The sequence below is a fragment of the Crinia signifera genome, chromosome 9 (assembly GCF_055691185.1).
Source record: "Crinia signifera chromosome 9, ASM5569118v1, whole genome shotgun sequence".
Classification (NCBI taxonomy): Eukaryota; Metazoa; Chordata; class Amphibia; order Anura; family Myobatrachidae; genus Crinia; species Crinia signifera.
Genome location: NC_139225.1, coordinates 163673422 through 163795317, shown reverse-complemented (window position 1 = coordinate 163795317; position 121896 = coordinate 163673422). Strand labels below are relative to the sequence as shown.

General features: G+C 49.0%; 6 protein-coding genes across 17 annotated transcripts in view; 4 read left to right on the top strand and 2 right to left on the bottom strand.

Annotated features, from left to right (window-relative positions):
* The first annotated feature begins 1922 nt into the window (after positions 1-1922).
* LOC146036388 (uncharacterized) lies at positions 1923-8619 on the top strand. Of its 4 annotated transcripts, none has more exons than XM_083160372.1 (2): positions 1923-6361; positions 6403-8619. In XM_083160372.1, exons 1-2 carry the CDS (start codon positions 4960-4962, stop codon positions 7134-7136), a joined length of 2136 nt encoding a protein of 711 aa, XP_083016498.1. In that variant the 5' UTR covers positions 1923-4959; the 3' UTR covers positions 7137-8619. The 4 variants fall into 4 exon arrangements, with proteins under 4 accessions (XP_083016498.1, XP_083016497.1, XP_083016499.1 ...); XM_083160371.1 differs by having other exon boundaries at positions 1923-6518; positions 6560-8619; XM_083160373.1 differs by having other exon boundaries at positions 1923-6639; positions 6757-8619.
* A 5877-nt stretch (positions 8620-14496) lies between these two features.
* Positions 14497-24780, top strand: APOOL (apolipoprotein O like). The gene is made up of 9 exons (XM_083160367.1): positions 14497-14644; positions 15619-15723; positions 16922-17041; positions 21096-21150; positions 21551-21649; positions 23090-23181; positions 23693-23815; positions 24086-24242; positions 24580-24780. The coding sequence occupies exons 1-9, from the start codon at positions 14633-14635 to the stop codon at positions 24675-24677; spliced, it is 861 nt and encodes a 286-aa protein (XP_083016493.1). The 5' UTR covers positions 14497-14632; the 3' UTR covers positions 24678-24780.
* Positions 24781-25828: 1048 nt separating this feature from the next.
* Positions 25829-33545, bottom strand: LOC146036384 (diamine acetyltransferase 1-like). Of its 2 annotated transcripts, none has more exons than XM_083160365.1 (6): positions 33258-33545; positions 32569-32620; positions 30065-30145; positions 27452-27553; positions 27303-27343; positions 25829-26129 (listed from the first exon to the last, which is right to left on the bottom strand). In XM_083160365.1, the coding sequence occupies exons 2-6, from the start codon at positions 32597-32599 to the stop codon at positions 25917-25919; spliced, it is 468 nt and encodes a 155-aa protein (XP_083016491.1). In that variant the 5' UTR covers positions 32600-32620; positions 33258-33545; the 3' UTR covers positions 25829-25916. The 2 variants fall into 2 exon arrangements, with proteins under 2 accessions (XP_083016491.1, XP_083016492.1); XM_083160366.1 differs by lacking the exon at positions 33258-33545 and adding an exon at positions 32802-33183.
* Positions 33546-41062: 7517 nt separating this feature from the next.
* LOC146036783 (uncharacterized) lies at positions 41063-57746 on the top strand. Its single transcript, XM_083160667.1, has 8 exons — positions 41063-41162; positions 45221-45415; positions 46105-46186; positions 48067-48122; positions 53027-53111; positions 55367-55425; positions 56439-56532; positions 57453-57746. Exons 1-8 carry the CDS (start codon positions 41092-41094, stop codon positions 57513-57515), a joined length of 705 nt encoding a protein of 234 aa, XP_083016793.1. The 5' UTR covers positions 41063-41091; the 3' UTR covers positions 57516-57746.
* Positions 57747-62676: 4930 nt separating this feature from the next.
* Positions 62677-97623, top strand: ZNF711 (ZFX family zinc finger ZNF711). Of its 6 annotated transcripts, none has more exons than XM_083160358.1 (9): positions 62677-62950; positions 66172-66275; positions 66835-67371; positions 81564-81719; positions 82100-82246; positions 82483-82620; positions 83863-83910; positions 88953-89093; positions 93705-97623. In XM_083160358.1, the coding sequence occupies exons 2-9, from the start codon at positions 66197-66199 to the stop codon at positions 94883-94885; spliced, it is 2427 nt and encodes an 808-aa protein (XP_083016484.1). In that variant the 5' UTR covers positions 62677-62950; positions 66172-66196; the 3' UTR covers positions 94886-97623. The 6 variants fall into 6 exon arrangements, with proteins under 6 accessions (XP_083016484.1, XP_083016482.1, XP_083016481.1 ...); XM_083160356.1 differs by having other exon boundaries at positions 62678-62923; positions 81561-81719; XM_083160355.1 differs by having other exon boundaries at positions 62679-62950; positions 81561-81719.
* Positions 97624-102793: 5170 nt separating this feature from the next.
* POF1B (POF1B actin binding protein) overlaps positions 102794-121896 on the bottom strand; it is a 65791-nt gene continuing 46688 nt past the window's right edge. For all 3 annotated transcript variants that reach the window (XM_083160353.1, XM_083160352.1, XM_083160354.1), the window contains 11 exons: positions 113472-113605; positions 113091-113115; positions 112852-112926; positions 112595-112687; positions 109820-109933; positions 109389-109541; positions 108119-108238; positions 106926-107054; positions 106073-106137; positions 105177-105294; positions 102794-104390 (listed from right to left, as the gene is read on the bottom strand). In XM_083160353.1, coding sequence (XP_083016479.1) covers positions 104385-104390; positions 105177-105294; positions 106073-106137; positions 106926-107054; positions 108119-108238; positions 109389-109541; positions 109820-109933; positions 112595-112687; positions 112852-112926; positions 113091-113115; positions 113472-113605 — 1032 coding nt within the window. In that variant the 3' untranslated portion in view covers positions 102794-104384. The remainder of the gene's footprint in view (positions 104391-105176; positions 105295-106072; positions 106138-106925; positions 107055-108118; positions 108239-109388; positions 109542-109819; positions 109934-112594; positions 112688-112851; positions 112927-113090; positions 113116-113471; positions 113606-121896) is intronic.

Below are 121896 nucleotides of genomic sequence, written 5' to 3'. Positions count from 1 at the left end.
ATGGTATAATCTCCATTATATGCGGCCAACTGAGGATATCACTATTATATAAAGCCAACACCTATATGTGTCTAATATTGGAATAAGAAGAGGAGCGACTCTGTGCGTGCATACGCGGCTTGTGTATTATAGCGCTGATAATAATATTTATCCCTTAGTATTAATCCATGGAGCTTGTAGGAATGTTGGAATTCCCAGGAGCTTAAATGATTTTCTTTTATAAAGGAGACAGAAATCTGAGAATTTAAACATCCGTATGAACTCCTACATGGAAAATGTTATTCACTGTAAGGCACGGGAATATAGCGGAGTGACGGCGATATTAGTGGTAGGCGATATATAGTGACAGCGCGGTATATTACATTGTATCTCAGTGTTCACTTCACAACACTAGTTCTCCCAAATGGATTTCTCAGGTTATTCCAGTGTCCCTGCACCTGACCCTAACCCTGCCGCCGATCTCCTCCTCCAGGTGGCGCCAGGACGCTGCTGACGGTGGGGTGTGCAGGCTCCACGTGTCCTCCCAATTCTGGAAACGCTCCACATTAGCGGAATATGCTCCTAGCGTGTTCCCTGGGACAGGTCACTGTGATTGCTACGCTGTTCCCGGGGGACGCAGAACGTTACACTTCTCATCGCCATCCAAATACTTGGTCCTTGTTGGGACGGGATACGGATCATACAGTAAGTCGACAGTGTCTAGGTCTACAGTAGGTTGACTCCAAAATGTCAACATGCACAAGGTCAACATTGACAAAAGGTGGACAGAAGCAAAACGTCGACATGGAAGTGATCGACTCATTGAAATGTCAGTGGGCATTTTTCACAAATGTTTCATTATTTATTTGGGGGGGGGGGGGGCTTTTTCATACGCCAACATCCCTGTGATGGGGAATGGCAATCGGGGCGCAGTGGTAGTGGGGTACCGGATAGACTAATTGGTAGGTGCACATGCTCAGGTGTCGACGTACATGTGCTCAGGTGACGACTCTGATTGGAACCGTAATCGGAGTGCAATGGCAGCGGGGTACACGCTACACTAATTGGGGGTTCACTTGCTCAGGTGTAGACAGTGACACTAAAAAAGTAAACTCATGTTGACCGTTTCATGTGTTGAGTTTCACTTGTCGACATTTTCTATGTCGACATTTTGCTTGTGTTGACCTTTTTGTCAATGTCAGCTTGGTGCACGTTGATATTTTGGCAGTGTCGCCCTATTGGCTGTTGAGCTAGATACTCTCTACCCATTGATCCGCACTCATTGGGACGAGTCACTGTGATTACGCGGAGGGTTACCACTGCTCGCTGTCGCTGCGATTTGGGAGAGTCCGCTGTGGGGCTGACCAAGGACTCACTCACACCTCATCCGCGCCCATCATTCCCATACACGTAGGGATAGAAGGTGCCTGCTTTACTCCCGGACTGGGAATTAATGTACCTTTGTGGCAAAGGCTTTGCCAAATCTGCACATACCGGAAGCGGCGAATATACTGGCAAGTCCGAGTCCTGTAAATATTCCACCTTCCTGTAAATATATATATATATAGGCACATATATATACCTGAATATTTTTTATAAATGATATAACGTATTACCACGGGGAGAATGTGACACCACGGGGGGAATACTGATGTACAGTATATTACTACTTATAGCCCTAATTTATTTGTTCGATATGTAGCAAGTTCAAAATGACAAAAAGAGAACATTTTGTTAACAAATAATAAAAAGAGTTTTGCTAAACCCCTGCGTAGAGCGAGGGCAGCCCTGAGCCGTGTGTTACTTTATTACAGCGTTTTATCATGGATTACTGTGGGGTGATTCAGACCGGCTGGAAGTGTGAAATGTGGCCGCTGTATCGGTATAATATGGTATATGCGCGAGACCGCCGACACACGCTGCACTATAGGAGGCGCCATTGATGGGAAGTGGTGTCATCACCAAATGTCGGTTGTCTCTCCCGCATGTAAAACGCCTGGGACCAGAAGTATTGCGGATTTTGGATTATTTGCAGAGATATCTGGGATGGGACCCTAACCTTACCACCAAATGCATTTATGTGTCATATACACCTTATACACGCAGCCTTAATCACACGCAAACCATTCTAGATTTGGATACAGGAGATTCCGAGATTATTACCGGTATATACTGTATAAGTGATTTGTTCCTGGCAGTACAAGAGGCCGCACATCGGACTTGCTTTACGCTGAGCTTCCCCCGGCATTTCCCCAGGAGGGCTCCATCCGATTTTGGTACTTGATATTACGCATGGAAAAGAACTCCCGCAGGAATTCAGGGGGAATCGGATGCAAATAAGCACCATCAATGAGCCGCTGGTGATCCGATTCCAAAATATCACACATGCTGCATGTATGATCTACAGCAGGGGCAGCCAACTCCAGTCCTCAAGAGCTACCAACGGTTCACGTTTTCCAGCCCACCCGGCAGGTGCACTCATTACTCACTGACACATTTTAAAAGATGCACAGATCTACAGGATCTGGTGCGCACGAGAACGCACATCGGATCGGACCTGTGCATGGGGGCCTTAAAATTTACATGGAAGTTATACAATTATGTAAAGCAGTCCTGTGTTATATACATATTGACTATGTCGACACATGAAAAGGTCAACATGACTTTATAACAATTTATTTTTCGATGTTTGAACTTTTTCATGCCTTGCAATCCAGGTGCATACAAAGCGTGACATTTTGGGACGTCCATGTCAACAAATGCCGATATTGACACAAAACAGTGAAAAATCCATGTCAACATTTTTATGTGGTTACCATTGGCATTTTGACCTTTACTTGTGTCGATCTTTTATCTGTGTCGACCTTATGCATGTTGACCTTTTTCCCATGTCAACCTAGTACTATTCACGCTTGTCCTATTCACTGTCGACTTTGATCTACACCCTTATTGAATTAGTGAATATAGTAGAGCAGAGTAGGTAAAGGCCCCATGCACCGGCCTGCCCCATCCCCATCCCCCAACGGACCCGAAACCGTCATAAATGATCCGCGCTCAGTTTGAGGGTCAAGGAAATTGTTCATCTTTAAAATCCCCAATTTGCCAATTGGATCGGGAAAGATTTGAAACTTGTTGATTATTTCTGATTCCTCTGACCCCAGAAATGGGGGACCGGGAAGCTGAAACAATCTGTCACAGATGTATGGGGGTCTTAACTATGCGCCTAGAAAACCCATGCTGCAATGCATGGGTGTAAATGCAATTATTTATTTTGCATGCAGGGTAAATACTGGTAGCTTTTGTATTTATCCAACAGCGGCTGGACAGCTGTATTCTTACACTGCAATTTACATGTCAGTTTGGACACTCCCCACCCAAATCTAACTCTCACTGCACATTACATCTGCCTCCCTGCAGCACAGCTTGTGTTACCTAGGTGCTCAGTTATATCTGCACCCTACAGCGCAGTATGGTGTTACCCAGGGGTACCGTTACATCTGCCCTCTACAGCGCAGCAAACTGTTACCCAGGGGTACAATTACATCTGCCCCCTGCAGCACAGTATGATGTTATCCAGGGGTACAATTACATCTGCCCCCTATAGTGCAGCATAGTGTTATCCAGGGGTACAATTACATCTGCCCCCTGCAGCACAGTATGATGTTATCCAGGGGTACAATTACATCTGCCCCCTATAGCGCAGCATGGTTTTTCCAGGGGTACAATTACATCTGCCCCCTGCAGCACAGTATGGTGTTACTTAGGCGCTTCGATACATCTGCCCCTCTACAGCACAGCATGGTGTTAACCAGGGGTACAATTACATCTGCCCCCTATAACGCAGCAAGGTGTTACCCAGGTGTTCAGTTACATCTGCCCCCTGCAGCACAACATGATGTTATCCATGTGCTCAGTTACATCTGCCCCCTATAGCGCAGCATGGTGTTACCCAGGGGTACAGTTACATCTTCCCCCTGCAGCACAACAAGGTGTTATCCATGTGCTCAGTTACATCTGCCCCCTTGCATCCAGAATATAGATTTACAGTGTCTAGGCAGTCAATAGGTCAACACCATTTGGTCGACAGCTAGAAACAGTTCACAGTACTTAAATTAGCAAAGTAAAAAAGGTTGACACGCTGAAAAGATCAGCATGACAATGGTCGACACAAATGGTTGACACTTGTTCCATGTTCTCCCAACTTTTGCTTGATTTACTGTCGACACCTTTTTTCCAGTCACACAAGATTTGACCCAAAAACCTGTGCTGACCATTTGTGTGTCGGCGATTGTCATGCCGACACAGTAAACCTTTTGTATCTGTTGACTATATTCTCTGTTGAACCTTTAGCTGTTGGCCTCATGTATGTGGATCTATATACTGTAGCTATATTATACCACACCCAGTACAGTGGGCGGAGATAAAGTACCAGCCAATCAGCCCCTGTCACATGGCAGGATGTGTTTGAACAAAATGACAGTTAGGAGCTGATTAGCTGGTACTTTATCTCTGGCAACTGTATGTCTTGCCGAAGCTTAGTACATCTGCCCCAAACTCACCAAATTAACAAAGACGGAAGGGCAGAAGTTATATTATAGAGCGCTCAGAATTTCTACGAGTTTGCCCTTAGTCCCCGCACCGGACAACAGGACAGGTCCAGCAGATGTCCCCACACTACCGGACAACAGGACAGGTCCCATAGACGTCCCCACAGAACCGGACAACAGGACAGGTCCCACAGATGTCCCCACACTACCGGACAACAGGACAGGTCCCACAGACGTCCCCACACTACCGGACAACAGGACAGGTCCGACAGGCGTCCCCACACGGACAGGACAACAGGACAGGTCCCACAGACGTCCCCATACCGGACCGGACAACAGGACAGGTCCCACAGACGTCCCCACACTACCGGACAACAGGACAGGTCCCACAGACGTCCCCACACCGGACCGGACAACAGGACAGGTCCCACACATGTCCCCACACTACCGGACAACAGGACAGGTCCCGCAGATGTCCCCACACTACCGGAAAACAGGACAGGTCCCACAGACGTCCCCACACCGGACCGGACAACAGGACAGGTCCCACAGACGTCCCCACACCGGACCGGACAACAGGACAGGTCCCACAGATGTCCCCACACTACCGGACAACAGGACAGGTCCCGCAGATGTCCCCACACTACCGGACAACAGGACAGGTCCGACAGGCGCCCCCCACACGGACCGGAAAACAGGACAGGTCCCACAGACGTCCCCGGACCGGACAACAGGACAGGTCCCACAGATGTCCCCACACTACCGGACAACAGGACAGGTCCCGCAGATGTCCCCACACTACCGGAAACAGAACAGGTCCGACAGGCGTCCCCACACGGACCGGAAAACAGGACAGGTCCCACAGACGTCCCCACACCGGACCGGACAACAGGACAGGTCCCACAGATGTCCCCACACTACCGGACAACAGGACAGGTCCCACAGACGTCCTCACACGGACCGGACAACAGGACAGGTCCCACAGATGTCCCCACACTACCGGACAACAGGACAGGTCCCACAGACGTCCCCGGACCGGACAACAGGACAGGTCCCACAGATGTCCCCACACTACTGGACAACAGGACAGGTCCCACAGATGTCCCCATACCGGACAGCAGGACAGGTTCCACAGATGTCCCCACACTACCGGACAACAGGACAGGTCTCACAGACGTCCCCACACCGGACCGGACAACAGGACAGGTCCCACAGATGTCCCCACACCGGACCGGACAACAGGACAGGTCCCACAGATGTCCCCACACTACCGGACAACAGGAAAGGCCCCACAGACGGCCCCACACCGGACCGGAAAACAGGACAGGTCCCACAGATGTCCCCACACTACCGGACAACAGGACAGGTCCCACAGACGTCCCCGATCTGGACAACAGGACAGGTCCCACAGACATCCCCACACTTGACGGACAACAGGACAGGTCCCACAGACGTCCCCACACAGACCGGACAACAGGACAGGTCCCACAGACGTCCCCACACTACCGGACAACAGGACAGGTCCCACAGACATCCCCACACCGGACCGGACAACAGGACAGGTCCCACAGACGTTCCCACACCGGACTGGACAACAGGACAGGTCCCACAGACGTCCCCACACCAGACCGGACAACAGGACAGGTCCCACAGACATCCCCACACTACCGGACAACAGGACAGGTCCCACAGACGTCCCTGGACCGGACAACAGGACAGGTCTCACAGACGTCACCGGACCGGACAACAGGACAGGTCCCACAGACGTCTCCACACTACCGGACAACAGGACAGGTCCCACAGACGTCCCCACACTGGACCGGACAACAGGACAAGTCCCACTGACGTCCCCACACCGGATCGGACAACAGGACAGGTCCCACAGACGTCCCCACACCAGACCGGACAACAGGACAGGTCCCACAGACATCCCCACACTACCGGACAACAGGACAGGTCCCACAGACGTCCCCGGACCGGACAACAGGACAGGTCTCACAGACGTCCCCACACCGGACCGGACAACAGGACAGGTCCCACAGACGTCTCTACACTACCGGACAACAGGACAGGTCCCACAGACGTCCCCACACTGGACCGGACAACAGGACAGGTCCCACTGACGGCCCCACACCGGATCGGACAACAGGACAGGTCCCACGGACATCCCCACACTGGACAACAGGACAGGTCCCACAGAAATCCCTACACGGACCAGACAACAGGACAGGTCCCACAGACATCACCGGACAACAGGACAGGTCCCACAGACGTCCCCACACCGGACCGGACAACAGGACAGGTCCCACAGACGTCCCCACACCGGACCAGACAACAGGACAGGTCCCACAGACATCCCCACACCGGACCGGACAACAGGACAGGTCCCACAGATGTCCCCACACCGGACCGGACAACAGGACAGGTCCCACAGACATCCCCACACTGGACCGGACAACAGGACAGGTCCCACAGACGTCCCCACAACGGATCGGACAACAGGACAGGTCCCACAGACATCCCCACACTGGACCGGACAACCGGACAGGTCCCACAGACATCCCCAAATGTGTTCAACAGTTTTTATTTGCAGACCACAAAAACATCTAACAAGAAAACGCAACAGAAAATCCACAGCGCAATAAACTCAATTAGGAACCGGTAACATTGTCCATAACCAGCTGCGGGGGCTAATATGCTGCAGGAGAAATGCTGGAAAGAATATTGGCCCCAAGGATACAGGAGCAGGGGCCATGGCTGAGACCCATGGAAGCCTCTCATCTGACCTTGCCCTTGTATAGTGTATGCAAGCGCCTCCTATATACAGCACTTGTGTGCTACATCCGCCTCACAGAATAAATGTGTCCTCATCTCTGATTGGTCATTATTCCTCAAACCAGCACAGAATATACTGAAAGTTTCTTTTACACCGTTGCCCCAATCTCATGTAAGCATCTGGTTGATAGGACTACAGTGTTTAGGTTGACAGTCAATGGGTCGACATGCAAAAGGATGACACAAGCAAAATGTGGACATGAACATCCACATGGACTCTGGGAATGGGAAAGTGTCAGAAGTGTGGTGAGGGTTTGTGGTACATTAATTGAAGGTCCATGTCGACATTCGCACAGAAAAACTGTTGACCTACTGACACTATATACCTTTCCATTCACACCCCTGCTTGATACAAAGGACTGCGTGCAGGATGTGTGTGATCACCCAGAGCCTGTGTTGTGTCATCATTTTCCATATAAAAGGTTAAATTGCACTAATACGCACACGCACGCACACATATAGGTGACACTGACGCACGTTTCGCTGCCAAAGGTGACCAATATGTTACTGCACATAGAGTATGTCTAACATGGAATGTTGTATTGATGCGTAACTTTGAGGGGGGTCAATGTCTCCCGATATCAGGCGTCTGTCCAGTGCATACAGTGTATTCTGGTTTCCAGCACGTGTCTGGCAGCGGATATACGCGTTCTTCCTGGAGCGGCTGAGCTTTCCCGCTGTATATAACATGTTCCTTATTCCTGCAGCAATAGATTATATGATACCAAACTGCACAGGACTGTTCCAGCCTAGAGGCCAGTGGTCCTCCGTCTAGTACACACTTCTGCCACTAGATGGGGCTATACCTGGTTCCTCTCTGTGGCTGTACAGAACGTGCTCTAAGGCAGAACTGTTATTTTATAGACATTTATATGGTTTATGGGGTGGGGGGTATTTATTGATCATGTTGTGAAGAGAAGAGGCGGTGTCTGTGTTCGGAGAGTGGCGTGGGGGTGCGCATGTGCGTCATGTTTTTTATAAAAAAAATTAAAAAAAAGAGAGACAAAACATTTCCCCAGTTTCCGAAATACGGATCCGGATACACTGAATTATTGTTTCCAATAGTTGTTTTCACATTTATAATCAATACTATTATAATTTTGATACGTTACCATACCGACTGTGTAATCAATAAACTAATTAAAGGGGAACAAATAGTGTGTTATTTTCTTGGTAATGGACCTTTCGGTGCGGTCATATGTACAGTATGTAAGTATATATATACATATATATGGAATGACAGAATAGAGGTGTGCTGTATCACCAATACTAATTCCTTAAAGGGTGACTCTTAAATTCAGTAAGTCAGTAATCTATAAAAACATTTATTCAAAATTTTCCAACAAATGTAATTTCATCAACAATTTTAGAGATGTCACATAGAAGAACAATCCGCACTCCAACGCGTTTCGTCCTTCATTAGGGGCATTGAATAAATTTCTAGAGGCAATGGTTCCTCTAGTAAGAGTGGAGATGGAATGTCCTTTATAGCAATTTTGGTATTGCAGTTATTAGTGCAATAATGAAAGAAATTACTGGACCACCTACAATCCTAGATTTCAGCGAGATAATGGTGGCTGTAAATCACTCCTGGTACAAATATCGATAAAATTCTCAATGGGAAATAAACAGTGTAGAACCGGTACTCAGAGAGCCAGTGTCTTGCCATAGCATGCCTTGCCATAGTTTTAGCATTTCCTAATAGTAGAACAGTGGACATGCCTGGCACAGAGGGGGCGGGATGTATTAATATACATTGCCGCCCTTCGCCTAACAGCCGCCGCATATGTACTAACATATGCGGCTAGCATCAGGTTGCGGTGACGGAGACCCCCGCGATACCTGTGATGTGGTCTGCGGGGGTCTCCGTCACCTCCCGGCGGCTGCCAGCGTCTCCTCCTCCCCCCTGAAGCCGGATGTCCTCCCGGCTGTGACACCTGGGGGAGGAGGAGATCAAAGGAGGACAGGAGGGGGGGCGCGCGGATGGCGGACGGCAAAAGAAGCCCATAGGCTTCTATAGGGCATCGCCACCCAGAGGGTGGCTATACCCTGCCTAGCGAAAACGGGGCGGATGGGTATTGATACATAGGAAAATGCGGTAAAACGGGTGTTTTACCGCATTTTCCCGTTAGTACATCCCGCCCAGGGTCTGTTAAAAGCAAAGTCTGATTCTCTAGGACACCATGATACAAAAATCTTGGGGCAGGACTGGAAGAGGGGAGACAAGCAGATGAGATGGTTACAATAGTCGAAGTGAGTGATGACGGAATACGGTCATATAGTCGACCTAAAGTTGGTTGACAGTCATTAGGTCGACACCACTGAAAGTTCGACATGGTTCTAGGTCGACGAGGGACAAGGTTAAACACAAGCATTAGGTCGACATGGTCTAGGTCGACAGTCAAAAGGTCAACAGGGTTTTTCATTATTTTTTGACCCGATGTGCCGACAGGCGGTATTTCATGCCCTACCATCAACTAGGGCATGGTGGAAGAACATAATATTGTGCCGAGCGCAGCCTGAAGCATGGCGAGCGCAGCGGTGCAATTTATATTGTGTCCATGTTGACTGTCAACATTCGGGGGAAAAACATCATGTTGACCTTTTGACTGTTGAACATGTTGACCTAATGCTTGTGTCGACATAATGACCTGTCGACCTTGTCCCATGTCGACATAGACCCTTTCAGTATGTCAACCTGATGACTGTCGACCAACTTTAGGTCAACCATACAATCCATACCCAAGAAGACTACAGAGTGGATCCGTGTTTGGTAGTGTTGCTATATGTCATAGATGGAAATGACAGGATGTGAAAGGGGCAGGAAATCAGGATAATGCAGCTGATATGAGGAACTGAGGCGATCGAGTCAACTGCGATGGAGTGGTGAAGACATCAGATGCAACTGTGCCAGTCTGGACTTTCCCTAGGATGGTCATAATGTACAACCAGCCCGGAGCACCTGCTGTGCGGATGGTGAGAGAGAATCATCCAGCAACTGCGACCAGGAGCTCCCAGACCCCCTGTCGTCCGTGTCCCCCCCCCCCCCCCCCAAGATGGTGCAGCTGCTGGACATAGTCAAGATCGTCATGATGTTCTGATCATCGTGGACTGACATATTGGCCATCAATGTTAAAATCGCTGTTTATAAAAATGTTTTAAGAATGTTTTTATTTTTATCTAAATAAAATCATGTTGCATATATTTTAAATAAATGTTATTAACCCAATTCAATCATTCAAAAAATAATAATAATTCTGAGCAATTTTTGAAAAGATGATTAGCCGGTTAAGCGGTTATTGAAGAACATTGTTGTTAAAGTAGTGGTGGCCATAGTAATGACCTCAGAGTAATGCTTCGCGGACATTGGGTCAAAGCAGAGGAAGGCTTCAGGGATGAAAGTAGACTGGGTAAGATGGTTTCAATGGAGCAGGTGAGAGGATAGACCGCAGTACCAGCTGCTGGTAAATAAGGGAGGATTGCAGGTCCAAGACTGGGTTGCTGGGTCAAGAAACTAACATATGGTTTTTATCATTGGGTGAGGATGGAAGCAATGAAAGGGTTTTGGTTGCAAAATACAAGACCAGTCAAATGGAGAGACGTACTTTATAACAAATGTCCACTTGGGGATTCTGTCAGAAATGATGCAAACACTACGAGCGCCATTGTAAGACCATTGCAGCAAAAATATCAGACAATTACGAAAACATCATATTTTAATCCGCTTCTTCCTCAGGTCCTCTATTTACTGCCGTTCGGGAGATAGTATGCAGTTATGGACAGCAGATTGTAGTGACATCATGGTGCAATGTTCACAATGACACAACACTGCACTATGGCCCTTATTCAGATCTGATCGCAGTACAATTTGGTTTGGAAAATGGGCAAAACCATGTGCACTGCAGGTGGGGCAGATGTAACATTTGCAGAGAGAGTTACATTTTGGTGAGTTATTTTGTTTCTGTGTAGGGTAAATACTGGCTGCATTATTTTTACACTGCAATTTAGATTTCAGTTTCAACACACACCACCCAAATTTAACTCTCTCTGCACATGTTACATCTTCCCCACCTGCAGTGCACTTGGTTTTGCCCATTTTCCAAACAAATGTGTTCTGCAATCAGATCTGAAAAAGGGCCTATATGCCTCCAGTGCTGCATGAATCTCCATCAGCATCATCATGCTGCTGTTGGGCGTCTTTGTGCCCTTATGCCTAACCACCTCCCCTGCCAGCCTAGAGAATTGCAGACATTCCTGGGATTCCAGAAGAGAACACATTGCAGCTTAACACAGAGGCCATCATGTGGGTCATGGGCAGCTGGTGGGAGAGAAAATACTGAATATGGCAATGTTCTTCTGTTGAGTGATTTGCCCAGTAGAAGTGGTAGGCACACTGCATACGTGTGCAAGGTGGGAAAGGTGTGGGGGTGACAGTGTGACATAAGGACAGAATGTTGCTGCTGGCAGGTGCAAGGAAACCTGGTGACAGTGGCCAGGCCCTGGTAATTGTGCAGGAGAAGATCTGCAGCTCTAGCACCACCAGAGAAAGTCTGGGCAGTCGTGGCATGTCTCTGGCAGGTAACCCACCCTGAGACCTGGCACGGGTGCCGGATGGCTAACAGACAGTCGGGATTCTGACAGTCATTACACCGTCGGAATCCCGACTGTTAAAACCCCAACACTTTGCCACCGGCTATTCTACCTCGTAGGGGTCCATGATTCCCATAGAGGGAGAATAGAATAGGTGGCAAGTGTAGCGAGCCACAGTGCCTGCAGCATGGTGAGCACAGTGAGCCTGCAAGGAGCTTTGTTGCGCTCCCCCTGCTGTCTGAGTCCGAGTCGTCGGGATCCCGACGTCGGGCTAATGACTGTCGGGATCCTATACTACACCACGTGACACATAAAGGTCTTAAGTAGCAGGGCAGGGAAGCACCATAGCCTCTTCGTCCACTGCTCAGGGCCACATCCATGGAGATTACAGTCCCTGGAGGCCACATCCATGAAGATTACAGTCGCTAGAGGACACATACTGTATCTGCAGGCCACATCCATGGAGATTACAGTCCCTAGAGGCCACATCTCAGGTCACGTCCCCGGAGGTCACATCTCAGGTCACGTCCCCGGAGGTCACATCTCACGTCACCTCCCCAAGGGCAACATCTCAGGTCACTTACCCGAAGGCCACATCTCAGGTCATGTCCCTGGAGGCCACATCTCAGGTCACGTCCCCGGAATCCACATCTCAGGTCACGTCCCCGGAAGCCACATCTCAGGTCACCTCCCCGGAGGCCACATCTCAGGTCACCTCCCCGGAGGCCACATCTCAGGTCACCTCCCCGGAGGCTACATCTCAGGTCACCTCCCCGGAGGCCACATCTCAGTTCACTTCCATTGAGGCCACATCTCAGGTCACGTCCCTGGAGGCCACATCTCGGGTCACGTCCCTGGAGGCCACATATCAGGTCACATCCCTGAAGGCCACATCTCAGGTCACATCCCTGGAGGCCACATCTCAGGTCACATCCCTGGAGACCACATCTCAGGTCATTTCCCTGGAGGCCACATCACGGATCCACGCTGCTGGGAATATGACATAGGCCCTTACTCTGGTTCTCTATCAAAGGCAAATTCCTTCTCAAATGGACAAAGCATGCACACTGCAGGTGGGGCAGATGTAAAGTGCAGAGAGAATTACCTCTGTGAGTTAATCAGATTCAGAATAAAGGCCCATACAAAACAACATACATGAAAACAGCATATAGCTCCCAACAGTCCCGATTACCGCGAGAATGTCCCGGTTTTCGGGGACATTCCTGTATCCCTCCCGCAGCCGGCAGTGTCCCGTGGCGAGGGGGGCTGTTGGGAGTCCCCCCTGTCGGCTGCTGAGCAGCGTGAAATAAACGCTGTGCCCATACGCACAGCGTCTATTCCCGCAGCCAGGGGGCTCGGGGCATGGCTAGAGGCAGGGCCGGTGCAAGGCACCGGAGCGCCCCAGGCGAGTCGGGTCGGGGGCGCCCTGGTGCTGGGGGGGGGGGGGGGGGGCGGTGGTGGTGGTACCTGTGTAAAAAACTTGCGGCGCCGGCGTCCCTGCAGTGCTGGAGCGTTCAGGGGTGTCCGTGCCGTGGGGGTACCTGCGGCGCTGTCATTGTGTATAAAGCTGGCAGCGGCCGGCGGGGTCCCTGGAGTGAATAGAAAATAACTAGCGCTATGCGCGCGGCTGCGCGGGAAGCGCTAGTTATTTTCTATTCACTGCAGGGATCCCGCCGGCCGCCGCCAGCTTTATACACAATGACAGCGCCGCAGGTACCCCCGCGGCACGGACACCCCTGAACGCTCCAGCACTGCAGGGACGCCGGCGCTGCAAGTTTTTTACACAGTTCGCTAACCCTCCATGCTGGGGGTGAGGGGCGAACTGCCGCCCTCCAGGTGGCGGCACCCTTGGCAAATGCCTAGAGCTGCCTAGTGGTGGCACTGGCCCTGGCTATAGGCTCACAGAGCATCTGGGTCATGCCCCCACAGCGGCAAATCGGGGGCGTGGCCTCGCGGGAGTGCCGCGAGTATAGGACACACCCCTTTAATTAGGCCGCGCCCCCCTAAATTTTCGCCGTGCCATCCATCTGTCCCTTCTCCGTCCCTTTGTAAGTTGGGAGGTATGATGTATGTTCTTATTTGTTCAGCTCACTGTTTTAAAAAAAAATGTCAATAAATGATTTTAAAACAAATTATGCTTCGTTATGATCAAATTACCCCGCTCAAAGTGAACCGATGTTTCGTGTAAAAGATCCGGGTCTTTTCTCGGGCTGATCTGCTGGATCCCACAGCTCCCGTTAGTGACCCGTTTTGCCCATGAAAGGAGTATTACTTACAGCTGTAATAACCACATGGACACAGCGGGAGCGCGCCCTGGCCGGCGTGCGCGTACACACACATAGCGGGTGGGTACAGGAGGCGGTGGAGGAGGCGTGTCCGGGGCTATGCTGTAAAGCGAGGAGACGTGACAGCAGGCGGGTCTGGCATGACAAGAGGCGGAGGAAGGTGACAGGGGGGCGTATCCCGGCATGGCAGGGGGCGGGGGGAGGCGGGGCAGGACAGCGGGGAGAGACAGCAGGAGGCGGGTCCCAGCGTGACACGGGGCATGGCTGGAGGCGGAGCCGGGCAGGGGGAGGAGCGAGGTGCTATGCTGGGCATTATTATTGGCTGAAAGAGCCGCCGCGGCTTCCGTACTGACCCCGCCGCCGCCGCAGCTGTGTGAGGGGGAGGCGGAGGGCGAGATGGTGGCCAAGGTGAGTGTGAGAGGAGAACTACAGCTCCCAGCATGCCGTCCCTGCGGGCACTGCCAGTGCTACCTGTGCCTGCATTGTGTGCCCCGTATATACATGGGGAGTGGGCAGTGCCACTGTGCCAGGCACCACTATGCCCAACCTGTGTACTGCAGCCAGGTATGCGGGAGAGGGGCAGGGAGAAGGAAAGTATACAGTACATGGTATGTGCTCATTAGGTCGACAACTATGAGACACGGTGCCCGAAACAGCGCAAGCACAGCGAGGCACGGTGCCCGGAGCATGACGAGAGCAGCGAGGCACAGTGCAGGGAGCATGGCATGCGCAGCGAGGCACGGGGCCCGGAGCAGGGTGAGAGCAGCGAGGCACAGTGCAGGGAGCATGGCATGCGCAGCGAGGCACGGGGCCCGGAGCAGGGTGAGAGCAGTGAGGCACAGTGCAGGGAGCATGACGAGAGCAGCGAGGCACGGTGCCCGGAGCCGGGCGAGCGCAGCGAGGCACGGTGCCCGGAGAACGGCTAGCGCAGCGAGGCACGGTGCCCGGAGCACAGCGAGAGCAGCGAGGCACGGTGCCCGGAGCCGGGTGAGCGCAGCGAGGCACGGTGCCCGGAGCCGGGTGAGCGCAGCGAGGCACGGTGCCCGGAGCCGGGCGAGCGCAGCGAGGCACGGGGCCCGGAGCAGGGCGAGCGAGGCGCGGAGCAGGTCGAGTGCAGCGAGGCATGGTGCCCGGAGCATGGCGAACGCAGCAAGGCACCGTGCCCGGAGCATGGTGAGTGCAGACAGGAGCTTGCACTTCCGTCCGTCACCCACAGTAACCAGGATGCCACCCTAGCAACACGTTACTCCCCTAGTGAAGTAACAAAAATTCCGATCCCATCTCTGCCATCTATACCCTGTGCTGCTTATATACCAGGTATGATTCCCCCACGTGTGGAACCAGATCACATGTTCTCTTACCGTGTTTCTTTCTTCCATCAGGTTTTTAAGCTGGCGGCGGTGCCAGCCGGTCTGGCCCTCACTTCCTATGGTCTATACGCCGTGTCCGACAGGGAGCATAAAGGGAGCAGCCTGAGTCCTCATCAGGTAATAATACCGTATTCTCGTCCTCCTGATAGTCACCAATGTCAGTAATAACGCTGCCACTCTGCAATGTATAAACTGTGTTTTATTAATAAGATTTCAATTGTACAAGCGCAGTCTGACCCCGCGTCCCGCAGTCCGCGCACCAGTCTTCTACTTGCCAATAAGAACAATTTATAGCTTAGCTTAGACGGTACTTATGTATTATCTGGGCTCCCATGTTAAATGCACCCCATTTTTTCATACCCCTACTATCCAACTACGCATGGAGTTGATTTTATATAGTGTGGCGAGCCACCGTGCCCGAAGCGTGGCGAGCGGACGCGGTCTCATAAGAAAAACGGGAGCCCAGATATTACATAAGTACCGGTTAGACCTATACATCTCGTGTTTGGGCTCTGGGTGCGTTTATGCGACAGCTTAAATAAAGGATTTTTATTTGACCAAAATAAAGAGGATGGACAATGGGGGAGTGTCTGGACCGTTTGCAGGGTGGGTTGCAGAGTCTGCGTGATGTCACCTGAAGCCGAACCCAGAACATGACGGCCCTACGCTTGCCTTTGAAGCTAGGCTGGGCATGCAGGGGGGGCTACCCTAATTATGTGACTGCTTCGCTACTTAGCAATGTGTACGCATGTTAGCAACGTGTCTTTAAAATATTGCAATAGCATCGTGGGAAGCGACCCATCGTTCGGAGAGGCCTTGTCCTTTGCGGAATGGTCCCCCACATCCTAATGACAGCAATTGGCAAAAACTCCTGCTGAATCAGGCCCCCTGTGAGCTGATAATCTAAGATCTGTGATGTCCATGAAAGTCTCTGATTTGGGCATCAATATGAATATAACCTTGTGATGGCGTATTGGGGAGATGGCTCATATCTGGGCATCGGTGCCCACCTCTGCTAGGTGTCATATTATTTCCCACCTGCTTCTCTATTTGGAACATCAGCCAGAAGGCGGAACTAGCACAGACATAGGGCTAACAGAGCTTCCCTGTGCCTGTCTTACCTCATAATGAACAAAGCAGACTCCTGTATATAGATATATAGGCGCATACTCATTGCCTGGTATATAGACAACATCATTCATACTACTGAAATAAGGACATTCTGCCCTCATAGCCCTGATATTAGCAGTAGGAGCTGCCTGTCCATCACTTGTGTATATTGTCACCCCGCTCACAGAGTCTACCTCTCTTGCAGTTGTCTGTGTACTCCGTTCCTCCCCGACAATCCACGTACATAGAAGAACACCCAAGCCGTCTTCAGTGTGCCTTTGCCGCAGTGCGCACATCAGTCTGGCCTGCAGTGACGTGGGGTAAGGTGAGTATGGAGCCAGCTCTTTACACTCACCTCCAACTAACCTAATGGGGTCCTTCAGCTAAGCTTCAGCTGACCAGGTTGCTATTCTGGAGCTTGTGGCAGCCCGGGGGCACCTCTGTACTGCTCTGGATCACAGGGGCCAGGACAGGTGAGTTCTGGCGCACAGAACAGCACTGCTCAGCTAGATATACAGTATGCTGCGCTGAAGATGCGTTCTGCACCGCAGAGCCTGCGTTTCATACCAGCTTCACGCCACGGACACTGGCAATCCTGCTGTAAGCTATGTCCTGTATGTTCATATTGAGCATCCTCTATACTGCTAGACCCTCTCTAATGCCAGAACCTACACAACAGCAAAGTCTGTGCCCCAGCAGCGATCAGTCACAAGTGTTCTGCCAACAGTCATGGCACTTATCTGTGTCTGCACCTACCCCTGACCACCCGCATACAGAGCAGCTTCTCTAATGAGTATAGCGGTCTCTATCCAGGCCTGTATTTGTGCCAACATCTACATTATGTAATGTTCACACCAGCACTGGGGATATCAGGAGTGATGGGTCAGTGAGGACAGGGCTGCATGTGACAGGGGCAGTGACATGATGTGAGGAGGGGAATGGAGGCAGCAGGAAGTCACAGACTGAGAGTTATATAGTGGGAAGAGCAGGGTCCCCAGCAGCACAGAGTATATCAGGAGATGAGTAATGTGTCAGTGAGGACAGGGCAGTGACATGATGTGAGGAGGGGAATGGGGGCAGCAGGAAGCCACAGGCTGAGAGTTATATAGTGGGAGGAGCAGGGTCCCCAGCAGCACAGAGTATATCAGGAGATGAGTGATGTGTCAGTGAGGACAGGGCAGTGACATGATGTGAGGAGGGGAATGGGGGCAGCAGGAAGCCACAGACTGAGAGTTATATAGTGGGAGGAGCAGGATCCCCAGCAGCACAGAGTATATCAGGAGATGAGTGATGTGTCAGTGAGGACAGGGCTGCATGTGACAGGGGCAGTGACATGATGTGAGGAGGAGAATGGGGGCAGCAGGAAGCCACAGACTGGGAGTTATATAGTGGGAAGTGCAGGGTCCCCAGCAGCACAGAGTCTATCAGGAGATGAGTGATGTGTCAGTGAGGACAGGGCTGCATATGACAGGGGCAGTGACATGATGTGAGGAGGAGAATGGGGGCAGCAGGAAGCCACAGACTGAGAGTTATATAGTGGGAGGAGCAGGGTCCCCAGCAGCACAGAGTATATCAGGAGATGAGTGATGCGTCAGTGAGGACAGGGCTGCATGTGACAGGGGCAGTGACATGATGTGAGGAGGGGAATGGGGGCAGCGAGAGACCACAGGCTGAGAGCTATATAGTGGGAGGAGCAGGGTTCCCAGCAGCACAGAGTATATCAGGAGATGAGTGATGTGTCAGTGAGGACAGGGCTGCATGTGACAGGGGCAGTGACATGATGTGAGGAGGGGAATGGAGGCAGCAGGAAGCCACAGACAGAGTTATATAGTGGGAGGAGCAGGGTCCCCAGCAGCACAGAGTATATCAGGAGATGAGTGATGTGTCAGTGAGGACAGGGCTGCATGTGACAGGGGCAGTGACATGATGTGAGGAGGAGAATGGGGGCAGCAGGAAGCCACAGACTGAGAGTTATATAGTGGGAGGAGCAGGGTCCCCAGCAGCACAGAGTATATCAGGAGATGAGTGATATGTCAGTGAGGACAGGGCTGCATGTGACAGGGGCAGTGACATGATGTGAGGAGGAGAATGGGGGCAGCAGGAAGCCACAGACTGAGAGTTATATAGTGGGAGGAGCAGGGTTCCCAGCAGCACAGAGTATATCAGGAGATGAGTGATGTGTCAGTGAGGACAGGGCTGCATGTGACAGGGGCAGTGACATGATGTGAAGAGGGGAATGGGGGCAGCAGGAAGCCACAGACTGAGAGTTATATAGTGGGAGGAGCAGGGTCCCCAGCAGCACAGAGTATATCAGGAGATGAGGGATGTGTCAGTGAGGACAGGGCTGCATGTGACAGGGGCAGTGACATGATGTGAGGAGGGGAATGGGGGCAGCAGGAAGCCACAGACTGAGAGTTATATAGTGGGAGTAGCAGACCCCAGCAGCACAGAGTATATCAGGAGATGAGGGATGTGTCAGTGAGGACAGGGCTGCATGTGACAGGGGCAGTGACATGATGTGAGGAGGGGAATGGAGGCAGCAGGAAGCCACAGACTGAGAGTTATATAGTGGGAGGAGCAGGGTCCCCAGCAGCACAGAGTGTATCAGGAGATGAGGAATGTGTCAGTGAGGACAGGGCTGCATGTGACAGGGGCAGTGACATGATGTGAGGAGGGGAATGGGGGCAGCAGGAAGCCACAGACTGAGAGTTATATAGTGGGAGGAGCAGGGTCCCCAGCAGCACAGAGTATATCAGGAGATGAGTGATGTGTCAGTGAGGACAGAGCTGCATGTGACAGGGGCAGTGACATGATGTGAGGAGGGGAATGGAGGCAGCAGGAAGCCACAGACTGAGAGTTATATAGTAAGAGGAGCAGGGTCCCCAGCAGCACAGAGTATATCAGGAGATGAGTGATGTGTCAGTGAGGACAGGGCTGCATGTGACAGGGGCAGTGACATGATGTGAGGAGGGGAATGGAGGCAGCAGGAAGCCACAGACTGAGAGTTATATAGTGGGAGGAGCAGGGTCCCCAGCAGAACAGAGTATATCAGGAGATGAGTGATGTGTCAGTGAGGACAGGGCTGCATGTGACAGGGGCAGTCACATGATGTCAGGAGGGGAATGGAGGCAGCAGGAAGCCACAGACTGAGAGTTATATAGTGGGAGGAGCAGGATCCCCAGCAGCACAGAGTACATCAGGAGATGAGGGAAGTGTCAGTGAGGACAGGGCTGCATGTGACAGGGGCAGTGACATGGTGTGAGGAGGGGAATGGGGGCAGCAGGAAGCCACAGACTGAGAGTTGTATAGTGGGAGGAGCAGGGTCCCCAGCAGCACAGAGTATATCAGGAGATAAGTGATGTGTCAGTGAGGACAGTGCTGCATGTGACAGGGGCAGTGACATGATGTGAGGAGGGGAATGGGGGCAGCAGGAAGCCACAGACTGAAAGTTATATAGTGGGAGGAGCAGGGTCCCCAGCAGCACAGAGTATATCAGGAGATGAGTTATGTGTCAGTGAGGACAGTGCTGCATGTGACAGGGGCAGTGACATGATGTGAGGAGGGGAATGGGGGCAGCAGGAAGCCACAGACTGAAAGTTATATAGTGGGAGGAGCAGGGTCCCCAGCAGCACAGAGTATATCAGGAGATAAGTGATGTGTCAGTGAGGACAGTGCTGCATGTGACAGGGGCAGTGACATGATGTGAGGAGGGGAATGGGGGCAGCAGGAAGCCACAGGCTGAGAGTTATATAGTGGGAGGTGCAGGGTCCCCAGCAGCACAGAGTATATCAGGAGATGAGTGATGTGTCAGTGAGGACAGTGCTGCATGTGACAGGGGCAGTGACATGATGTGAGGAGGGGAATGGGGGCAGCAGGAAGCCACAGGCTGAGAGTTATATAGTGGGAGGTGCAGGGTCCCCAGCAGCACAGAGTATATCAGGAGATGAGTGATGTGTCAGTGAGGACAGTGCTGTGACATGATGTGAGGAGGGGAATGGGGGCAGCAGGAAGCCACAGACTGAAAGTTATATAGTGGGAGGAGCAGGGTCCCCAGCAGCACAGAGTATATCAGGAGATGAGGGATGTGTCAGTGAGGACAGGGCTGCATGTGACAGGGGCAGTGACATGATGTGAGGAGAGGAATGGAGGCAGCAGGAAGCCTCAGACTGAGAGTTATATAGTGGGAGGAGCAGGGTCCCCAGCAGCACAGAGTATATCAGGAGCTGAGTGATGTGTCAGTGAGGACAGGGCTGCATGTTATATAGTGGAGGGTGCTGGGTTCACCAGGATTTTATTTACTAATGTTTGTGAAAGTCTGTTATATTTTATCCCAATTGTATTGCAGTTGTTGTTTAATTTTGTGATACCCTTTTATGTAGTATGCCTATGATTCTATCAGGAATGGAGTGGAGGACACATTCCAGTTTGGGAAAGGTGAGTGCTGTAATGTGTGCTGGCAATCTTGATTACTGATATGTTACAGAATTTGCGTATTTCCCCGCACCATGATCCAACCTGATAGTGGAATATCTCGTAGTGTGGGTTATTATACTATAATGTGATAAATGTCTGTAATTTCTGCATGCAGGTTCAATAAGGGATAGAACATGGTGGGTGAAATGTAATAGGGTGTAAGAATTGGGAAGTGAGAGATTTTGAGAGTTTTCCCATTTTTTGATTAACCATTTACACGGCAAAATCAGCCTGGTTTTCAGTGTATACAATTGTAGCTTTAAAAAAAAAAGGGAAAACTCTCTCCAAATCTCCCCCTTCCCTAGTGTGTACCCCACACACCGTTCTGTGTGTCAGAGCGCTCACATTACTTCTCGTTCAGACAGTTACGTTTACCTGAAGAACCCGCCCCCAGAGTTCCTGCCGCGAGTGGGCATCATATCGGTCAGTGGACTGGCGGGATTGGTGTTGGCCAGGAAAGGTAAGTCGCCCTTTTCAGGGGGATGATCTGCAGGAAAATAACTGTACATGATCTAGATAACGCTTTCCTCCTAGCCTGCGTACCTTCTGGCGAGGGGTCGGCGAATGAAGCGGTACACTACTTGGGGATCAGGTGTCGACATTGACACCAAAAATCGTAAAAAAAAACTCATGTCGACCTTTTCAGCGTCGACCTAGATGCTGTCTGTGAGCTATATCACACCCAAGCTACTGTGTGAAGCATGTACAGCAGGGATGGGGAACCTTCGGCCCTCCAGCTGAACTACGCATCCCAGCATGCCCTGCTACAGCTTTGCTATTTGACTATGTTAAAACTGTTGCAGGGCAACAACAGCCGGAGGGCCAAAGGTTCCCCATCCCTGCTGTACGGTATATCCTTACACTGTGTATATTATACTGCATATAGGGTCTAACTCAGACATGATTGCTGCTGTGCGAATTCATACAGCGGACGGTTCTCGATACACTGCGCATGCGTCGGCAATGTAGTCCTGCTTTTTTCCTTCGCTAGCCGTTCGCTAAGTGATTGACAGGAAGCCGGCGTCTGGGGAGGTAACAGGAAAAACCGCAGGCGGGATTGTATTAACGCAGGCATGCCTAGGGGAAATTCTCTGTGATACCTGAGTTCCAGAGGAAAATGTGAGACCACCTGTCTGTCCGCAAGTCCACAACTGCCTGGCAGAGACCTAAATGATCATTCTGTCCTGGATAAATACAGACGTCACCCCACGGCGGTGCTGTGATTGGACCTTCAGAGAGTTGCAGATGAATGAATTTCCGAGGACATTAATGGACTGAAGCGGGGATGTAGGGAGGCAGAAGGACAAAATTCTGCAAGTGAGGAGATCAATAATGACTCGGCCGAGGGATTTATAGAGTTACACAATCAGTTTGGTTGTTGTATAAACATTTCCGGTGATCTCTGTCCTATGAGGTTAGCTTTATCACGTCTTATAGATTATTGTTACTGAGGTCTGAAGATGAAAAATAGCCATATAGGCCCTTATTCTGGTTCACTCGCAAATTCATTCTCAAAGGGACAAAACCATGTACACTGCAGGTGGGGTAGATGTAACTTGTGCAGAGAGAGTTAGATTTGGGTGGGGTTTTATGTCAAAGTGAGATCTATATTGCAGTGTAAAAATAAAGCAGCCAGTATGTTCCCTGCACAGAAACAAAATAACTCGCCCAAATCTAATTCTCTCTGCACATGTTACATCTGCCCCCCTGCAGTGCACGTGGTTTTATCCATTTGAGAAGGAATTTGCCTTTGCGAGTGAACCAGTATAAGGGCCATAATACAGGGTCATTTTTTTTTTTTATGAATATTTTTGGGACATGTAGTGCGTGTGTCAGATACATGTATGACCTCTGCAGACTGAGTGATGGGCTCATTGTGTCTCTGCTGTTTGTTTACTAGGTTCTAGACTGAAGAAATTAATGTACCCCTTGGGTTTGACGGCAATAGGCGTGTCCGTTTGTTACCCGGCACAAGCGGTCATTTTTGCAAAGGTAAGAAGCTTCATCCAGTCACTCTCAGATTATTACATCCCACCAGAAACGGTTATTGCCGGGGAAATGCCAAGTAAACCATTATGGACTCGATTTTTAAAAAAAATTGGCAAATCTATATGTTGCAGCTAAATCGCAAGAACATCGCAACATGGTGGCTGTGATGTCTGGCCCTTTTACCGTTTATAATCTTATCTCATGTATGGCCAGATGCACTAAGCTTCAAAAAGTGGTAAAAAAACCCCAACCAATCAGCTCCTAACTGCCACATCACAGACTGTTTCAAAAATACCAGTTAGGAGCTGATTGGCTGTTTTTCACTCTCCACTGATCACTTTTGACGCTTAGTACATCTGACCCCTAATCTTCTGAATGGATACCTTATATTTAATGGCCTCGTTGGCCATACTGTGAGTGGATTTATTTTTAGTTAGTAAACTCTTATTCCAGTATTTAGCAGTTGATTTCTTTTTCCACCTTCTCCATTATTGTCTTGGTCCTAATTCCTCAGGTAACTGGCAGAAAGTTGTATAGTGCAAGTCACTGGACGTACGATGCAGTTAGGTCTCTATGGAAAGAGAAACCGCAGCCACAGAAGGAAGTTACAAGTCCGGCCCCAGCAGCTGCCCCCCAGGTACGTCTCTTACTGTATATTCTAATTTATGCAGAGTGCCAGAGAAACATTAGACCAATCCGTAGGACCCAAACGTAGGACCCACGTGCTACAGACAGACGCACAATCCCCTCAGCAAGTATCTGCTAATTCTCAGGCATTAACCTCTCTGTAATGGTCTGAACCTGGAATAAATATTTAGGGTTTCCATGGCAGCCTTAGATCAAGGAATTGATATAGAATGGGGAGAATGAGGGATTGTTCTTCTTAAGTGTTAAATGAAACCAACAGGAGGCTGTGAGACGAGAGGACCTCAGCAAGGCTTCAGCTGGGAAGACGGCGACAGAAGAGATTGTCACGGAGGACACAGAAGCACCCGTTTCTCCTGAGTCTCGTCATACACTAGATGTACACTCAGAGGGGCAGACTCCTGAAAGCCTCTTTGCGGGTAATTATAACACGAGACGTAGATCTGCCTCCGCTGACTGAGGCCCAGGCTGCAGTAACATCTGTGACCAGCAACATTTCCTTGTATCAGGGATTTGGTAGATTTTTCTGGTTTAGGATTTGTTCTGGGTGATTGTGTAGCTGAGTGATGGAAGAGGGGCTAGTTGGAGTAAGAGATGGCGTTATGGGGGGGGGGGGGGGGAGAGTGAAACAAATAACTAACTCTCTGCACATGTTACATCTGCCCCCTGCAGTGCAGCATGGTGTTACTCAGGTGCTCAGTTACTGGCTGCTTCTGCATGTAGCCCACACACCTAACCCTTTATGTGTCTTTACAGAACCCTGGCAGGAGGTAAAGTTTACGCCTCCTGAGGACCTAGCAGACCACGGACAGTCCAACCCTGAGGACCTGGACATGTATAGCACCAGAACATGAATAATATATATTATAATTATATATTTTTTTTTTGACAGAACATTTTTTTTATCCTCAGATTCTTTATCACATTTGATAAAATAAAACAGAAATGTTTCTTGCGTGTTCTGTTGTTCTGTATGTTTCCCGTGATCACGGTGGTGGGATATTCTATCTGGGTTGATGAACGTTGTTGGTATTACATTACGTGTATGACTCTCCTGCCCTGCTTTGTCCTCTGTGCATGTTGCGTATGAGGGATTACCTCCACCTGTAGGGTGAGGGGATTGTGTCTGTCCTTTGTGTATATTGATGTTGGGAGTGTTCTGTCCAAGCTCTGTGCCCTTACTGGTTCTATACTCAGCTGGTGGGGGGAAATGCCTTAATGATATCCTCTCATGATATAATTGTGGAAGTCCTGCAGATACTCCGCAAGAGAGTCCAGAAGCTGAAAAACAGATTCAAGTGATAGGACCCCCTTAAGAAGAACGAGGGAAACCGCAAAACAATGTAAAAAAAAATCGACCCTGGTTCAGTGTTTTCAGACATTTGCTTTGTCTGCTGGAGGTATGAGGAACCTTAATTCAGACAAACCTCTGCTCGTGCCGGTTAGCTCCGGCGAAGCAGGGTATATGTGTTTCTACAGAGATTAGAAAAACAATTGTTACAGGAGGAAGCCCCATTGGTGGATTCCAGAGAGGAATCACTCCACCACCATTTTTTCTGCACAGCTCATTAATGATCTATTGGAATATATATATATATATATATATAATGTATAAAAATGATCTTTGCACCACCTCTGCAATGCGAATCTAGACTCGCGCATCCACAGGAAATGCAAATAAACGCAATCTGCATCCTGCACCATTGTGCATTATCTGCGGGACAGCGGTGGTGCCTGGCGGAGGGAGTCCTAATTACCCAGGCTTAGCAGCAGCCCTTCTCCCCCCAGCACATGCTGCAGTGTGGCCAGGGAGGTGCTTAAAACTGGAATATTTCCCTGCTTGTATTTAGATCCTTTGCGTGTGGATCTATGTCCTGGGATCAGTGGATTGGACATTTTGGCATTGGATAAAGCTGTAAGTAGAACTGACGGGTCCCAGCATCCTCTGTGTGCGGCACAGCTGAGAACGGAGGCTAATTGGCGAAGGTTTAGATTAAGATAGGAATCATTTTTATACAGGTTTCTTTATTATTTCCCGGATTCATATTATGGATAATGGATGGGGCAGTAAGCGGACAAGAACAGCGGCTTTTTTAGAGCTCCTCTGAGATGAACTGTGTGATGGGACTCCTGTGCCAGGTGCCTGCTGCTATACGCATAATGTCCTCCTCTGAGAATCTGAACAGGTGCCAGCCTTCAGTGTCCGACAGATCCTGGGCACCTTTCCTCTTATAGTATTTAATGGCTGGTGCGTTCCAGTACAAGGCGATGAAGTACAAGGCTCTGCAGTGCAGTGCAATGGCTTCCTGGTAAGAGAGAATTTGCAATGAGGAAGGTTTATATAAATACACTTATTACTATTATCGTTTATTTATATGGTGCCACAAGGGTTCTGCAGCGCCTGACAATGTATAGATGAGCAAAGAACAAGATTGTGATTTACAGTATAAATGCAAATTAGGACAAGTACATGGTAAATAAAGACAGTTGCAGCAGTGGACACAGATGTAATTATACCAGTGGCAGAGATCTATTCTAAGAAAACCACATGAGGAGAGAGGGCCCTGCTCGTTAGAGCTTACATCCTGGGTGGTTCCTACTCCCCCAGGGACCCTGTCCAAGGCTGACCAGTTACTGTGAATGCGATGGCTGGGGGGGTGTACATAAAAAGTCTCTCCCAGCTGTGGCATTAAAATGCTGGCTGTTGGAGCCCATTCTTTTTATCCCCTCATGTTTTTAGAACCAGGACTGGTCCAAGAGCCAGGTGCTGGTTTCTTTCAATGAGAAAACATCTGGATACAATGCAAATCTTGTGGTTTTACCGCAAATCGGATATTATTACATGTTCGATTTTTAACCCTAAAAATTGCACCCTATTACATTTCACCCTATATATTAATTACAATATAAATGTGTTTAAGGAGAGCTGAAGAAGGTGGTAGTCGTAGGTAAGGAAGACTTACCTAGTAGAAGATAATCTGAAACTAGTCAAGCCTATGTACGAATCCACACTCACCAATAAATAGTGAGATCTCTGCTGCGAACCACAGACCAGCTCAATGCTCTACAAACCATCAACCAGCCGGATGTAGAGTCTGCGAGGCCTCTTTACAGATAAGGGAGTGCCAACACTCCCTACCTCCCCTCAACTCAAGCGAAAGGTTGCGGGGCTCACTGCGCTCGCCGCACTTTATAAAATCAACTCCACGCCAATACTGGAGGTATGACGTGAATAGTGGGGGTATGATGTGGATAGTGGGGGTATTAACCATTGTTTAGTTTCAGGGCTCCAGAAGCAGTTACGTAGGCAGCATAGTGCTGTATTGGTATTCTCAATACAGCACTACGTAAACTACATAACTGCCGCCGTGTAACTAAACAAGTACCAAAATAGCACATGATATCCGCAAAGTAAATCTGGTGCATCATATTAATGGTAAGCATATACATCAGGCTGTTGGGAAATTACGTAAGCTCACCTGGCTAATCTTCTTCAGTATTTCTGATCCTATTCCCAGACCTGTTAAATAAAGAAATAATGTCAATTTTGTACAAAATTAATGTAAGAAGAAAAAAAGCCGTAAATTTGACAAAAAATATTACAAAATCTGATAAATCCAATTCTAACCTCGGTATGGCTCCATGACAAAGAAGTCTTCAAGGTGAAGGGTCTTTCCTACCCAAGGGTCGTACGTCAGATAATACATAGCGAACCCCACCTTAGCACTACCTGGAATAAGATAGAGATGGGTCAGAGTCATATTGCTGTAATCAGATCCTGGTGAGACCTCCAACACATAGAGCTGTAATCAGATCCTGGTGGGACCTCCAACACATACAGCTGTAATCAGATCCTGGTGGGACCTCCAACACTTACAGCTGTAATCAGGACCTGGTGGGATCTCCAACACATACATCTGTAATCAGATCTTGGTGAGACCTCCAATGTGGTCACATACAGCTGTAATCAGATCCTGGTGAGACCTCCATCACATACAGCTGTAATCAGATCCTGGTGGGACCTCCAACACATACAGCTGTAATCAGGACCTGGTGGGACCTCCAACACATACAGCTGTAATCAGATCCTGGTGGGACCTCCAACACATACAGCTGTAATCAGGACCTGGTGGGATCTCCAACACATACAGCTGTAATCAGATCCTGGTGAGACCTCTCATGCCAGGGCTGGGCAATTGCGGCCCTCCAGATGTTGAGGAACTACACATCCCAGCATGCCTTGCATCAGTTTCAGCATGGCCACATAGCAAAACTAATGCAAAGCATCCTGGGATGTGTAGTTCCTCAACATCTGGAGGGCTGCAATTCCCCAGCCCTGTCTAATACGGTCACATACAGCTGTAATCAGATCCTGGTGGGACCTCCAACACATACAGCTGTAATCAGATCCTGGTGCGACCTCCAACACATACAGCTGTATTCAGATCCTGGTGATACCTCCAACACATAGAGCTGTAATCAGGACCTGGTGGGACCTCCAACACTTACAGCTATAATCAGGACCTGGTGGGACCTCCAACACATACAGCTGTAATCAGGACCTGGTGGAACCTCCAACACATACAGCTGTAATCAGATCCTGGTGATACCTCCAACACGTACAGCTGTAATCAGGACCTGGTGGGACCTCCAACACATACAGCTGTAATCAGGACCTGGTGGGACCTCCAACACATACAGCTGTAATCAGATCCTGGTGAGACCTCCAATGCGGTCACATACAGCTGTAATCAGATCCTGGTGATACCTCCAACACTTACAGCTGTAATCAGGACCTGGTGGGACCTCCAACACTTACAGCTGTAATCAGGACCTGGTGGGACCTCCAACACATAGAGCTGTAATCCGGACCTGGTGGGACCTCCAACACTTACAGCTATAATCAGGACCTGGTGGGACCTCCAACACTTACAGCTGTAATCAGGACCTGGTGGGACCTCCAACACTTACAGCTGTAATCAGGACCTGGTGGGACCTCCAACACATACAGCTGTAATCAGGACCTGGTGGTGCCTCCAAAACTTACAGCTGTAATCAGGACCTGGTGGGACCTCCAACACTTACAGCTGTAATCAGGACCTGGTGGGACCTCCAACACTTACAGCTATAATCAGGACCTGGTGGGACCTCCAACACTTACAGCTGTAATCAGGACCTGGTGAGACCTCCAACACATACAGCTGTAATCAGATCCTGGTGAGACCTCCAATGCGGTCACATACAGCTGTAATCAGATCCTGGTGATACCTCCAACACTTACAGCTGTAATCAGGACCTGGTGGGACCTCCAACACTTACAGCTGTAATCAGGACCTGGTGGGACCTCCAACACATAGAGCTGTAATCCGGACCTGGTGGGACCTCCAACACTTACAGCTATAATCAGGACCTGGTGGGACCTCCAACACTTACAGCTGTAATCAGGACCTGGTGGGACCTCCAACACTTACAGCTGTAATCAGGACCTGGTGGGACCTCCAACACGTACAGCTGTAATCAGGACCTGGTGGGACCTCCAACACTTACAGCTGTAATCAGGACCTGGTGGGGCCTCCGAAACTTACAGCTGTATTTAGGACCTGGTGGGACCTCCAACACTTACAGCTGTAATCAGGACCTGGTGGGACCTCCAACACTTACAGCTATAATCAGGACCTGGTGGGACCTCCAACACTTACAGCTGTAATCAGGACCTGGTGAGACCTCCAACACATACAGCTGTAATCAGATCCTGGTGATACCTCCAACACTTACAGCTGTAATCAGATCCTGGTGATACCTCCAACACTTACAGCTGTAATCAGGACCTGGTGGGACCTCCAACACTTACAGCTGTAATCAGGACCTGGTGGGACCTCCAACACATAGAGCTGTAATCCGGACCTGGTGGGACCTCCAACACTTACAGCTATAATCAGGACCTGGTGGGACCTCCAACACTTACAGCTGTAATCAGGACCTGGTGGGGCCTCCAAAACTTACAGCTGTAATCAGGACCTGGTGGGACCTCCAACACTTACAGCTGTAATCAGGACCTGGTGGGACCTCCAATACGTACAGCTGTAATTAGATCCTGGTGAGACCTCCAACATGTACAGCTGTAATCAGGTCCTGGTGGGATCCCTGTACATAGAGGTGTAATCAGGTCCTGGTGGGATCCCTGTACATAGAGGTGTAATCAGGTCCTGGTGGGATCCCTGTACATAGAGGACCAACTTACATTCATTGTTGCTTGGTTTTGGCAGTTCTGCTATCAGACACCGGTAACAGGGGTGTTCTCCGAAGCCATCTTCCAGTAAATCTGTGTAAGTAATTAGAAAGGTATCACTAGTCCCAATATTTTACGTTTTTATGTGTGTGTGTGGGGGGGGAGGTGCCTCTATAACACAACCAGTGCCATAAGTTCATCCCAGTTGCCCGGATATATATTTGTGCCCCCCATATATAGAGAGAGAACACATATATTTCAGAACTTAACAATATTAATGTTTTTTTCTTAACTGATTTGGTACTTATGTAATATCTGGGCGCCCGATTTTTTCATCGCATCGCAGCAATATAGTGGCATACAATTCATGCGATTTTTCATTGTAAAGACCCGATTTTTAATTGTGTAGTCACCCATGGGTGATTTCATACCCCCACTATCCAACTACGCATGGAGTTGATTTTATATAGTGCCCGACACGTGGCGAGTGGACGCAGAATACATGTAAAGTACTCCGCGTCCCCTTGCGGGGCTCACTGCGCTCGCCACACTTCCGGCTCGGTGGCTCGATGCGCTCGCTACACTATATAAAATCAACTCCATGCGTAGTTGGATAGTGGGGGTATGAAATCACCCATGGGTGACTATACAATTAAAAATCGGGTCTTTACAATGAAAAATCGCATCGCATGCCTTAAGTAGTGGCATGCAATGAAAAAATCGGGCGCCCAGATAATACATAAGTACCACTGATTTAAACTTGCAGGGGAGGAGAGGTGCCCCCTTGGGAGCAGGAGCCCGGCGGCAGATGACTCCATTGCCTCCCAGAGTTCTGCCTCTGACCACAACATTTTAAAGTACTGTAATATATATTGTTTTGTTTGATCTGTACAGTTTATGGATTAATGTTTTATAGTGCCGTTACCAGGCTGCAGACAGGGGTGCAGCAATGTGCAGCTTATCACTGCCTCACTGACAGCAGCACATCCCCAGCTCACTGACAGCAGCACATCCCCGCCTTACTGACAGCAGCACATCCCCGCCTCACTGACTGCAGCACATCCCCGCCTTACTGACAGCAGCACATCCCCGCCTCACTGACTGCAGCACATCCCCGCCTCACTGACTGCAGCACATCCCACCTCACTGACGGCGGCACATCCCCGCCTCACTGACGGCGGCACATCCCCACCACACTGACTGCAGCACATCCCACCTCACTGACGGCAGCACATCCCCGCCTCACTGACGGCGGCACATGCCAGCCTCACTGACGGCGGCACATCCCAGCCTCACTGACGGCGGCACATCCCAGCCTCACTGACGGCGGCACATCCCAGCCTCACTGACGGCGGCACATCCCCACCTCACTGACGGCAGCACATCCCCACCACACTGACTGCAGCACATCCCACCTCACTGACGGCAGCACATCCCCGCCTCACTGACGGCGGCACATGACAGCCTCACTGACGGCGGCACATCCCAGCCTCACTGACGGCGGCACATCCCCGCCTCACTGACAGCGGCACATCCCCGTCCCACTGACGGCAGCACATTCCCCCCCTCACTGACGGCAGCACATCCCCACCTCACTGACGGCGGCACATCCCCGCCTCACTGACGGCAGCACATCCCCACCACACTGACTGCAGCACATCCCACCTCACTGACGGCAGCACATCCCCGCCTTACTGACAGCAGCACAGCCCACCTCACTGACGGCGGCACATCCCTGCCTCACTGACAGCAGCACATCCCGCCTTACTGACAGCAGCACAGCCCACCTCACTGACGGCGGCACATCCCAGCCTCACTGACAGCAGCACATCCCCCCTCACTGACAGCAGCACATCCCCACCACACTGACGGCAGCACATCCCACCTCACTGACGGCGGCACATCCCCGCCTCACTGACGGCGGCACATCCCAGCCTCACTGACGGCGGCACATCCCAGCCTCACTGACGGCGGCACATCCCAGCCTCACTGACGGCGGCACATCCCAGCCTCACTGACGGCGGCACATCCCAGCCTCACTGACGGCGGCACATCCCCGCCTCACTGACGGCAGCACATCCCCGCCTCACTGACGGCAGCACATCCCGCCTCATTGACGGCAGCACATCCCCGCCTTACTGACGGCAGCACAGCCCACCTCACTGACGGCGGCACATCCCAGCCTCACTGACGGCGGCACATCCCCCCTCACTGACAGCAGCACATCCCCATCACACTGACTGCAGCACATACCACCTCACTGACGGCAGCACATCCCCGCCTTACTGACGGCAGCACAGCCCACCTCACTGACGGCGGCACATGACAGCCTCACTGACGGCGGCACATCCCCCCTCACTGACAGCAGCACATCCCCATCACACTGACTGCAGCACATACCACCTCACTGACGGCAGCACATCCCCGCCTCACTGACGGCAGCACATTGGCCGGATGAACTCAGGCCTCATTACATCCCTCTCCTTGTACGATATCAGTCCTTATTGTCACCTCACCTTTCTCTGTTATTTGCACAGCATGCGACATGTTCTCATAATTAGCAAGTTCCTAATCAACAAGAAAAGAGGTGTCATTAATTCCATGTACAAAACACATTTAGTTGTATCAATTTTGGTGGATGTAGGTTATGACCCCAACAAGTCCAGACTCCCTTGTACCCAAATCCACCCACCCTTCTGTCTGCTGGTCTGTACATTTAAGGCCCCCATACATTACTGAGAGGACTCACCTCTCACCGTGTGCACCTCGCATGTGATACCCCGCTTACTACCCGCCGGGGAGCTGCCACAGATCACACAACTCCGCGTGGCAGCCATGGCGTTCCCTGGATCCGATCCGATGGCACAGGACCGTGCATCGGATCTGATCTGGACGTAAAACACACACAAATTGCTGTGGGAGTGTGAGCTCATTGTCTGGGACCAGTGGTGGCTCCGGCAGAGTGGCTGCAGCATTATCCAATAGTCACATAAAGGAGTAGCACCAACTGCCAGTGTCATGTGGCAGCGGTTATGGTGGCAGTTGGTGGGACTCTCCTATGTGAGTATTGACTGCGATGCAGCACCACCACCTATACAGCCGCCTCCGCTATGTACACAACACTCTGACACTTGCTTTGTATGTCTTATGTGCCCCAACAGCAAGGGAGACCACGTCCTTATCTCATGTGGGTATCTCATCGTACTTTAATGAGCCGCAGGAGATCAGAGCAGTCATCCGGCCTGGCCTCCCTGATGAGGAATCCCGCTGTATAGTGGTGGCTGTGGCTGGTCCCTGCGGCATCCTGGCCCCTCCCCTGAGGGTGGGGTGGCTCCTCGCTAGGACTCTGACTTGGGCTGCATTGTGCTAGGGACCTGTTCTCGGTGTCCACGGTGATTTCGGGCCCTCTCTCTCAGATGGTGACTTCTTGCCCGTTGGTGTCCTCCAGCCGTTTGCAGTCACCTTTGACCTTGGAGCCAGCAGCCCATTGTGACATAAGCACCTCCTCCATCAGGGGTCTGTATGAGGGCACAATGTCCTGGCGTAGTATGTGGGCAGTAAGTTACGGAACAGCAGACTGTTACTTAGGCCCTTATTCTAGTTCACTCTTAGAGGCAAACTCCTTCTTAGCTGGACAAAACCATGTGCACTGCAGGTGGGGTAGATGTTACTTGTGCAGAGAGAGTTAGATTTGGGTGGGGAGTGAGATTTATATTGCAGTGTAAAAATAAAGCAGTCAGTATTTACCCTGCACAGAAACAAAATAACTCACCCAAAGCTAAATCTCTCTGCACGTTACATCTGCCCCACCAGCAGTGCACATGGTTTTGTCCAGCTAAGAAGGAATTTGCCTCTAAAAGTGAACTAGAATAAGGCCTTTAGTAACTACAGAAAGAGAAACAATTATAAGCGGACTCTGCCACTGACCGGTCACTAATGATGTTCGTCACAGGAGACATTGATGCCGATGTATTAAGTCTGGAGACGTGGATGCTGATAGGGCACCAGCCAATCAGCTCCTAACTGTCAAGTTACAGGTTGGGGTTGAAGAATGGGAGTTTAATACATCTCCCCTATTATATATATATATATATATATATATATATATATATATATATATATTATAAACAGTCACTGACCCCAGAAGCGGCTGAGAACATGTGACAGAGGTGTGTAGTCCCTGGGTCGACAATGTCTATGTCGATCACTGTTGACCATGTCCATTTTGTCCTAAAGCTTACGTCGACATTCTGTCAATGTGGACCTAGGTTATGTCGACCAATCTTAGGTATTGACGTAGTCACTGTCGACCTAGACATTGTCTATCCTCTATACCGTAACCGTGGGAGATTGCACAGGGCCCTCAATGCTTATATGGAAATCAAACAAGGAAATTATAAACCACAAGCACAATTAAAGCAGCTGTATATGGGAGTGTGTAAGGCTCCCTATATAATGTGTACAAAGAAAAGGAGTCATACAGCGCTAGGTTTGACTGAATAAAAGGCTAACACAATTAACCAATAAAGTACATTTATTATACAACAGTAAAAAGACAATTACATTATTGACTATAGAGAATTCTCTTAATCCGCAAAAAAAGTAGGGGATGTATAAAAACAGTCTGGACGGGTATTGCTCCAGTGAGTTGGTTAAAGCAACAGTTCAAATGCACCAATAATGATTGGATAGTTACCAGATATGGTAGACGGTCTATCTCCTATGTTTTTTGGAGAAGAATTGGTAGAATCCCGGAGAATTGTTCAGCAATTTTTTGGATCCGGATTAACTCAGTAAGACGGCAAGGTTATTTGGGTTAGATCTGGGGTAGCCAACCCTGGTCCTCGAGAGCTACCAACAGTGCATCTTTTGCAGCTCTCCTCACAGAATCACAAGTGAGCTAATTAGCTCCATCTGTGTATCTTTTAAAATGTGATTAATGAGTGCAGCTGTGCAGCAGCTAGGTTTTCTGGAAAATGTGAACTGTTGGTAGCTCCCGAGGGCTAGGGTTGGCTACCACTGGGTTAGATGGTATCAGTGTACAGTGTACCCAAGTTTGTCTTGTATCAAGAAGATCTGAGACTGTGGAATCCTGTTTGTCATTTAAGCCGCTCCGGGTAGTCTAGCAAAAGGTGCAGGTGAAGAGGGAACAGGTAATGGCTCAACAATTTTAATTGTCTTTTTACTGTTGTATAATAAATGTACTTTATTGGTTAATTGTGTTAGCCTATTTTTCAGTCAAACCTAGCGCTGTGTACCTCCTTTCCTCAATGCTTATATATCATGGGGTACGCTTTGTCCTGTTATTTTTGTATTGCGCTTGTAATGCACTTTGGGCCTGATTTCAATTTGTACACTAATAGTTACACAGCGGTGATGCTAAGTGTCGCAAGTGTAGCCACAACCCACAAATGAATAGGGATGCTTATCTGAGCACCATCTTTCCCCTAACACCATGTTTTCTGCCTAACGCTCAGTTGTGCACCGGGGCCTCCCACTTCTCTCTCTACTCTGGTTAGAGCCTATTTGTGCCATTCTCTGAAGGGAGTAGTACACACCGTTGTAGGAAATGTTCAGTTTCTTGGCTATTTCTTGCATGGAATAGCCTTTATTTCAAAGAACAAGAATAGACGGTTTCACATGAAAGTTCTCTTTTTTTTCTGGCCACAAATGAGCAAACCCATTTTCAGCTGTGCTAACATAATTGCACAAGGGTTTTCAAGGGTTTTGTAAACATCCATTAGTCTTCTAACGCGATTAGCAAACACAATGTACCATTAGAACACTGGAGCGATGGTTTCTGGAAAATACACCTATGTAGATATTCCTTTAAAAAACAGACATTTGCAGCCAGTACAGTCATGTACCACATTAACAATGTGTAGAGTGTATCTCTGATTCATTTAATGTTATATTTATTGAAAAAAAAACACAGTGCTTTTCTATCAGAAATAAAGAAAATTCGGTACTTATGTAGTATCTGGGCTGCCGATTTTTTGATTGTATGCCTTAAGTTAAGGCATACAATCAGATGCGATGCGATGCGATATCGCATCGCATCGCATCGCATGCGACCATCGGATGCGATGACCCGATTTTTCCATAGGAATCAATGTTAAAATGGACTGAGTCCATTTTAACATGGAATTCAATGGGAAAAAGGGGTCCTTTTCATACCCCTACTATCCAAGTGGGCATGGAGTTGGATATAAACCTGTGGCGAGCGTAGCGAGCCACCGAGCCCGAAGCGTGGCGAGCGGCCGGTATTCTGTGTCCCCTCGCGGGGCTCGCTACGCTCGCCACGCTTCGGGCTCGGTGGCTCGCTACGCTCGCCACAGGTTTATATCCAACTCCATGCCCACTTGGATAGTAGGGGTATGAAAAGGACCCCTTTTTCCCATTGAATTCCATGTTAAAATGGACTCAGTCCATTTTAACATTGATTCCTATGGAAAAATCGGGTCATCGCATCGCATCGCATCGATGGTCGCATGCGATGCGATGCGATGTGCCCGATTCGACCCGATTTAGAAATCGGCAGCCCAGATACTACATAAGTACCGAAAATTCTAAGTGACTCCAAACTTTTAATCGGTAGTGTGCAATGTCAACGTTCTGACCATGTCGTCATTCTCATGCCAACATTATGACTGACGACATATCATACCATGCCTCAGTGCACTGTGATCCCTGCCATGAATTATGATGCAGGAAATAATCCAAATAACATCACATATAAATCTGTGTGCAATTAAAAGCTATAATCATCACGGTGCAAAGATTGATAGCAGCCACATTATCAGCGCAGTTAATCAGTAACTTGGGCTAAATTAATGATGAGGAGGAGGAAGAAGCCGCTTAGTGCTGTGTGTGGTTCGGCTTGGACACGATGCCTTCCCGGAGATACCGTCTCTTCTCTGCGCTGATATGCACCTTGGTGGCGATGGCAGCTGGACAGCGTAAGATCACCCTTATTGGTTTATTGTGATGGGGTAACTTGGCGGTATATCAAAGTGATAGCTTGCTGCCCTTATTTCCCTTCTTAAAATGCTAAGCAGCTCAGAGATTCATTCATATGTTGGTTATCACATGCTGCCATATTTCTCTGAGTGTTCCCATTCACCATTCCACTCCTATATGAGTATTGGACCACCTCTATTACAAGCTAAGCACATGGCAATGTGCAGAGGGATCACTGGGCCAGACTACATAGCAGAAATATCACCCATAAAACTGAGGCGCGTTAATCCGGCACTTATGCTGGCCCGCATCTGTAGAGATGGGACTTGGGAACTAAAGGGCATTTGAATGCAGGCCAAGGGTAATAATGGTATGTTTGTGCATTTGCAAACGCCCGCAGATCAGTAGGCAGACACATATACAACAGGTTCTGGGGCTTAAATACAAAACATCTATGTATTTTAGCAGCGTGAAGGTATACTTAGTAACTACAGGAGTCTAGCTGTGAGTGAGGCCCATTACAGATGTTACTGTAAGTGCTCACAAGCAGGGGCACACCCAGAACATGTCCTAGTAGTGCCCTAGGTAATATGCCACACAGTAGTGCCCTAGGTAATATGCACATAGTAGTGCCCTAGGTAATATGCCACACAGTTCTGCCCTAGGTAACATGCCACATAGTAGTGCCCTAGGTAACATGCCACATAGTAGTGCCCTAGGTAACATGCCACACAGTAGTGCTCTAGGGCATAGTAGTGCCCTAGGTAATATGCCACACAGTAGTGCCCTAGGTAACATGCCACATAGTAGTGCTCTAGGTAATATGCCATATATTAGTGCTCTAGGTAACATGCCACACAGTAGTGCTCTAGGTAATATGCCACATAGTAGTGCTCTAGGTAACATGCCACACAGTAGTGCCCTAGGTAACATGCCACACAGTAGTGCCCTAGGTAACATGCCACATAGTAGTGCCCTAGGTAACATGCCACATAGTAGTGCCCTAGGTAATATGCCACACAGTTGTGCCCTAGGTAACATGCCACATAGTAATGCCCTAGGTAACATGCCACACAGTAGTGCCCTAGGTAATATGCCACACAGTTGTGCCCTAGGTAATATGCCACATAGTAGTGCCCTAGGTAATATGCCACACAGTTGTGCCCTAGGTAATATGCCACATAGTAGTGCCCTAGGTAATATGCCACACAGTTGTGCCCTAGGTAACATGCCACACAGTAGTGCTCTAGGTAACATGCCACACAGTACTGCTCTAGGTAACATGCCACACAGTAGTGCTCTAGGTAACATGCCACACAGTAGTGCCCTAGGTAACATGCCACACAGTAGTGCCCTAGGTAACATGCCACACAGTAGTGCCCTAGGTAACATGCCACAAAGTAGTGCCCTAGGTAACATGCCACACAGTAGTTCCCTAGGTAACATGCCACACAGTAGTGCTCTAGGTAACATGCCACACAGTAGTGCCCTAGGTAACATGCCACACAGTAGTTCCCTAGGTAACATGCCACACAGTAGTGCCCTAGGTAACATGCCACACAGTAGTGCTCTAGGTAACATGCCACATAGTAGTGCTCTAGGTAACATGCCACACAGTAGTGCCCTAGGTAACATGTCACACAGTAGTGCCCTAGGTAACATGTCACACAGTAGTGCTCTAGGTAACATGCCACACAGTAGTGCCCTAGGTAACATGCCACACAGTAGTTCCCTAGGTAACATGCCACACAGTAGTGCCCTAGGTAACATGCCACACAGTAGTGCTCTAGGTAACATGCCACATAGTAGTGCTCTAGGTAACATGCCACACAGTAGTGCCCTAGGTAACATGTCACACAGTAGTGCCCTAGGTAACATGTCACACAGTAGTGCTCTAGGTAACATGCCACACAGTAGTGCCCTAGGTAACATGCCACACAGTAGTTCCCTAGGTAACATGCCACACAGTAGTGCCCTAGGTAACATGCCACACAGTAGTGCTCTAGGTAACATGCCACATAGTAGTGCTCTAGGTAACATGCCACACAGTAGTGCCCTAGGTAACATGTCACATAGTAGTGCCCTAGGTAATATGCCGCATAGCTCCAGTTTATTTTAAAAACCACCATAATTCCCTACATGATGTCACATTGTAGAGCTGCCAGTACACATTACGCCACACAGTGTCCTCAACTGACATTATGACAATGTTTTCAGTTCACTATAGTGTATATATTTTTTTTGCATTGTACCACATTAAAGTGCCACCGTTCTTATTATGCAACATTTTAGATCTACAATGTCTATATCTACAGTCATATGGTCAACAGTCCAAAGGTCAATAGGGTCCAAAGGTTGAGAGTGAAAAGGTCGACAGGGTAAAAAAGAAGACAGTAAAAAGTTTAACATGGAAAAGATCAACATGTGTTTTTCATGTTTTTGGGGTGTCTATGTCAACATTGGCCGACCTGGACACCGTCTAAGTGTACCACATCCTCTTGCCACGCTGCGGGCTCGGCACACTGTTATATTTTCCCTCCGCGCCGTAGTGGATGGTAGGGTATAAAATACCACCTGTCGGCACATGTCAGCTCAAAATTTTGTATAAAACTGCATGTCAACCTTTTTCACATCAAAATTTTGACCGTGTCGACCTTTTGGTTGTCGACCTTTTGACCCTGTCGACCTTTTGAGTCTATCGACCTTTTTACTGTTAACTAATAGTGGTGGTCTTTATGATTGTCGTCCTAGAGTCAATCTATCATGAGTCCAGATACCGTTACAATGAGCAGATTATGATACATTACAGTGCCCTCCATATTGTGCCACATTAGCGGGCACTCTCAGGTGGCATAGCAGAGGCGGGGCTAAAATATTGTGATTCAGCACAAATCTCATCATCGGGTCCCTTTGGGCTGCTCACCTGTGCTCTGTTGGGGGGGGGGGGGGTTGTGATCAACTGACGGAGGGGGTCCCACACTTGGGTCCACACCAGCGAACCCACGAGCCGGTTACAAATTGTTGTGGTTTCCTGTTGACATCACAGCGCCCCCCCCATCATTATAACACCCACTACACACTCCTCTCGCTGACAGTGTGATGTCACACAGTACAGGCTGGCAATAGATCCCACCCAAATCTGGGAAATTAGCATGGACCTTTATAACTGTGTCTAGGCCCCTAAACCTCCGAGCTACGTAGCTACGGCACCCATCCACTATAGTGAATTACAGCCGCTGTGCCCGTTTGTCTCAGAACACCGGGCTGTGCCGGGCTGCTGGCTAATGTAATGTTAATGGTCTACTGGTGCGACACAGACGCACACCGGCGCACACACGCATCATGACATACATGTTCCACCCGCGCGGCATAGGGGCGACGTTCCAAAATCAGAGTAGCTCTGAGGCTTCCACTAATCTGCGACTGATGCGGGCTGGAAGTGGTCAGTGCTGCCATCCCACCCATCCCAATGCCTGAAAACGCCACAAAACGGTAGGTTTTCGCCCCCAAACGCCGGCTTCCTGTCAGTCAAACTGGGACTCCACATGGGGACAGGAGAGAGCTCCAATTGGCAAAAGGCGCTGTAGGGAGCCGGTTCCGTTTGACGTTCCGCACACCGGATAGTTCCGGCCGTACAGCTGCTATTTTGTATGGCCGAGTGCCGCAGCTGTGGGTCCGGAGGGGACTGTACATCTCCCTGCACTGGGGATATGCACAGAATTCCCCGGCAGCCCAGGTCACTGCAGGTAACCGCTCCAGTGTTCTGGAGTCCGGACCGTACTTTCATCCAATCCCCAAATGAAACATGACTGGGATAGAAATAAATGACGCAGACTCACCTCTCAGGTAAGTGGGCTGGATGTATGTATGATGTATGTATGACCGCAGCTAGGACAGTGTCACTCCCATACTTACCATCATTGACCTGCGCTCATGTACAGAGAGAAATGCCTGATTGTGAATGAGCCCCATTTCCCAGGAACGTATGATAATGGTGATGATGCGCCATTCTGTGCATGACCTTGTGCTTCTCTGTAACTGCAGCCAGCTGCGAGGGCGTGCCAGACTACGGGCACTGCATGGGTGATACGGGCGACTTCTGCTATGGCGGTATTGACTGCAGCTGTAAGGACGAGCGGGCGTTCTGCAGGTGAGATCTCTATGGTGGGTTCTACAGAAAACTTATAATGTCACTATTGTAAAATAGCCCCAAGATCAGTTCCATCCTAAAATAAAGTTGAAAGGGGCTCAGTGTGCGCGGCTGGTGGTCGGGATGATGGCGTCAGGAGACCAACAGCGGCATCCTGCTAAACACAATCCCAATATAGGACAATTACCAATGGGACGAAATTCGTGATCTGGTTCTATAGCAGCAGCTGCTGGGGGAAGCGGATAGTCAAACCCTTCTATAGGGGAAATACGACAATACGTGCAGACACAAATTAGTAGGTGGGATTGTCTGAAATGCTTTTAAATATAAATTCAAATATTTATTAACATAAGAACAATGTAAATCGATCAATGCTAAAAACAATCTTTAGATTAGTATGGCTGTTGTGAAATCTATGGAGAGCAACCATTTAAATGTGGCCAGATTGGAGGAATGCTGGGTTCCTATAATCCACGGTGGTTTATAATGTCCTGGTAAGTGAAAGACCGCTGGAGAAGATCTGTGGACTAGATGCTGTGGCCCCATTGTCCTCTCTATGATGTGGGTGGCATCGGCTGGCTGGTTGGTCTCCTGCACCAACGCATTTCGCTGTCTTTATCACAGCATTTTCAAGGCGTGTAGTGGACACAGCCAGGGTGATATTTATACCCCTCTTAATAAAACTCTAGTTCACATGATAAACATTTCTAAAGATCATAACAAATAGTAAATGTTTTACTTTTGTAGAGAGCAGAAGACAAACCTGCACCTAATGGTACAGTATATGGCTATGCCAAAAACTAGGCTAGGAAATGGTGATTTTTTATTTTGAAAGTTAAAAATATCAGAGTCCAGGCATTTCCTACGGACTTCCCGTATTTGGAGCGTAAAACAGGACGCATTTCCAGTGTTTGGAACGCAAAATGACGTGTTTCAGACAGGGCCGTGCAAGGTTTTGTTGCACCCTAGGCAAAACTGTTGCCAGCTGCGCCCCCCCGAACACCCCCACCCCCCCCACCCCCCCCCCCCCCCCCCCTTCACAGGCCTGATGGATTTTATAAAAATGACAACTATACACTCACTGGCCAAGTCTGCCTGCCCGAACATGGACCACCCTGTTTCCGGGCCTCTGTTACTTCAATCAGCTGGCAGCCGGATTGACGCTGCTGCTGCTGAAAGACGGGAAGGCGGCACTGACGACGGCTGCGCCGCTGCTGCTAGGGTGCACTGACGGTTTAAAGGAGGACGCTGCTGCTGCTGCGGAACGGGCAGGTGTGACTGATGACAGCGGCGCTGCCTCTGCTAAGGGGCGCGCAGATCGTATAAAGGACTCTGCGCTGCTGCTATGAGATTGATGGGCGATATTGACGACGGAGGACTGGAGCTGCTACTGATAAGGGGTGGACGGGAGGGTGGCTGAAGGACCGCAGATTGCTGCAGTACAGTATACCTTTCCTCTCTCTCCTATCCCGGCTGCCCGCTGCCTTCTCCTCTCCCTCTCTCTGCCCACATCGCTGAATATCTGTTTCTGGGTGCTGGGTGAAACGTGGATGCCACAAAAATCATCATAATAAAATGTTGGGGAATTAAGTGGCGCCCTCTATTGGCCTGCGCCCTAGGCAGCTGCCTAAAGTTGCCTAGTGGTAGCTCTGGCCCTGGTTTCAGATCACATTGGGCTTCCAGTTGCTGGAACTCAGCCGAACAGGTTTCCATGTTCTCGTTGTTAGTCCACATTGCATTAGTGCGTCCTCTATGGGCCAAAGGATATAGTCAGACAAACAGAGGTATAGAAGAGGATCCTCTGTTGTCCGGCGGAAATGCCCTGACTGATATTTTTAAATTTCAAAATAAAGAAAAACCACCATTTCCTAACTAACCTCATTTTTGGGATAGCCACATACTGTACCATATACCGTACCACATACCGTACCACATACCGTACCACATACCGTACCATATACTGTACCATATACCGTACCACATACTGTACCACATACTGTACCATATACCGTATCATACTGCACCATATACCGCACCATATACTGTACCACATAATGTACCACATACCGTACCACATACTGTACCATATACTGTACCATATACTGTACCATATACCGTACCATATACTGTACCATATACTGTACCATATACCATACCACATACTGTACCACATACTGTACCACATACTGTACCATATACTGTACCATATACCGTACCATATACCGTACCATATACCGTACCATATACTGTACCATATACTGTACCATATACCGTACCATATACTGTACCATATACCGTACCATATACTGTACCATATACTGTACCATATACTGTACCACATACTGTACCACATACTGTACCACATACCGTACCATATACTGTACCATATACTGTACCACATACTGTACCATATACTGTACCATATACTGTACCATATACCGTACCATATACCGTACCACATACCGTACCACATACCGTACCATATTCCATACCATATACCGTACCATATACCGTACCATATACTGTACCATATACTGTACCATATACTGTACCATATACCGTACCATATACCGTACCATATACCGTACCACATACCGTACCATATACCGTACCATATACCGTACCATATACTGTACCATATACCGTACCATATACCGTACCATATACTGTACCATATACTGTACCATATACCGTACCATATACCGCACCATATACCGCACCATATACCGTACCATATACCGTACCATATACCGTACCATATACTGTACCATTAGATTCAGGTTTGTCTTCTGCTCTCTACAAAAGTAAAGCATTTACTATTTGTTATGGTCTTTTGAAATGTGGGATTGCCTGTTCATCATGTGAACTAGATTTTTTAATTAAGAGGGGTATAAATATCAGCCTAGTGCCTAAACCTAATACCCCTCCCAGTCTAACAATACAGCCCCCGGAGTTGGAATTGGCATGCCGGCTGTTGGGATGCTGGCTGTTGGGATGCTGGCTGTTGGGATGCCGGCTGTTGGGATGCCGGCTGTTGGGATGCCGGCTGTTGGCATGCCCGCTGTTGGGATGCCCGCTGTTGGCATGCCGGCTGTTGGGATGCCGGCTGTTGGGATGCCCGCTGTTGGCGTGCCCGCTGTTGGGGTGCCGGCTGTTGGGGTGCCGGCTGTTGGCATGCCGGCTGTTGGCATGCCGGCTGTTGGGATGCCGGCTGTTGGGATGCCGGCTGTTGGGATGCCGGCTGTTGGGATGCCCGCTGTTGGGATGCCCGCTGTTGGGATGCCGGCTGTTGGTATGCCGGCTGTTGGGGTGCCGGCTGTTGGGATGCCGGCTGTTGGGATGCCCGCTGTTGGGATGCTGACTGTTGTGAGGCCCGCTGTTGGGGTGCTGGCTGTTGGGGTGCCGGCTGTTAGGATGCTGGCTGTTGGGATTCCTGCATCGGCAACTCCACTGATTTTGAGATTCTGGCACCAGTGTTGTGGCCACTAGTTGGGGTTTTAGCGCCAGTATTTCCACCACCTCCGTCCCGATCGTCTGTGTATTCTACTTCACATGCGATGTTGCTGTGGGCAACCAATAAGAATCTACTTATTATTTATTTAGCACCATCTAGATTGAAGATAGTAGACAAGATCTGATTGGTTGCCCATAGCAACACCACATGTGAAGTAGAATATTCATTTTAGTAAATTCCCCCCCTCGAGTCAAAACTGTTCAGCAGCCTAGAATAAGTAGGATAAGTTTCTGTCGCACAATGGGGGTTATTCTGATTCACTCTGAAAGGCCTTTCTGAGTGAACTAGAATAACCCCCTATGTGCCTGGCATAAAATGTGTAGAGACACAGCAGGCGTCTGAGGATGCGCCTGTGCGCCCAAACAGCATGATAGCACACTGGATAGCAGGGACCCCAGCCAGCCATAACACCCAGTCCCTGGGAACCATCTGATTGCTCCATAACATTAATGCCAGCCCATTGTATTGTTTGACGCCCGATCACTCTCAGATCGCCTGTGACGGACACATTGACATGATAACTATTTGCTTTGTCCCTCTCCAGTTGTCCATACTATAAAGGCCCAAATACAGATTACTGGTACATGGGCCCCAAGTGTGATTATCTGTGGAGTACGCAGGACCTGGTCATAATCGCTGTGTTACCGGCCGTGGCGCTGGCCTTTATTGTGGCTGTCACCGCGCAGATCATCCACTGCTACAAGACAACATCAAAGAGCAAGACTACGAAAGAGCCGCCGTAAGTCAGTAACGAGGCATTTTATGGAACAAGCTGTGATAGTATAGTAACCCGTTTTCTCTGTAATATGTAATATCTGGATTAGGGATGGCTATCGGTGGGTCACCATCGATGGTACCATTAATGGATGCTCTCAAAGGTGTGAAACCATCTGCAAGGTAACCAGCGATAGTTGCACCCTCCGATGGTCACCCCTGCTTTAGTGTGCAATGAGCTACGGCCAATCACAACCCGGGTACTGGGCATTGTAGGTATTGAGGGGTCTCCACACCATGAAGGAAGAAAAAAATGAAATCGGTAGCTCCATATCATCGATGGTGGCAAACCATCTAGTACTCCCCCATCGATTCAAAAAGTAGTCGGTACTCCACCATCTATAGTGGATAGACATCCCTCACCTTGGGAGACTTATTCGGGTTCACCATCAGGGGGAGCTGCCGAGACTCCCATACCGAACCCTTACAGAAAGGGGCCTGGACAGAAAGGGGGCCCAGGAGTGGAGTCTATCAGTAATTTGTCATAAGTTCACAGAGGACTAGAGGGGGGATGCTGCCTATTTTGTCAGTCCCGGACCCCACAAATACTGATGGCAGCCCCGCGCAGCAGTATGTTGTAGGCCGCAGTACAGGTATAACGGGCGTGGGACCCGCGTATAGTCGTCTCTTATCTCTCGTGCTTTTGTGTTTCAGGTCAAAGTCAGAGCGACAGGCAACTAACTCCCACTACAATCGCGCCTTTGTGTCCGAGGCACCGGCACATTCGCCATTTGAGGTAACGAGATGTTTAATTATACTTTACCTTATGAAAACACCTTGGTAAGCTAAATTAGCAAACGGGTCCATTGTTCTGTGTCTATGGACTCATTAGTGAGATTGCTCTGACACAAAAGCAGAACCTGGTGTTTAGTTACACAGGACATCTTGTTGTTAATTGGTGCAATTAGCTTAATGGCAAAACAGCACACAGCCCCCCCACCCCCAGCACTTTCTCCCCAGCTCCTGAGCGCTGCACAATTCATCTGGGTTACCTGCGATTCCTCGTATTACTCCTACAGACAATGGGCAGAGGATTGTTACTGTTGTTTCCCTCCGGTAATCTCTACATCTGAGAGGTCCACACGGCACCTGGATGGGGGTCTATGTACTGAGCCCCGCAGAGAGAAATGTAAATACCAACCAGCTTATGCCACAGCCTGTAACATGATCGGTAGGAGCTGATTGATACTTTACCTCTCTCCAAGGCTACTTACAAACATTTTCTATTCTGAATTGGCGACCTGCTGCGCCAAAGGCGTGGTCATTCAGCGCCACAACTCCCATTTTTATCATTTTCGGGGGTTGCCCAGCACTCCCCTAGCAACTGGGCAGCCGCAGGACCCATCCTTTTACTCCCTCCCTCCCTCCCTACTTGCACTGCGCAAGCCAACATATCTTCCAGGGGGATGCAGTCAAAATCCCGATGGTCAAAATCTCGAATGGGTCATAATACCGACAAGGTCAAAATCCCGACATTTAAAATCCCGACAAGGTCAAAATACCGACATATAGAATGTACAGTCGAAACTGTCAACATGACTTGTCACATGGTCGACATGGGTATTTTCACAGTTTTTTGACCCGACGTGCCGACAGGTGGTATTTCATGCCCTACCATCCACTAGGGCAGGGCTGGGCAAAACCGGCCCTCCAGATGTTGATGAACTACACATCCCAGCATGCCTTGCATCAGTTTCAGCATGGCCACATAGCAAAACTAATGCAAAGCATCCTGGGCAGGGCCGGCGCCACCATTAGGCAGCTCTAGGCATTTGCCTAGGACGCCGGCACCTGGAGGGCGGCAGTTCGCCCTCAACCCCAGCATTTAGCGAACGGTACCTGTGAAAAAACGTGCGTCCCCGGCGTCCCTGCTGAGTGCTGGTGCGTGCAGGGGTGTCCGTGCCGCCGGGGGAACCTGCGGCGCTGTTATTGTGTGTAAGCTGGCCGCGGCCGGCGGGGTCCCTACAGTGAATAGAAAATAACTAGCACGCACCAGCACTCAGCAGGGACGCCGGGGACGCACGTTTTTCGTTTTTTCACAGGTACCACCCCCACCCCCCCCCCCCGGCACCGGGGCGCCCCCACCCCGACTCGCCTGGGGCGCTCCGGTGCCTTGCCCAGCCCTGCACTAGGGCGTCGTGGGAGAATAAAATAGTGTGCCGAGCTCAGCGAGGCACCGTGCCCGAAGCATTGCGAGAGAAGCGAGCGATGCGAGCGGCTGCGGTTCACCTCCAACTGTGTCCATGTCGACTGTGTCGACATTTGGGTAAAAAACCTGCAAAAACCCATGTCGACCTCGCGACCTGTCGACCCAAAGTCATGTTGACAGTTTCACCTGTACATTCTATATGTCGGTATTTTGTCCTTGTCGGGATTTTCACCGTCGGGATTTCATACCGAATCCCTTCCAGGCCCCATGGTAATAGGAGGGGGGGGGGCATTGGGACATGGGATCCTCCTGGGCCCTATGAATAGCTCAGGCCAAGATAAAGAAGTGTACCCCACCACCGCCACCTTTCAGCGCCCTCCGGCATCCCCGGAAGCCAGGGAGATGTGCACCCGCCGCTCACTATTGCTGTTTGTGTAATATAATGGTGTTTCCTCCTCATCATCCAGGCTGATCACCGTGCACAAGTGCTGAGGAATCCGCAGGGGGACCCAGGTAGAGTAAGGTGAGCATCGTATGAGGCCCTGCACGTGAGGACTATCACATTATGGGACTGGCTGCAGCTGTGTTCCTCTGTGCGCTGTAACAGCGGCTGACGCCACAGCTGATGTACACCATCTCTCACACACAGGGAGAGACAGACAGGGGGTGATGCTGGAGAGACAGACAGGGGGTGATGCTGGAGAGACACATGGGAGAGACAGACAGGGGGTGATGCTGGAGAGACACATGGGAGAGACAGACAGGGGGTGATGCTGGAGAGACAGACAGGGGGTGACGCTGGAGAGACACATGGGAGAGACAGACAGGGGGTGATGCTGGAGAGACACATGGGAGAGACAGACAGGGGGTGATGCTGGAGAGACACATGGGAGAGACAGACAGGGGGTGATGCTGGAGAGACACATGGGAGAGACAGACAGGGGGTGATGCTGGAGAGACAGACAGGGGGTGATGCTGGAGAGACACATGGGAGAGACAGACAGGGGGTGATGCTGGAGAGACACATGGGAGAGACAGACAGGGGGTGATGCTGGAGAGACACATGGGAGAGACAGACAGGGGGTGATGCTGGAGAGACTCATGGGAGAGACAGACAGGGGGTGATGCTGGAGAGACACATGGGAGAGACAGACAGGGGGTGATGCTGGAGAGACACATGGGAGAGACAGACAGGGGGTGATGCTGGAGAGACACATGGGAGAGACAGACAGGGGGTGATGCTGGAGAGACAGACAGGGGGTGATGCTGGAGAGACTCATGGGAGAGACAGACAGGGGGTGATGCTGGAGAGGCACATGGGAGAGACAGACAGGGGGTGATGCTGGAGAGGCACATGGGAGAGACAGACAGGGGGTGATGCTGTAGAGACACATGGGAGACACAGACAGGGGGTGATGCTGGAGAGACACATGGGAGAGACAGACAGGGGGTGATGCTGGAGAGACACATGGGAGAGACAGACAGGGGGTTATGCTGGAGAGACACATGGGAGAGACAGACAGGGGGTGATGCTGGAGAGACAGACAGGGGGTGATGCTGGAGAGACAGACAGGGGGTGATGCTGGAGAGACACATGGGAGAGACAGACAGGGGGTGATGCTGGAGAGACACATGGGAGAGACAGACAGGGGGAAATTCTGGAGAGACACATGGGAGAGACAGACAGGGGGTGATGCTGGAGAGACACATGGGAGAGACAGACAGGGGGTGATGCTGGAGAGACAGACAGGGGGTGATGCAGGAGAGACACATGGGAGAGACAGACAGGGGGTGATGCTGGAGAGACACATGGGAGAGACAGACAGGGGGTGATGCTGGAGAGACACATGGGAGAGACAGACAGGGGGAGATGCTGGAGAGACTTATGGGAGAGACAGACAGGGGGTGATGCTGGAGAGACACATGGGAGAGACAGACAGGGGGAGATGCTGGAGAGACTTATGGGAGAGACAGACAGGGGGTGATGCTGGAGAGACACATGGGAGAGACAGACAGGGGGTGATGCTGGAGAGACTCATGTGAGAGACAGACAGGGGGTGATGCTGGAGAGACACATGGGAGAGACAGACGGGGTGATGCTGGAGAGACACATGGGAGAGACAGACAGGGGGTGATGCTGGAGAGACACATGGGAGAGACAGACAGGGGGTGATTCTGGAGAGACACATGGGAGAGACAGACAGGGGGTGATGCTGGAGAGACACATGGGAGAGACAGACAGGGGGTGATGCTGGAGAGACACATGGGAGAGACAGACAGGGGGTGATGCTGGAGAGACAGACAGGGGGTGATGCTGGAGAGACACATGGGAGAGACAGACAGGGGGTGATGCTGGAGAGACACGTGGGAGAGACAGACAGGGGGTGATGCTGGAGAGACACATGGGAGAGACAGACAGGGGGTGATGCTGGAGAGACAGACAGGGGGTGATGCTGGAGAGACACATGGGAGAGACAGACAGGGGGTGATGCTGGAGAGACACATGGGAGAGACATACAGGGGGAGATGCTGGAGAGACACATGGGAGAGACAGACAGGGGGTGATGCTGGAGAGACAGACAGGGGGTGATGCTGGAGAGACACATGGGAGAGACAGACAGGGGGTGATGCTGGAGAGACACGTGGGAGAGACAGACAGGGGGTGATGCTGGAGAGACACATGGGAGAGACAGACAGGGGGTGATGCTGGAGAGACAGACAGGGGGTGATGCTGGAGAGACACATGGGAGAGACAGACAGGGGGTGATGCTGGAGAGACACATGGGAGAGACAGACAGGGGGTGATTCTGGAGAGACTCATGGGAGAGACAGACAGGGGTGATGCTGGAGAGACACATGGGAGAGACAGACAGGGGGTGATGCTGGAGAGACAGACAGGGGGTGATGCTGGAGAGACACATGGGAGAGACAGACAGGGGGTGACGCTGGAGAGACACATGGGAGAGACAGACAGGGGGTGATGCTGGAGAGACTCATGGGAGAGACAGACAGGGGTGATGCTGGAGAGACTCATGGGAGAGACAGACAGGGGTGATGCTGGAGAGACACATGGGAGAGACAGACAGGGGGTGATTCTGGAGAGACTCATGGGAGAGACAGACAGGGGTGATGCTGGAGAGACACATGGGAGAGACAGACAGGGGGTGATGCTGGAGAGACACATGGGAGAGACAGACAGGGGGTGATGCTGGAGAGACAGACGGGGTGATGCTGGAGAGACACATGGGAGAGACAGACAGGGGGTGATGCTGGAGAGACACATGGGAGAGACAGACAGGGGGTGATGCTGGAGAGACTCATGGGAGAGACAGACAGGGGTGATGCTGGAGAGACACATGGGAGAGACAGACAGGGGGTGATGCTGGAGAGACTCATGGGAGAGACAGACAGGGGGTGATGCTGGAGAGACACATGGGAGAGACAGACAGGGGGAGATGCTGGAGAGACTTATGGGAGAGACAGACAGGGGGAGATGCTGGAGAGACACATGGGAGAGACAGACAGGGGGTGATGCTGGAGAGACACATGGGAGAGATGGTATTCGGAAGGCAGTCATACATGTGTGTGATCGTGGTGTCAGTGTACAGTGGAGAGACACACGTGTATGTATGTGATGGTATTGGGAAGGCAGTCATACATGTGTGTGATCGTGGTGTCAGTGTACAGTGGAGAGACACACGTGTATGTATGTGATGGTATTGGGAAGGCAGTCATACATGTGTGTGATCGTGGTGTCAGTGTACAATGGAGAGACACACGTGTATGTATGTGATGGTATTGGGAAGGCAGTCATACATGTGTGTGATCGTGGTGTCAGTGTACAGTGGAGACACACGTGTATGTATGTGATGGTATTGGGAAGGCAGTCATACATGTGCGTGATCGTGGTGTCAGTGTACAGTGGGGAGACACACGTGTATGTATGTGATGGTATTGGGAAGGCAGTCATACATGTGTGTGATCGTGGTGTCAGTGTACAATGGAGAGACACACGTGTATGTATGTGATGGTATTGGGAAGGCAGTCATACATGTGTGTGATTGTGGTGTCAGTGTACAGTGGAGACACACGTGTATGTATGTGATGGTATTGGGAAGGCAGTCATACATGTGTGTGATCGTGGTGTCAGTGTACAGTGGGGAGACACACGTGTATGTATGTGATGGTATTGGGAAGGCAGTCATACATGTGTGTGATCGTGGTGTCAGTGTACAGTGGGGAGACACACGTGTATGTATGTGATGGTATTATGAAGGCAGTCATACATGTGTGTGATCGCGGTGTCAGTGTACAGTGGAGACACACGTGTATGTATGTGATGGTATTGGGAAGGCAGTCATACATGTGTGTGATCGTGGTGTCAGTGTACAGTGGGGAGACACACGTGTATGTATGTGATGGTATTATGAAGGCAGTCATACATGTGTGTGATCGCGGTGTCAGTGTACAGTGGGGAGACACACGTGTATGTATGTGATGGTATTATGAAGGCAGTCATACATGTGTGTGATCGCGGTGTCAGTGTACAGTGGAGACACACGTGTATGTATGTGATGGTATTGGGAAGGCAGTCATACATGTGTGTGATCGTGGTGTCAGTGTACAGTGGAGAGACACACGTGTATGTATGTGATGGTATTGGGAAGGCAGTCATACATGTGTGTGATCGTGGTGTCAGTGTACAGTGGAGACACACGTGTATGTATGTGATGGTATTGGGAAGGCAGTCATACATGTGTGTGATCGTGGTGTCAGTGTACAGTGGAGAGACACACGTGTATGTATGTGATGGTATTCGGAAGGCAGTCATACATGTGTGTGATCGTGGTGTCAGTGTACAATGAAGAGACACACGTGTATGTATGTGATGGTATTGGGAAGGCAGTTTACATGTGTGTGACCGTGGTGTCAGTGTACAGTGGGGAGACACACGTGTATGTATGTGATGGTATTGGGAAGGCAGTCATACATGTGTGTGATCGTGGTGTCAGTGTACAGTGGGGAGACACACTTGTATGTATGTGATGGTATTGGGAAGGCAGTTTACATGTGTGTGATCGTGGTGCCAGTGTACAGTGGGGAGACACACGTGTATGTATGTGATGGTATTGGGAAGGCAGTCATACATGTGTGTGATCGTGGTGTCAGTGTACAGTGGGGAGACACACGTGTATGTATGTGATGGTATTGGGAAGGCAGTCATACATATGTGTGTGATCGTGGTGTCAGTGTACAGTGGGGAGACACACGTGTATGTATGTGATGGTATTGGGAAGGCAGTCATACATGTGTGTGATCGTGGTGTCAGTGTACAGTGGGGAGACACACGTGTATGTAGAACAAGTTAACGACACTGATGAGGAAATGTTGTAGGAGATTTACCAGGATTGTGTCTTCTCTTTTTAGCCATTATGGAGACATACCTCCATCAGCGTACGTTGAACCCAGATCGCTGCCTCAGCGGGACTATGGCACCAGTGACCAACACTCTGTAAGTGGCAGCCAGCGCACTATTATGTACTGATATACAGCCGCTGGTGGCCTCTCCAGGCTGTACCGCATAGACATCTAACGCTGTAACTAGGTGAGGATAAAGATACATGGGTGATACTACACAGGAACAAACAGTTCCAGACCTTACATAGCTGCGCACCAACCTACTGCACCATGGCCTTACATAGCTGCGCACCAACCTACTGCACCATGGCCTTACATAGCTGCGCACCAACCTACTGCACCATGGCCTTACATAGCTGCGCACCAACCTACTGCACCATGGCCTTACATAGCTGCGCACCAACCTACTGCACCATGGCCTTACATAGCTGCGCACCAACCTACTGCACCATGTCCTTACATAGCTGCGCACCAACCTACTGCACCATGGCCTTACATAGCTGCGCACCAACCTACTGCTCCATGGCCTTATCTGGCTGCGCACTGACCTACTGCACCATGGCCTTACCTGGCTGCACACTGACCAACTGCACCATGGCCTTACCTGGCTGCACACTGACCAACTGCACCATGGCCTTACCTGGCTACACACTGACCTACTGCACCATGGCCTTACCTGGCTACACACTGACCTACTGCACCATGGCCTTATCTGGCCGTGCACTGACCTACTGCACCATGGCCTTACCTGGCTGCACACTGACCTACTGCACCATGGCCTCACCTGGCTGCACACTGACCTACTGCACCATGGCCTTATCTGGCTGCACACTGACCTACTGCACCATGGCCTTATCTGGCCGTGCACTGACCTACTGCACCATGGCCTTACCTGGCTGCACACTGACCTACTGCACCATGGCCTTATCTGGCTGCACACTGACCTACTGCACCATGGCCTTACCTGGCTGCACACTGACCTACTGAACCATGGCCTTATCTGGCTACACACTGACCTACTGCACCATGGCCTTATCTGGCCACACACTGACCTACTGCACCATGGCCTTATCTGGCTGCACACTGACCTACTGCACCATGGCGTTACCTGGCTGCACACTGACCTACTGCACCATGGCCTCACCTGGCTGCACACTGACCTACTGCACCATGGCCTCATCTGGCTACACACTGACCTACTGCACCATGGCCTTATCTGGCTACGTACTGACCTACTGCACCATGGCCTTATCTGGCTACACACTGACCTACTGCACCATGGCCTTACCTGGCTGCACACTGACCTACTGCACCATGGCCTTATCTGGCTGCACACTGACCTACTGCACCATGGCCTTACCTGGCTGCACACTGACCTACTGCACCATGGCCTTACCTGGCTGTGCACTGACCTACTGCACCATGGCCTTATCTGGCTACGTACTGACCTACTGCACCATGGCCTTATCTGGCTGCACACTGACCTACTGCACCATGGCCTTATCTGGCCGTGCACTGACCTACTGCACCATGGCCTTATCTGGCCGTGCACTGACCTACTGCACCATGGTCTTATCTGGCCGTGCACTGACCTACTGCATCATGGCCTTACCTGTTCACAGACAGACCTACTGCATCATGGCCTTACGTGGCTGCACACCAACCTACTGCATCATGGCCTTACGTGGCTGCACACCAACTTACTGCACCATGGCCTTATCTGGCTGCACACTGACCTACTGCACCATGGCCTTATCTCGCTGCACACTGACCTACTGCACCATGGCCTTATCTCGCTGCACACTGACCTACTGCACCATGGCCTTATCTCGCTGCACACTGACCTACTGCACCATGGCCTTATCTGGCTACACACTGACCTACTGCACCATGGCCTTATCTCGCTGTACACTGACCTACTGCACCATGGCCTTATCTGGCTGTACACTGACCTACTGCACCATGGCCTTATCTCGCTGCACACTGACCTACTGCACCATGGCCTTATCTGGCTGTACACTGACCTACTGCACCATGGCCTTATCTGGCTGCATACTGACCTACTGCACCATGGCCTCAGCAAAAGAAAAAAATAGGTGCAGGGTGTGCGGTGTGGACCCCGGCTGCCCATGTCCAACACACGCGATGCCAGTGCTTATGACCTTGTTTGCAATTACCTTGCAGATAGAGGGTGATGGTTTGCTGCATTCAGTGTCACCCAGTGACCTCAAAGCAAGGAGAGCGTGCGCCATGCACCTAATTTTGCTGTTTTTTGTAACCTAACATTTTGTAATGTATTCTGTATCGCAAACCTATTTATCAAGTGTTCTTATCTCTTATCTGATTAAGGCTAACATCTATGCACAGGTAGTGAAAAAACCCACGCCAGCTTACCCGAGCAGATTAAGGTGGGTATCAGTCTTACCTGGCGGTAAGTCGCTATCAGAACTACATAATGGGGGTTATTATAGCTGCAATTTCCATTAAGGGAAATCTGAAATAAGCAACACAAGGATGAACATCCGTGACTCAATCATGACCATCTCCTTGTCAGGATTACAGTACATATGTGAGGCCAGATGAATCCTGGGGCATGTATAGGAAGAGGTGCTGTCCGCTCTGTGCATGGGGGTACTTTATTTCATCTAGTCCCCACACCTCATGGAATATGTCACCCGAATCTCTTCAATCTGGGATCACATTAGCACTGCCCATGTAACTTTTAACTTAAAAAAGCTGTGGTTAACTTCCCCTGTGTAATAACTAACTAGTATATGGCATTTGCACCTTAATCTCCATTATTTAAGATATTTTTTGTGTATGACTGCAATATGATATAGAATTGGTGAGATACCTCCTTTCTGAAATCATACGTTCAAATAGCCCCTAAATTGTATTTAATCTAACAAATATATTGTCATCAATTTGGAAGCTCTCAGCTATCATAGAAATAGTTGTTTTATGTCAAAACAGATAAAATAAGGGGAGGTTCTGATCTGTGTCCTGTGAGTAGTTACATCAGCGTGAGTAGACTGAAGAGCTGTGTAACCTCACACCCTGCGTATTAGGGTTACTTCAGTACATGCCAGAAAGGGTTTGTTTGCCCACATCCTGTAAAGTCATTTTTATTACCTGATCCCAATATATAAGGGATCTTAAATTGAACGCAGGATCACTTCAATTGTCAGTCGGGTAGCATACAGTGACCACCATTCAAAACACTTGAATTCTCCCCCATAGAGGTGAGGATTTTGTTATATAGGTAATATAATAACTATAATTATCAGCCTCACTATTGCTGTCTAATCCTTTTATAATATGTTAACTAATGGAGAAATGTTGGGAACATGAACAAGCCAGGATAACAATACTCTACAGACCCTTCTATCGTGTGTCTAGAACAATTGTCTTCTGTTTGTAGCCATCCTGGAGACAATCGGTCCTCAGCGTATGGTGACCCCAGACCCCTGCCAGATTATGGCACAACAGAAGAAGACGGACCTCAGAAAATCTTTGTAAGTAACTGGAAATACTCCCCTATATTCTCTGACGCTGATATCAGCCTGCATCTGGGAGGGGCATTACTACATAGGCCAAGCACAGTAAGGGTGTGCGCTGGAAGACTGTGTGCACTGGGACATGGATGCATAGAGGTTTACAAACACTGCTGTCACCAATTGGTGCTGTCTGGTGTATCAGAGCCTCCAATAAAAGCTTTTCGGATGTGTTTTAAATTCCGTTCGCCACTTAAAGATCATGATTTGTACCCATTTCTTCATTGCAGTGTGCGCTGTTATGAATATCCCATTGTCTACTGACGCTACTAGAATTTATTTTGATTTATTGATTGTTGCACATTATAGAAGCATCCAGTATACCTGCTTATAGGTGGAAGATGTTCCCCACGGTAACACCAGGCTGCCCAGCGCCGCTTTCTCCAGCGTTATATAAATGGCATCTCACCACACTGATGCCTACTTCACTTATGTCACACTTACGTCGACACCAAATTGTCAGCACAGCCAAAAGGTCAATAAAAGCAAAGGGTCAACATGAAAAGGGTCCACAGAAAAAAAAGGTCGACATACTTCTTTTTTGGTGTCCAATTGTAGATTTCATCACATGGACCCCAGATTAGTGTACAGCATCTTCCTGCATGACTCACCTTGCTCGCCGTGCTTGAGGTTAGGTGCCTCGCTTCGCTACCTTGAATGGAAAAATATGCAAAAAATTCCCAAAAATTTAAAGAAAAATCATGTCAACCTTTCCAAGTGTCACTTACTGTCATTTTTGCTTGTCACATTTGGTCTGTGCCGACCTTGTCGATATCGATCATATGGAGTCGTCCTAGAGTCGACACTGCCGTCCTATCGATACCTTATGGTCCTTTGTACATATTACCAGCAGTACTAACTCCTGCACTCTGTTTCCGCAGAGGATTCCTCGGGTTGACTACAGACGGGATCCTGTCAGCGCAAGTGGCGGATGGGCAAACTGATTCTTAACTCTGGACGTCCTTAACGTGTCCTGTTTTCCCAAACCCTTCATGGAATTCAAAGGGTTAACGATTGGGAGCAGAGCGGAGACATCTGCAGGGAGTGCACCTGTCACTCACATGTCAGCAGTTGTCAGAAATCAGACATCGACCTTCACGGAATTATATCCCCCCCCCCCCCTAATTGCAGATCCACAAATATAGTCACATAGTAGTTAAGGATGAATAAAGACTTGCGTCCATCGAGATCAACCTAGGTTTTAATAGCTTGTCCCTTGTTGTATAGTGTATTCTGATATTTGTAAAGACAGGTTGTGATTCTTATTTGAACCCCTGGATGTTTTTAATAAATAAATGTTTGTCCAACTTTATTTTAAATGTATTTATGATAATAATATTTACCTTGCTTGTAGATGCTGGGATTTGACACATTTGTCTTTACGGAGGCACATATTATAAATATATATATATATATCTCTTTAGAAAGAATGAGGACACTCACCGGTCTTCTGCATTAACGAGCGTTCCTTTTAATCCATCAAATCATACTAAAGTGCAAAGTGCATGACAGTGGGCCATGGGCCAACGTTTCGGGCTGCCATCCGACCTTATCCAAGGCCCCCACTATCTCCTCCTATGCACTTTAGTATGATTTGATGGATTAAAAGGAACCGGTGAGTGTCCTCATTCTTTCAAAAGATATATTGGTTTACTGGATTTTCTGGGACACCTGAGCTGACACCTCGGCAACTGATATTGGATGAAGGCAAGTGTGATCCTTATTTTGGAATATATATATATATATATCTACTGATATTTCGGTTCTCTAACTGCCAGTAGATGCCAGGATGCCCCACCAATGACATGCTGAGACTTGCAGTCCTCTACGACTGCTGGGAGAGGTCACTTCATGCATTGTAAAGAATGATTCCGCCTAGAGCGGTTCAGGGGATGGAGGATCAATCATTACTGCAGTGGTTCCCAAACTGTGTGCTGTGGCACCCCGGGGTGCCTCCATACACTTGCAGGGGTGCGTCGGGTTGGTGGTTCAGGACCAATGCAAATTTTGAATGGTCATTGTAATAGGCAAAACCAGTGCTGGTGGCGGCCAATCATAAACTGTATAAATAAACAGAAGCGAATCCTGTCCCTCCCACACAATTAAAGATAAGGACGATATATAAACACTACTTAATTCATTATAATTTTTTTAAAATTTCTCAATAATAATCTCTTATTCGGGGGGGGGGGGGGGGGGGGGTAAGAGGTTATTACTATAGCTAGACCCCCCCCCCCCAAACAGCACTGAAGAGGACAGAAGCCTCTCTGATGATCACGTTTATTGTCTTCCTCCATAATAGAACAATGATCTCCAGTTCTTAGTAATCAATGTTATTTGTCTACAGAACTTCTAAAGCAATACAGCGTGGATGCAGCTGGTATGAGAGGCACTGCTGGGATGAGAGGCACTGCTGGTATGAGAGGCACCGCTGGTATTAGAGGCACCGCTGGTATGAGAGGCACTGCTGGTATGAGAGGCACCGCTGGTATGAGAGGCACCGCTGGTATGAGAGGCACCGCTGGCACATTGGTGTAAGGTGAATTCATATAAATCAGCTAAAAAGGGGATTTTGTAAGATCTTACCATTCGAACCCCTTTCTTTGAGTCCATCCTGGTGACACGGCTAACATTGGGATGTAGAAGGGTCCGCAGGAGCCAAGGCACCTATGCTGAAGTCTTTGGACGCAGGCTCCTCCCTTCTGCATCCCATCATGCAATGCCCGACATCGTATATGCACAAACATATATCCATAACATGACACACATGCACGGCATGACTTACTGAGCGTAGGGGAGGGATCGCTGTGTCCCCGGACTGGACTCAGAGAAAGGGGTTCAAACGGTAAGTTCTTACAAAAATCCCCTTTTCTCTTTCGTCCATCCTGGTGACACAGCTCCACCTTGGGACGTTCACGAGCCGGTCCTTTGGGAGGGTACGCTCAGACCGTCAGTTCTCATCACTGCCCGTCCAAATGAAGCGTCCTCCGATGCGAACTCATGGAATCTGTAAAATTTGCTACAGGCATGAACAGAGGACCAGGTGGCAGCCCTACACAACTGCTCCGCTGTAGCCCAATGATGCACAGCCTTAGTGTAGGCAATTACTGATCTCAACCATCTGGCAATGGTCTGCTTAGAAGCAGGCCACCCTCTCTTATGTACATCGTGACCTCAGTGTCAGCGGGGATAGCGCTTTTCAGGAGAAACTGCACCCTCTGTACATGGAAAAGATAGCCAGGTTTCAGCTCCGCGAGAAATGGCGCCAGCACACGGAGCAGGAAGAGACCAAGTCTCTGCTTCAGCGGGGTAGTGTAGCCAGTTTGGCACCTTTCCCCCTTTAGCCACTCCCACAAGTGTTTCTCCTCACCTCCAGTGCCTCCCCTTCTCTCCGGGATCACTTGGAGTAGTCCAGCTGCGCTGGACACCTGTAATAGGCTTGCCGGGCTGCAGACTGGGAGACAGGTAGAGATTGCTGCACTCTGATTGGTGGCTAGCTCCAGCCCTCCACCAATCAGCGCGCTGAAGACTATTCACTGTCTGGTTGCAGGCTGGAAGGCAGATAGAGAATGCTGCACTCTGATTGGTGGACGGCTGAAGCTTGTCTGGAGAAGGAAAGGTGAGCGCTAGCATCAGTAAAGCATCCATTCATGTTGGGGCTGCTTCTCCGCCAAGGGAGTGGGCTCACAATGAACACATCCATGAATAAGGAATGGTACCAAGAGCACTTATCCCAACCATCCGAGAACAGTTTGGTGATGAACAAAGCCTTTCCAACATGATGGAGGGCACTGCCATAAGACAATAGTGGTTCGGGAAACAACACTTTGGGTCAATGGCCAGGAAGCTCCCCAGACCGGAATACCATTAAGAACTTGTGGTCAACACACAAGAGGCTGTGGACAAACAAATAACCACAAATTCTGACAAACGCCAAGCATTGATGAGGTAAGAATGGGCGGCCGTCAGTCCGTATGTGGCAACGAGGATGACTGACAGCTGCCAGGGTGAGTTGCAGAGGTCTTGAAAAAGAAGGGTCAGCACTGCAAATACTGACTCTGCATAAACGTAACTTAATCAGCAATAAAAGCCTCTGACACTTATAATAAGCATATGCAATCTGTCATTAGATGGCTCATACAACCAGAGTCCTGTGACACTCGCTCCCTGACTAGCAGAGAGGTGCAGCTTTCGGGCAGCCCGTGGCAATGAAGATGCTGGGAGTCGCAGAAGTACAGTATTACAGAGTATTGCTGAATTAGGGCTATGTAATAATGGCACAGCGCAGCAGATGTGAGCAGATTGGTAGTTGTGGCAATCTGTAAATTAAAAAAAATAAACTGAATTTTCGATACACCCAACCCTTTTGATCCTAGTAGGTCAGCTCCCTATTTAAATGAAGCTTCAATCATGCAGCAGATGGATTGTACGACGGATTGTGAGTACATTGTGTGCCCAAAAACCAAGGACTGCCGGGGAGTTGAAGGGAAATTGGACACAATCATGATTGTAATTTCTGATGTATGGCCACCTTAACACTGAGGCAGCAAACTTGTTGACAACCAATAGTTGTGTCATTATCAAAACTTTTGGCCATGGCTGGCTGTATGTATATATAGTTATATATATACTTCCTCATCTTTGCGGCCACCACTTACGCTGCAGAACTTACGTAGTGCTCCACTCGCCACAACTTTACTAATGGTAATAGATGGTGGCATGGACACAAGAGGGTGGCCAAAAATCCTTACGTAACGGTTAAGTAGCGGGTAATGTAACTGGCATAGCAGTGGCTGCAAATATGAGGAAGTACTATATATCTATATATATATATATATAGATATATACCAGTGTGTGGGCAGCACTCAAATAGACTCCATTCCAGTGGTTGGATTAAAATGCCTTTATTCTCCAACGGCGTTTCGGGGCAACATACCCCCGTTTTCAAGGACAGATACAGACACACATATTTATATATATATATATATATATATATATATATATATATATATATATATATATATATATATAGCTAGTGACCAGGTCCGACACTCCCGCTAATCACTGCAGCTCCCGTGGTGCCCTTCAATAGTAAATACAGTCCAGGATGGTATCCTAAGATACCCTAGGGCGGCACTCAATGGATTGATTCTGTTCAAAATGATGCAGACCACAACCAGCAAATTTGTTCTAACGTTTCAGTATTTGATAAAGGTAGTAAAATACCGAAATGTTAGAACAAATTTGCTGGTTGTGGTCTGCATCATTTTGAACAGAATCAATCCGTTGAGTGCCGCCCTAGGGTATCTTAGGATACCATCCTGGACTATATATATATATATATATATATATATATATATATATAGACAGTCTGGTAATTAAGACCAGCGTCCGGGGTTAACTGCCTGTTCCCGGACATCGTATAGTCCAGGAATGCCACCCCTCCAGACCCCGTCTTAATAGCGTGACTGTCTAATGTAATTGTGATGTATGTATGTATAACATGAATGTATCACTGCATGTCAGCCATGTAATGTACAGTAAGACATGGCAAGGTATCAGGGTCCTTGTAGATCCCCAAAGAGGGCCTTGGCAATGTGTGTGTGTATGTATGTATGTATGTAATGTATGTATGGGCGTATTTGTATGTAATGTATGTTTATATGTATGTATTTGTATGTATATAATGTATGTATGTAATGTATGTATGTATCCCTGCATGTCGGCCATATAATGGATCTGTACTGCAGGACATGATAGGGTATCAGGGTCCCAGCTGCTGGCTGGTCCTTGTAGTTCCCCAGAGCGGGGGCTTAGCAATGTATGTATGTATGTATGTATGTATGTAATGTATGTATGTAATGTATGTATGTATCCCTGCATGTCGGCCATGTAATGGATCAGTACTGCAGGACATGACAGGGTATCAGGGTCCCAGCTGCTGGCTGGTCCTTGTAGTTCCCCAGAGCGGGGGCTTAGCTATGTATGTATGTTTATATGTATGTGTGTATTTGTATGTATGTATGTATGTTGTATATGTATCCCTGCATGTCGGCCATGTAATGGATCTGTACTGCAGGACATGACAGGGTATCAGGGTCCCAGCTGCTGGCTGGTCCTTGTAGTTCCCCAGGAGCGGGGGCCCGTTGGGCGGGAGGCAGCAGCACCGGGCACAGGCCTCGGCCCCGGCCGCTCGGTCTCCCCCTCCCCGGGCAGTGACGTGAGGCGGCGGGAGGAGGAGGCCGCGCCAGGCCGGGGGGGAGGAGGAGGAGGAGGCCGCGCCCGCCGCTCCCCGCGCTGATTGGCCGAGTCCCCCGCAGCCCCCTGCTCCGGATCCCGCGGACACGGCACGGTGAGGGACGCCCGGGACCCCGGCCAGGTACTGGGGGCAGGCGGGGAGGACGGAGCGGGGCTAGGCCCGGGGGGGAGGAGGAGGAGGAGGAGAGGCCTCTGCAGGCCGCGGCGGCCGGGGAACCGGAGACCCCCGAGCCCGGTGTGTACGGGAGCTGTCACCTGCCCGTCATCGCTCACCCGCCTGGTCCCCTCTCACCCGTCATTACCCGGCCGGGTGTCTGCTCAGCCATCCGGCCTGATCACTAGTGATCCATCATCTCCTACCAGATCATTACTGATCCATTATATCCTACCTGATCATTACTGATCCATTATATCCTACCAGATCATTACTGATCCATCATATCCTACCAGATCACTACTGATCCATCATATCCTACCAGATCACTAGTGAGCCATCATATCCTACCAGATCATTAGTGATCCATCATATCCTACCAGATCACTGCTGATCCATCATATCCTACCTGATCACTAGTGATCCATCATATCCTACCAGATCACTGCTGATCCATCATATCCTACCTGATCACTACTGATCCATCATATCCTACCTGATCATTACTGATCCATCATATCCTACCTGATCACTAGTGATCCATGATATCCTACCTTATCATTACTGATCCATGATATCCTACCTGATCATTACTGATCCATCATATCCTACTAGATCATTACTGATCCATCATATCCTACCAGATCACTAGTAATCCATCATAGCCTACCAGATCACTGCTGATCCATGATATCCTACCTGATCACTAGTGATCCATCATATCCTACCTGATCATTACTGATCCATCATATCCTACCAGATCATTACTGATCCATCATATCCTACCAGATCACTAGTGAGCCATCATATCCTACCAGATCACTGCTGATCCATCATATCCTACCAGATCATTACTGATCCATCATATCCTTCCAGATCATTACTGTTCCATCATATCCTACCAGATCATTACTGATCCGTCATATCCTACCTGATCATTAGTGATCCATTATAAGCTACCTGATCACTAGTGATCCATCATATCCTACCAGATCGTTAGTGATCCATCATATCCTACCAGATCATTACTGATCCATCATATCCTACCTGATCACTACTGATCCATCATATCCTACCTGATCACTACTGATCCATCATATCCTACCTGATCATTACTAATCCATCATATCCTGCCAGATCACTACTGATCCATCATATCATACCAGATCATTACTGATCCATCATATCCTACCTGACCACTAGTGATCCATCATATCCTACCTGATCATTAGTGATCCATCATATCCTACCTGATCACTACTGATCCATCATATCCTACCTGATCATTACTGATCCATCATATCCTGCCAGATCACCAGTGATCCATCATATCCTACCCGATCATTACTGATCCATCATATCCTACCTGATCATTACTGATCCATCATATCCTACCTGATCATTAGTGATCCATCATATCCTACCTGATCACTAGTGATCCCTCATATCCTACCTGATCATTGCTGATCCGTCATATCCTACCTGATCACTAGTGATCCATCGTATCCTACCTGATCACTAGTGATCCATCATATCATACCAGATCATTACTGATCCATCATATCCTACCAGATCATTACTGATCCATCATATCCTACCTGATCATTAGTGATCCATCATATCCTACCAGATCACTACTGATCCATCATATCCTACCAGATCATTAGTGATTTATCAAATCCTACCAGATCATTACTGATCCATCATATCCTACCTGATCATTAGTGATCCCTCATATCCTACCTGATCACTACTGATCCATTATATCCTACCAGATCACTACTGATCCATCATATCCTACCTGATCATTACTGATGCATCATATCCTACCTGGTCATTACGGATCCATCATATCCTACCAGATCATTAGTGATCCATCATATCCTACCAGATCATTAGTGATCAATCATATCCTACCAGATCATTAGTGATCCATCATATCCTACCTGATCATTAGTGATCCATCATATCCTACCAGATCATTAGTGATCCATCATATCCCACCAGATCATTACTGATCCATCATATCCTACCTGATCATTAGTGATCCATCATATCCTACCAGATAATTAGTGATCCATCATATCCTACCAGATCATTAGTGATCCATCATATCCTACCTGATCATTAGTGATCCATCATATCCTACCTGATCATTAGTGATCCATCATATCCTACCAGATCATTAGTGATCCATCATATCCTACCAGATCATTACTGATCCATCATATCCTACCTGATCACTAGTGATCCATCATATCCTACCTGATCATTACTGATCCGTCATATCCTACCTGATCATTAGTGATCCATCATATCCTACCAGATCATTAGTGATCCATCATATCCTACTAGATCATTAGTGATCCATCATATACTACCTGATCGTTAGTGATCCATCATATCCTACCTGATCATTAGTGATCCATCATATCCTACCAGATCATTAATGATCCATCATATCCTACCAGATCATTACTGATCCATCACATCCTACCAGATCATTAGTGATCCATCATATCCTACCAGATCATTAGTGATCCATCATATCCTACCAGATCATTAGTGATCCGTCATATCCTACCTGATCATTAGTGATCCATCATATCCTACTAGATCATTAGTGATCCATCATATCCTACCAGATCATTAGTGATCCATCATATCCTACCTGATCGTTAGTGATCCATTGTATCCCTACTGATCATTACTGATCCATCATATCTCTACTTATTTGTAATCAGTTATCATTATCACTAATGATCAATCCTATTCTACCAATTGCTGTTGATCAATGATAACGGCGTCTCTGTTGTTCGGTAAGCTCAGATCCTCGCATCTTACCGAGCCAACCAGAATCACCCCGTGTCTCAAATATTGGGTCAGACCCAGGAAAAAGGGGTGTTATATCCTTTGTGTTTGCTCCCCTGTGACAATACAATGTAGTTGTTTGATGATTGTATAGTATGTTCCTATACAACAGGGATGGGGAAACCTTCGGCCCTCCAGCTGTTGTTGAACTATGCATCCCAGCATGCCTTGTTACAGTTTTATCATGGCCAAATAGCAAAACTGTAGCAGGACAGTATGGGATGTGTAGTTCAACATCAGCTGGAGGGCCGAAGGTTCCCCATCCCTGCCATACAACCTCCAGGGAGCTGGCTGACATGTACTTTTTTTGTTCGTAGGTTTTGTGAATGACTCAAAATAATTATGGATCCTGTAGGTGGAGGGCTGGACCTGCAGGCACAAGAGTCCAGCATGCGTCACACCATGATCATGCAGGACTTTGGTAATGCACCTGGCTGTCACATTGTTGTATGTGTTCTGTGTGAATGTTCCAGGTCTAGACCATGGCGGAAGGATACATAGAATATGATTGCACTTGGCCCACCTAGTCTGCCCATGTGTAGTACACACATTTGCTTACGCACCAGGGTTACTGTTTGCCGGGGCTAATTTTTTGCCGCAGTGCATTTGTCTAAATCACAGCGCATTTGTGTCCCCATCAGTCAGAGGGCTGCAACACTGCGCATGGGAACCTATGCCAGTCTGCCTGTACCATGGCAGCTAGGAGCTGGTTGGTTGGTACTTTGGGGGAGATGTATTATCTTAATGAAGTGATGCGTTATAGGGGAGAAGCGGTATTAGCACACGTTACCCAACATTACTCGTCCTGCCCAAAGCCAGAAGCATCCAGTTAAACACGCATTGGACCCGGTGTTAGATGCATTGATTTCCTCTACAGTTTAGAACAGTACCCCCCCCCCCCACACCCCCCATGCATGGCGATTGTTAATGTTGTTGAAGTCTTAGCTGTTACTTTATACCATCTGCTGTTGTTTACACAGCGGCCGGGATAACTGGCACAGCCCACGTCGACGGCGACCACATAGTTGTGTCGGTTCCAGAAGCCGTCTTAGTTTCCGACATCATCACAGATGAGGAACTGACGCTGGAGCACGGTGAGCTGTCAGACGAAGTCATCCAGGGCCCAGATATTATCACAGAGGCCGACGTGGTGGAAGAAAATGTCATCATTCCCGAGGCTGTCCTGGAAACGGACGTTGCTATGGAAGAGGAGTTAGACGGCAGCCATCATGTCCTGGAGTCCGACATCATCACAGAAACCGTTAGTGTCCCCGACCAAGTCTTCGTGGCTGATCTGGTCACTGGGGTGGATGGACAGCTGGCGCAGGTGGTGGAGGATGCTGTGTCTGGACCTCATTCTCCCAGCTTGGTCTCGGAGGAGGTGTTAGTAGCCAGCTGTGATTCGGACGCGATTATACATTCTCCTGCCATCCAAGCCACCGGGTCCTCTGTTACTGTTAAAAGTGAGGATGATGACGATGTAAAAGGCACTACTGAAGATTATCTGATGATTTCATGTAAGTCATGTCTGTTCTATTAGAGCGCGTTCATAGATCTAACAGTTCTTCCTCCATTCTTATTCCATCTGGTAACTGTGCCCTTCCTCCGTTCTTATTCCCTCCGGTAGCTGTGCCCTTCCTCCGTTATTATTCCCTCCAGTAGCTGTGTCCTACCTCCGTTATTATTCCCTCCAGTAGCTGTGCCCTTCCTCCGTTCTTATTCCCTCCGGTAGCTGTGCCCTTCCTCCGTTATTATTCCATCCGGTAGCTGTGTCCTTCCTCCGTTATTATTCCCTCCGGTAGCTGTGCCCTTCCTCCGTTATTATTCCATCCGGTAGCTGTGTCCTTCCTCCGTTATTATTCCCTCCAGTAGCTGTGCCCTTCCTCCGTTCTTATTCCCTCCGGTAGCTGTGCCCTTCCTCCATTATTATTCCATCCCATAGCTATGTCCTTCCTCCGTTATTATTCCCTCCAGTAGCTGTGCCCTTCCTCCATTCTTATTCCCTCCGGTAGCTGTTCCCTTACTCCATTCTTATTCCATCTGGTAACTGTGCCCTTCCTCCGTTATTATTCCATCCGGTAGCTGTGTCCTTCCTCCGTTATTATTCCCTCCACTAGCTGTGCCCTTCCTCAGTTCTTATTCCCTCCGGTAGCTGTGCCCTTTCTCCGTTATTATTCCATCCGGTAGTTGTGTACTTCCTCCGTTATTGTTCCCTCTGGTAGCGGTGCCCTTCCTCTGATTTTATTTTATCCGGTAGCTGTGTCCTTCCTCCGTTATTACTTCCTCTGTTATTATTCCTCCGGTAGCGGTGTCATTCCTCCATTATTGTTCCCTCTGGTAGTGGTGCCCTTCCTCTGTTATTATTCCCTCCGGTAGCTGTGTCCTTCCTCCGTTATTATTTCCTCCGGTAGCTGTGCCCTTCCTCCGTTATTATTTCCTCCGGTAGCTGTGCCCTTCCTCTGTTATTATTTCATCCTGTAGCTGTGCCCTTCCTCCGTTATTATTCCCTCCAGTAGCTGTGTCCTTCCTCCGGTAGCTGTGCCCTTCCTCCTTTATTATTCCCTCCGGTAGCTGTGTCCTTCCTCCGTTATTATTCCCTACGGTAGCTGTGCCCTTCCTCTGTTATTATTGGTAGCTGTGTCCATCCTCCATTATTATTCCATCCGGTAGCTGTGTCCTTCCTTCGTTATTATTCCGTCCGGTAGCTGTGTCCTTCCTCCAGTAGCTGTGTCCATCCTCCGTTATTATTCCCTCCGGAAGCAATGTCCTTCCTCCGTTATTATTCCCTCCGGTAGCTGTGCCCTTCCTCTGTTATTGGTCCCTCTGGTAGCTGTGCCCTTCCTCTGTTATTATTCCATCCGGTAGCTGTGTCCTTCCTCCATTATTATTCCCTCCGGTAGCCTTTCCCTTACTCCGTTATTATGTTCCCACCGGTAGCTATGTCCTTCCTTCATTATTATTCCCTCCGGTAGCTGTGTCCATCCTCCGTTATTATGTTCCCACCGGTAGCTGTGTCCTTCCTCCATTATTATTCCCTCCGGTAGCTGTGTCCTACCTCCTTTATTATTCCCTCCGGTAGCTGTGTCCTTCCTCCGTTATTATTCCATCCGGTAGCTGTGTCCTTCCTCTATTATTATTCCCTCCGGTAGCCTTTCCCTTACTCCGTTATTATGTTCCCACCGGTAGCTATGTCCTTCCTTCATTATTATTCCCTCCGGTAGCTGTGTCCATCCTCCGTTATTATTCCATCCGGTAGCTGTGCCCTTCCTTCGTTATTATTCCCTCCAGTAGCTGTGTCCATCCTCCGTTATTATTCCCTCCGGTAGCCTTTTCCTTCCTCCGTTATTCTGTTCCCTCCGGTAGCTGTGTCCTTCCTCCATTATTATTCCCTCCGGTTGCTGTGTCCTACCTCCTTTATTATTCCCTCCGGTTGCTGTGTCCTGCCTCCATTATTATTCCCTCCGGTAGCTGTGTCCTTCCTCCGTTATTATTCCCTCCGTTAGCCTTTTCCTTCCTCCGTTATTCTGTTCCCTCCGGTAGCTGTGTCCTTCCTCCATTATTATTCCCTCCGGTAGCTGTGTCCTACCTCCTTTATTATTCCCTCCTGGTAGCTGTGTCCTTCCTCCGTTATTATTCCCTCCGGTAGCTGTGTCCTTCCTCCGTTATTATTCCCTCTGGTAGCTGTGCCCTTCCTCCTTTATTATTCCCTCCGGTAGCTGTGTCCTTCCTCCGTTATTATTCCCTACGGTAGCTGTGCCCTTCCTCTGTTATTATTGGTAGCTGTGTCCATCCTCCATTATTATTCCATCCGGTAGCTGTGTCCTTCCTTCGTTATTATTCCGTCCGGTAGCTGTGTCCTTCCTCCAGTAGCTGTGTCCATCCTCCGTTATTATTCCCTCCGGAAGCAATGTCCTTCCTCCGTTATTATTCCCTCCGGTAGCTGTGCCCTTCCTCTGTTATTGGTCCCTCTGGTAGCTGTGCCCTTCCTCTGTTATTATTCCATCCGGTAGCTGTGTCCTTCCTCCATTATTATTCCCTCCGGTAGCCTTTCCCTTACTCCGTTATTATGTTCCCACCGGTAGCTATGTCCTTCCTTCATTATTATTCCCTCCGGTAGCTGTGTCCATCCTCCGTTATTATGTTCCCACCGGTAGCTGTGTCCTTCCTCCATTATTATTCCCTCCGGTAGCTGTGTCCTACCTCCTTTATTATTCCCTCCGGTAGCTGTGTCCTTCCTCCGTTATTATTCCATCCGGTAGCTGTGTCCTTCCTCTATTATTATTCCCTCCGGTAGCCTTTCCCTTACTCCGTTATTATGTTCCCACCGGTAGCTATGTCCTTCCTTCATTATTATTCCCTCCGGTAGCTGTGTCCATCCTCCGTTATTATTCCATCCGGTAGCTGTGCCCTTCCTTCGTTATTATTCCCTCCAGTAGCTGTGTCCATCCTCCGTTATTATTCCCTCCGGTAGCCTTTTCCTTCCTCCGTTATTCTGTTCCCTCCGGTAGCTGTGTCCTTCCTCCATTATTATTCCCTCCGGTTGCTGTGTCCTACCTCCTTTATTATTCCCTCCGGTTGCTGTGTCCTGCCTCCATTATTATTCCCTCCGGTAGCTGTGTCCTTCCTCCGTTATTATTCCCTCCGTTAGCCTTTTCCTTCCTCCGTTATTCTGTTCCCTCCGGTAGCTGTGTCCTTCCTCCATTATTATTCCCTCCGGTAGCTGTGTCCTACCTCCTTTATTATTCCCTCCTGGTAGCTGTGTCCTTCCTCCGTTATTATTCCCTCCGGTAGCTGTGTCCTTCCTCCGTTATTATTCCCTCTGGTAGCTGTGTCCTTCCTCCATTATTATTCCCTCCGGTAGCTGTGTCCTTCCTCCATTATTATTCCCTCCAGTAGCTGTGTCCTTCCTCCGTTATTATTCCCTCCGGTAGCCTTTACCTTCCTCCGTTATTATGTTCCCACCGGTAGCTGTGTCCTTCCTCCATGGAGGTTGGGGTTTGGAGTATGGAACCGGCGGTGGACCATTACCATCAGCTGCCTCTCAGCGTTAATGCGGGGGAACCAGACCTGGTTCCTATTATGTACTGTCCTTATATAGCTGGTAATTGTGAATATGTATGGAGCATATAGAGGGGTGACACTATACGATTATACACTAAACCCTGCCATCTTTGTTTTCTCATTACAGTGTGTATGAATGAGGTTTCAAACTCAGAGAGCCCAGATTTCATGCCGGGCTCCTGCAGCTTGTAGTCCTCAGAGAGGGGATAGTGATCCCTATGTGAGTGGCTGAGCCATAATTGTCAGTTTCCCATCACATTGTACATTGTGTGTAAGTACCGGGCATGTCATGTGACCTGCCCATGTTATACTGTCTATGTACCTTCATGTTTCCTATTCTACCACCCTGCACCTTTCAATACCTGTGCAGTTCCTGTTTCCTGCCTGGGGTGTCACTCTCTGCTTTGGTGCTTCTAGCACAGACTGGTCTGTATTTCAGAAGAGAGATGCAGACCAATCTGTGCTATAGGGTGCTAGAATGATCCCTAGACGTTAATGTTAAAGCTGAATCACTCTCAAAATATATCCACGGGCAACACCAGAATAGATCGGCAGGGTCAGAAAGGTCAACGTGTGAATGGTCGATATGGACTAAGGTCAACAGGTTCAAAGGGCCACAATGTACAGAGAGGATTAACACATGGCTTTTCGGCAATTGTTCATGGTTTTAGGGGATCGACACGAGGCAAATGGCGAGGGCTTAAGCCTATGCACTTAGGGGAGGGGTAGGGTTAGGCACTTGGAGGAGGATTTTGAGAGGGGTAGGCACCAAAGGGAGGGTTAGGCACCATGGGGAGGAGTAGGGTTAGGTACTTGGTGGAGGGTTAGATACGTGGCTGAGGGGCAGGGTTAGGTATATGGTGGATGGTTAGGCACCAGGGGGAGGGTTAGGTACTTGGTGGAGGGGCAGGGTTAGATACGTGGTGGAGGGTTAGGCACCAGGGAGAGGGGTGGGGTTAGTTACTTGGTGGAGGGTTAGGTACTTGGGGAAAGTTAGGGTTAGGTAGGCTTATGCATCTGGGAGAGGGGGAGGGTTAGGTACTTGGTGAAAGGTTAGGTATCAGGGGGAGGGTTAGGTACTTGGTGGAGGGTTAGATACATGGTGGAGGGGCAGGGTTAGGTATGTGGTGGAGGGTTAGACACCAGGGGGAGGGACAGGGTTAGGTACTCTGAGGAGAGGCAGGGTTGGGGACATGGTGGATGGTTAGGCATCGGGGTGGGGGAGGGTTAGATACTCTGTGGAGGGGTAGGGTTAGGGACGTGGTGGAGGGTTAGGCATCAGGGGAGGAGCAGGGTTTGGTACATGGAGGGTTAGGCATCAGGGGGAAGGGGAGTTTTAGGTACTTGTGGGAGAGTTAGGGTTAGGTATGTGCTGTAGGGTTAGGCATCAGGGGAAGGGGGGGTTAGGTACTTGGTGGAGGGTTAGGCATCAGGGGAGGGGCAGGGTTAGGTACTCTGTGGAGAGGCAGGGTTGGGGACGTGGTGGATGGTTAGGCATCGGGGTGGGGGAGGGTTAGATACTCTGGAGGGGTAGGGTTAGGGACGTGGTGGAGGGTTAGGCATCAGGAAGAGGAGCAGGGTTAGGTACTTGGTGAAGGGTTAGGGTTAGGTACTTGGTCGAGGGTTAGGTATCAGGGGGAGGGGCAGGGTTAGGTACTTGGTGGAGGGTTAGGTACGTGGCGGAGGATTAGGCATCAGGTGGAGGGCAGGGTTAGGTACTTGGTGGAGGAGTAATGTTAGGTACGTGGTGATGGGTTAGGCACCAGAGGGAGGGTTAGGCACGGGGAGGGGGGGGAGTTAGGGTTAGGCACCATGGTCAGGGGTAGGGTTAGGTATGTGGTGGAGGGTTAAATACGTGGTGGAGGGGCAAGGTTAGGTATGTAGTGGATGGTTAGGCACCAGGGGATGGGGGAGCGTTAGGCATCAGGGGGAGGGGTAGGGTTAGGAACATGATGGAGGGTTAGGCACCAGGGGGAGGGGCAGGGTTAGGTACTCTGTGGAGGGGCAGGGTTACGTACGTGGTGGACGGTTAGGCATCAGGTGGTGAGGGAGGGTTAGATACTCTGTGGAGAGGTAGGGTTAGGTATGTGGTGGAGGGTTAGGCACCAGGGGGAGGGGTAGAGTTAGGTACTCTGTGGAGGGTGAAGGTTAAGTATGTGGTGGAGAGTTAGGTACTCTGTGGAGTGGCAGGGTTAGGTACGTGCTGTAGGGTTAGGGTTAGGTACGTGGTGAAGAGTTAGGTACGTGGTGGAGGGTTAGGTACGTGGTGGAGGGTTAGGTACGTGGTGGAGGGTTAGGTATGTGATGGAGGGTTAGGGTTAGGTACGTGGTGGAGAGTTAGGTACGTGGTGGAGGGTTAGGTATGTGATGGAGGGTTAGGGTTAGGTACGTGGTGGAGAGTTAGGTACGTGGTGGAGGGTTAGGTACGTGGTGGAGGGTTAGGTATGTGATGGAGGGTTAGGGTTAGGTATGTGATGGAGGGTTAGGGTTAGGTACGTGGTGGAGAGTTAGGTACGTGGTGGAGGGTTAGGTATGTGATGGAGGGTTAGGGTTAGGTACGTGGTGGAGAGTTAGGTACGTGGTGGATGGTTAGGTATGTGATGGAGGGTTAGGGTTAGGTACGTGGTGGAGAGTTAGGTACTCTGTGGAAGGGCAGGGTTAGGTACGTGGTGGAGGGTTAGGTACGTGGTGGATGGTTAGGGTTAGGTACGTGGTGGATGGTTAGGGTTAGGTACGTGGTGGATGGTTAGGTATGTGGTGGAGGGTTAGGGTTAGGTACGTGGTGGAGGGTTAGGTACTTGGTGGAGGGTTAGGTATGTGGTGGAGGGTTAGGGTTCAGGTTGAGGGGCAGGGTTAGGTACGTGGTGGGGGGTTAGGTACGTGGTGGAGGGTTAGGTACGTGGTGGAGGGTTAGGGTTCAGGTTGAGGGGCAGGGTTAGGGGTAGGTACGTGATGGAGGGTTAGGGTTCAGGTTGAGGGGCAGGGTTAGGTACATGGTGGAGGGTTAGGGTTAGGTACGTGGTGGAGGGTTAGGTACGTGGTGGAGAGTTAGGTACATGATGGAGGGTTAGGTACATGGTGGAGGGTTAGGTACATGGTGGAGGGTTAGGGGGTAGGTACGTGGTGGAGGGTTAGGTACATGGTGGAGGGTTAGGGGTAACTGCGGAGGGGGGTTGAGGTACTAGGGGGAGAGTTAGGGTTAGGTACTTGCTGGAGGGTTAGGTACGTGGTGTAGGGTTAGGCATGTGGTGGAGGGTTAGGTACATGGTGGAGGGTTAGGTACGTGGTGGAGGGTTAGGTACGTGGTGTAGGGTTAGGTATGTGGTGTAGGGTTAGGTACGTGGTGGAGGGTTAGGTACGTGGTGGAGGGTTAGGTATGTGGTGGAGGGTTAGGTACGTGGTGAAGGGTTAGGTACGTGGTGGAGGGTAAGGTACATGGTGGAGGGTTAGGGGTAACTGCGGAGGGGGGTTGAGGTACTAGGGGGAGAGTTAGGGTTAGGTACGTGCTGGAGGGTTAGGTACGTGGTGGAGGGTTAGGCATGTGGTGGAGGGTTAGGTACATGGTGGAGGGTTAGGTACGTGGTGGAGGGTTTGGCATGTGGTGAAGAGTTAGGTACATGGTGGAGGTTTAGGTACGTGGTGGAAGGTTAGGTACGTGGTGGAGGGTTAGGTACGTGGTGAAGGGTTAGGTACGTGGTGGAGGGTTAGGTACGTGGTGGAGGGTTAGGTATGTGGTGGAGGGTTAGGTACGTGGTGGAGGGTTAGGTACGTGGTGGAGGGTTAGCTATGTGGTGTAGGGTTAGGTATGTGGTGGAGGGTTAGGTACGTGGTGAAGGGTTAGGTACGTGGTGGAGGGTTAGGTACATGGTGGAGGGTTAGGGGTAACTGCTGAGGGGGGTTGAGGTACTAGGGGGAGAGTTATTGTTAGGTACGTGGTGGAGGGTTAGGTACGTGGTGGAGGGTTAGGCATGTGGTGGAGGGTTAGGTACATGGTGGAGGGTTAGGTACGTGGTGGAAGGTTAGGTACGTGGTGGAGGGTTAGGTACGTGGTGGAGGGTTAGGTACGTGGTGAAGGGTTAGGTACGTGGTGGAGGGTTAGGTACGTGGTGGAGGGTTAGGTACGTGGTGGAGGGTTAGGTACGTGGTGGAGGTTTAGGTACGTGGTGGAGGGTTAGGTACGTGGTGGAGGGTTAGGTACGTGGTGGAGGGTGAGGTACGTGGTGGAGGGTTAGGTACGTGGTGGAGGGTTAGGTACGTGGTGGAGGGTTAGGTACGTGGTGGAGGGTAAGGTACGTGGTGGAGGGTAAGGTACGTGGTGGAGGGTAAGGTACATGGTGGAGGGTTAGGTACGTGGTGGAGGGTTAGGTACGTGGTGGAGGGTTAGTTACGTGGTGGAGGAGGGTTAGGCATGTGGTGGAGGGTTAGGTACATGGTGGAGGGTTAGGTACGTGGTGGAAGGTTAGGTACGTGGTGGAAGGTTAGGTACGTGGTGGAGGGTTAGGTACGTGGTGGAGGGTTAGGTACGTGGTGGAGGGTTAGGTACGTGGTGGAGGGTTAGGTACGTGGTGGAGGGTTAGGTACGTGGTGGAGGTTTAGGTACGTGGTGGAGGGTTAGGTACGTGGTGGAGGGTTAGGTACGTGGTGGAGGGTTAGGGTTAGGTACGTGGTGGAGGGTTAGGTACGTGGTGGAGGGTTAGGTACGTGGTGAAGGGTTAGGTACGTGGTGGAGGGTTAGGTACGTGGTGGAGGGTTAGGTACGTGGTGGAGGGTTAGGGTTAGGTACGTGGTGGAGGGTTAGGTACGTGGTGGAGGGTTAGGGTTAGGTACGTGGTGGAGGGTTAGGGTTAGGTACGTGGTGGAGGGTTAGGTACGTGGTGGAGGGTTAGGGTTAGGTACGTGGTGGAGGGTTAGGTACGTGGTGGAGGGTTAGGGTTAGGTACGTGGTGGAGGGTTAGGTACGTGGTGGAGGGTTAGGGTTCGGTACGTGGTGGAGGGTTAGGTACGTGGTGGAGGGTTAGGTACGTGGTGGAGGGTTAGGGTTAGGTACGTGGTGGAGGGTTAGGTACGTGGTGGAGGGTTAGGTACGTGGTGAAGGGTTAGGTACGTGGTGGAGGGTTAGGTACGTGGTGGAGGGTTAGGTACGTGGTGGAGGGTTAGGTACGTGGTGGAGGGTTAGGTACGTGGTGGAGGGTTAGGGTTAGGTACGTGGTGGAGGGTTAGGTACGTGGTGGAGGGTTAGGGTTAGGTACGTGGTGGAGGGTTAGGTACGTGGTGGAGGGTTAGGGTTAGGTACGTGGTGGAGGGTTAGGTACGTGGTGGAGGGTTAGGGTTAGGTACGTGGTGGAGGGTTAGGTACGTGGTGGAGGGTTAGGGTTAGGTACATGGTGGAGGGTTAGGTACGTGGTGGAGGGTTAGGTACGTGGTGGAGGGTTAGGGTTAGGTACGTGGTGGAGGGTTAGGTACGTGGTGGAGGGTTAGGGTTAGGTACGTGGTGGAGGGTTAGGTACGTGGTGGAGGGTTAGGTACGTGGTGGAGGGTTAGGTACGTAGTGGAGGGTTAGGTACGTGGTGGAGGGTTAGGTACGTGGTGGAGGGTTAGGGTTAGGTACGTGGTGGAGGGTTAGGTACGTGGTGGAGGGTTAGGTACATGGTGGAGGGTGAGGTACGTGGTGAAGGGTTAGGTACGTGGTGGAGGGTTAGGTACGTGGTGGAGGGTTAGGTACGTGGTGGAGGGTTAGGGTTAGGTACGTGGTGGAGGGTTAGGTACGTGGTGGAGGGTTAGGGTTAGGTACGTGGTGGAGGGTTAGGTACGTGGTGGAGGGTTAGGGTTAGGTACGTGGTGGAGGGTTAGGTACGTGGTGGAGGGTTAGGGTTAGGTACGTGGTGGAGGGTTAGGTACGTGGTGGAGGGTTAGGGTTAGGTACGTGGTGGAGGGTTAGGTACGTGGTGGAGGGTTAGGGTTAGGTACATGGTGGAGGGTTAGGTACGTGGTGGAGGGTTAGGTACGTGGTGGAGGGTTAGGGTTAGGTACGTGGTGGAGGGTTAGGTACGTGGTGGAGGGTTAGGGTTAGGTACGTGGTGGAGGGTTAGGTACGTGGTGGAGGGTTAGGTACGTGGTGGAGGGTTAGGTACGTGGTGGAGGGTTAGGTACGTAGTGGAGGGTTAGGTACGTGGTGGAGGGTTAGGTACGTGGTGGAGGGTTAGGGTTAGGTACGTGGTGGAGGGTTAGGTACGTGGTGGAGGGTTAGGTACATGGTGGAGGGTGAGGTACGTGGTGGAGGGTTAGGTACGTAGTGGAGGGTTAGGTACGTGGTGGAGGGTTAGGGTTAGGTACGTGGTGGAGGGTTAGGTACGTGGTGGAGGGTTAGGGTTAGGTACGTGGTGGAGGGTTAGGGTTAGGTACGTGGTGTAGGGTTAGGTACGTGGTGGAGGGTTAGGTACGTGGTGGAGGGTTAGGTACGTGGTGGAGGGTTAGGTACGTAGTGGAGGGTTAGGTACGTGGTGGAGGGTTAGGTACGTGGTGGAGGGTTAGGGTTAGGTACGTGGTGGAGGGTTAGGTACGTGGTGGAGGGTTAGGTACGTGGTGGAGGGTTAGGTACATGGTGGAGGGTGAGGTACGTGGTGGAGAGTGAGGTACGTGGTGGAGGGTGAGGTACGTAGTGGAGGGTTAGGTACCTGGTGGAGGGTTAGGTACCTGGTGGACGGTTAGGTACGTGGTGGAGGGTTAGGTAGGTGGTGGAAGGTTAGGTACGTGGTGGAGGGTTAGGTAGGTGGTGGAGGGTTAGGTACGTGGTGGAGGGTGAGGTACGTGGTGGAGGGTTAGGGTTAGGTACGTGGTGGAGGGGCAGGGTTAGGTACGTGGTGGAGGGTTAGGTACGTGGTGGAGGGTGAGGTACGTAGTGGAGGGTTAGGTACGTGGTGGAGGGTTAGGTACGTGGTGGAGGGTTAGGGTTAGGTACGTGGTGGAGGGTTAGGTACGTGGTGGAGGGTTAGGTACATGGTGGAGGGTGAGGTACGTGGTGGAGGGTTAGGTACGTAGTGGAGGGTTAGGTACGTGGTGGAGGGTTAGGGTTAGGTACGTGGTGGAGGGTTAGGTACGTGGTGGAGGGTTAGGGTTAGGTACGTGGTGGAGGGTTAGGGTTAGGTACGTGGTGTAGGGTTAGGTACGTGGTGGAGGGTTAGGTACGTGGTGGAGGGTTAGGTACGTGGTGGAGGGTTAGGTACGTAGTGGAGGGTTAGGTACGTGGTGGAGGGTTAGGTACGTGGTGGAGGGTTAGGGTTAGGTACGTGGTGGAGGGTTAGGTACGTGGTGGAGGGTTAGGTACGTGGTGGAGGGTTAGGTACATGGTGGAGGGTTAGGTACGTAGTGGAGGGTTAGGTACGTGGTGGAGGGTTAGGTACGTGGTGGAGGGTTAGGGTTAGGTACGTGGTGGAGGGTTAGGTACGTGGTGGAGGGTTAGGTACATGGTGGAGGGTGAGGTACGTGGTGGAGGGTTAGGTACGTAGTGGAGGGTTAGGTACGTGGTGGAGGGTTAGGGTTAGGTACGTGGTGGAGGGTTAGGTACGTGGTGGAGGGTTAGGGTTAGGTACGTGGTGGAGGGTTAGGGTTAGGTACGTGGTGTAGGGTTAGGTACGTGGTGGAGGGTTAGGTACGTGGTGGAGGGTTAGGTACGTGGTGGAGGGTTAGGTACGTAGTGGAGGGTTAGGTACGTGGTGGAGGGTTAGGTACGTGGTGGAGGGTTAGGGTTAGGTACGTGGTGGAGGGTTAGGTACGTGGTGGAGGGTTAGGTACGTGGTGGAGGGTTAGGTACATGGTGGAGGGTGAGGTACGTGGTGGAGAGTGAGGTACGTGGTGGAGGGTGAGGTACGTAGTGGAGGGTTAGGTACCTGGTGGAGGGTTAGGTACCTGGTGGACGGTTAGGTACGTGGTGGAGGGTTAGGTAGGTGGTGGAAGGTTAGGTACGTGGTGGAGGGTTAGGTAGGTGGTGGAGGGTTAGGTACGTGGTGGAGGGTGAGGTACGTGGTGGAGGGTTAGGGTTAGGTACGTGGTGGAGGGGCAGGGTTAGGTACGTGGTGGAGGGTTAGGTACGTGGTGGAGGGTGAGGTACGTAGTGGAGGGTTAGGTACGTGGTGGAGGGTTAGGTACGTGGTGGAGGGTTAGGGTTAGGTACGTGGTGGAGGGTTAGGTACGTGGTGGAGGGTTAGGTACATGGTGGAGGGTGAGGTACGTGGTGGAGGGTTAGGTACGTAGTGGAGGGTTAGGTACGTGGTGGAGGGTTAGGGTTAGGTACGTGGTGGAGGGTTAGGTACGTGGTGGAGGGTTAGGGTTAGGTACGTGGTGGAGGGTTAGGGTTAGGTACGTGGTGTAGGGTTAGGTACGTGGTGGAGGGTTAGGTACGTGGTGGAGGGTTAGGTACGTGGTGGAGGGTTAGGTACGTAGTGGAGGGTTAGGTACGTGGTGGAGGGTTAGGTACGTGGTGGAGGGTTAGGGTTAGGTACGTGGTGGAGGGTTAGGTACGTGGTGGAGGGTTAGGTACGTGGTGGAGGGTTAGGTACATGGTGGAGGGTGAGGTACGTGGTGGAGAGTGAGGTACGTGGTGGAGGGTTAGGTACGTAGTGGAGGGTTAGGTACCTGGTGGAGGGTTAGGTACCTGGTGGACGGTTAGGTACGTGGTGGAGGGTTAGGTAGGTGGTGGAAGGTTAGGTACGTGGTGGAGGGTTAGGTAGGTGGTGGAGGGTTAGGTACGTGGTGGAGGGTGAGGTACGTGGTGGAGGGTTAGGGTTAGGTACGTGGTGGAGGGGCAGGGTTAGGTACGTGGTGGAGGGTTAGGTACGTGGTGGAGGGTGAGGTACGTGGTGGAGGGTTAGGGTTAGGTACGTGGTGGAGGGGCAGGTACGTGGTGGAGGGTTAGGTACGTGGTGGAGGGTTAGGTACGTGGTGGAGGGTTAGGTACGTGGTGGAGGGTGAGGTACGTGGTGGAGGGTTAGGGTTAGGTACGTGGTGGAGGGGCAGGGTTAGGTACGTGGTGGAGGGGCAGGGTTAGGTACGTGGTGGAGGGTTAGGTACGTGGTGGAGGGTTAGGTACCTGGTGGACGGTTAGGTACGTGGTGGAGGGTTAGGTAGGTGGTGGAAGGTTAGGTACGTGGTGGAGGGTTAGGTAGGTGGTGGAGGGTTAGGTACGTGGTGGAGGGTGAGGTACGTGGTGGAGGGTTAGGGTTAGGTACGTGGTGGAGGGGCAGGGTTAGGTACGTGGTGGAGGGTTAGGTACGTGGTGGAGGGTGAGGTACGTGGTGGAGGGTTAGGGTTAGGTACGTGGTGGAGGGGCAGGTACGTGGTGGAGGGTTAGGTACGTGGTGGAGGGTTAGGTACGTGGTGGAGGGTTAGGTACGTGGTGGAGGGTGAGGTACGTGGTGGAGGGTTAGGGTTAGGTACGTGGTGGAGGGGCAGGGTTAGGTACGTGGTGGAGGGGCAGGGTTAGGTACGTGGTGGAGGGTTAGGTACGTGGTGGAGGGTTAGGTACGTGGTGGAGGGTTAGGTACGTGGTGGAGGGTTAGGGTTAGGTACGTGGTGGAGGGGCAGGGTTAGGTACGTGGTGGAGGGTTAGGTACGTGGTGGAGGGTTAGGTACGTGGTGGTGGAGGGTTAGGTACGTGGTGGAGGGTTAGGTACGTGGTGGAGGGTTAGGTACGTGGTGGAGGGTTAGGTACGTGGTGGAGGGTTAGGCACGTGGTGGAGGGTTAGGTACGTGGTGGAGGGTTAGGTACGTGGTGGAGGAGGGTTAGGTACGTGGTGGAGGGTTAGGTACGTGGTGGAGGGTTAGGTACGTGGTGGAGGGTTAGGTACGTGGTGGAGGGTTAGGTACGTGGTGGAGGGTTAGGTACGTGGTGGAGGGTTAGGGTTAGGTACGTGGTGGAGGGTTAGGTACGTGGTGGAGGGTTAGGTACGTGGTGGAGGGTTAGGTACGTGGTGGAGGGTTAGGTACGTGGTGGAGGGTTAGGTACGTGGTGGAGGGTTAGGGTTAGGTACGTGGTGGAGGGTTAGGTACGTGGTGGAGGGTTAGGTACGTGGTGGAGGGTTAGGTACGTGGTTAGATTATACGCGGTTGATCTTTTGCTCCTCACTGACATTGTCATTTGCACCGTTATATGGTATCCGGACTGATCATAGAATGACTCTAGGTCGACAGTCATAAGGTCAGCAGGCAATAGATTGACATGGTTAAAAGGTAGACATGCATTTTTTTAACAAAATCTTCAGCCGACATGTGCCGTCAGGTGGTATTTCATGCCCTACCATCCACTAGGGCGCGGAGGGAGACACCCTAAAAACTTATGTTGACCTTTTTGATGTCGACCTTTTGACTATATGAACCTTTTTATGTCGACCTTTGGACCCTGTCGAGCTTTTCAATATCAACCTTTTGACCCTGTCGACCTTGTGACTGTCAACCATATACATGTAGACCCAGACACTGTAGATTTTGTATACCATAACTGTTATAAGTAGCCAGAGTTCTGCTTGTTCCTCGCCGTATCCCTGATGCTCGGTGCCCCTCCCCCTCAGGCGGCCAATGAGGGAAGGCCGATAGCCGGTCACTGCTTTCCTCTGCTCCTGTCTAACTGCTGAACCGCTCCTGCTTTATCCAGTAGATGACGTCGGAGACAAGCTGGAACACATCGGCAGCACGCCTCTGAAAATCAGCACCGAGATTTCCCACGGGGACGCGTCTAAGGAAGATGGGTTTGGTTCAGAGGTGATTAAAGTTTACATATTCAAAGCGGAGGCAGATGATGATGTGGAAATAGGTCAGTACCAGACACAAGTGTCTCCTTCTGTGCGTTAATCCCGTATTGTCTGTTTATACTGAATGCAGACTGTTGTCTCCGCTAATCTTCCCTCCGCACCGGCTGCGCCCACTCCTGAACTGCATTGCAAACTCCCATTCACCGGGTCCATACCAACATGTGCTCCTAATGTTTCGATGTTTCTGTGTATGACGTGACATTATTTTTGGCTAAGGATTGCTATGTGGGACGGAACTTCAAAAAAGTTCAAATGTTGCTTATTGCACGCTGCCATATGTTTGTGAAAGTCAGTCCATTGTCATTGGTGCACAATACACACACACAAAGGATTGAATGGCATACGCAACACCTCAAATATTTGTCCTTGTGTTATCCGCCAGGGGGAACAGAAATAGTTACAGAGAGCGACTTCCACAACGGACACTCCGTCGCTGGCGTCTTGGAACAAAGCGGCCTGGGGCGAATTCAGAGAGAGAAGATGGTTTACATGACCGTGAAAGACTCCTCTCAAGAAGATGAAGATATTGGTAATGGAATATCTGTATAGTGGAGTGGAAGACCACGGGCCGGCTGTATTGGTGCACAGGTCCAGCAGCTGTGCGGATACTGGCCGAGCAACGACGTTTTTTAAAGGGGCAATCGTAAAAGATTGCAGTGTAAAAGATTGCCCTTTTATAAAACCTCTGAGTTCCGGCGATTTCATGCGTGACCTCTGACCTCGCTGTTACATCGCGCCCAATGACTCTCCTTCCATTTTTTCCAGGGTGTGCCGAAATAGCAGATGAGGTTTACATGGAGGTCATTGTAGGGGAGGAAGAAGCCGCGTCTCTTCCTGACGCCCAGGCAGAAGATTCCGGCTTAAGCAAAACATTTGTCCCCGTCGCCTGGGCCGCTGCGTACGGTGAGTCAGTGTGTAGCGTGTGCGCTCTTCATCGTGTGTTCTGGTATTAGTGAACTTGGAATGACTGTTGCTCCATTTGATTCGGATTCAGAAATGTTAGCTCGGCTGCAATTTTTTCGGATGGACAAAGCCATGCAGCGCTGCAGGTGGGGCAGATGCAACATGTGCAGAGAGAGTTACATTTGGGTGGGGTGTGTTCAAACTGAAATCTAAATTGCAGTGTAAGAATAAAGCAGGCAGTATTTACCCATGCAGAGAAACAAATAACTCACCCAAATCCAACTCTCTCTGCACCTGTTACATCTGCCCCACCTGCAGCACAGCAGTGCGATTTCTCAGTCGAGGTGACCGAGAACGGGACAGGGTCACGGCTGTTGAGCCAGTTCGACAGCCGTGACCCCACATTGAATACCCCCCTAAACTGGAAAATGATGTAGTCAATTCAGCTAGCAGCCGGGGTGGCGGGTCGCCATTGCCACATCAACATTGAACTCAAATATCGGAAATGGGTATTAACTAAAATCAGTGCAGGAGAGAAGAGACTGTAAGGTCCAAGTTTTGTAGTCAAACTACAATAACTGGTAACAGATATTTACATCAGGGATGGCGGCCAGAGGGGCAGGGGACACAGAAGATCTAGTGACCGGCTCTGTTGGTGGCAGATCAAAATTGTACCCTAAATTTTATTTTTAATATTGACCTATCTAAAAATTCTACCTCAGCGCACAGGTACCCATATTTATCCTGCACCATAACATTCAGACTATCGTCCAAAGAGCTGACACTCAGTGCCCTTGTTTCCACTGACATCTCTACTCACAGTTCAGGCAGTGTTACAATGCATGCGAGAGACTCAGGGACAAGATAAAATCAGTGTAAAATGAAGTTATCCAGTTAGAGGTCCGTCTAGAGTTAAATACATTTCATTGGGTTCCTAATCTCATTTTCAATAAATGTGATTTAGTGGACTTGTCGGCTTGTCATCGCCTCGGCGAATGGAACAGGGCGCAGGAAGTCTCTCCCTAAGAAACCATTTGCCTTCTGTTTCCCAGTTTCTTTATTTCCTGATCCCGCCGTCATCATTAGCCCCACCCATTTGTCACATGACTGTTATTATTATAATGTATTATTAAGGTGATACATAGTGTCAGCAAAACTGTGCAGGGGGGAAATGTGACATATAAGTACGGTAAATGTTCACACAAGGCTATATACGTGTAATCATTTGTTGTTGTGCCCTAGGTGACGAGCGAGAGATCCCAAGGAAATACGGAGACTGGCAGGAAACTGGTACGCTCCAATTATCTTATCCCCACATTCTCTGTCCCTGTTATCCTGGCCCGATGCTGTAGTATCGGGTTATCGGAACATGAGAGCCGCAAGAGACACCAATCATTGTAGAATGCTCCTTGAACATGACCGTATCATTACTGACGGCAGCGAGTCCCGTCTTTGTACACCGCGGCTGATTATCTTACTTATAGCGATTGTCAGACTGCGCATGTGCTGCAATCACAGTGCGCATGCTTACAGGTGCCGCTGCGATCCCGCTTGCAGAGCGATTGACAGGAAGCGGCCGTCTCAGGGTGTTTAATGGGGAGTGGTCGGAAAAGTACAGGCATGTCATAGCAGACATACAGAGAAACATGGCACCTGTGCCACTTGTGCTGTGACCAGTCTGTGTACCCATAGGGCACCCCCTTATTTTCTAGCTGTGAATGAGTGTGCGGTGGCTTCGGTGAGCGTCTCTTCTCACTGCTGGGCGCAGCGTCACTTGCTGACATTCGCAGATACGTAGCCTGGAGAACCACACTTGCAGATTTGAATACTGATGTTGACTCTACTAGGGGACACTGGAGCCTGGGGTATAGTCTCCTTTAGGACATTGGCTTTTCATGTGTTTTATACTCCTGCCTCTTATACATCCCCATTCTGCAGGGAGCGCTCTTATTCCACTACGTCCCACAGGAGAGAAATTACCTAAAGAGAAACTTCATGCCTGAAAACACATTGTACGTCTGTAAGCAGGAGAACTAGAGCGTAATGTGTGGGGGCACAGGGCTCCCCGATGGAGGAGGAGAAAAGCATGTAAAGCAAGTATAAGAATCCTGTTTTCTCTGTCATCCTGTGGTGGAATCTGGTGCTGTCCTAAATATGCCCTTCCGGGTACCATACCTCCCAGCATGCCCCTCTCCAGGAGGGACACAGTGCTCTGTTCCTGGACTTCCCTATACATTTATCATTACCCTCACCTGTGCTGAAACACCTTTCTTATCAGTTAACCCAGTGGTTCCCAAACTGTGCGCCTAGGCTCCCTGGGGTGCCTCGTAGCACTTGCAGGGGTGCCTCAGGTTGGTGGTCCAGAACAAATTCAAATTATTTATGGCCAATGAAACAGGCAAAATCAGTGCTTGGGGCTTCCAATTATAAAATATGTGGGGAAATAGAATACCTAAGGATAACATTTAAGCACAACTTATTTCATTTAAAAAAAAAAAAATTGTTCTTGGTAACAAAATTTGGCCTAGGGGTGCCCTGAAAAATATTCTGATACTCTAGGGTGCCGTGATTCAAAAAAGTTTGGGAACCCCTGAGTTAACCTTTTAACACAGGTGATGGCAATCATACATTCAGAGGAAAGTCCAGAAGCAGAGCTTGGTGTCCCTCCTGGAGAGGGTCATGTTGGGAGGTATGGGGTAGGTACGCTCACAAAGTTGTATTTCCTTTCACCCCAAACTGGCGAACATGTGCAGATTTGTTAAAGGGCGCTCAGAGGAACATGTGGCTGCTCAGAGGAAGCAGACTGTGACCATCCAGAATCCAGACTGTGACCATCCAGTGGATGCAGATAACGCAGCCAAACACCCTACAGCGGATGTAGTGGTTCATAATGCCGACACCACAGTGTCAACATGTCCTAGGGCAAGCAAGTGAAATGGAAAACAGTATTTGGACCCTCTGACACAAGTCTTCCAGATCTTGGGACAAGAACCCCTTTTCTTAAGGATCATGGCATCAATGGACTCTATTAATTAAAGGATTTGTCTGTGGAAGATACTTGATGGAAGAAGTACAGCCTGCCCTCCTTATAATGCATAGACTTCCTCTGGCCAGAAGTAAGCTGCAGGTGTAGTAGGGATCTGGGGGTGCTGGTTGGCGCAGTAGTATCACCTTGCTGTCGGGCTGGAAGGCCACTAATATATTTCTCTTCATCACTTCATGGATGGTGGATTTGGCTGCTTCAGTCCTCAATATCAAGAGGCATGTGCCCCTGTGGTCTCTCCCCACCTCCTGAACCTGATACCCCTTGGATGAGGGGTGATGACTGACACAAGGATAGCTCCGATAAACGAGCAGTGACATCCAGGCTTTGTTATGGAGCGTAACCGTGTCCCGTGTCCCTGCAGGATGGGGTGTATAGCGGCTCAATGTGGGTGCGTATAGGAAGCTCCATGCATCAGGGGCCTGTCCCCCCATGTGATGATAGAAGAACAGTATTGGTCTATTAACTCCTCCCAGAGACGGATCATTCTGCTGATAGGCTGATGCACAGATCATGTGTCCGCTACCATGGGTGCCCACAGGACACACACATGTACCGTGGTTTGTGCACACGGGTGATTTACTGACATCATGTGATGTTCATGGATGTTCTGACTATGAGTAAATGTATTTGCTGTTATATATACGGCTATTTGTTTCTTACATTTACCGCTCATTACGGTGCATATGGCAAGTCTAATAATAATAATCTAATGTTATTTATGTAGCGCTCTTTCTCCAAAAGGACTCAAGGCGCTTAACAGATAGAATGAATATAATACAGTACAGGAACAATGAAGTACAGAAAAGCTTTTCATAAACAATGCTTAACGGAGTGAAGGAAACGCTTGAGTAAACAGGAAAGTCTTAAGTCTGCTTTTGAAGTATTCTAGAGTGGGGTCTCTCGAACTGTGCGGGGAAGTGAGTTCCATAAAGTCGGAGCTGAATGGCTAAAGGCTCAATTCCCAGATGAATTATGGGAGATCCTAGGTACTGCTAAAAGTCCTTTGTCTTCAGACCGCAGTAATCGGGTGGGACAGTATGGAATCAGAAGCTGCTGCAGGTACCTTGGGCCTTGGTCATGTAGAGCTTTGAAGCTCAGTAAGTTAATCATGAAGATGATTCACCATCTGGCAGCCAGTGAAGGGAGTAGAGAATGGGAGTTATGTGGCAGGAGCGGGGCTGGTTGGTTAATAGTCTGGCAGCTGTGTTTTGTACCAGCTGTAATCGGTGCAGTTCTTTTGCTGGTAGACCCAGGTAGAGAGCATTGCAGTAATCCAACAAAGATGACTTTTGGCAGATCTTTAGGGGATTAAGTGTTTGATTCTGGCTATGTTCCTCAGTATTTGATTGTGGCTGATGCTTAAGTGTCAAGCCACCATCCAGTACCACGCCAAGATTCCGCACATGATCAAAGTTTTGTAATTCTGTACCCCCAAGTGTCAGTCCAGTTGGGTGGCTTTGCCGCAGTCTTGTCCTTTGATGTTGAGGTCCAATCATAAGGACCTCTGTTTTATCAGGATTCAGTCTCAGCCAACTGGCATCATCCATTCCTGGAGCTCAGCTAGACAGCCATTTAGGGTTGTTATTGGGACAAGTACAATTGTGTATCATCTGCATAGCAGATAAGGCCATGGTGCCGAATTATGTCACCCAGTGGTAGCATGTACACTGCAAAAGGCATGGGGATAGTATAGAACCTTGTGGGGCACCGCATGGCAGTGGCACGGATGAAGATGAGTACCAGAGACCCATGGTCCACAGTATCAAATGCTGCAGGGAGATCCAGAAGGATGAAGATTGAGCAGCCTCCTCTGTCTCTTGCCATCAGAAGATCATTGAGCACATATACCAGAGCTGTATCAGTGCTATGTCCTCTCCTGAATCCTGACTGGAATAGATCATACATATCATGAGATATCAGGCGGGTTTCCAGTTGGTTTGCAACCACTTTTTCAATGACTTTTCCTAGAAAAGGAAGGTTTGATACCGGTCTGTAGTGGGTCATGCAGTCTGGATCTAAATTACTGTTTTTAAGTAGAGGTCTAACAATTGCTTCCTTTAGGGGTTGAGGAAAAATTCCTGTCTGCAAAGAGCATTGAAAAAGCTTTGCAAAGACAGGGCCAATTATATCCATGCACCCTATTAGGAGCTTGGTTGGGGCAGGGTCCAGATCACAGGAAGTGGGACGCAAAATCCAGACAATTTCAGCAATGTCCTTTACATCGTCCATGGTCAAACCATGAGGATAGGTGGCTTACATTGTCAGGCTTGGTAGTTTGGCGGCATCTGGGGAGATTCAACCCTGATGGCAGATATGTTATCTGAAAATAATTTTGCAAACTCGTTACATCCTCCCTGGGAGAGTGGCTCATCAGTGGCTCATCAGTGGCTCATCAGTGGCTCATCAGTGGCTCATCAGGCTTTGGGCCTGCTGGCTTGCAAAGCATTTCCACTGTGCGGATACGTTGAGCCGGCCTATCGGCTGCTGCCATGATCTCAGTTGACAGGAACTCTGACTTCTTACGGTTATTGTTGATTGATATTCCTCAATATGCTTAGTTAGTTCTATCTTGTCCTCCATAAGGTTAGTCTTCCTCCATTGTCTTTCAATTCTACGCCCCCTTTTCTTGAGCGCATTAAGACTGCTGTCAAACCAGGAAGCTTGGCGATATGGTCTGAGACGTTGTATATGCCCTGGGGCTATACTATCAAGTGCAGACCACACGACCATTAGGCCTGATTCAGGTCTGTCGCCCCCCTCGAGAACCCCCGCCATGTACACGTCCATTCGCATCAGGCCGGCTAGAGGAAAATTTTGATTTTTACTTATAATCAAATTAATTTTCCTCTTGTCCCTGGTGTTTGCAGCCACCGCGTAGCCCAGGACTTATTTGGCGGCTTCCGGTCAGTTGATGATGTCATCCACCCTCCCCCAGCAGGCATCACACGCTTGCGTTTTCCCAGACACACCCATGATACGGCCGGGATCCACCCCCACACGCCCACTCCCTGTCAGTCATGCTGTGGTCGGCTTGCAAATAGAAATATTTACAGCAGGCCTTGCGTATGCGCATTGCGGCCATTGAGCAAGCGCAGTAGCCCAAACATTAGCCAGCATCCTAATTCTGAGCTGGCAGATCACGTATGAATTTGGCCCATAGAGTGAGTAGATGGCAGTCGGGGTGGAAACCTGCGGAGGGGCTGCATGATGCATAGGACCCCACTGTTTGCAGCACTGATCGTTGTGTCTGGAATCCAGGTTATTATGTGATCTCTTCGTCCCTCAGGAAACCTGGAATCCCGGCTGGAGAATAAGAATGGAACGGCCACGCAGTACCTGCAGATCTGCGACAGCATCGCCACCAGCAGGGCGCTCAAGCAGAAAGCCAAGAAGAGGAGACGAGGCGACGCCAGGCAATGGCAGACGGGTAATGTGCCATATGTAATCTGTGCTTCGCAGTTAGATAGGTATCCCACCCCTACAGCACAGTCACACAGATATCCAGTCTGTGCATCGCAGCCAGGAAGGTATCCCACCCCTACAGCACAGTCACGCAGATATCCAGTCTGTGCATCGCAGCCAGGCAGGTATCCCACCCCTACAGCGCAGTCACGCAGATATCCAGTCTGTGCATCGCAGCCAGGAAGGTATCCCACCCCTACAGCACAGTCACGCAGATATCCAGTCTGTGCATCGCAGCCAGGCAGGTACCCCACCCCTACAGCACAGTCACGCAGATATCCAGTCTGTGCATCGCAGCCAGGAAGGTATACCACCCCTACAGCGCAGTCACGCAGATATCCAGTCTGTGCATCGCAGCCAGGAAGGTATCCCACCCCTACAGCGCAGTCACGCAGATATCCAGTCTGTGCATCGCAGCCAGGCAGGTATCCCACCCCTACAGCGCAGTCACGCAGATATCCAGTCTGTGCATCGCAGCCAGGCAGGTATCCCACCCCTACAGCGCAGTCACGCAGATATCCAGTCTGTGCATCGCAGTCACACAGGTATCCCACCCCTACAGCGCAGTCACGCAGATATCTAATCTGTGCATCGCAGCCAGGCAGGTATCCCACCCCTACAGCGCAGTCACGCAGATATCCAGTATGTGCATCGCAGCCAGGAAGGTATCCCACCCCTACAGCGCAGTCACGCAGATATCCAGTATGTGCATCGCAGCCAGGAAGGTATCCCACCCCTACAGCGCAGTCACGCAGATATCTAATCTGTGCATCGCAGCCAGGCAGGTATCCCACCCCTACAGCGCAGTCACGCAGATATCCAGTCTGTGCATCGCAGCCAGGCAGGTATCCCACCCCTACAGCGCAGTCACGCAGATATCCAGTCTGTGCATCGCAGCCATGCAGGTATCCCACCCCTACAGCGCAGTCACGCAGATATCCAGTCTGTGCATCGCAGCCAGGCAGGTATCCCACCCCTACAGCGCAGTCACGCAGATATCCAGTCTGTGCATCGCAGCCATGCAGGTAACTCACCCCTACAGCGTAGTCACGCAGATATCCAGTCTGTGCATCGCAGCCATGCAGGTATCCCACCCCTACAGCGCAGTCACGCAGATATCCAGTCTGTGCATCGCAGCCAGGCAGGTATCCCACCCCTACAGCGCAGTCACGCAGATATCCAGTCTGTGCATCGCAGTCAGACAGGTATCCCACCCCTACAGCGCAGTCACGCAGATATCCAGTCTGTGCATCGCAGCCAGACAGGTATCTCACCCCTACAGCGCAGTCACGCAGATATCCAGTCTGTGCATCGCAGCCAGGCAGGTATCCCACCCCTACAGCGCAGTCACGCAGATATCCAGTCTGTGCATCGCAGTCAGACAGGTATCCCACCCCTACAGCGCAGTCACGCAGATATCCAGTCTGTGCATCGCAGTCAGACAGGTATCCCACCCCTACAGCGCAGTCACGCAGATATCCAGTCTGTGCATCGCAGCCAGACAGGTATCTCACCCCTACAGCGCAGTCACGCAGATATCCAGTCTGTGCATCGCAGCCAGGAAGGTATCCCACCCCTGCAGCACAGTCACGCAGATATCCAGTCTGTGCATCGCAGCCAGGCAGGTATCCCACCCCTACAGCGCAGTCACGCAGCTATCCAGTCCGTGCATCGCAGCCAGGCAGGTATCCCACCCCTACAGTGCAGTCACGCAGATATCCAGTCCGTGCATCGCAGCCATGCAGGTATCCCACCCCTACAGCGAAGTCACGCAGCTATCCAGTCTGTGCATCGCAGCCAGGCAGGTATCCCACCCCTACAGCGCAGTCACGCAGATATCCAGTCTGTGCATCGCAGCCAGGCAGGTATCCCACCCCTACAGCGCAGTCACGCAGATATCCAGTCTGTGCATCGCAGCCAGGCAGGTATCCCACCCCTACAGCGCAGTCACGCAGATATCCAGTCTGTGCATCGCAGCCAGGCAGGTATCCCACCCCTACAGCGCAGTCACGCAGCTATCCAGTCTGTGCATCGCAGCCAGGCAGGTATCCCACCCCTACAGCGCAGTCACGCAGTTATCCAGTCTGTGCATCGCAGTCAGACAGGTATCCCACCCCTACAGCGCAGTCACGCAGATATCCAGTCTGTGCATCGCAGTCAGACAGGTATCCCACCCCTACAGCGCAGTCACGCAGATATCCAATCTGTGCATCGCAGTCAGACAGGTATCCCACCCCTACAGCGCAGTCACGCAGATATCCAGTCTGTGCATCGCAGTCAGACAGGTATCCCACCCCTACAGCGCAGTCACGCAGATATCCAGTCTGTGCATCGCAGTCAGACAGGTATCCCACCCCTACAGCGCAGTCACGCAGATATCCAGTCTGTGCATCGCAGCCAGACAGGTATCTCACCCCTACAGCGCAGTCACGCAGATATCCAGTCTGTGCATCGCAGCCAGGAAGGTATCCCACCCCTGCAGCACAGTCACGCAGATATCCAGTCTGTGCATCGCAGCCAGGCAGGTATCCCACCCCTACAGCGCAGTCACGCAGCTATCCAGTCTGTGCATCGCAGCCAGGCAGGTATCCCACCCCTACAGCGCAGTCACGCAGATATCCAGTCTGTGCATCGCAGCCAGGAAGGTATCCCACCCCTACAGCGCAGTCACGCAGATATCCAGTCTGTGCATCGCAGCCAGGCAGGTATCCCACCCCTACAGCGCAGTCACGCAGATATCCAGTCTGTGCATCGCAGCCAGGCAGATATCCCACCCCTACAGCGCAGTCACGCAGATATCCAGTCTGTGCATCGCAGCCAGGCAGGTATCCCACCCCTACAGCGCAGTCACGCAGATATCCAGTCTGTGCATCGCAGCCAGGAAGGTATCCCACCCCTACAGCGCAGTCACGCAGATATCCAGTCTGTGCATCGCAGCCAGGAAGGTATCCCACCCCTACAGCGCAGTCACGCAGATATCCAGTCTGTGCATCGCAGCCAGGAAGGTATCCCACCCCTACAGCGCAGTCACGCAGATATCCAGTCTGTGCATCGCAGCCAGGAAAGTATCCCACCCCTACAGCGCAGTCACGCAGATATCCAGTCTGTGCATCGCAGCCAGGCAGGTATCTCACCCCTACAGCGCAGTCACGCAGATATCCAGTCTGTGCATCGCAGCCAGGCAGGTATCCCACCCCTACAGCGCAGTCACGCAGATATCCAGTCTGTGCATCGCAGCCAGGCAGGTATCCCACCCCTACAGCGCAGTCACGCAGATATCCAGTCTGTGCATCGCAGCCAGGCAGGTATCCCACCCCTACAGCGCAGTCACGCAGATATCCTGTCTGTGCATCGCAGCCAGGCAGGTATCCCACCCCTACAGCGCAGTCACGCAGATATCCAGTCTGTGCATCGCAGCCAGGAAGGTATCCCACCCCTACAGCGCAGTCACGCAGATATCCAGTCTGTGCATCGCAGCCAGGAAGGTATCCCACCCCTACAGCGCAGTCACGCAGATATCCAGTCTGTGCATCGCAGCCAGGAAGGTATCTCACCCCTACAGCGCAGTCACGCAGATATCCAGTCTGTGCATCGCAGCCAGGCAGGTATCCCACCCCTACAGCGCAGTCACGCAGATATCCAGTCTGTGCATCGCAGCCAGGCAGGTATCCCACCCCTACAGCGCAGTCACGCAGATATCCAGTCTGTGCATCGCAGCCAGGAAGGTATCCCACCCCTACAGCGCAGTCACGCAGATATCCAGTCTGTGCATCGCAGCCAGGAAGGTATCCCCTTGTTATAACCCTTGGTATATGTGAGAGTTTCTATCATGTCCCCCCTTTCCCTTCTCTGCTCTAAACTATACATATTCAGCTCTTTTAGTCTTCCTGGTCCGTTTTGTGATGGCCATGCCCCATTTTAGTTGCCCTTCTTTGTACAACCTATAAAGATACTTTGTGTTTGCACTTCTCTCTAGCTGGTCATGCTCATTTGGCCGTATATCATTCGGTCAGTGGTGTCTGGGTAACATGCCAGCATCAGATGGTTGCGTTTTAGTCTAATAATGTTTAAGCGTAATAAGAATTGTCATAGACACTGAGATACAAGAAATCCAGGGCCGCATGTGTGCGTTTGTGGCAGGACATCATTATGGGTCTATATTCAGCTTTGTTAGCAAAACAAAAAACGCATGCAAATGGGCAAAACCATGCTGCGCTGTAGGTGGGGCAGATGTTTAAGGCGCAGAGAGAGTTAGATTTGGGTGGGGTGTGTTCAAACTGAAATCTAAACTGCAGTGTAACAATAAAGCAGCCAGTATTTACCCTGCACAGAAACAAAATAATCCCCTCAAATCTAACTCTCTCTGCACATGTTACATCTGCCTCACCTGCAGTGCAGCATGGTTTTGCCCAGTTGTGTGTTTTGTTAATAAAGCTGAAGCAGGACCTATCCACTGTGTATAGGATTGTAAGTGCCACATATAGGAAGCCTGCTAAGTGTTATATATATATATATGCGGTAGTTATTACATCTTTAACATACATGGCAACAATTGTGTTTGGTTTCCTTCCTCCAGCGGTCATTATTGGTCCGGACGGTCAGCCGTTAACGGTGTATCCCTGTCACATATGTGGGAAGAAGTTCAAGTCTCGGGGTTTCCTGAAGAGACACATGAAGAACCACCCAGATCACATGGTGATGAAGAAGAAGTACCAGTGCACGGACTGCGACTTCACCACCAACAAGAAGGTGAGTTTCCACAACCACCTGGAGAGTCACAAGCTGAGCAGCAAGGTGGACAAGTCGCACGAGTTCACCGAATACACGCGGAGATACCGGGAGGCCAGCCCGCTCAGCTCCAACAAACTTATCCTGAGGGACAAAGAACCCAAACTCCACAAGTGCAAATACTGTGACTACGAGACAGCCGAGCAGGGCCTTCTGAACCGCCACCTGCTGGCAGTCCACAGCAAGAACTTTCCCCACGTGTGCGTTGAATGCGGAAAGGGTTTCAGACACCCTTCCGAGCTGAAGAAACACATGAGGACGCACACGGGCGAGAAGCCTTACTTGTGCCATTTTTGCGAATTCCGCTGCGCCGACCAGTCCAACCTAAAAACGCACATTAAAAGCCGTCACGGGACGGACTTGCCCTTTAAGTGTGAACAGTGCCCCCAGGCGTTTACAGACGAGAAGGAACTCTTACGGCACACGGAGCTCTTTCAGGGTCACAAAACGCACCAGTGCCCCCACTGCGACCACAAGAGCACCAACTCCAGCGACCTCAAACGCCACATAATATCCGTGCACACAAAGGACTTCCCCCACAAATGTGAGGTGTGTGAGAAAGGCTTTCACCGCCCCTCGGAACTGAAGAAGCACAGCGAGACGCATAAGGGGAAGAAGATCCACCAGTGCAGACACTGTGACTTTAAAACCTCCGACCCATTTATTCTGAGCGGCCACATCCTCTCAGTCCACACCAAGGACTTGCCTTTCAAATGTAAAAAATGTAAACGCGGCTTTCGGCTCCAGCCGGAACTGAAGAAGCACATGAAAACGCACAGTGGGAAGAAGGTCTACCAGTGCCAGTATTGCGAATATAGCACGACGGACGCGTCGGGATTTAAGCGTCACGTCATCTCAATACACACAAAGGACTACCCGCATCGGTGCGAGTTTTGCAAAAAGGGATTTCGGCGGCCGTCAGAAAAAAATCAGCATATAATGAGGCACCACAAAGAGGCCATGCTGTAACTGCGCACTTCCCACGGCAACGGACATTGGACTGTCTCCTTAGCAACAAGAGAGCGAGGTTAGCCCCTTCACTGATGGGTATGGCGACTAAACTCCCCATTTTCCTTATTTGCACTTGGTTGCTTAGTCCTCAGCAGTGAAGAGGTTAATTCGGGTGCCAGGAGAGCACCTTGTCCCTATCAAAGTTCAGAGAATTGAAAAGAACTACTAATCTAGATGGCAGAGAGGGGCAGCCTGTGATCTGATATCCGATGAACTACAAGTCCCAGCACACCTGCCCAGCAATAGGCTGCCCGCCTCAGATCTGCCGGGGACGTTGACTAGTAATTTGGCCAACAGTGGTTGTCCTCGTCTCTGCCGAGGTTCCTAATCACCAATAAAGCCGAGTGATCATCAACCTCGTTTGGCTTTATTGGGGAAAAGTCAGATTTTCAGGTGGAGTATAAAGTGTTTCTATAAAGCGTTTACAGAGCCGCCAACGCCACGGCGTTATATAATACAGTATTTAGAGTAGCAGTCTTCTAAGACGAAGGTGAAATACTGCAAGATAAGGTGCTAGAAGAGTGTACAGAAGATCCCTTTTTATCTTGTATTACAGTTGAATGTTGTTTGGTGGGAACATGTTTTATTGTATGTATGTATGTATGTATGAGTCTAATGCTTTTTTTATCTTAAAAATATATATATACAAATATATCTATAGATGGAAAATTATACCCGTAACGAAAGGTTAGCACTGTTATTTCTGATGAGAGTTCTGTTCCGAGTGAGAGCAAATGTCGGAGAGGGTCATTAAGCGCCACCCTGGCCGCTGGTGGGAATATGTATATCAGTCTGTCTATACATCCATGCTGTGATGTGGCCATGCCGTAAGTAACCATTACACAATGACGCCACTATACAAGTCCTACAGTCGCCCATAATAAGTTACGCATCTAAATAACGCCATGTGTTCGCATGCTTCGGACAAAACAACCTATCTCATTAGAAGAAAAGAAAATATCCCTGTTAATCAGAAATTTTTATGTTGTCTTTTTAGGTTTTAAAATGTGACTGGTTGGACTCTTGTACACAAAACAAAAAGAATATAAAAAGGCATCACAAAAGGCTGTTTATTGGCCCATCTGGAGGATAGTGGCAACCATGGGGTATAGAGCAGGCCAACCTGTGGTTCTGCGGCTGTTTAAAACAACAATTCCCAGCATTCCTTGCCACAGTTTTGCTATTAGAGAATGCTAAAACTGTGGAAGGCATGCTCGGAGGTGTAGTTTCACAAAAGCTAGAGATCCACAAGTTGTCCAGGCCTGGTGTAGAGGTCCCTGTGAGGAGCAGGCAAATCAAATGGGTGTGTCTGGGTTGACATTTAAAAAGGGGCCACAGTTTTTTGTTTGGTGTCTGTATATTACAGCGAGTTTACAGCTTCACTAATTATGATTCGGACCAGGTGCCTTGCTACCGCTGTGCTTGACCCATTTTACGTTCCCATTCGTAGTCCGTCTGGATGGGAAAGTATGAAAAGTTTTTTTCAAAAATTCTGCAAAAAAACAAACTCACGTCGATCTTTTCATGCGTTGACCATGACTACATTTTGCTTGTGTTGACCTATTGTTCATGTTAAACCCATAGTCTAGAACCCCATCAAACTAACCTGGACGTAGAGAAGCTGCTGTATACCTTCAACATCCCACCAGCCCCTCTCAGCCAATCGGAAGACAGTTTGACTCATGCCTATTGAGTGCACCATATGTGGAGCAGATTACTGAGTTTTAATAGTTTTATTCTGGTTTTTTTTACTCCACGGGGTTAGGATTGCTCTTAGCCCTCTGTCTGCTGCACTGGCACTTGGGCAGACTAAATGGGTCAAGTGGTTATTCTCTACCGCCAAATGCTAGGTTTTCTGTTACCTTGCGCCAGAACCTACGACCGGAACAGGGCAGCCAGGACTCACTCACTCTCATTGCATTACTCTCCCACCGGTGCAGGACTGTTGTGCAGTAGAGGACTGTTGGTGAACAGTTTCCTGTATGTCTGGTCCCACCATAGCCGAAGATATATGGCTCCTATTTTATAAGGTATAAATGTTCCTTCAGGGACCTTGTTAGTTCTAGGCATGTGGACTTCAGATGCCCATACTTGGTTTTCCAACAAGACCATGCTGTGTTGTGAACTGGTCCTCCAGATAAGCTGAAGGCTGTGTCCAAGCCGACTTGTAATCCGGGCATTGCGCTATGTTTCAGGTAGTGGCAATGTGATTTGGGCCTTGAGGGTCTTCTCATCTTGTATGATGGACAACGAAGGAGGTTTAACAAGCAGCTTTGGCGCAACCCCCCTATATGCGTTACATGTAAACTAACTTCTGGTTGGCTGAGAGGGGTTGATGTGATGTAAAGAAAAGTTTTTGGCTTCTAACAAATTTGCCCAGTTCCTTCTTGAGTGCCCTCTACACGCCATGGTTGGAAGTGTCCCCCAGATGGAGTAAGAGAAACAGACTGTGAGCATCAAGAGTCCATTTTTTTTTTTCATCGTTTGTATAAAGAGAAGTCTATGAATTTATTATATATAATTTAAAACTTTTTCCCCGTTTCTTAGGAAAAAAACCTCCCAAGATCCCCCAAGGCTTATGTGGCTGTAACTGATTGTCTATGTTGTAAGAATGTTGTTACTGTTAACGTGAGACTATTTCTTAATGTGTTTACTCATCACAATGAGCAGAAAATAAAGAGCAAACTCTTGCGTTTCGCCACTGTTTGATTTAAGGTGTATCGGATAGACGAATGGAGGCGACAGATTAATTTACGACATGAGAATATGCAGATAATTTACTGTTCTTCCAATCAATGGTGAAGCGAAGAGTAAGCTGCATTACTCGTGTTTGTAGATTGTTAATATTCTTAGAAGTTACTATGCTCACTCTGACCAGTCATTTTACATCCGGGTTACTAAAGAACCTTATATTCTTCATCAGGGTACCTCTGCCACTTATAGCAATCATACAGAGCATGGCGTGTTTCGCTTGGATGAAACAGGAATTCTGTCTCCACTGCTCTTTTATTAGTTCTGGGACCACTGCAAAGTAGACAGGTCCCAGGGCTAAAAAAAATTGTGTGATTACCTCACTCCATTTGTCTGTGGCAGCTCCAATATTTTGTGACTTAGAATGGTAGGTAAAAGGAGCACTCTATGTACAAGTTAAACTCAAAAAACAAATATGAGTAAACACCTGTAAAATAAATTTTGGGGGGTTAAAATCAATGTTTACACTCCTTTTGGAGTATTTGGGAGTCCCCGATGTTATTTGCCTATTTGTCCCTAGCTTAAGAAGTTGGCGGCGCAGCTCAGTGGCTGCAGATGGAAAGTTATCCACGTCAGTGTGCGGCAGATAACAGCAGTGTGGTTGAGCGTGGCCGGCATCCTGGCACAGCGTCCTCTTCAGCGGCTGATGGATGTCGGGGTTTGGCGGTGGAGATTAACTCCTCTGCTCCAATGCATTTCATGCCACTGGGGGCACTTTGTCAAGGATGCAGACTGTTTGAAAAGCGTTTTTTTTTATTCTCAAATTATTAAAAAAAACATTCCCGCAGGAAATGGATTTCCAGAAGTTAAAACTTTAGGGGGGAACTGCATGTTCTCCTTATGGCATAGGTTCCCAAACGCGGTCCAAAACTCATTGAAAACATAATAAAATAGAATTGGCATATCACAAAAAGCATATCTAAAAAAGCAAAAATCTGAAGCAAATCCTGGACCGTTGGAGTGTCTTGAGGACTGCGTTTGGGAACCTCTGCCTTATGGTGTCACTCATAAAAAATGTGAAATTAAATTTGGATGTGTAAGGGTTTTGTTTTTTTGTATATAGATCGTATTTTGTTTAAAAATGCATTCAATTCTATATCAATATTTAAACCCCGTGGATCCACTTTGTTTCATTTTTGGAAAGCTCTTTAACTATGTCCCCTCCTCTCCGATTTTGATTTAGTTTTTGTATTATAGTGAATTTTAGTCCCATGGTTTTTTTTTATGGCATTCGGAGAAGTGGTTTGACGCACTGTGATTGGTTAGTCCTTTTCTTATATTGTTGATTAAGACAGGTTCAGCTATCCTGATCTTCGTTTCCCGTAATATTTGATTTGAAGGTTTTTATAGGTTTTGTGGTTGGTGAGTTTATTTTACATCCTTTACAGTTGTAGCAGTAATAGAAGCCTCCAATACTAGTTTTTATTTTTGTGTTTTCTGTCGGTAAAAAACTAGAAGGGATTTCTTGCTTTAGATTTTTTGCTTTTTTAGATATTATTCTTGGTCTTTCTGGAATGATGTTTTTTAGAGTATCATCTAATTGTAATATGCCAATTCTTTTTTATTAAGTTTTCAATGAGTTTTGAGTTACTGTTATATTGTGTTATAAAGGATATTGTTTGGAAAGCATCAGTGGTGTTTTCATCTTTGTATTTTAATAAGTCTTCTCTTTTCATTTCTGTTACGGCTTCTAGTTGTTGTTGTAATTTCTTTTCTTCGTATCCTTTTGCTTTGAAATTGTTTTTAATTTCTTGACTTTGTTTTGTGAAGGTTTCTTTCTCGGTGCAATTTCTCCTGAGTCTACGAAATTGTCCACCCGGTATATTGTGTAGTTGTAAATTCAAGGTTCAGATCATTGGAATTGATATAGTCTGAATTTTTTCAGGTCTTCTTTTCCCTCCTAAATAAAGAACACATCGTTGATATAATGACGTTATGTAATGAGATGGTTTTTGTAGATGTTGTTGCTCCATATCTTGTCATCTTCCCATTTGGCATAACTTGGGCTGGGCCGTGCCGCAGCACTGGAAGTAGAAGGTGTCGTTATACTAGAAGTAAACGTGCGAAAATACACTACACAAGAAATAAAGGGAACACTAACATAACACATCCTGGATCTGAGTGAATGAAATATTCTTATAAAATACTTCACAACAAAATCACACAAAAATAATCAATGGAAATCAAATTTATTAACCCATTGAGGTCTGGATTTGGAGTGGAGTCACCATCCAATTTAAAGTGGAAAAACACACTACAGGGTGATCCAACTTTGATGTAATGTCCTCAAAACAAGTCAAAATGAGTCTCAGTAGTCTGTGGCCTCCACATGCCTATATGACTTCCCTACAATGCCTGGGAATGCTCCTGATGAGGTGGCGGATGGTCTCCTGAGGGATCTCCTTCCAGACCTGGACAGTCAGTGGTGTTAGTTATATGAATATATCAAATGAAGAGAAGAAAGCAATTAAAGAATTGAAATCCGATGACACAATCGTCATAAAAGCTGCAGATAAAGGAGGCGGAGTGGTCATCATGTCACAAGAAAACTATGAAAAAGAAGCCAATCATCTTCTTTCAGACACCACCACATACAAAATTCTTAAAAATGATTCAACTGACCAATTCAACAAAGAATTAACAGAACATTTACAAGAAGGTCTACAGATAAGCATTTTGAACCAAAAATAATATAATTTTTAGATTTTTAAAAAGAAAAACAAGATACCAACGTTCTATTTTCTGCCGAAAATCCACAAAAACATCGAAAACCCACCCGGCAGACCGATAATATTAGGAATTCATTCATTAACATCAAACTTGTCAAAATACACAGATAGCTTCTTACAAGAATTAGTCTCTCAACAAAAGAGCTACTTGCAAGACACCACAAGCATTTTACAAATATTGGAAAAAATACTGTAGAAAGACCATTATATTCTATGCACCGCAGATGTAAAATCACTATACACCTCAATACAATAAAAGGTTGTAATCATATCAGACATTACCTCACAGAACAAACCAATCTTCAAAACTAACAAATAAATGTCATCATGGCCAATATCGATTTTATATTATCGCACGATTACTTCTCGTATAACGACACCTTCTACCTCCAGAGCTGCGGCACGGCAATGGGGACAACCCTTGCCCCAAGTTATGCCAACCTATTCGTCACCATATGGGAAGACGACAAGATATGGAGCAACAACATCTACAAAAACCATCTCATTACATGGCGTCGTTATATCGACGATGTGTTCTTTATTTGCGAAGGAAAAGAAGAAGACCTGAAAAAATTCAGACTATATCAATTCCAATTATATGAACCTTGAATTTACAACTACAAACGGCAAAACAAGAAATAGTATATTTAGATTTAGAAATATACATCAAAAACAATGTCATCAACATGATAACCCATGTAAAAGTAGTATCAGGAAACAATACTCTTCATTCTTCCAGTAATCATCACACAAAATGGATACACAATATAGTGGGTGGACAATTTCGTAGACTCAGGAGAAATTGCACTGAGAAAGAAACCTTCACAAAACAAAGCCAAGAAATTTTAAAAAAAATTCAAAGCAAAAGGATACGAAGAAAAGAAATAACAACTAGAAGCCGTAACAGAAATGAAACGAGAAGACCTATTAAAATACAAAGAAAAAAACATCACTGACGCTTTCCAAACAATATCCTTTATAAACACAATATAACAGTAACTCAAAACTCATTGAAAACATAATAAAAAAATAATTGGCATATTACAATTAGATGATGCTCTAAAAAACATTCCAGAAAAACCAAGAATAATATATAAAAAAGCAAAAAAATCTGAAGCAAGAAATCACTTCCAGTTATTTACCGACAGAAAACACAAAAATAAAAACTAGTAATGGAGGCTTCCATTACTGCTGCAACTGTAAAGGATGTAAAATAAACTCACCAACCACAAAACCTATAAAAACCTTCAAATCAAATATTACGGGAAACAAATATAATATAAGAAATAGAATAAGCTGCGACACCGAAGGTGTAATATATTTGTTAAAATGCCCCTGTAAACTCCAATATGTTGGTCAAACCAAAAGAAAAGCAAAGATCAGGATAGCTGAACACATCATCAATATAAGAAAAGGACTAACCACACACAGTGCGTCAAACCATTTCTCAGAATGCCATCAGAAAAACCTTACGGGACTAAAATTCACTAGAATACAAAAAAATAAATCAAAATTTGAGAGGAGGGGACATAGTTAAAGAGCTTTTAAAAAATGAAACAAAGTGGATCTTCGAATTAAAAACCCTTCATCCACGGGGTTTAAATATTGATATAGAATTGAATGCATTTTTAAACTAAATACGATCTATATACAAAAAAAAAAACCCTTACACATCCAAATTTAATTCCACATTTTTTAAGAGTGACACCATAAGAAGAACATGCGGTTCACACCTAAAGTTTTAACTTCCGGAAATCCATTTCCTGCGGGAATAATAAAGTTTTTTGAATAATCCGAGAATAAAAAAAGAATGCTTTTCAAACAGTCTGCATACTTAACAAAGTGCCCCCAGTGGCATGAAACGCGTTGGAACAGAGGAGTTAATCCCCACCACCAAACCCCGATATCCAGCACCCGCTGAAGAGGACACCATTGCGGGACACGGCTGAGCTGCGCCGCCAGCTTCTAAAGTTAGGGACAGATAGGCAAATAACACCAGGGACTCCCAAATGCTCCAAAAGGAGTGTAAACATTGATTTTAACCCCAAAATTTTTTTACAGGTGTTTATTTTTTTTTATTTTAACTTTTACATAGAGCGCTCCTTTTACCTACCATTCTAGGTCCCATAATTATACTGTATTTGTTGCAAAAGCCATCCGAAAACTATTTGGGAGGGCACTTGCTGTTCTACCGACCACACAGCACCAAGCAGAATATCCTTCGAATAATGGCAGAGCAGAATGCTGCAAATAGCCCAGTGGGTAAGGCACTGAGGAACAGATGTGTTAAAGAGGTGTCCAAGAAGCCATTTCTGAATAGGATTAGTTAATTTAGAATCCAGAACACCTTCCCGCCCCCCATTATTTCATAATCACACATCAAATCTAGGGGTTTGATTTCTTTTTTATTGTACAGCGGTTTATATTCCACAGCAACATTTAAACATCAGTAATAACCTACAAAAATACACGTTTATAGAAAATATACACCCACTATCAAGCAAGCATAGAGAAAGTTACACAGTGATGTAATGAACCCTGTATTGTTATTTATGTTATAGGGTCTGGCACACTTATAGCCGGGATGAATGCTATGCCCTGGAATCCAGGCTTCCAGAACTCAGGTGCTCCATCAGCCAGAGTTTACTGCAGAGTTTTCTGAAGCTTTGTTTTTATAAATGCCAATTGCCAGCTGAGACCCGATATTAATAGACGGCATACAGTATAATAATGCTATCAGAATAACTGTTATAGGTCATTACATAAGTACCGTACATTTTAAGATAACTTGGCATCGGCTTCTGCAGAGACAAAGATTTGAGGCGATACAGAGCGTTTATAGAACATTGACAAATATACAGATGGGAACGTCAGATGAAGTGGGCACAGCAGAGACCCCTCTCCCAGGTTCTCATGTCTGTACCCGTCATGGAACATTTGGCACCTATGTTTGTGAATGTTGTTTAGGAGAAATAGCATGTTCCTCAGCTCTTCCTTGGGTGCTTTATGAGCAGCCTCATCTGATAAGTATTACATACCACAGTACCTATATTAACTTCATCCACAACCTAAAATACAGGATAAGACCACCCATTACCTCACCTTCCAGCGGGAGAGGCCCCCCCCCTTCCAGTAAGCATTTTACCTGCAGCGGGAGGGGAATAGTGACCGCTCTCGGCTACCAGTGGCATGGACTAACTTGGCGAAGAAGATACATTTTTGGAAACGGCTCAAAAAACATTATACAAGGGAAGGGGGAATGGTTTATAATACAGAATGTCACTTCCATTTCTCAGTATAGAGTTCCAGTCCACACGGTACACACACAGGATTCATGAGCTGGAACTCCCAGCCGCTGAAACGTTATCACCAGTCTGGCGCAAATGCTCCAACGACTAGCTGGTTGATTAAGTAAAATCTTCAGATCAAATGTCCCCTCTGTTTTGTAGCTGGTCTCTTAGGCTAATCTGTAATTTGTGTAGAAGTAGTGTCTTTACCATTTATATAAACGTAAAACCATATAAAAATATAAAACCAATTCAGCTATTAGTAAACTTCAGTGGAGTAAATTCAATATAACAAGTTGGTCTGTGCACAAAACCCAGAATATAGACAGCGCTAAACTTTTGTACAGTGCGGACAGCAATAACAGTAATAATACAAAGCAAGATTTCCAAAACCACCTAATCCTACCCCTTATAGTGACTTCCCCATTGCCGGGGACCCCAACTACAGCCCCTACCCATCACATTCTCACTCATTTCTTCTTATACTTTGGCACAGAAAACCGGCTACATCAACTGAATAGGACCAAACTTTGTTTACAAGGACGGACTGTTACGCAATTCTATCCTCCATGTGTGTGCCCAGCATTTACGCGGACTGAATCTCTAACAATGATAAATAGGATGTCTTCTTGGTCAGACTACTTCCGGGTGTGTTTTCCTGACACCACTCCACATCTGTCCCGATCTCGTTCATTCCTGAAAACAGAAATAGCGCATATAATATTCTGGATGCACAATCATCCATCATAGAAAAGCCAAATTATTGCGTTCTATAGGAGCACTGTAGATAATTCTTTTTTTAAAAAAAATCAAACAGTATTTATTAAGGATTCACAATATATTATAAATGTAATCGCACCTGTATCTTAAAAAGGTCGCACCACAGCAGATGTCAATTCTGCATAAACTTATATTAACGCGTTTCGACAGACAGCTAGCACAGTCTTCCTGTTTATATGCAATTTTTCTGAGGATTGAATTCCTGAATCTTGGGGTAAAAAATGGTGCACTTTATTCCTTGCAGTATGCCAGATTATAGGCCGCTTCCTGTCAGTAAAATGCAGGAAGTAGTCCCACGAAACGCGTAACCATTTATGCAGAAATTGATGCCTGCTGTATGAGATTGTCAACTTTTAAAGAGATCAATGTGATTAAGTTTATGATCTATGATGAATCCTTATTAAATACGGCTTAAAAAAAATCTCATTGACTCTAATATGAGGAGCCAGAAAGGACTTTGGATGCTGCTGAATTTGAGAATTTGGATTACTCTTCTACGTTGAAGGCAGCAAAACCACCAGATGGACAGATTACATTTCCCATATTGGTAGGGCGCTGGCCCTTAACCCCCCCCCCCCGACTAGTGTATACAGAGGCAGTTATACGGAATAAGATACGTTGGCTGGCTACAGCATTATGGTTTTGTGGACAGAAGACAATTCCACACAGTACGTACGGTAACCACACAAAGTACACACGTACCTGCTTCCATGCGTTTGCTCTGCGCTCGATGACAACAGTCCGAGTCCCCGTAGTTGAAGAAGGAGATTTATCTTTGTAGTCTGACAACAGTCGGAGGATGGGATATTGGGTGCTGTACCTGTACCACAACAACATATTCAGCGTTTACCTGGCATTCATGCAACACTATGAGGTAAATTTACTAAAGTGTGATTTCTTAGAAGCAAGAGTAGTTGTCAATAGCAAATAAACTCTACTTAGGTCTAGCACCTTCTAGAGGATAAAATCTGGAATCTGATTGGTTTCTATGGGTGAACACATAGGGGTAAATTTAATTGCCTCAATTTGCAAGCATATTAATACTCCCAACGAGACTAGCCGATGTTTTAAAGCAGCAATCATATAAAATGCAAAACGTTGAGTGAGCATTCCCCGGATCCGACCGTTGGGTAACCAGTCACTTCGAGAACCCATCACCACTGCTCCGCAACAAAATGGCGGTGTGTTTTGCACCACTCCACCTGGCATTGCATATTTTGATCGGAAACTGATGCGTGGTAACTCAGCCAAGGGAACCCAAGTTGCCATATACTGCTCTTGTTCTTGCAATGGTTCTAGATGCAGTCTGGACTTCTTGTGCTTACTTAGTGTTTTCACCTTGCAATAACGGCACCTAAAGGTGACCAGAGAAGGCTTCAGCCTATGGAAGTGCCAAGGAGACAGTCTGAGCTCCTCACAACCTATCCTACTGCGAACATGAGAGCACGGCGCTATGCATCTGTTACCACACTAATTAGAAGGTTGACCGGATACTTCCGCATGTAGTTTAGATATGCCCCAAATTACTACAATGTGCCTCAGATACAGGAAACTTAGTTGCTCGTCGCTTTGGTTGGCTCTATGTATGTGGAACTTACTTTGTTGTGATGACTTCTCGGCTTAAATCTGATGACTCTCTCAGTTGGCGCAGTTTGAAAAGCTCCTTCAGTGAAACAAGAAAGAAAAATACAATTTAGAAATCATTTTCTTGATGCAACATGACAACTTCCACATGAAACATTCATTATATAGAGAATCTCGTGAGAAAGTGACGCTTTCGGCATCCGCAACCGCCAAACATCACACAGTACAATCCCGTATGGAGCTGCGACCCACCAACCATATTTTTCAAGAGGTTTGTGGATGATTTCACAACAGTAGGATGCTGCCTTTGTTGTCTCCACAATGTTACATGTATTACAATGTTGGCAATTGTGTAATGCCCTTCGTGTATGGCGTACACTGTAATGGGCTGAGTATGATGGCAATTAATAAATATAAAGAAACTGGGCGGCTTGGCGTGGTCGGCAGGATGATACATCATGTGGATTCTTATATGTGGAGAGGGGGAAATTAAGTAATTCCTTGATGAATACAATTTGGGACGATGCAACAATTACTGTGTCCGTAAACAACATTGGATATTTCATTTAAATGCGGTTCAAACAGAAAAAGTGGGTGCAATGCTGTAGATGCCCAATGGTTACTGGAAGAGGAGTCTACAAAGTCTAGTTTACCTTACACCCCCTCCGAGGAGGCAGAAACATTCCTAAGCCTAAACTTTCCTCTAGGCAACATCTGCTCTTTCCATGGATAATTTAGAAGGAAAAGCCATTTTTCCTATAGCACTTTATATTAACCTTAGAATTGGAAAGAGTTCACCAGAGCATGCTGGGACTTAATAATGCCAACAGGTTACTCCTACATGCCATACGAAAGTCACCTTCTTACCTCCTGCTGCCTCTTAATTAAGGATTCTCTCTCTTCCAGCGAGGACGTCAGCTCGAGCAGTCGCATCTGAAAGTCACTGCTGCTGCCTTCATGGGTGGTCATGTCATGCTGGAACTTGGAGATCTGAGTCTGGAACACACATTCCGCCAACATATTACTACACGTCATAGTGCACCAACCCTCTGCCGATAATATACCTTCCCCCGTACATGAGGGATAGGAATATACACGTAGAAGGAGGTGGGGAGAGAGTTGGTGTAAGAGCAGAGTTCAGGGACCACACATATACTGTATAGCAGGGGTTACCAAACTCAGCCCTCAAGACCCCACACAGTTCACGTTTTCCAGGTCATCCGGCAGGTGCACAGGTGTACCCATTACTCATTGACACATTTTAAAAGATCCACAGGTGGAGCTAATTATTTCACTTGTGATTCTGTGAGGAGACCTGCAAAACATGCACCGTGTGTGGGGTCCTGAGGACCGAGTTTGAGAACCTGTGCTCTATAGGAACATTACTCTTTCATAGAGTACATCTACTGTCCAAGTGCAGCTAGAGTCCATTAGAAGAAAGATGTAATGCTACGTATTCACCAGTGACAGGACTGACTGTTCTGCAAAATATCCAGAGTAACCAGAATATAAATGTTGCAGTCTCTCAGTAATAATGGGGCAGATGTATTAAGCCTGGAGAAGAGATAAACTGGAGATAAAGTGGAAGGAGATAACGCACCAGCCAATCAGCTGTGTTTGAAATATGACAGTTGGGAGTTGATTGGCTGGTGCGTTATCTCCTTTCACTTTATCTCTTCTCCAGGCTTAATACATCTGCCCCATTATTACTGTAAGCCGTGCAGACAGACCCTGATCCTATATTATAGGAGGGAGGAGTTCTAGAAAACTCCAGCATGTTAACAGTAATTACAGTACACCGAGAGTGGTCACAGATTCATCTGAAGATGTTGTGTGGGCCACAATGAAACGCGTTAGTTAACAGATGATATTATAATTCTAGGTATATGGGTTGGTTGTGTTGTTGGTCAGGGTTTAAATGGAGCAGAGCAATGTTCTGCAGATCTGTAGTGACATTTTTGGGGTGCAGTACATCTTTATATCCTCTAGGTATTGATGCAAACTAATGCTACATGGACATTTTACTGCTATACTATGTCAATTCTAGTGAATGGTCTTACCCTTAATAAGCGTATCTCCTTGTCCTTCTCATCCCGAAGGCAGTCAATCATTTCCTTGTAGTGTCTGGTGATTTCGTCGGTCTTGGTTTGGAGAAGGGGGCTGGAGATGGTTTCACTGACCTGGGAAGTGCAGGAACATACTGTAAGTCGCCAGCTCTCTGCGCCACACACGCTGCCTTCTGCATCCTACCGCAATGTACACCGCAATAACTGGTACCATTACAGAACAACGCCACAGCGCAGTATTTCCCATAAATAACACAGAAGCTGGTAAAGCTGGAGTTACATTGTTTACAAGACAATGCGTTAATTGAAAAAATTCCTAGTATACGCGAGTATACATGGCCAATAAAGTGGATTCTGATTCAGACAACTGAAGTAGGTGGCAATGGTTAAACCAGTGCAAATGGGAGGAGGAACTAGTGTCAAGCAGGACTGGCATCAGTCTGTGTACAGTAGAGTATTATCGAGGATCAATAAGAAACTGGCATTAGTCTGCACCATGTACAGTACCGTAATACATAGGATCAATAAGTCAGTCTGTTCTGTTTATATTATTATGAAGGATCAATAAGAAACTGGCATTAGTCTGCACCATGTACAGTACCGTAATACATAGGATCAATAAGTATCCGGGGTCAGTCTGTTCCGTTTATATTATTATGGAGGATCAATAAGAAACTGGCATTAGTCTGCTCCGTGGGTACAGTACCATAATACGGAGGATAAATAAGTCAGTATGCGCTGTGTGTACAGTACCATAATACAGAGTATCAAACAATTAACTGGTGTCAGTCTGCTCCATTTACAGTTCCGTAATGCAGAGGAGCAATAAGTAACTGGTGTCAGTCTGCTCAGTGTACAGAGGATCAATAAGTAACTGGTGTCAGTCTGGTTTGCGTACAGTACCATAATATAGAGGATCAATAAGAAACTGGCATTAGTCTGCACATTGTAGAGAGGATCAACAAGTAACTGGTGTCAGTCTGCTCCATGTACAGAGGATCAATAAGTAACTGGTGTTAGTCTGCTTCATGTACAGTACCATAATACAGAGGATCAATAAGAAACTGGCATTAGTCTGCACACTGTACAGAGGATCAATAAGTAACTGGTGTCAGTCTGCACAGTACTGTAATATAGGGTCAATAAGTACTGGTACTGGTGTCAGTCTGTTCTGCGTACAGTACCGTAAAACAGAGGATCAATCAGTACCAGCACCGTAAGCGTTAGTAAGCAGAACTGTACAGTAAGTAGCCAGGAGACCCACCTGCACCCTGAGATTCTTGTTCTCCTGCTGAAGAGCGTTTTTGGCATATTCCAGTTCCTTCAGCCGATAGTCCTTGTCGCTGTCCGCATTGCGCAGGGACAGGATGTTGTCCTCCAAACTGCGCAGCTTCATCTGATTTTCTTTTAGTTCTTGCTGAATACACAAAAGGTGACATAACCGAGTGTTATACAGATATTAACTGGTGGTCGCACAGACAGAGCCCGGCGTCCCACAGACAGAGCCCGGCGTCCCACAGACAGAGCCCGGCGTCGCATGATTCCCATACAGGTTTCCACTGATGTTACCGCAAGAAAATAAAACAAGGCTGTTGGAACAAGCTTAGTTGCTATAGGCAACATCTTTTTTTTTGCGCCACTTGTTGATGACAGGTGTGCTCAGGTGTATTCCATGGGGTCCGGGAAACGGCTTACCTGCTGCAGGCGGTTCTTCTCTCGCAGTGAAGCCATCATGGACTCGTACTCTTTTATTTGATTATCCTTGAAGGTCAAGTCTCCGGCAAGAGTTTTCTTGTCAATTTCTAATTTCTGCGGAGGACACACGCTTATTAGACAGGGAACCGGAAATCTGCATGTATTTCAGAGGCTGCTCTTATTCTGGGTGACTGATACCCCTGTATGTTATACAGAATTAATAACCAATGCCCGGGTAGTTTAAGAGATCTGCAAATGTATTCGAGAACTGCTCCAGATTCACTACATTTTTCTGAATGAACACAAAACTGGTGAGCCGGCCAATCACACCGCGTGGAAAGGGGCCAATCAGTAAGCTCTAACAAAGGTTACCTGTCTACAGCCGTATAACAGCCCATCCCATTCATTGGGCTTGTACTTTGGGAAATCGTGTTTGGATGTTCAGAGTTGCTATTAGTAACTACTGCATGTGCACAGAGTGTCTGCTACATAACTACGTACAGTACTGCGCCACTACCGGTGTGATGTATCCGCCCCTTACTACAGCTCAATGGCGCTACCAAACAACCCATCTCTACGCTATGAACACCATTGGCCATCTCAGAGTATTGCTGCCACCTCACCAGGGTACTGGTTGAATCAGTACAAATGGACGGGTTTAGCCACGGAGTATAAAGTCCGCAGCTATACATATAGCGATAACATGGGAACAACGTGTCAGGGGCGAGGAACTGAATATTAGAAGGATATTAAGTGATACTGGATTCAAAGGAAAGAGATCATCTATAACCAAGCCTTAGATATCGGGGTCCGGATAAAGCAGCTTACGCCCGGGTTATATTGTGCATCCTCCCAAAACGCATCTCATCCCAGCCGTACTCCAACTCATACTCCCACCTGCTGTAACACTATAGTAATATCTCTCCAGTGACCGAACATGTGGGTGATTGGCCCAGGTGCAAAATTATAAATTGGGCCACTCTCCTCCACCCCAACCCAAGTTCACAAGATACAACACGGCAGAGGGTGACCGGGAGAGGCATGGGAAGGCAGAGGTGGGTGACAGGGTGAAGCAGAGGGTGACCGGGAGAGGAAGAGGCAGAGGAAAGCAGAGGGTGACAGGGAGAAGCAGAGGGTGACAGGAAGAGGCAGAGGGCAAGACGGGAAGGCAGAGGGTGACAAGAAGAGACAGGAGAAGGCAGAGGGTGACAGGAAGATGCATAGGAAGGCAGAGGTGGGTGACAGGGTGAAGCAGAGGGTGACCGGGAGAGGAAGAGGCAGAGGAAAGCAGAGGGTGACAGGAAGAGGCAGGGGGTGACAGGAAGAGGCAGGGGGTGACAGGAAGAGGCAGAGGGTGACAGGAAGAGGCAGAGGGTGACAGGGAGAGACAGGAGAAGGCAGAGGGTGACCGGGAGATGCATAGGAAGGCAGAGATGGGTGACAGGGTGAATCAGAGGGTGACAGGGAGAGGCAGAGGGTTACAAGGAGAAGCAGAGGGTGACAGGGAGATTGAGGGGGTGACAGGGAGAGGCAGGGGGTGACAGGGAGAGGCAGAGGGTGACAGGGAGAGGCAGAGGGTGACAGGAAGAGGCAGAGGGTGACAGGAAGAGGCAGAGGGTGACAGGAAGAGGCAGAGGGTGACAGGGAGAGACAGGAGAAGGCAGAGGGTGACCGGGAGATGCATAGGAAGGCAGAGGTGGGTGACAGGGTGAATCAGAGGGTGACAGGGAGAGGCAGAGGGTTACAAGGAGAAGCAGAGGGTGACAGGGAGATTGAGGGGGTGACAGGAAGAGGCAGGGGGTGACAGGAAGAGGCAGAGGGTGACAGGAAGAGGCAGAGGGTGACAGGGAGAGACAGGAGAAGGCAGAGGGTGACCGGGAGATGCATAGGAAGGCAGAGATGGGTGACAGGGTGAATCAGAGGGTGACAGGGAGAGGCAGAGGGTTACAAGGAGAAGCAGAGGGTGACAGGGAGATTGAGGGGGTGACAGGGAGAGGCAGGGGGTGACAGGGAGAGGCAGAGGGTGACAGGGAGAGGCAGAGGGTGACAGGAAGAGGCAGAGGGTGACAGGAAGAGGCAGAGGGTGACAGGAAGAGGCAGAGGGTGACAGGAAGAGGCAGAGGGTGACAGGGAGAGACAGGAGAAGGCAGAGGGTGACCGGGAGATGCATAGGAAGGCAGAGGTGGGTGACAGGGTGAATCAGAGGGTGACAGGGAGAGGCAGAGGGTTACAAGGAGAAGCAGAGGGTGACAGGGAGATTGAGGGGGTGACAGGGAGATTGAGGGGGTGACAGGGAGAGGCAGGGGGTGACAGGAAGAGGCAGAGGGTGACAGGAAGAGGCAGAGGGTGACAGGAAGAGGCAGAGGGTGACAGGAAGAGGCAGAGGGTGACAGGGAGAGACAGGAGAAGGCAGAGGGTGACCGGGAGATGCATAGGAAGGCAGAGGTGGGTGACAGGGTGAATCAGAGGGTGACAGGGAGAGGCAGAGGGTTACAAGGAGAAGCAGAGGGTGACAGGGAGATTGGGGGGGTGACAGGGAGATTGAGGGGGTGACAGGGAGAGGCAGGGAATGTGTGAGAGGGCGAGGCAGGGGAAGTCAGAGTGTGACAAGGAGAAGCAGAGGATGACAGGGGCAGCAGTGGGCCCCTTAGTCCTCAGGGACCCCGGTTCACTGCACCATTGGTAGTTCAGCCTCTGTATCTGTCCCTATCTCCCCTCTCAGTCTCCTGAATGGCTGCACAGACAGAGTCCCTGCGATTCTAGCACAACACTTACATTTAAGTCATTCTGCAAGTGTCCCAGCTCCTCTCTCAGGCTGCTGAAGGTGGACAGCACCAGTCTCATGGACTTATCCGACGTCTGTCGCATCTGGGAATACAGAAAGGATGACCTGAGTATTCTAGCAGGATCCCCTGACCGGATCCAGAAGATTACTTGTAGGGATGTAGAACACACTGGGCAGATAACTGTATAACCAACAGAGAAGGTGATACCAGCGACCGCCTAAGACAATAGCGGCCATGACTTCTCACCTGCAGGAGGTAACGGATCTGCTGCTTGGTCAGTTCTGAGGCTCCTTTTGGGATCAGTGACTCGATGTCCTCAGACTGCAGGAAAGAGAAGAGCAGCATTATCACACGGACATGGCCGCGGCGAAACATTGTTACTATGGCAACCATCATCGTTCCATCACCCCTTGTGGAACTAGAGCACCCCACCAGCCTACACACCAAGTGGAGAATTCGCATCACTCATACGTCCCCTTATGTACCTGAAACTCTGAGTCCGAGGGCTTCCTGAAAACACAAGAAAAATACTTTGTGTAAATACAAATGGAGGACACGAAGTAGCGCAATAGAACAGCGACCATGAGTTAAATAACAAAAATACAGACACCAGATACGGGCTACGCTACGGGGATCATTGTAAGAAATGGAAAATCCAAAATAACTAAATCGCTAAAAAAGTAGCTTCATGTTCTGCAAATCAGGGTCGGAAATCGATGGGGGCAACCTGGTGCGTTAACCTATATACAAAGCAGTGGGCATTAAATGGGCAGATGGGGCATTTAATTAAAACGTAATAGTAATAATGCGGCATTTTATAATCTGCGGAACCTGCAATTTTACGACTACAAAAGGAAGGCTATTACCTGGCTCCGATTTTCTCCACGTGTTGTACCAAAAATCCGTACAGGTCGTTGTTTTTCCGGCTCAAGTCAGCCAGCAGTTCGCCGAAAAAGCGAGCGTCCAGTTGTTCCGGGCCGGACTGGTCAGAGCTGTGGTGCTGGAATAAAACAGAGGGACGGCCTTTAGTTTATCATCATAAAGTTCACATACAGTAAGCACAGCACACACCTATGCACTAAGCTTTGTAGAGAGATACAGTAATCGTCTTCAAACTGCCATGTTAAGGGCTGTGTTTGAAAATGACAGTTAGGATCAGGTCGGTACTTTATCTCTCTGCACTTAATCACTCTTCAAGATTTAGAACATAGATGCCTTTGTCTCTCTCCACGCTTTGAAAGATCCCCCTTAGAGAGCAAATGACAGAACCATCAGTTTGGTGACATGCAGACGGCTAATTTGCCTCTAACCGGTCACCCAAGTCATCCCATTCTGCAGGGGAGCATGACAGGTCACATTCCGGAGTATCTAAATAATCATCTGTGGTTTATAGATGGCATCTGGCAGGTACGTGGGGATCCAATGCTTACCATATTACAGGTTGAGTATCCCTTATCCGGATATCAGTTATCCAAATTATCCGGAAAACGGACACTACTGGGGACATCTGTAAATTGGCACTACCGGGGACATGATATGTAACTGGCACTACCGGGGACATGTTATGTAACTGGCACTACCGGGGACATGTTATGTAACTGGTGTTACCGGGGACATGTTATGTAACCAGGGCCGTAACTAGGGGGGGGCTGGGGGGGCACGCGCACCGGGCGCTGGAGGCAGGGGGCGCTGGAGGCAGGGGGACGCTGGTGTGACCAGCGGCAGCAGCGGGGAGCTAGCGCCGCAGCCGCTGCCACATCAAAGATGGCCGCCCGCCGCTGCCCCCTCGTCTCCCCGCTCCCCCGCTGGCTGCCCTGCTCCCGTCCCCTCACGTCTCCCCCGCTGTGTATGCGGGAGAGACGTGCTGCTGCGGTGCTGCATATGCTGCTGGACCGCTAGCCAATGGCCGCTCGCGGTCCAGCAGCCACCAGTTGATTGGCTGCTGGACCGCGAACGGCCATTGGCTAGCGGTCCAGCAGCGGGAGTTAGAAATGTTAAAATCATACAGCACAGCAGCAGCACGTCTCTCCCGCGAATACAGCGGGGGAGACGTGAGGGGACGGGCAGGCAGGCACAGGCACACTGACAAGCCTGCCTGCCTGTCTGCCTCCCGCAGGCGGGGGAGGGGGGGGTTCTACCCCTTGGCAACGAGCACACTGGCATTCTATCCCCCTTGGCAACGAGCACACTGGCACAGATCAATCCCCCTCGGCAACGAGCACACTGGCACAGATCAATCCCCCTCGGCAACGAGCACAGAGGCACAGATCAATCCCCCTCGGCAACGAGCACAGAGGCACAGATCAATCCCCCTTGGCAACGAGCACACTGGCACAGATCAATCCCCCTCGGCAACGAGCACACTGGCACATATCTATCCCCCTTGGCAACGAGCACAGAGGCACAGATCAATCCCCCTTGGCAACGAGCACACTGGCACAGATCAATCCCCCTCGGCAACGAGCACACTGGCACATATCTATCCCCCTTGGCAACGAGCAGAGGCACAGATCTATCCCCCTCGGCAACGAGCACAGAGGCACAGATCTATCCCCCTCGGCAACAAGCAAATTCAGTCCACCTTGGCATCGGCATGAAGCCCCTGGCATTGAGCATATAGGTAAGTGGCACTTATGTGTCAAATGTGTATGGTGTGTTATACAGTATGTCATGGGCATTGCGTCGTGTTATATAGTATGACATGGGCATTGCTTAGTGTTATAAAGTATGACATGGGCATTACGGAGTATTTATTTGTAATGGGCATTGCGGTGTTATATAGTATGTCATGGGCATTGCGTAGTGTTATATAGTATGTAATGGGCATTGCAGTGTTGTATAGTATGTAATGGGCATTACGGTGTGGCTGGGGGCATGGCTAGAGGCTCACAGAGCCTCTGGGTCATGCCCCCATAGCGGCAAAATGGGGGCGTGGCCTCGCGAGGGAGCAGTGATTATAGGCCACGCCCCCAAATTAGGCCACGCCCCCCCGAAAATTTCGGCGCGCCTCCGGCGCGCAGCATCACTAGGATGGGGGGGGGGGGGCACCAAAAGACTGCCTTGCCCCGGGCGCCGGAAACCCTAGTTTCGGCCCTGATGTAACTGGTGTTACCGGGGACATGATATGTAACTGGCACTACCGGGGACACCTGTAGCTGGAACCACTGGGGACATGATCTGTAACTGGCACTACTGGGCACATGATCTGTAACTGGCACTACTGGGCACATGATCTGTAACTGGCACTACTGGGCACATGATCTGTAACTGGCACTACTGGGCACATGATCTGTAACTGGCACTACTGGGCACATGATCTGTAACTGGCACTACTGGGCACATGATCTGTAACTGGCACTACTGGGGACATGATCTGTAACTGGCACTACTGGGGACATCCTTATCTGGCACTAAACATGTGCAGGACAAGGATTGCTCAGCATTCACATTGAATGACTGAGATAGGACACAAACATTGTTTTATTCACAATAAAATATATGTGTGTACAATATTTCATGTGTTTATACAACATAAATGCATTTTGGGTGGAAACATGGGTCCGTCCTCCAGATACCTATATATAAATATTCAGAAATACAGATTCATTCATTATCCAAAATGCTACAGGTCCCAATCTCTTTGGGTAAGGGATACTTCAACCTGTATTTTATTTTCTCTGTTAATACTTTCATTACAAATAACTGGATCTAATAATTTGCTCTTTGAAGCCAGATAATTGAGGCTATATTAGACACTATGAATTAATTATCTTTATTACAGATACTATGAAATAAACATTATATGGGGACCGTGATGGGAGCTCCCGGGGGCCACAGATGGACATGAATTACAGATACAGAGATCCGATCAGTAACACTTTATTATACAGACATAACCGACTTGTATTCTAATCTGGCATTTTCACACATCGTAATTTGCATGTTAGTTTTTTTTTGCAAATAGCCATGAAACAAGAGGATTAGAAACATAGAATGTTACGGCAGATAAGAACCACTTGGCCCATCTAGTCTGCCCCTTTTTTAAACATGTTACCTCAAACCATATTTGATCCTTATTTCTTTGTAAGGATATCAATATGCTTATCCCAAGCATGTTTACATTGTACTACTGTATTTGCCTCTACCACCTCTGATGGGAGGCTATTCCATTTATCTACTACTCTTAATATACATCGCCGCCCTTTGCATGGCAGCCGCCGCGATGCTGCCGCATATGTACTAACATATGCAGCCAGCATCGGGTTGCGGTGACGGAGACCCCTGCGATACCTGTGATGTGGGCTGCGGGGGTCTCAGTCACCTCCCGGCAGCTGCCAGCGTCCCCCTGCGTCTCCTCCTCCCCCCTGAAGCCGGATGTCCTCCCGGCTGTGACACCAGGGGGAGGAGGAGATCAAAGGAGGATGGGAGGGGGGGGGGGGCGCGCGGACGGCGAAAGAAGCCCATAGGCTTCTATAGGGTATCGCCACCCTGAGGGTGGAGATACCCTGCCTTGCGAAAACGGGGCGGACGGGTATTGATACATAGGAAAATGCAGTAAACCGGGGGTTTTACCACATTTTCCCTTTAGTACATCTCGCCCTCTTTGAGGCAATTCTTACTCACATTTCCCCTGAATCATCCTCCCCCTAGTGTCAGTGCATGTCCTCGTGTTCTGCTGCTCCTCTTCCTGTGAAGAATGTCTCCCTCCTGTACCTTCCTCCCTCTAGTGTCAGTGCATGTCCTCGTGTTCTGCTGCTCCTCTTCCTGTGAAGAATGTCTCCCACCTGTACCTTCCTCTCTCTAGTGTCAGTGCATGTCCTCGTGTTCTGCTGCTCCTCTTCCTGTGAAGAATGTCTCCCACCTGTACCTTCCTCTCTCTAGTGTCAGTGCATGTCCTCGTGTTCTGTTGCCCCTCTTCCTGTGACTAATGTCTCCCACCTGCACCTTCCTCCCCCTAGTGTCAGTGCATGTCCTCGTGTTCTGCTGCTCCTCTTCCTATGAAGAATGTCTCCCACCTGTACCTTCCTCCCTCTAGTGTCAGTGCATGTCCTCGTGTTCTGCTGTTACTCTTCCTGTGACTAATGTCTCCCACCTGTACCTTCCTCCCCCTAGTGTCAGTGCATGTCCTCGTGTTCTGCTGCTCCTCTTCCTGTGACTAATGTCTCCCTCCTGTACCTTCCTCCCTCTAGTGTCAGTGCATGTCCTCGTGTTCTGCTGCTCCTCTTCCTGTGAAGAATGTCTCCCTCCTGTACCTTCCTCCCTCTAGTGTCAGTGCATGTCCTCGTGTTCTGCTACTCCTCTTCCTGTGACTAATGTCTCCCACCTGCACCTTCCTCCCTCTAGTGTCAGTGCATGTCCTCGTGTTCTGTTGCTCCTCTTACTGTGACTAATGTCTCCCACCTGCACCTTCCTCCCCCTAGTGTCAGTGCATGTCCTCGTGTTCTGCTGCTCCTCTTCCTGTGAGGAATGTCTCCCACCTGTACCTTCCTCCCTCTAGTGTCAGTGCATGTCCTCGTGTTCTGCTTCTCCTCTTCCTGTGAGGAATGTCTCCCACCTGTACCTTCCTCCCTCTAGTGTCAGTGCATGTCCTCGTGTTCTGTTGCTCCTCTTCCTGTGACTAATGTCGCCCACCTGTACCTTCCTCCCTCTAGTGTTAGTGCATGTCCTTGTGTTCTGTTGCTCCTCTTCCTGTGACTAATGTCTCCCACCTGTACCTTCCTCCCTCTAGTGTCAGTGCATGTCCTCGTGTTCTGCTGATCCTCTTCCTGTGAAGAATGTCTCCCACCTGTACCTTCCTCCCCCTAGTGTCAGTGCATGTCCTCGTGTTCTGCTGCTCCTCTTCCTGTGACTAATGTCTCCCACCTGTACCTTCCTCCCCCTAGTGTCAGTGCATGTCCTCATGTTCTGCTGCTCCTCTTCCTGTGAAGAATGTCTCCCACCTGTACCTTCCTCCCCCTAGTGTCAGTGCATGTCCTCATGTTCTGCTGCTCCTCTTCCTGTGACTAATGTCTCCCACCTGTACCTTCCTCCCCCTAGTGTCAGTGCATGTCCTCGTGTTCTGCTGCTCCTCTTCCTGTGACTAATGTCTCCCACCTGTACCTTCCTCCCTCTAGTGTCAGTGCATGTCCTCGTGTTCTGTTGCTCCACTTCCTGTGAAGAATGTCTCCCACCTGCACCTTCCTCCCTCTAGTGTCAGTGCATGTCCCCGTGTTCTGCTGCTCCTCTTCCTGTGACGAATGTCTCCCACCTGTACCTTCCTACCTCTAGTGTCAGTGCATGTCCTCGTGTTCTGCTGCTCCTCTTCCTGTGACTAATGTCTCCCACCTGTACCTTGTTATAACCCCTGATATATGTGAGAGTTTCTATCATGTCCCCCCTTTCCCTTCTCTGCTCTAAAGTATACATATTAAGATCTTTTAGTCTTTCCTGGTACGTTTTGTGATGTAGGCCATGCACCATTTTAGTTGCTCTTCTTTGTACCGTCTCTAATGTATTTATATTCTTCTGGAGATATGGCCTCCAGAACTGAACACAATACTCTAGGTGAGGTAGTACCAATGACCTATACAGTGGCATTATTACTTCTTTCTTTGTACTGCTGATACCTCTCCCTATGCAACCAAGCATCTGACTTGCCTTCTTCATTGCTTTGTTACATTGCCTACCTGCTTTTAAGTCCCCTGAAATAGTGACACCTAGATCCCTCTCTTCCTCAGTAGGTTCCATTATAGTGCCATTTATACTATATTGAGTCTTTGGATTTCTGAGACCCAAGTGCATCATTTTGCATTTTTTGGCATTAAACTGTAGTTGCCATTCTCTTGACCATTTCTCTAATCTACCTAGATCATCAATCATTTGTTTTACCCCTCCTGGTGTGTCTACCCTGTTGCATACCTTTGTGTCATCTGCAAAAAGGCACATTTTACCCTCAAATCCATTTGCAATATCACCAATAAAGATATGAAAAAGCACTGGTCCAAGTACAGATCCCTGGGGTACTCCACTTGTAACCTTTCCCTCCTTTGACTGTACTCCGTTTACTACAACTCTCTGTTTTCTGTCCTGCAACCATGCTCTTATCCATTCAACTATCTTAGAATCCAATCCCAAACTTTCTACAAGCTTGGGATTTGATTCTACAAGTCTTTCACATGTGGCTCAGAACCCCACAAATACCAGCAGCGAGCGCTGTGTCTTTATTTTGCCATTTTCACATGTGGATAATTGACACATCGCGAGCGCCACACCTTAAACAAGCTTTGACTTAGATGGATTGATGAGAACTCAATTAGTTTATTAAGGAAACAAGTTTGCAACACAAACTCGATGTTCAGGAGACACCCTGGGGGGGAGAGAGGAGATAAACAACCTCGGTCCTATTCCTGGCAAATATCATTATGGGATTATAGGAGGCAGGAACAGCATCGGCAGCAAAAAATACACCAATAAATGTAATTATCTAGAGATGCAATTTGCAAGTGAATGCAGTATTTATACATATATTAAATGTTCTCCTGCCTCACCATCGTACACCTCTAATCCCAGCTACCATCCTTTGCCGCGCTGGACACTCCGCACTCAGGGCCTGGTTCACACCTGTTCGCAAGGCTGCAATTTTTTCGGATGGACAAAACCATGCTGCACCGCAGGTGGGGCAGATGTAACATGAGCAGAGATTTAGATTTGGGGGTGGAGTTATTCTGTTTCTGTGCAGGGTAAATACTGGCTGCTTTATTCTTATATTGAAGTTTGAACACACCCAAATGTAACTCTCTCTGCACATGTTACATCTGCCCTCCTGCAGTGCAGCATCGTTGTGTACATCTGTAGGATACCAGCTGGGACTCTAAGAAGGTTGTGGGAAACAATATATATTTGTACTGCTCACTTCCTGTGCACAGGGAACACATTACAGGCTGGTGGGGTGTAGCAGGACACGTGTGCCAACAGAGAACAAATATTACCTCAGACATCTTCCATTCGGTCATGTGGCTGCATCTCAGAAACTATCAGATTATTTTACTTTCAGGTTTCCGAAAGCTCATTTTATATTTAAGAAATGTGTCCAAGTGCACGGTCCCATTCTGGGGACAGGACAGGCAACTAGGAGGCGTACGCAGTACAAGTTGTTTGATCAGCAGAACAGGGACAAAGCTCGAGAATCGCTGACATTTACAGCAAAGGGGGAATAGAGGAAACCGGTTCCGTTTGGTTGCTCTAAGCCCATAAGAGCGATAATCACAGGGGTCTAGTAAGCATCAGCCAGAGAGGGCGGCCGGACTACATTCCTCGCAGGTTGTGTTACACGTCTCACATATCCCCTCACTGCCTGTTATGTACATACCAGGACGCAATGCTCTGCACAGGGACTGCCATTACATAACATTGTGCACAGCTCTCTGATCACTGCTCCGCTCATTATTGCTGTGTAGTATCGTCACCAGGGACTACAGTGTACAATGTGCTGCACCGGCTGTCACCAGGCACTATACCGCACAATGTGCTGCACTGACCGTCACCAGGGACCATGCCGTACAATGTGCTGCACCGGCTGTCACCAGGAGCTATCTATATTGCCCAATGTGCTGCACTGACCGTCACCAGGGACCATGCGGTACAATGTGCTGCACTGACCGTCACCAGGGACCATGCCGTACAATGTGCTGCACTGACCATCACCAGGGAGCATGCCGTACAATGTGCTGCACTGACCATCCCCAGGGACCATACCGTACAATGTGCTGCACTGACCGTCACCAGGGACCATACCGTACAATGTGCTTCACTGACCTTCACCAGGGACTATACCGTACAATGTGCTGCACTGACCTTCACCAGGGACTATACCGTACAATGTGCTGCACTGACCTTCACCAGGGACTATACCGTACAATGTGCTGCACCGACTGTCACCAGGCACTATACCGTACAATGTGCTGCACCGACTGTCACCAGGCACTATACCGCACAATGTGCTGCACTGACCGTCACCAGGGACCATGCCGTACAATGTGCTGCACTGACCGTCACCAGGGACCATGCCGTACAATGTGCTGCACTGACCATCACCAGGGAGCATGCCGTACAATGTGCTGCACTGACCATCCCCAGGGACCATACCGTACAATGTGCTGCACTGACCGTCACCAGGGACCATACCGTACAATGTGCTTCACTGACCTTCACCAGGGACCATACCGTACAATGTGCTGCACTGACCATCCCCAGGGACCATACCGTACAATGTGCTGCACTGACCATCCCAGGGACCATGCCGTACAATGTGCT

What these genes read in the sequence shown, in the direction of transcription:
- LOC146036783 (XM_083160667.1), top strand. Translation starts at nt 41,092, where the DNA reads ATGGGTGATACGGGCGACTTCTGCTATGGCGGTATTGACTGCAGCTGT. An exon ending in GCACCAGTGACCAACACTCT is followed by an intron (nt 53,112 to 55,366) that starts GTAAGTGGCAGC and finishes TATCTGATTAAG; the next exon opens with GCTAACATCTATGCACAGGT. An exon ending in ACGGACCTCAGAAAATCTTT is followed by an intron (nt 56,533 to 57,452) that starts GTAAGTAACTGG and finishes CTGTTTCCGCAG; the next exon opens with AGGATTCCTCGGGTTGACTA.
- LOC146036384 (XM_083160365.1), bottom strand. Translation starts at nt 32,599, where the DNA reads ATGTCGCATGCTGTGCAAATAACAGAGAAAG. An exon ending in AAAACCAAGCAACAATGAAT is followed by an intron (nt 27,554 to 30,064) that starts GTAAGTTGGTCC and finishes ATCTTATTCCAG; the next exon opens with GTAGTGCTAAGGTGGGGTTC. An exon ending in TACTGAAGAAGATTAGCCAG is followed by an intron (nt 26,130 to 27,302) that starts GTGAGCTTACGT and finishes CTCTCTTACCAG; the next exon opens with GAAGCCATTGCACTGCACTG.
- LOC146036388 (XM_083160370.1), top strand. Translation starts at nt 4,960, where the DNA reads ATGTCCCCACACTACCGGACAACAGGACAGGTCCCGCAGATGTCCCCA. An exon ending in CGGACCGGACAACAGGACAG is followed by an intron (nt 5,424 to 5,462) that starts GTCCCACAGATG and finishes ACAACAGGACAG; the next exon opens with GTCCCACAGACGTCCTCACA.
- ZNF711 (XM_083160356.1), top strand. Translation starts at nt 66,197, where the DNA reads ATGGATCCTGTAGGTGGAGGGCTGGACCTGCAGGCACAAGAGTCCAGC. An exon ending in TCAAGAAGATGAAGATATTG is followed by an intron (nt 82,247 to 82,482) that starts GTAATGGAATAT and finishes CATTTTTTCCAG; the next exon opens with GGTGTGCCGAAATAGCAGAT. An exon ending in CGCCTGGGCCGCTGCGTACG is followed by an intron (nt 82,621 to 83,862) that starts GTGAGTCAGTGT and finishes GTTGTGCCCTAG; the next exon opens with GTGACGAGCGAGAGATCCCA.
- APOOL (XM_083160367.1), top strand. An exon ending in GCAGCCTGAGTCCTCATCAG is followed by an intron (nt 15,724 to 16,921) that starts GTAATAATACCG and finishes CCTCTCTTGCAG; the next exon opens with TTGTCTGTGTACTCCGTTCC. An exon ending in AAGCGGTCATTTTTGCAAAG is followed by an intron (nt 23,182 to 23,692) that starts GTAAGAAGCTTC and finishes CTAATTCCTCAG; the next exon opens with GTAACTGGCAGAAAGTTGTA.